General features: G+C 41.4%; 1 long non-coding RNA gene across 1 annotated transcript; it reads left to right on the top strand.

The window, feature by feature from the left end:
* Positions 1-32,975: 32,975 nt before the first annotated feature.
* On the top strand, positions 32,976-93,326 carry LOC135013756 (uncharacterized). The gene is made up of 3 exons (XR_010212414.1): positions 32,976-33,311; positions 91,974-92,184; positions 92,576-93,326. It is a non-coding gene; the product is annotated as an uncharacterized LOC135013756 (long non-coding RNA).
* The last annotated feature ends 50,853 nt before the right edge of the window (positions 93,327-144,179 follow it).

Here is a 144,179-nt window from a genome sequence, read left to right as displayed (position 1 = left end):
TGTATTCACATTGAATTGTCCCCCACATATATACTCTCAAAACGGAATTGCTCATCTTCCAGTGAGACGATTTCCACCTCAACACTGTTGACTATGTCAGTTTTGTTGCAATCCCTTCATATACTGCAATATATTGCAAAATAACTATCATAATGTTTTTTCAGAATGATGATTTATCTCACCCTGAAACATTGCCAATGCTTTTCCAATAAATAGGACAATATGGCATAAATACTATATTTATCAGACCAGGCCATAGTTCAACAGAGGGGCACTAGTGTAATCCTTTTACTTTAGCCATCTGTGCACACTTTCATTCACCTTTATTATTTACTGTATTATTTTATATGACATGGTTAGTTGCATTGCTCAGTGGTTGTCATTAAAAAGTCCCCTCAATAATGTGATCAATGCCTGGTTCACAATGAATATAGCACATGCTGCCAATTGGTATAGATTCAGGGTTTACCCTTGTTGTATCTCTATACTGTACCAATGCACATTGCCTCATTGGTAATGGCAATATCATCCACTGTAGACCAGGTTATATGTGTCTCATCTGACACTATTCCAGGCTATTTCTACCTTCTCTCTATTTTAACCGTTTAGCGGCTTAAATTAAATCCACTGTTACAAGCCGCGGCGTTATGGAGGGAGCTATACTGTGCTGAAAGGAGCTAGGGTAATGTTTTTTTAAAGATATACAGTAAGGATCGATGAACCTACAAATGTAATTATCACTATGCTCCTAATACAAGTAGTTTTGGCTACAATATTTTTTACTGCAAATGCGCTGAGGAAATTATGCCACAGTCCCTCATATACTCATGATTACTCAAAACTGATACCATACATTGTGTTGCTTTGGTTATAAATTGATCACCCATATAACTGACTATAGATGACACAGTGAGTGTGTAGGTTTAAAACCATTGTATTATACTGCAGGTGAGCTGTAACCACAGTGCCTCGGTCCCTAGTGTATCTTCCATAATTATGCTCTTAAACACTCATTATTCATAATATCTTTTATGATGTTTAGGCAGTGGACTTTCACACACATAATTTAGTAGTAACATTAAATATTATAGACACATTATAGAAACAGTGAAAGGGCAGGTATAATAATGCTGCTGTCAGACGCCCACGTGCACGTTTCACAAATGCTTCATTAGGTCAAACCCAATTGTTTTTCCTGAAAAGGCTATAACAAGTGGAGGAACCAATTATAGTGCATCAAAATGGTCATGTGACTTATTTCAAATTCTAATGTCCGGGCGGGTTACGTGATCATTTCAACCGATCACCTAGCTCTTATAATATATGCATAGGTCATTTTGTGTAGTTTCCTGTCTCAGCATCATCTTGACGCCTTCCTTTCTTTAATTATTCATTCATTTTCAAATCTTAATTTTCTTATATGTGTTCCTGTTTTGGAACAACACTAAAAAGAGACCTTCAAACTCCTTTAATGCTACCTTTTCTTTACCTGTTCAACCCCTTTTTCACTTTCCTTCGTGTTTTATTTGCAAATGCCTTAAATAAATGTATAATTTTTTAATATTGCTGTGCTACCATTACTTTCATGGACTCCCTTTGTTTACTAATCAATTTTACACTCATTACTCTTAAAAGCAATTGTCCTCTCATCTCTTGGCTACTGTACATCTTAAACCTCATCTCCTACACACTCTCTCCCATATTATAGTATATAATCAGCCAACATCCACCTCCTCTCCCACAAGACATTAATAGCTCACTCCCATCTCTAAGACTGCAACTCTGTTGACAATAAAATATAGAATGCTCGCCTTCTATCCATGTTGCTCTCTCCATAATCATTTTATTTGAACACTTGCTCAAAGCCCATTAATCATTCTAGCCTCCAGATAACTGATTGATACTACAGTTGTTCACTTGTATTAAGGCTGAATTTAACAAATAGCATTCCACCACAATAATCTTGTAAGATTTGGGGCATGGTGATTGAGGGGCAACAAATCAAAAGTTAATGCCAAAGAGATAAAATAAAAATAATAATCTGTAGTATAGAAAATATTATGTCTAGTTATTGTTCAGTTTTTAGATTCAGATACAGTACCTAAAGTTTCAAATAAAATAGTTATGAAAACTTAGGATTTGTTTCTGCAACTAACTTATTAAAACAAGTTCTCTATTCAATACCTTTCTACATGCCAGTATAGCTGCAGATTCGCTGTACTGATCCAAAGCAGTTAGCATCACAAATCGTGGGAATTTATGGAATATTCATTTTAACTGATGGTATTCAGAAAAGCACCAAAGAAAGGATACCATGCATGTTGCTACTGTATATCTTTGTGTCGTGCTCAGAAGGAGAAATATCCAATATGTCTGGTATATGTATAATATCTTACGATTTTACTTTGCAAGAACAAGAGAAGGCGAGACAAAATAAAAAAACATCAATTCATTATCTATACATTAAATAATTATGTTACTTTCAAAAAGCAAAGTAAAGAAAAATTTAATTTACCATACAGCAAATAATAGTAGTAATAAAAAAACAACAACAATTGTATTGTTTTATTTCTCCAGCAGGACTCAAAGTCTCTTTACTAGCATCAAAAACATTGTAGAAAAGTTGCGTATTACAGCATGATGAAAACAAACCCAAAACAGTGAACAAAGTGAACATAGGGCCATATGTATAAAGCCTGAACAAGAAATAAAGTAGAGATGGATAAAGAGTGATAAATGACCAGCCACTCATCTTCCAAACTGCAATGTCACAGGTTATGTTTGAAAAATGACAATTAAGAGCTAATTGGCTGGTCATTTAACACTCTTCATCTGTCTCCACTTTATCACTTGTTAAGGCATTTGGGACATTATGCACAAAATGAGCTCAATGAAGCAATGGCTGCTGGGAGCTGTAGTTTATTTACAGTTTTACTTTGTACAGTGAAGTACAGTGCTGGACACCACTGCCAGTAAAGGGAGGGTGCGAAGTGGCTGCAGCTTGTTACTGGGCATCACTGTAGGTGAGGGACTACCCGGGGAACACACAGGTATTTTTGTGTCTATATATCGTGGGCTATGCCGTGGTAACAAGTGTGATCTTTATATGTGAGTGCTGCACCTCTGGATGTGTGTGTGTGTGTGTGTGTGTATATATATATATATATATATATATATTTATTTAAAAAGGGGGGGCCAGTCCCTTACTTTGCCAGGGGTGCTCGGACGCATAGATACACTCCTGGTGTACAGTAGGTCTATGGATAATAGTGGATCATTCTATATAATAGCATTTATCTGATTTGTACACATTAGGCCTTATTCTGAGTTAGACACATATGGCCTGACTCTGAGTTGTGTACATTAGTCCTAACTTGAGTTGAAGCAATATATGTTTTTGTCAAAAATAACCCAAATAAATTAATACAAATTTGAAAATCTGCAGTAATGAAGAATATATGTTGCACTGTTTGTTATATGATGTCTCCAGAGCACATGAACATTCTTTTATTATTTAATTAACTTTATTTCTTGAGTAATTAATAAAAGTGTGTATGTTGGAAAAAAAAAACATCTTAGTTTGATTTTAGTACAGGTTGAGTCTCCCATAAACAAGCCCATAAACAGGCTTGTACTGACCCACAGGGGTACTGGGGAAACCACCGGTGGGCCCAACTGCCTGGGGGCCCACCTCCTGCTCTGAGGACAGGTTCCAGACTGTACACTTGAATTATACATCATACATTTGTTACCTTATACTGGGCTATTGTGTATTTTCTACAGTGCATTGTTGTTATTGATCTGTTATTAATCTGTTTCATTATCATGCATGCAGCAGCTGAATTTACTGTATATATTTTAGAAGGCGCCCAGATGTTAAACTCTCTGGTTAGTCAAACCAATGAGGTGGCAGGCCACAACCCTTTGCGGACTTACCACACCCCTAAACATGGGCCCCTACTTCTGCATTTCCCAGTGGGCCCTACATACCCCAGGCCGAGACTGAACATGAGTATTCTATAACACAGAATTGTTTACATGTGACTGAGAGAGTGACAACTTTGCTTTCTGATGTATCAATGTTTACAAACTTTGATGTCCTTTATTTTTTCTTCAAATATTGTATAAAATTATTTTCAGGCTATGTGTATAAGGTGTATTTGAAACATAAATGCATTATGTGTTTATACTTGAGATCCAGACCCAATATTTCTCATTAAAGGTATGCACTGAAAATACTATATTACAATATATAAAAAAATCTGATTTCCAAAATACTTATGGAACAAAGGATTTTGGACATGGGTCATGCAAGCTGCACATGTTATGGAGAATATATTAAAATATTCCAAAATTATAGTTTAATGTAATCGTTTATTTTCCTTCTGAGAAGATATATTTGACTTCTTTACTGTAAGTTCTTTCAAAATGTAAAGATAAACCAAGCAATTTATCAGTTTTAAAAAAGTATACAAAACCAAATGAAAAAAATAATTGCATTCTTTTGCATCAATTTATTGGTAAATTAGAGAGTGAAAGAGAAGAAAGTAGTCAAGGGTGGAGACAGGATGCAAAACAGATGTAATGATATGAAAATATAGAATTTTATTATTTTAAAAGCGGCCCAAGGGGTTCATTCCGAGTTGATCACTAGCTGAAAGTGTTCGCTGCGCAGGAATTAAGCAAAAAAATGGCACTTCTGCGCATGCATATGTGGCGCAATGCGCGCGTGCAACGTACTTTCACAACGGCCGATGTACTTTCACACAAGGTCTAGCAAAGCTTTTCAGTCGCACTGCTGACCGCAGAATGATTGACATGAAGTGGGCGTTTCTGGGTGTCAACTGACTATTTTCAGGGAGTGTTCGAAAAAATGCAGGCGTGCCAGGAAAAACATAGGTGTGGCTGCCTGAACGCAGGGCGTGTTTGTGATGTGAAACCAAGAACTGAACAGTCTGAAGTGATTGTAAGCGCTGAGTAGGTCTGAAGCTACTCTGAAACTGCACAAAATTATTTTGAAGCCGCTGTGTCATCCTTTCATTCGCATTCTGCTAAGCTAAAATACACTCCCAATGGGAGGCGGCATAGCATTTGCACGGCTGCTAAAAACAGCTAGTGAGCGGTCAACTCGGAATGACCCCCCAAATGCAGTATCTTGCAATTTGTGGGAAGTTGTGCAATTCCAGTGAAATGCCACATGATTTTAGGGGGCAATTACAGATGGAGCCATGCTAGTCATGGCACCATCTGTGTCTGGGCATGCGTGCCCAGGCTCTCCTAATGCCGAGAGCATCTCCATCCAGCAGGGCACGCGTGCCTGTGATGGAGACATGCCCCATTCATTAGAATGGGAGAGCATCTCTTTCGTGTGCCCGGACGGAGATGCTCTGAATGGGGCCATCTCTGTCCACTCCCGGTGTAACTAGGTGGATGGATCACCAAGTCACATCGGGAGTGCACGCCTGCAATGGAGCTGCCCAAGATGAACACACCTCCATCTGTAGTTTTCTACAATATTTCTATCATGTCTTCCACTGAACACTGGATTATCTTTCACAGGCCATCACCTGCCCATCATCACATGGACTCACCCACAAGGAAAACTTTCACATTCAACCCACTGCCCTTTAGCTTTACCATCACATGCCACATTATATTCACTAGCTTTCACATACCCTCTACCCACCAGATTTTACTTCATGTGTCCCCTTTTAGTAATGTTACAGAGAAAGAGAATATGAGGCACCTTGTTACTTCAATATTTTATGTCACATTGTTATTCCATAGATAATGATCATTGTGTAAAATGCTCTGATGCTGAATGGCCTAATGTTGTTAAAAACCGCTGTGTTTCAAAGGCACAAGAGTTTCTGTAATATGAAGTAGATTTTATAACTTTGTTTTTCTGTGCATGGCTGTATTATTTTCTGTTATAATTGTCTTGATATTTGGAATATTTATATTTTTTTGGAGCAGCCAAATTGTGAGAGCAAATAATCAGAAGCTCAGCTTTATTCTCCTCATCTTTCTAACGCTGAGTTTACTCTGTATTTCTATTCCTCGGTCGCCCAGAGGATATAACCTGCATGCTGCAGCAGATCTGCTTTGGAGTCATATTTACTATCACTGTGTCCTCAGTCCTGGCCAAGACTATCATGGTTTGCATCACTTTTAAGGCAACAAGACATGGAAGTTACTGGAGAAAATGGATGGGAGTGAAACTAGCAAATGCTTTATTGCTCATCTGCTCATCTGTTCAGGTCCTGAATGGTGTCATCTGGTTGTCAGTTTCTCCTCCTTTTTAAGAGTTTAACATGGACACATATCCTGGGACTATCATCATGCAATGTAATGAAGGTTCTGTGTTGGCCTTTTTATTTTATGTTGGGTTATATGGGATTCCTGGCAGCGGTGAGCTTTGTTCTGGCTTTCATGGTGAGGATATTACCTGACATGTATAATGAGGCCACATACATCACATTCAGCATGCTGGTGTTCTGCAGTGTGTGGGTCTGTGCCATCCTGGCCTATCTGAGCAGTAAGGGGAAACATATGATCATTATAGAGGTGTTTGCTATATTAGCCTCATGTATTGGGGTATTAGGCTGTATGTTTTTCCCTAAATGCTTCAATATACTGATGAAACCTCAAATTAACAATAAAGAACTTTTATGCAGAGGTAAAAAACATAACATTTCCACATAATACTAAATTGTTAGCATTAACAGATCCATAATCACCACTGTACTAAGCTTACAGTATATATACAGAATATTTATATTCCATTGCTGTACTACTATAGCACCACTGCCCCTCTACCATTTACTCCACTAGCTTTCTAAGACCCTTATAATCAGATTGAAACTTCTCACCCTCACTTACAAAGCTTTCAATTACACATTTGTTTCACAGATACTGTATCCAGCCTATTTTTGTCACCCCTTCTCTGATCATGATTACCTTCTCTCATACTATTGATGTTTCCCTGACTGTCACAACATTGGACTTCCCCTCCATGTTCTTTTAGACCTGTATCAGCGTCCCAGCTTTCAAGCATGTTATTAAAACTACTTTTTCCTCTAGTTTACTACTTCTCATGTTCAGGATCTGCAATCTCCGCTCTCATGTAATATTTTCTTCTTGTAGAGTCCACCCATACCGCCTATGGGTTATAAGGTAATGGGAACAGGGCCATCTTCCTTTTTCCTTCTGTATATATCTGTGTTACTTGCATTCTGTTTATATGTAAAATTGTTAACGTGTTTTGTTTGTTATTATGTAACTTATAAACAGTTTTATTTTATTTATATATGCTACAAAACCCAGTTGCAACTTTACATTTAATAAAATATTATTATTATTATTATTATTATTATCTTATTAGTTTGTCTTTCTTGTCTGACTATTTATTGAGTGTTTAACCTTAACATTTCATATCTTTACATGTATATTCCCTTAATGTTAATTATTATAAATGGTATTTTGCAGCTAATATTGAATTGTTCTGATTTTTGTTTTTTATTGTTATTTATTTAGATTGTATGCAAATTTATTTTTATAATTGATTATTCTGCTTTTTCTTGTGGTAAAGTGAGAATAAAAATGTTACGTTACTGTATCCTCATACAATTTTACTAGATTAATATGTTACAAATTTACTAATGTAACATACAGTGATTTCCTTTTTAAAACCTTACAATCATCACATAGTAATAACAATTTATGATGATGATTATGATGATTTGATTATTGCAATATTTTACATTTGTAAATTTGTAACATTTTTATTGCTCAATTTATCACAGGAAAAAGCTGAATTATTATCTTTCACACTGAAGCCACTACCAAGTCTTTACAACATCATAAAAGGGAAACACAGTGAAAGTGTAATAATGTATGCTCATAATATTACAGTTTAACTCAACTCTGTACAACATAAATGGGGACTCTAATAGCACAATATAATTAATATTATATGCAACCAAAATAATAAATGTTTAGTATTTAATAAATGTTTTTAACAGTTGCTGATATAGTTAAACATTTTTTACTGCACTTTACAATTGGGAGCAAACAGTAATAAAACAAGACTGGATAGTAACAGACGGACAAAAGAGGTAAGAGGGCCCTGCTCACAAGGTTACAATATAAAGGCTATTAGGCACTGATGGTATGTAGATTAAATCCCGATGGAGGGGATGCCGGCTGTCAATATCCCAACAGTGGCATCCCACCAGCCAGAATGTCAGAAGCGCTCACCACAGGTTCTAGTCCCACTCTCTGGGTGTTGTCGACACCCACGAGAGGGAATAGCCCTGGCGAGCCTGTTTGCATTCCCAGCTTTCAGGATTCTGGTGTTGGTATCCTGAATGCCGGGATCCCGACAGTCGGAATATTAACTACATCCCAGCACTGATACATGGATAAGTGCTACATATTGTAGACTAGCTACTGTATTCTACCTGTTCTTCACACTGGAGGTTCTGATTTTTATGGTTGTAAATATAAATGTGTTAGTGTTAAAAAATGTGGTAGATCTAAAGAGATGTAAGTTTGAGATATCTTAATGTAAGTAAATATTAATTCATAGTTCTTGGTGTTACCCGATAAGCACCAGTAGCAGATATGGTATAAAGTGACAGGACTTTTTGTAGATTATTAAATTCTACACACTGGAGGTACAAACCAAATTTTGATCAGATTGTCCATCTGGGCATTATCGTTCATGCAGTGCAAGCCACACACCAGTAATGACATAATTATGTCAACCCCCTTTTTATCCCCCTTAGTAGAGGTTTATTAAAATTCTAATTATGTAGTTTTACTATTTCCCACCTAAAAATACCTGTGTTGAAGCAAGAGAATTATTGATGAGTCAGTGAGTCAGTGAGCGAGGGCCTTCACACACTATATATATATATATATATATATATATATGTATATTTATAAAATTATACTCCCTTCTTCAGCAATTTAGAAAAAGAAATGACCAGCATTCATAGTTTGGATGTATGTGAAAAAACTTTTATTCTTTAAGAAAAATCCATGTGAAGGACAATTTAGTAGCTGTATGTATTTGTCCAGCCAGATTACAGAAGTTATTAGTGGCTTGTGTGAGCAAGGAAAGGAATATAGTAAATAAAGAGGAAATATAAAAAATTATGTGAGGACTGAATAGAGGGGATGTAATTGGGTAAGATAGCCTATGGAGGTCTTACGGGTGGATCTCTAATTTGATAAACTCGCCTGACGAGAAGGGAATGTCTAAAGTTTTGTAGACATGAGTAAAGACTTATTGTGTATGAGGGTATTTCACAGAGTGGGAACAACCCTATAAAATAAAGGTAACATAATTGGAACAGGTAATGAGTGTTGATGAGAGACTTGGGTCTTGTCTACAGTAGAGAGACCTAATTTGGAGATATTTTGAGATAAGGAAGATGTGAATGTTTAAGTAATTTCAAAATAGTCGTATGTGTATGTAAAAGTATTTTATTATGATATTATTAGAATACAGCTAACCAATGGCAATGGAGGCACTAACAGCAGTTAAGATCAGCCTTACAGCTGCAGCATAAACACATATGTTTATAAAAGTCTTCAGTTAGTTGCAAAACTCATAACCATATATCCAATGCTCAATATACAGTTTGTAAAGATGTATCCAAAGAAGTGAGCAGGCAATGATTTAATCGAGTACAGATTCAAAAATCTTCTGCATGTAAAGAACAGGAAAAACGTTGGCCAAAATGAATTGCCAAATATTTGCAGGCAGACAAATAAGCATCAATGGTGTTGAAAGAACAAAACTAGAAATCTGTAAATGTAAAACCTAAATTAGAGCAAGATGTGCAATAACCCATCAGCAATCACCTAGCACTGATCGCTAACAATAGAAATTTTATAGCACTAAAGGGAAAGTGTCAAGGTTATAAAGATTATACACATGCATGGTCCAAATGCACTGATGACAAAGGCTCAAGTCATGTTGGGATTCTGCTTTTTAACACACGAGCAATGGGTCCAAAGTGTTGTGGCCCATTTCATTTAACCAGTTCGATACTGTACACTTATTTAAGCTCTTTATTTTTTAATGCTGTAAAAAAACTGATGATAAAGCTAGTGGTTTTACTTGGTTTAACTACCATAGCTGCAGATGGGGATGTGGTTGCTACAGTACTGGGATGCCTGTAGGGCACACCGATCCCATACACACAGTCTTGCTTTCCCCACCATGTCCTGTAAAGATTATTTTAGGAGGGGATCTGCAGCAGCCAGCAGTGGTAAAAACTGGCATTGCAGTAGATTATCTCAATATAAGAACAGAAGTACAATTGTAGAACACAATATACTATACAGTACTTACTTGGCAGGTGAGGGCTACTGGGCACTGCTTCCTCCTCATCCACTATAGTAAATAAATCTGTGTGTAAAAGGGAAAAACTTTATTGTAAAATATACAAAATTACAGTAACAGTTCACTAGTGTGTACATAACAGTACCAAGCATCACCACTAATTGACACTTTGTCCTCCACCTGGTGCATTTTTGGGTCTGTGAAAACAAAAAAATAAGTACATTAATACCAATTTCAGACAAAAATATCCCTGAATACCAGCTTTTACCCAGCATTTGAGTGCTGGATCATTTTTCCAGTCTCAGCCTGACCCCCATTTCACACAGAAAAGCAATTTACCGTATCAAGCATTTCTACCTAGTCATTTGCAGATCAATATGGTACTTCTTTTGTGTAAAAGGGTCTACCAGGATAAAACAGTAAGGCCTTCTGCACCACCTTATGCCATATACAGAAATGCCCCTTGCACCATATTATTTCCACACAGTGATGTCCCCTGCACCATATAAAGCCATATACAGTAATGCCCCATGCATCGTATTAAGCCCTACACAGTAACGCACCATGCATCACATTAAGCCATACACAGTAATGCCCCTAAAACACTTTATTATTTCCCATACAGTAATGCACAGAACACCTTATTATGCCACAAAGTTATGCCCCTGATACCTTCATATGTCCCAAACATTAATGCCCCATGTTATGGCTACATTGTAATCTTCTTGCTCGTTGTCAAGAGTTTCATACCAGGGGCCACCTCCTGTTTGGCACCTGCGGTTACTTGTGATCGCAGGTCACTGTGGTCACTTGGTGATTATTATTTAATTAGTTATTTATTAACAGTTTCTTATATAGCACAGCAAATTCCATTGTTCTTTACAAATGGAAACAATGGTAAAACATAATAACAAACATAGAGGTAGGAAGATCCTGCTCGCATGCTTACATTCTATAGAGAAATAGGCAGTGATACTCAGGAATAGGTGTTATCTAGTGCCTAGTTGTCCACCAGATTTCAAAGGTTCTCAGTGGGCTGCATGATATGGCCACACAACAATGATGAAATAAGGTCAGGAGTAAGGGAAAGTGAAGGAAGAGAAGACATGTGAGGATATGGTGGACTGTACAGTGGGGATATAATTAGATAGGAAAGCTTATGAAGGTTACAGTATGTGATTGGTTCTGAAATTTGATATGCTTGCAGTAATAGATGAGTTTTCAGGGAATGCTTGAAGGTTTGGAGACTAGGGGAGAGTCAAAATATAGTGGAAAAGTATTGGTGACGGTTTTTAGTCATCGCAAACCTGGCAGCCCAATGACACAAATATCAGAAAAAGTGTCTCCCCAAAAACACCTTTAAGACGAATCGAAAATAGTGAAAGATAGAAGTTTCCCTAGGCACCGCAGAAAGAGAATCTAAGGATATAGATAAATATACATCCCTTTGAATCGGGCAATGTTGTCCTCATAATATGTTGTCATGAAATCCCGATTATCAGCACAAGGGGAAAGAGCAAAAAAATATAATGTGTAGTAAAATATATTTATGCACATACATATGACATACAAAACAGTATTGCGATCACAATACAATAAAAGATCCCTTCTTTGCTCCTGTGGCTAAAAAAAGCTGAATAATTACCAGAAGGTCTGAAAACTGGTGAAAAAAACTGTTGTTTTTACAATCTCCAGAGGTCCCCCGAATAGGCATTCTGGGATCTTCATCTGGCACACGTTCAGCAATCCTCAGTCCAAACAGGGGCAGCAGGGTTTCTATTTGAAGGCAGCCAACGTGTGTCAACCCTAAGCCATGGGTCTTTTTCAAGGCAGTATACCAGTCCCTCCCCAACGTGATGATTTAAAAAAAAGATAAGCGAAGAGATGTACATAGGTGTAGTGTGGTTAATGGTCTTGAGTATGAGTAAAAGTATTTTATATTCAATAAGGTAGAATACAGGTAACCAATGGAGGGACTGACAGAGTGGGTCTGCAGACAATGAACATCTAGTGAGGAAGCATTGGCATTTCTATAATGGGTGCAATGTGTGTGGTGCACATGGACTTCTGGGACCAGGAGGGGCCCACACCACACATACTGCACCCATTATTTTAATATTTCCCCTTAAGGGCTCCAGCATTGTGACCTGCAGTCGTGGCAAAAATCACAGCCAAAATTGTCACCGTGAAGTAGTCAAATTGGTTTCCAGAACATGTCAGGCACCATGTTTCAGGAGACCTGTGTATGTGCAGTACACTGCTGGAGATTACTTTACCATACAGATGACTGGGCCTACCTGGAGTTGCACATGGGACCCCACCCATACTGATATGCCCCAGAAGGAAGATTAGCCTCACAGCTGTATTCAGAATAAATAGTAGTGGTGAGAGTCTTTTCTTGGTTAGACCAGTAAGAAGACTATTAAAATATCAGGTTGGTAACTACCATTGGCCGGTGGAAATATAATTAACTCTGTTTTGGAAATACTAAGCTTGAGGTGCCGAGATGACATCCAAGATGAAATCGCAGAAAGGGATTCAGTGATATGGACCAATGCAGATAGAGGCAAATCAATTAGGGTGAATGCAGCATCTCCCTTGGCAGCTCAGCAGCAGTCAGCACTTACAAGTACTGCTGTTCTCCCTTTTCCTTGACAGGTGCTAGATGTCCAGTAGAACCTTCAGCATTTCTCTCCTCTAACGCAGTGCCCATTTTGGCTGGCACATTTTCAGCAGTCATCTAGACCACATAGAATACTGCTGCATATGCTGGCCACAGAGCTCTGTGCAATTACAGTACATGGCTCACCCAGCCCTAGAAATGGCTCTGCCAATAGGAACAGCAACAGAAGACCAAACAAAAGAAAGCCAGAAGTAATTTTGCTACCATGGAGGGAGTGGTGTGTGGGGGGGGCAGTCAAGATTCAGGGGTGTGAACATTGAACATGCTGGGGGATACTGTACTGTGGACATTGAAGGGTTAGGGTAAGTACTGTGAGTTAAACTGTATAGGGTGTGCTGTGACATGGTGTTTAAATGTGTTGGGGAGGAAGTGCTGTGGGTGGGGATTACTTTGAGGTGTATACTGAAAGATTGGTGGGGTGCTGTGATGTGGACGGTGAAAGAGAAGGGATAATTGTAAGGATGCCAGTGAAGAGAGTGTGGAATTCTCTGAGGGTAAAGAGGGTAGTTGTGAGTGGGGTGTGAGTGAGGGGGTCAGTGTGTACTGTGGAGGGCAGCATATAAGCTGTGATGGGGTCAGTGGGTAAGATAGAAGGAATCTTGTTCTGAATGGAACTTGCCAATCTTCACAATCACTGTGGGAGCCATGTATCCCCCATTTAAAGAGTCAATGTTCTGTAATAGAGATAGTAACTTTTGCAAGGTTTTGGCTAAATTAATATCCAGAGAAAGATTACCTCCTGCTTTATTTGTTAGAATTTTGTAATAGTTATAAACTATTGTAAACATAATATATTTCTTGGTGTAGGTGGATTTCTACACCTCTATTATGCCATAAGTATTGAAGGTGCTACCAAAAACAGTAAAAATACATGTAAAACCAGTACAAAATGAAAATGTATCTCTGCAGGTGGTGAACTAGGAAATATAAAACATCTAAAAATGTAATATATTTTAATATCAACCAGCAGAATATAAAAAATATACAAAAAAGTGCTAAGAAATAAAGAACATTATTAAGAACTTGTTTCACTATGTATCTTGCTGAGTACATTTATTTACAAATTGTCACTTTTAATTGATGTTAGAGTATATATCACATTTAAACTAACAACTACTTAAGGTATAAATGGACACACTGAGACTTGTATTTTGCAAAGAACATTGTCACAATTTATGAAAAAATTGAAAGAGACAGCTGAAATTAGAAGTAACTGTAGTTAAAAACAGACAATACAGTATTTAAGTGGATACAATCATACTTACATAGTACTTAGGGCAAATCTGTAATGTTAAAGTTTGCACTACAGAAGATGCAAAACAATGACATTGATCAACATACTGTAACTTTCTATTACCAATCATATTAGGGTGTTTTGTAGTTTCTTTGTGCTGCTGATTTTCAACATGACATTGGGTTTGCTAGCTTGGCTCTAACTTTTGAGATACTTGGATGAGAAACAAGAATTAACAGGAGACAATTTGAACTGCTCAACTGTCAACTGAGAGTGACCAGTATGAACATATACAGTAGAATGTTCACAAGAGTCACTTATAAAGTGCTGGATAGAAATATACTCAATGTTTCATAAGTACGTCCAATAGAATAATATACCAACCTATATACTGTAAGTGAAATCACAAAAAGCTACAAGTTAGTTTGACAGATGAGAGCGACCCTTTGATTTCCTTAGCATGCCCCCAATGATAGGATTTGATTCACCTTTATTTGCTTTGATTGCACATTTGACTGTCTTAAACTATTAACTCAGTGTGTTAAATTATTGTTTTCATTGACTGATAAGTCCAAAAAAGCAAATTAATGAAGAATATTACACAAAATTAAATTCATGTAGCTATTGTGGAATTGACAAACATTATAAGGGAAATAAAGAGAAATGTAAAATTATAAAAAAAATGGTTACTTTAGAAATAAACAACGATGATAAATAAGTAGACAAAAAAAATCTATTTATGGAACATGGTCGGTGTATCAGATATAAATCAAAAATATCTGTCAATACATGACTTAAAATTTTGAAAAAAACAGTGAATGCAATCAAACCGATAATAAAATTGACAATAAGGAAACAATGAGCTCAGCTCACATCTGAGATTTGATACATTTTATTTTCCCCATTGGACATACAGTATGTGGTTATTATTTCTCCATCTTGACCTTGTGTGGCTCATTTACGTACATACAGTATACTGTATCTTCATTTACCTGCTTGTTGTGTAAACACACTGTTGCTTAGGCATCAGAAAAATTTTCTTAGCTTGCTATAGCATCACATTAGACACCAAGGCATCAATTTATCTGTGAGCTGCACAGGCCAGTTATGGGGCTCAGTGGTGCAGGCTGTGAATGCAGTACCACTCTTGGTGAAATCACAGGCCCACTACAGAACCCAGCCATCAGACATCAAAAGGAAGATGAAGGACAAAATTATAGAAGAAAAGCTGCATCAAGGGCAGTTGGTGAGCCCCATTTAGTGAATGCATACCTAGATTATGATTTCTTGAGTTAATCAGGAAAATCAGATAAGCATGGAGATCACATCAGGGCCTTGTACACAGCCTTTCAGCTACCCTATAGGCTAGCAGTAGTCAAGATTAAGGCAAACTCGAGAGACTACCCATGAAGCAGTGGGCAATAGACTTGTAGACCAGGCCACCAAGCAAGCCACCTTAATTCAACTGCCCCAGGCTGAGCCCACCTATGTGGTAAGCCAATCACCCAAGTTTGACAACACCACATTATACCAGCTGTAGAAGCTGGCCTCAGTTCTTAATTCAGTATGATAACTGAAGTGCAAAAATTATTTTTGCCCAATTTTTGCTGTTATTTGCATGCACGAGGGTCACTTTGCGCAAGCACGAAGACTCAGCTTGCGATCACACATGATTGCAAGCTAAGTCCTGGCGAGGAGGGAACGGGGCATCAAAGCACAGTTTTGTGGGTGACACTGTACCAATAAGGGGGCATCGTCTAAAAAATGGAGGTGTGTCCAGACCATTTGTGGGGCACGCTTCAGGGGCTGCATGACATCACACACAGCCCCTGTGAGCCTAAACATGGTGGGTAGCTAGGCTGCATAGGCAGGGGGCAACCCTACACATGTGATTGCATCGCTGTCTTGTGATGTGCTTGCATGTTTGTGGTGAGGCAGGCAGGACCCAGCATGCGCTGTGAACTTGCCCTATACTAAGCGTCCCCCTGTATGTTTGAGTATATGGTTGTAGGTGTGTGATTTTTCGCACATCTACAACCCATGTTGAATCAGGTTCTCAGATAAGGAAAAGAAGGCATGGATAAAACAAGAAGCACAAGACATACAAGGAGAGTGGTGCAAAAGTCAACATTTATTTCTTTACCCTATTATGGCCCAAGTTCAGAATGGAAAAGTTCACATATCAAAGGATGCCATGGTAGCAGCAACATATATACATTGGACAGAACTAGGGTTTGCACAAGCAGCACAACCATTGATATCAGGTTGCATAATCTGTGATTTTAATAAACCAGGTAAGACTGCACCCACTCCCCAGAAAAGTACACATCAGACCCAATATCCCTTTCAGGGAATTCAACTAGACTTTATTCAACTGTCCATGTGTTCTGGGTTTTACCATGTGCTTGTTTGTATGGCACCGGCCAGAGGAATGGCCTTGTAGACTTGCAAATGCCAAGACAGTAGCAAAGAAACTAATGTCACAGGTGATCTGCAGGTATGGTGTATCAGAGGTAATAGAAAAGTTATAGAGGGATACACTTTGACTTTACTGTCCAAAATTTGTAGTTAATGGATGTGCACCTACATTGTCCTAGTGAGATATATTCACCTAGTCTATGAGATATGGCTGTGCTCCTGCAGATGTGAAATACCAGTTTATGACTTTAAGTTATTTAACCCTCATCTATAGTAACTATAAATCTTAAATGCTGCAAGTCCACTACAAGTTAGAGAGCTAAAGTTAACTCCTCACTATTGTTTAATATTGACTCACTCCAGCTGTCATTAATATAGCTCCATTGATATAATTTTTTTCCTGTTGTTACAACATTAATTGGTGATGCATGCTTATGCAGCACTGGATTAGCCTTGGGAGGCCAAGGGCATTTAAGACAGGGAGATCAAGAGTCCAGGGAATGGAGAGGGGGGGGTGATCAGTTTGTGCATACCTCCTAACATGACCCATTCCAGAAGGGACAAAATGTTCTGCTCCTGGACATTCTCTTAATAAACAGTATGATTGGTGTCACCTGTGTTGAACTATATTTAATAAGAATGGTATTTAACTCAAAAGGAAACAAAGCTGGGATCCCTGGGTCACTTATAGCTTTGCTTACTGTTTTTCTGATAATGAAATTCTACACAGTGTTGGTGTGACTGCTTTAATTTACTAGCTGGATCCTCTGTGCTGGTTGAAACTTTAAGGAACTGCAGCCTGTGTTCAATGTCTCTCCAGTCCTGCATTACATCCGGCCCATAATGTTTATACATCCTATAACATATATCTGACTACATTAATATATAAATATTTTATATATTACCACTAACTACACATTTGGTTGCATTCTCCCCCTGGTGTACTGACACCAATAACATCCAATTTAAGGTGACTTGACACCAACTAAAGTTTTACATATAGATAAAACTTATTTAAACAAAATATTTTTCATTCACACCACATTCCTACTCAGGGTTATAACAAACATAATGCCATTACTATATAACATCTATATGCACTACCCTAGGCTTATCTTTTAAGCTTTCATACACCAGCTAATAGCCAGAGTAACTGAAATGTACAGCGTAGACATCAGCTAGATGGGCTGAACTGTCATTTCAGACTCACATCTGGTGCCCCCAGGTTCATTTTGATGGTGAGCAGCTCCAGATTGTCTCCAATGTTCACCTCTCAACATTAATTGCATGTGGTGCTCCACAGTTCCAGTATGGAAAACATGTGGTTAGAGTGCATCAGAAAGAGAGTATGAAGTATTAGAAAGTGTAAAAGAAGGAAAGGCACATGAGGGGTGAAGGCCCCACTCTTGCAAGCTTAGAAGGGATAACAAACCAGGGTGAAACAGAAGGGGTAGATAGTGAGCATAGACAAAAGGTTTGGACAATAGTTGGCTGGTTTTGGTGATGAAGTGGGTCTTGAGAGCCCATTTGAAATTTTTGAAGTCAAAGATGGGGAGCAGCCTTACCTATTAATTATGGAAGATTACCTTACTTACTCTACATAAACTCCATATTTCAGAAGCTGGGACCTCAACCCACTCATCCTCCTGTGAATAATGAGATACATTTGGACTTTGATATAGAGAACCTGCATCACTGTTATTTCTTCCTGGATGATATTTAATGCAAAAATTATATACGGCTAAAGAAACCATCCACATGTGTCCAGTGGCATGCAGCTTGGCAGTGACTGGAATGTAACATGGTTTATTTTCTGTACAGATAATCGAGCCCCATACAAATTATCTTGAAGTTTATCCAAAACAGCCCATTTTAATGCCAAAAAAATCCAATTTATGCACTGGGTAGTTATTTTCACTTACGCTCAGCCCTCAACTTATATAGGACACATGTTGACGTTTATCCTGATATCGCTGATATAGCACTCCCCCCCAATTCTTTAAAAGAGGCATCCACATGAAGCACATATGGTAATGCAGGATCTGCATATGCCAGAACCAGACTGTTGGTTAAACTGTCTTTTACTAATGTGTCTTCTTGCAGACTTGCCTGGATGCATTCACATAACAGGCTTTATGGCCCGGTATAGCATATTGTAGTGGGAATGTGTGTACGCAATCTCTGGATACCCATTAAGAAAAATACACTCTACAGCCCCAGGCAGCATGGGAGCATTGCTCCTGCAGCTCAAAATGGGAGGGAGAGCTGGCTGCACTTGGTAGGTATGGGCAGTAGAGTACTAGGTTTTCGTAGCCCATACTTTTAAGTACTGTTTGACTGCTGTGTTCTTGGGAGCATGCATATGAACACTCTTGCAATTAATAGCAGAACAAAAGAATGCGGCCAGCATGCTTTGCCACAATTTGCACGCATTGCAGCAAAACCACACCATAGGATAGCTTTTAGCAAAGATATGTGAGGACACATATGTAGCTTCAAAAAAGCTTGTTCACATTCAATAGTCCAACATTTTCCAAACTCCTCATTGAACTTTAAATAAGGGCCATCGAGTTGAACAACCTTCATTGAAAGGTTTCCTCATCTGGGAGGTAGATATCTTTTGGATCTGTTAATGCCTTAGTGGTTTCAGAAAAAATTGGCAAAAATCTAAAGTGTTATCCGCAGAAACTAAAAGAACAATCTTAGATCTTTCAGTTTCTTTGGTCGTGGCAAATCAGCTAGTGCAGCCTCAGGGTCTGTGAAAATGTCTTCTTAGTTAACCACATGACCAATGTGTTTAACTGATGTTTGACAAACATATTTTTTTTTCCAATTACACTTTCCATCCATGTTTCATTAACCTGTCAAGTACTCATAATAAATGTGTATTATGCTCTTCCAACGTTTTCCCAAAAAGGATTATGTCATCAATATACATGAGGATCTCATGGAGATTCATGTCCCCCACAGTTTTGTCCATGCTCCATTAAAACATAGCAGTAGCTCCAGATAAACATTGTGGCATTCATTCAAACTGATAATCCTCAGAGGACAAATAAAGGCAGTTTTCTCAGCATCTTCAGGACTCATTGGGATTTGATAGTACCAATTCCTTAAGTCTAAAACTGGGAACTGATCAGTTTGCTTTTAGCATTAGATTGTACAGTATATCACTACCCTCAATACACTGTTGGAAGTCAGCCCCAGACAAATCAATTATTGATGTTTTCTTGTACTGCAGACTTTGGGTACTAACTGCCAGACTTTGTAAGAGTGTTAACACATCCTGAGATAATTATTTTACCTCAGTTTCATGACAACACTTAGCCAAAGTCCTAAACAAATTTGTGTTAATTTCCACAATTTAAGCATTTAAGTTGTCAACATTTGAAAGCACTATGTCCAGGCTTTTACATTGAAAACAATCTTGTGTTCAGATACCTCTACCTCAACCTCATCCAAATGGCATCAAAGTATATCTTGCTGAAACTATTGTTTGCTTGTCTTTGGTTTCTAATGGATCTAACCTCTTGTTTAAGTCATCTATGTTCTTATTCAACTCTTCTATAGAAGCAGCAACACGAGCCTAGGTATCTGCAGTATGAACTTTTTCCTATTCTTTTCTCAAGCTCTCCTTGTTTGACTATATATATATATATATATATATATATATATCAATTGCTGAAATGGAAGAGCTTCATATCCTACTTCCATGAATCACAACTTTTGTACAATGTGGACTGGACCCAATGGTCCTTGCAATAACTGTTGCATTCTTTGACTATTTATTTAAACCTTTTCAAATCCCTTTTATATATGATGGTATAAATCTTTGTATAATCTATGTATATCTAGTCTCTCATACTGTTTCTGATAGGTATGATGTAACCAGTTTATACAAGATTGTGTCCATCTTCTGGAGAAAAATATTCCACATATAATGCCATCAAATAGTCTTGGGAAGTGGTATTGGCATTTCCTCTTCAGGTAGCTTGAACAACTTCTCCTGCAGGCCCTCACAAAATATCAGCTAATCTCTACCTCTACATTGTTTCAGCACAATACATTGACTCCAATTTTCTGCACAGCATTTTTCATCAAGTTTCATAACTGTCCTCTCCTGATGGAACTGGCATTATTCCTGAGAACTTTTGCAGTCTCCGATAACTGCTTCATGATGCAATTGACAAAGTGTTTCTGCTATGTTGTTAAGAGCATTAGCCAGCTGTAAACCGTCACTTGGTGCTAATTTTGGAGTATTTTCGGGATTATTTTTTCCCTTTGCCAGAGGACTGTGTAAAAATTGAACATTTTCTATTAGAGATGAGCGGGTTCGGTTCCTCGGAATCCGAACCCGCCCAAACTTCACCTTTTTTTTACACGACTCGGATCCTCCCGCCTTGCTCGGTTAACCCGAGCACGCCCGAACGTCATCATCCCGCTGTCGGATTCTCGCGAGACTCGGATTCTATATAAGGAGCCGCGCGTCGCCGCCATTTTCACACGTGCATTGAGATTGATAGGGAGAGGACGTGGCTGGCGTCCTCTCCGTTTATATAGGTAGTTAGTTGATCTGATTGCTACTGCTTAGCTTATTGTGGGGAGGATTGGGAAGCAGCTGTTAGGAGGAGTACAGTCAGTGCAGAGTTTTGCTAGTTTTTTTTTTATCCGTTCTCTGCCTGAACAAAAACGCTCCATACGATCTGTGCTCAGCCTCAGTGTGCTGCATGATATATGTATATCTGACTGTGCTGAGTGCTCACTGCTCACACTGCTTAATTGTGGGGGAGACTGGGGAGCAGTTATAGCAGGAGTACAGTGCACACTTTTGCTGCCAGTGACCACCAGTATATTGTCTGCCTGAAAAAGTTAAACACTCCTGTGGTGTTTTTTTTTTAATTCTATAAACGCATTCTGCTGACAGTGTCCATCAGGTCCGTCATTCATTATATTATATAAATATTTACCTACAGTAGTGTTATATTTTTTTTTCATCTCTATCATCTTTATCATCTGCAGATGCAGTACGGTAGTCCACGTCTGTAGCTAGTGCTACCTCTGTGTCGTGACTACTAGTGTTCGGCCAATATTGTAAATAATATACCTCTACCTGTGTGTTTTTTTCTTTTTTCTATCTTCATTCATACTAGTCTAGTACTAGTTAGTTTAGCAGTCTGAGTGCTGACAGTGTCCAGCAGGTCCGTCATTATATTATATATACCTACAGTAGTGATATATATATTTTTTTTATATCATTATCATCTCTATACTAGCAGACACAGTACGGTAGTCCACGGCTGTAGCTACCTCTCTGTCGTCAGTGCTCGTCCATAATTGTATACCTACCTGTGGTGGGGATTTTTTTTTCTATCTTCTTCATACTAGTAGTTTAGCAGTCTGCTGACAGTGTCCACCAGGTCCGTCATTATATTATATACCTACAGTAGTAATATATTTATTATATTATCTATACTAGCAGATGCAGTATGGTAGGCCACGGCTGTACCTACCTCTGTGTCGTCACTCGTCCATAATTGTATACCTACCTGTGGTGGGGTTTTTTTTTCTATCTTCTTCATACTAGTAGTTTAGCAGTCTGCTGACAGTGTCCACCAGGTCCGTCATTATATTATATACCTACAGTAGTAATATATTTATTATATTATCTATACTAGCAGACACAGTACGGTAGTCCACGGCTGTAGCTACCTCTGTGTCGTCAGTCCTCGTCCATAATTGTATACCTACCTGTGGTGGGGTTTTTCTTCTATCTTCTTCATACTAGTAGTTTAGCAGTCTGCTGACAGTATCCACCAGGTCCGTCATTATATTATATACCTACAGTAGTAATATATTTATTATATTATCTATACTAGCAAACGCAGTACGGTAGTCCATGGCTGTAGCTACCTCTGTGTCGTCAGTGCTCGTCCATAATTGTATACCTACCTGTGGTGGGTTTTTTTTTCTATCTTCTTCATACTAGTAGTTTAGCAGTCTGCTGACAGTGTCCACCAGGTCCGTCATTATATTATATACCTACAGTAGTAATATATTTATTATATTATCTATACTAGCAGACGCAGTATGGTAGGCCACGGCTGTACCTACCTCTGTGTCATCACTGGTCCATAATTGTATACCTACCCGTGGTGGGTTTTTTTTTTCTATCTTCTTCATACTAGTAGTTTAGCAGTCTGCTGACAGTGTCCACCAGGTCCGTCATTATATTATATATACCTACAGTAGTTATATATATATTTTTTTATATCATTAATTATCATCTCTATACTAGCAGACGCAGTACGGTAGTCCACGGCTGTAGATAACTCTGTGTCGTCAGTCACTCGTCATCCATAAGTATACTAGTATCCATCCATCTCTATTGTTTACCTGAGGTGCCTTTTAGTTGTGCCTGTTAAAATATGGAGAAAAAAAAATGTGAGGTTCCAAAAATAGGGAAAGATCAAGATCCACTTCCACCTCGTGCTGAAGCTGCTGCCACTAGTCATGGCCGAGACAATGAAATTCCATCAACGTCGTCTGCCAAGGCCGATGCCCAATGTCATAGAACAGAGCATGTAAAATACAAAACACAAAAGATCAGTAAAAAAAGGACTCAAAAATCTAAATTAAAATCGTCGGAGGAGAAGCGTAAACTTGCCAATATGCCATTTACCACACGGAGTGGCAAGGAACGGCTGAGGCCCTGGCCTATGTTCATGGCTAGTGGTTCAGCTTTACATGAGGATGGAAGCACTCAGCCTCTCGCTAGAAAAATGAAAAGACTTAAGCTGGCAAAAGCACAGCAAAGAACTGTGCGTTTTTCGAAATCACAAATCCACAAGGAGAGTCCAATTGTGTAGTTTTCGATGCCTGACCTTCCCAACACTGGACGTGAAGAGCATGCGCCTTCCACCATTTGCACGCCCCCTGCAAGTGCTGGAAGGAGCACCCGCAGTCCAGTTCCTGATAGTCAGATTGAAGATGTCAGTGTTGAAGTACACCAGGATGAGGAGGATATGGGTGTTGCTGGCGCTGGGGAGGAAATTGACAAGGAGGATTCTGATGGTGAGGTGGTTTGTTTAAGTCAGGCACCTGGGGAGACACCTGTTGTCCGTGGGAGGAATATGGCCATTAACATGCCTGGTGAAAATACCAAAAAAATCAGCTCTTCGGTGTGGAAGTATTTCAACAGAAATGCGGACAACAGGTGTCAAGCCGTGAGTTGCCTTTGTCAAGCTGTAATAAGTAGGGGTAAGGACGTTAACCACCTCGGAACATCCTCCCTTATACGTCACCTGCAGCGCATTCATCATAAGTCAGTGACAAGTTCAAAAACTTTGGGCGACAGCGGAAGCAGTCCACTGACCAGTAAATTCCTTCCTCTTGTAACCAAACTCACGCAAACCACCCCACCAACTCCCTCAGTGTCAATTTCCTCCTTCCCCAGGAATGCCAATAGTCCTGCAGGCCATGTCACTGGCAATTCTGACGAGTCCTCTCCTGCCTGGGAGTCCTCCGATGCATCCTTTAGTGTAACGCCTACTGCTGCTGGCGCTGCTGTTGTTGCTGCTGGGAGTCGATGGTCATCCCAGAGGGGAAGTCGTAAGACCACTTTTACGACTTCCACCAAGCAATTGACTGTCCAACAGTCCTTTGCGAGGAAGATGAAATATCACAGCAGTCATCCTGCTGCAAAGTGGATAACTGAGTCCTTGGCATCCTGGGCGGTGAGAAACGTGGTTCCGGTATCCATCGTTACTTCAGAGCCAACTATAGACTTGATTGAGGTACTGTGTCCCCGGTACCAAATACCCTCTAGGTTCCATTTCTCTAGGCAGATGATACCAAAAATGTACACAGCCTCAGAAAAAGACTCACCAGTGTCCTAAAAAATGCAGTTGTACCCAATATCCACTTAACCACGGACATGTGGACAAGTGGAGCAGGGCAGACTCAGGACTATATGACTGTGACAGCCCACTGGGTAGATGTATTGACTCCCGCCACAAGAACAGCAGCGGCGGCACCAGTAGCAGCATCTCACAAATGCCAACTCTTTCCTAGGAAGGCTACGCTTTGTATCATCGCTTTCCAGAATACGCACAGAGCTGAAAACCTCTTACGGCAACTGAGGAAGATCATCGCAGAATGGCTTACTCCAATTGGACTCTCCTGTGGATTTGTGGCATCGGACAACGCCAGCAATATTGTGTGAGCATTAAATCTGGGCAAATTCCAGCACGTCCCATGTTTTGCACATACCTTGAATTTGGTGGTGCAGAATTATTTAAAAAACGACAGGGGCGTGCAAGAGATGCTGTCGGTGGCCAGAAGAATTGCGGGACACTTTCGGCGTACAGGCACCACGTAAAGAAGACTGGAGCAACACCAAAAACGCCTGAACCTGCCCTGCCATCATCTGAAGCAAGAACTGGTAACGAGGTGGAATTCAACCCTCTATATGCTTCAGAGGATGGAGGAGCAGCAAAAGGCCATTCAAGCCTATACATCTGACCACAATATAGGAGGTGGAATGCACCTGTCTCAAGCGCAGTGGAGAATGATTTCAACGTTGTGCAAGGTTCTGCAACCTTTTGAACTTGCCACACGTGAAGTCAGTTCAGACACTGCCAGCCTGGGTCAGGTCATTCCCCTCATCAGGCTTTTGCAGAAGAAGCTGGAGACATTGAAGGAGGAGCTAAAACAGAGCGATTCCGCTAGGCATGTGGGACTTGTGGATGGAGCCCTTAATTCGCTTAACCAGGATTCACGTGTGGTCAATCTGTTGAAATCAGAGCACTACATTTTGGCCACTGTGCTCGATCCTAGATTTAAAACCTACGTTGCATCTCTCTTTCCGGCAGACACAAGTCTGCAGGGGTTCAAAGACCTGCTGGTGAGAAAATTGTCAAGTCAAGCGGAACGCGACCTGTCAACATCTCCTCCTTCACATTCTCCTGCAATTGGGGGTGCGAGGAAAAGGCTACGAATTCCAAGCCCACCCGCTGGCGGTGATGCAGGGCAGTCTGGAGCGACTGCTGATGCTGACATCTGGTCCGGACTGAAGGACCTGCCAACGATTACTGACATGTCGTCTACTGTCACTACATATGATTCTCTCACCATTGAAAGAATGGTGGAGGATTATATCAGTGACCGCATCCAAGTAGGCACGTCAGACAGTCCGTACGTATACTGGCAGGAAAAAGAGGCAATTTGGAGGCCCTTGCACAAACTGGCTTTATTCTACCTAAGTTGCCCTCCCACAAGTGTGTACTCCGAAAGAGTGTTTAGTGCCGCCGCTCACCTTGTCAGCAATCGGCGTACGAGGTTACTTCCAGAAAATGTGGAGAAGATGATGTTCATTAAAATGAATTATAATCAATTCCTCCGTGGAGACATTCACCAGCAGCAATTGCATCCAGAAAGTACACAGGGAGCTGAGATGGTGGATTCCAGTGGGGACAAATTGATAATCTGTGAGGAGGGAGATGTACACGGTGATGAATCGGAGGATGATGATGAGGTGAACATCTTGCCTCTGTAGAGCCTGTTTGTGCAAGGAGAGATTAATTGTTTCTTTTTTGGTGGGGGTCCAAACCAACCCGTCATTTCAGTCACAGTCGTGTGGCAGACCCTGTCACTGAAATGATGGGTTTGTTAAAGTGTGCATGTCCTGTTTATACAACATAAGGGTGGGTGGGAGGGCCCAAGGACAATTCCATCTAGCACCTCTTTTTTCTTTAATTTTTCTTTGCGTCATGTGCTGTTTGGGAAGTGTTTTTTGGAAGGGCCATCCTGCCTGACTCTGCAGTGCCACTCCTAGATGGGCCAGGTGTTTGTGTCGGCCACTTGGGTCGCTGAGCTTAGTCACACAGCTACCTCATTGTGCCTTTTTTTTCTTTGCGTCATGTGCTGTTTAGGGGGTGTTTTTTGGAAGGGCCATCCTGCGTGACACTGCAGTGCCACTCCTAGATGGGCCAGGTGTTTGTGTCGGCCACTTGGGTCGCTGAGCTTAGTCATCCAGCGACTTCGGTGCAAATTTTAGGAATAAAAATAATATTGTGAGGTGTGAGGTGTTCAGAATAGACTGAAAATGAGTGGAAATTATGGTTATTGAGGTTAATAATACTTTGGGATCAAAATGACCCCCAAATTCTATGATTTAAGCTGTTTTTTAGGGTTTTTTGAAAAAAACACCCGAATCCAAAACACACCCGAATCCAACAAAAAAAATTCGGTGAGGTTTTGCCAAAACGCGTTCGAACCCAAAACACGGCCACGGAACCGAACCCAAAACCAAAACCCAAAATATTTCCGGTGCACATCTCTACTGCGGACCCCGTCAACAGGGCAGAGGAGAAGGAGCTTAGTCTCTGTAATTGACCATTTGCTTGTGCTGTAACCTAAAAAGAAAATGTGCAAAAACAGTATATGTGTTTAACTTACCTATTTATGTACCCTACAAGTGTGAAGCCGTGTCCCAGGGAGCGTGGGCGGAAGGAACGCTGGAGCAGGAAGATGCGGACCTGGTGACATCATGGAAGTGCTTCCCGATCGTTGTCCTGGCAACCCGCAACGATTCCTCATGCTAGATGGCAGCTGAGCAGGACAAACATATGCAGATGTTATTGGATGTTTTAGAAGATCCTGAGGGTTTACTGAAATTGCGCGATATATTTTCCTAGTCTATGAGCTATGGCTGTGCACCTGCAGATATGATATACCAGTCTGTGACATGAAGTTATTTAGCTCTCAGCTGTTAATACGGGATGCGGTCAAGATCCCGCCGGACGTGATCCTGGCGGTCTGAATACCGACACTGGGATCCCTACCTGCACAACCCTTACATATACTCGCTCTGTGCGCGCTCATCCCCCTGTCAAGATTGTGCCGGTCGGGATCCCGGTGTCAGTATTCAGACCGCCGGGATACTGTCCGCAAAATATCTCGTACTGATTCAGTTAATATTGTATCTGGGATATACAAATGGAGCCATGCTCATCTAATACGGCTAAATCACAAACGTGCACTTCCAGCATGGCAAGGTGATCCGGCGCCCAGCTGTACTATGGGAGTGCACAGAGACACTCCCATTGCAGTGAATGGGGCGTGTGTGTCTCACACGCACATGGGTCCCAAATGCTGCAATAGGCAGGCCTTGGCATAGCTCCATCTGTAGGAACTATAAACCCTGACTGCAATGCTGCAAGTCCTCTACAAGTAAGAGGGATAAAGGTAACTCTTCTCTAATGTGTAATACTGACTCACTACAGCCGCCATTAATGTAGCTCCTTTGATAAATCACGTTTCCTAATGTTGCAACAATAATTGATGATGCAGGATTATGCAGGGCTGGATTAATCATTGGGAGACCTGGGGCACTTTAGATAGGGAGATCCAGAGTCCAGGGAAAGGAGTGTGGGTGGGGGGGGGGTGATCAGATTGTGCATAACTCCCAACATTACCTATTCCAGGAGGGACAAAATGCTCTGCTCCAGGATGTCCTCTTAATATATGATTGGTGTCACCTGTGTTGAACTATATTTAATAAGAAAGGTATTTTAACTCATAAAAGGAAACAAGGCTGGGATCTCTGGGTCACTAACAGTTTCCCCCCTTCCTGTCTTTCTTCTGGTTGGGAAGCTCCATTAGTAGGTCATGAGACCTGATACTCTTGTGTCTCTGCATGCACTGTAAAATGCACATGTATCCACACATTGAAACACATTTCCCAGTTCTGATCAATTATTTATATATATATATATATATATATATATATGTATATATATATAAAATATTTATACATCCTATAACATATACATTAGTAACATAGTAGCATAGTAACATAGTTTCTGAGGATAAAAAAAGACAATTTGTCCATCAAGTTAACCTGTTAGTGATCTCCTACACTGTAATTTTTGTAAGACTAATTTTAACTGTGGTGAATGTTTAGCTGTTATGTCAATTCCTTTTTTTATTATTTTATTTTATTACTTTAGTGCATGATTTACCCACCATAACCCTGGATATCCTTGTCCATTAGGAATTTATCTAGTCCATTCTTAAAAGTAATGACCAAGTCCACCATTACTACTTTCTCAGGCAGGGAATTCCACATACGTATTGTCCTTACTGTAAAGAAACATTTCCATCTCTGTGTGCAAATTCTCCTCTCCTTTAACCTAAGCAGGTGCCCATGTTCCTTTTGTGATGATCTTACCCAAAACAAATCCCGATAGCTCTGTGTATTACTCTTTATATATTTGTGAATGCTAATCATGTCCCCTCTTAATTTCCTTTCTTCCTGTGTAAGCATGCCTAGCATAGCAAGCCTTTCCTCGTATCCTAGCATCTCCATCCCCTTAATCAATTTGGTCACCCGTCTCTGAACCTTTTCTAGTTACAGGATATTCTTTTTATAGTATGGTGCCCATAGTTGTGCACAGTATTTGAGATGTGGCCTTACTAATGATTTATATAAGGGGAGTATAACATTCTCCTGCATCAACTACCCGCTTTATGCATGCTAATACCTTGTTTGCCTTTTTTTCTGCATTCCTACTTTGGGTACTACTGCTAAGTTTGTTATCTATGTGAACATCTAAAACTTTTTCCAGTACAGAATCCCCTAGTCTATCTGTGTCTTTTGCGCACAACTTACTGATAATTCAGGGCTTTGGTATGTTGTTTTGCACAAGATATGTATAGTACATCAGGAGAGTGTGGTGGGCTTGCTTAGCATCTGACAATATTTGGATTATATATGGGCTCTCTTGGGTAGATATTTTATGATGATATACATAAATATTTTGATTAGTAATTGAAAGTGTTTTTGCTGCACTGTACATCTTTTTAGCGATAAATTAAGCTCTGTCATGCTGTGCATAACATGTCTGGGTGGATACAAAACAAAATGATGGTGTAACCATGACAAGGAAAAAGAGGGGCTAATGGCTCCTGGAGAAAAGGATGTGGTCTCACACAAAGGGGCATTACCTCAAAAGCAATGCAGTATTTATATGATGAAGAGAGGGTGATGCCTTGGAGAGTCAGAGTGTGACAGAAGAGAGGGGGTGTGGGGAAATAGAGGTAAAGGGGAGAGGCAGAGGGTGAGGCAGTGGGTGACAGGTAGATATAGTGGGTGATGGAGAGGCAGTGTGTGACATAGTGAGGCAGGCAGTAACAGAAGAGAGTAACAGTGAGAGGCAGTTGGTGATGGTAGAGGCAGTGGCTGCCAGACAGAGGCAGTTGATGACAAGGTAGGGGCAGGGCCGTCTTAATGGCAGTGTAGGCCCCTGGGCACAGCAATGCATTGGGCCCCCTACCCATCCTCCAGCGGTAGAGGTGGGGTGTGCTATCAGCGTCAGCTTTGATGTCCCGCGGGTGGTAGGGGGTGTTCTATTTTCCGCTCAGCATGTAGGACCTGGAGCAGTAATTTCTGCTAATTGCTCCTTTACTGCACAGATGGGGTGGGAGAACACTAAACTGTAGAAGGGGGCATTGGGCTGAATGAAGGCATCCTGGTACATGACTTCCGGGGTGGTAGGGGGTGTTTAATATGCAGGGGAGGGGTGGCTAATGGAGTGGGCTTAATATTCATTATTTTTTGGTGGGAGGGCAGCTTGCTTGACTGCAAATATCTCAAGTTCCTGAAAATATATTTTTTAGCATTAATGAGATAAACAACTAGAGAGTCCCACCTTTCAGAAGGTTCTGGCGACTTGGGGATCAGAGGTCAGGAGCCAGAGCAATCCTCCAATGAATATATAAAACTGTATACCAGGCGTGTGGAGCTGGAGCAGGGACAAGCTGCCTGAAGGATGATATCTCTGGTTCTGGGCACAGTAGAGACAAGCTGACAGTGTCCAGAAAAAGGGGAGAGTCTCAGCTTTTAGATTATACCCTCAGAAAAACAACTCTATATCAGACAGAACCTGAGATATCTGGCTGGGAAGAGCAATTAACAGGCTCGGATGGGGACCGCTGCTTTCACGTTGGATATCTCCGGTTCCGCAAGGCCGATTTTAAAAAATCTGGTACCCCTGGAAACAGTCTAGGGCCCTTATACTCTTGGGGCCCTTGGGCAAGAGCCCATTGAGCCCATACGAAAAGACGGCCCTGGGTAGGGGCAGGGGTGACAGGGAGAGGCATTGGGTGATAGGAATATAGTGGGTGACTGGTGAGGCATTTTATGATAGCTGTGTGGTGTCTACAGGCAGAGACATAAGTTTTAAATGGTTGGGTTTGGGGCTTGAGACTAATGCAAGGCAGCATGGGAGATGCTGGGGCACAGAAACTGCAGGCAGGGGCAGGGTGGCTAATTCTATTTTCCCTTTCATGGTCATAATGTAATCCAAGCAGCATTAACTCTCCATTAGTGCTCAGCAAGACTCAGCCACACAAGAGTATGAGAGGTTGAGCTTATGAGACATGAATGGAGGCCTTTCTGCCCTTATGCTTCTTTCTCCTCATCCAGCTGGACCACATCTTCTTCATTACAGCCCATGGAGTAGCTGTTGTTTTTGCATATTAATGATGAGTCAGGTTGACTCATTGCATAGCTGCTCTCCGCTGGCCCCATAATTGCAGAAGGCCCATGTGTTATGCACTGTCTGCACTGCCATGAGTTCTTTCTTCCCTGGCACAGGGGAGTGCTGAAAGGCTGACAGCCAGCAGCTTCATCCTTTTGGAAAATGTGTTGCTTAAATAAAATAAAACAAAAATTCTCCTAAATTTAAGGGATGATCACGTGCCTTGGTGCACCCCCCATCCTAAAACTGCCTATGGCTGTTCATGCCCAGATCGGTACTAAGATTTTAAGTTCCACTATGAATATCACTCCTTTTAGATAGGTTCAGTGGTATGTACAGTTTTACTTTTGTAATTGATTAGTTTAAATCACAATATAATAGAATAATTAAGCCATAACTAGGACATTTCATTGAGTGGAAATAATTTGCAGTTACTGGAAATTTCAGGCTGATGGTAACAATACAGGCATCCAAGGGCATCAGATTGGGGGTGGGGCAAGAGGGCAGCTCGCTCCCCCCACACATGAAAGATATGACATCCACCCAGGACCCAAGATTGCCTACCACGACCACCAGCTGCACGGCTGGTGATGTGTTAAGTAATTGTAGCACTAATACAGTGCAGGTAGCGCTAAAGCTTCCTTCCCCATGTGCTCCGCCCTCTCCTCATCTCCTTCACCATCTGAGCTCTGCAGAGACATGCTGCCAGTGAACTAACAACAGAGGTAAGAAACAGCATAGCTGCTGGCCATGGGGAAGGGGTAGGGGAGAAGGGCAAGGGAATTAGAAGGAGAGGAATGAAGTGTGGTGGCACTTCACCATACATAATATATATAAATGGGCTCTGCCAGGCATAATGTGTAGAAGTGGCTCTACCTTGCATAATGTGTATAAGGGGCTCTACCTGGCATTATGTTTATAAGTGGCTCTACCTCGCATAATGTGTATAAGGGGCTCTACCAGGCATAATATGTATGAGTAGCTCCACCTGGCATACTGTGTAAAATGGGATCTACCAGGAATAATGTGTACAAGGGACCACTCACTCCCAGCTTCTCCATAGAGTTCCATACAGGCACATGTGACCGATCTAAGAAAGCCAGAAGTTAGAGGCTCCAAACTGAGATTTTATATTGCCCCCCCAACTGAAAAACATTCTGATAACACTGCAGGCATCCAAGTGCCGTTCCCAAACAAGTGTCGCCCATAGGTACAGTATGTGCCCAATGTAAAATTCACTACTGATTATTTGGTGTTTAGGGTATATAGCATCAATTATCTGTCTGGTTAGGATGAAAGTTTAGGTAGATGGTGTCCCAAATGCAGTTCTCCCCATAGAGTCTTATGGGACCACTTGTAGGATTGCCCTTTTGTACAGGATTTATTAATTTAGGGTGGCAGTCATTAGGGTGACCACTCATATGCTTGTTTTTAAAGACAGGATGTACATGGCCAAAATCATTGTAAATAAGTATAAAGTAAAGAAGTATAAAGTTTTATTTGTTTTTCTTTTGAACTTAGTTTAATTCTACTTTAGATCCTTTATGAGCACACCTGATTATATTGTACTATGAAAAACCAGCTTCTATGTATAGTGGCCCCTGGTGTTGTAATTTACTTTTTCATATAAATTTGTGTTATTCTTTTTAAAAGCAACATTGTTCTATTTACACTATTGTATTTTTATTAGTCCATGACAAAAGAGTAATATGCAATGACTATAAAGCTCCCTCTATCGCCACGTCTCCCTTTGTCCTGCATATTCCATACTACAATTGTGCAGCTGTCAGTGCTGGGATTGGAGAGAGAGGAGAAACTCATATGCATCTGATTATCGGTAATAATGGGTCTAAATCTTTTATTTATTTTGTTTTTGTTGCTGGTCCTATATGTGACACTCTGCAGATCCGAGACACAGAACTCTACTCCCGGACATCACCTTGTAGTTACCAGTTACATTTTTACATCTAAGTATTCTCAGGAAGAAAATAACATTATTAAAGGACTATTCACCCGATGTACAAGAGTATTTTCTTGCATGAATGGATGGAAAATTTTCTCCAGTGCAATCGTCATGATGTAAGTACAATAAATGCTGCAAAATATAAAAATGTACATTACAGGGACATTTCAAACAAACAGAAAATTCCTAATAATTTCTGTGCATTGCTCAGTAACTTCTTACGTCTCTCTGTAATTTTATATCATGCAGAATATCTTTGTCTCACATTTGTACCTGACACATTTTTGTTAGAAAAGTTCTAAATATCTGCAGATTGTTATTATTTAGCAGAAGACAGAAACAAAATCCTAAATTACATTATTTCTAAGAATTCTAAGAACAAAGCTGGATTAGTCCCAAAATACTGTTATTGTGATGAATTCCTTTCTAACCATCTGCTGGTACATGGACAATGTTTTACTGTATTATTTCTTTCAATACATAATAATATTTTTTTTTCTAAGAATACAACATTAGACTTACAATATTTAACATCAATATTAATTTGTAATTATTAATGCAAGCTGAAAAGTTATGCTGCCATTTAAAGGGTTACCAGTAATCTGATATTACTTTGTTTTCTGCAGTTTGTATAAATCTTAACAGCGTAATTAGTAGAATGGTGATTAGTGTTGCCGGTTGTTAGTCCTGGGTCGCTGGGCTGAAATGTAATCATTGTACAATCATTTTATGCAATAATTAAAGTTTATATGTGTTCCCCCTTCTATTGTCCATGTGCATTTTTATAGGATTACCACCTCATCCCTTTAATTCTGGACACATAGTAATTACACAGGTTCTGTGGCTGGCTGACTTCAAAGCTCCACTTCACCTGGTTTTAATCTGCCACAGAACCTGTGTAATTAATATGTGTCCTTAATTAAAGGGATGAGGTGGTAACCCATTTTTTATTAAAGAAGCGTAGTGTTAGGTTACTTATACTCAGAACAGATTGCCTCGCTGTTTATGTGCCTCTGGTAGAGGATTTAGATTGTAAGCTTCACTGGTTCGGGACCTGTTATGAATAAAGCTTACATCTGATATTACCATACCTCCCAAAATGACCCTCTCCAGGAGGGACACAATGCTCTGCTTTTGGACATTTCTCTTAATTTAAGGTTGCTGTCACCTGTGTTGAACTAGTTAATGGATAGGAAAGGCGTTTCAGTACAGGTGATGGCAATCATACATTAAGAGAAAAGTCCAGGAGCAGAGCATTCTGTCCCTCCTGGAGAGGGTCATGTTGGGAGGTATGTATTACATTGCAGGGTATTATTTTAGTGCTGTGTGAATAAGGAATAATAATTATTGCAGAAACTTACTGTAGCCGTCAATGCAGCACATGCCAAACTAATACAGGACAATGTCTGATTAGTTACTATGGTTACAGCTTTTTTGTCCTAATTATTTATTTAATGTTTTTATCTTTGAAACAAGTAATATTACTTTCCATTAAATGGTAAAAATCAGTAAATAAAACAGGATATTGCTAAGCTATAATATTTACTTACAGTGTATTTCATACTTGCCTACCTGACCCCCTCCATGAGGGAGAAAATGCTCTGTTCCTGGACTTTTCTGGTAATGTACGATTGCCATTACCTGTGGTGAAACACCTTTCTTATCAATTAACCAGCTCACCACAGGTGATGGCAATCATACATTACCAGGAAAGTCCAGGAATAGAGCATTTTCTCCCTCATGGAGAGGGTCAGGTAGGCAAGTATGGTGTATTTACAATACTAGCACTATTAAGCAGTGTATCCCAAACCCCTAAATTACAATCCATGTTTTACGTATATTCCTACTGGCCAGGTGGCAATTTGTACCATCTGCAGCACAGCTATTAACCCCTGCATCACCTAGAGAGTGGAGAAAGCAGATGTTGTATCTGGATCCACTACAATGAGCCGGGAGGCTCACATCAGCTGCCCAATATATGTGCGAACACTTGTCAGTTTTATCCTAACTTTTTAGTCATACATCCTGATTTTTATTATCCTTTTATTACTTATATTTTGTACTTTATATGTATGGATATATGCCATACTTGCCTACCTGACCCTCTCCATGAGGGAGAAAATGCTCTGTTCCTGAACTTTCCTGGTAATGTATGATTGAAATCACCTGTGGTGAGCTAGTTAATTGATAAGAAAGGTGTTTCACCACAGGTGATGGCAATCATACATTACCAGGAATGTCCTGAAACAGAACATTTTCTCCCTCATGGAGAGGGTCAGGTAGGCAAGTATGATATATGCCTTTTTAACAGTATTTACTGCAATGTATGTTTGTGTGTGTATGTTTTCACAAGGTTAATAAATATATTTACTTGAATGATCTCTTATATGTACACATTTATACGGATATTTGTGTGTGTTAAAGAAACATCATCATATATCTATGTAACCCATGCAAACAAAGTCAGGACTATATTATTGCACTACACTATGGGGGTGATTCAGACCTGATCGCACGCAGGTGTTTTTTTGCAGTGCTGCGATCAGGTAGTTGCCGCCTCCAGGGGGAGGGGGTAGTTGATGTGCAGTAGTGCGAAAGTTTGTGCATAGAGCTGCACAAACAAAAGTTTGCGCAGTCTCTTCACAGCTCAGGACTTACTCAGCCGCTAAGATGATCCAGCCAAGAGTTGACATCAGGAATCCTTCCTCCAAATGGCTGGACACACCTGCGTTTTTCCGGATACTCCCTAGAAATGGTCATTTGACACCCACAAACGGCCTCTTTCTGTCAATCTTCTTGCAATTGACTGTGCAACCGCTTTGCCAGGGGGCGATTCTCCTGCACATTGGGGAGCATACACATTCACAGTTCTGACCTGATCGCAGCGCTGCAAAAAATATAGCTTGTGATTAGGTTCGAATGACCCCCTATGGCAATACCTACCTACATATGTAAGTGGGAGCTGCACAGATGTTTTTCTATTGTCCAGAATCTGATTCATTAACCCCCCCTTTCTTTTTCATGGAAAGTACATATTGAAAATAGTATCATACTGTTGTATAAAGTACATATTGAAAATAGTATCATACTGTTGTATCTAGAGATGAGCGGGTTCAGTTCTCAGAGTACCAAACCCCCCACCCCCTGAACACCACTCTTTGAGCCTGGATCCGAGTCAGAAACCAGATCGAGGCACAAAACATCATCATCATCATCATCATCATGATCCTGCTGTCGGATTCTTGTGGGATTTGGATTCCATATAAACAGCTGCGTGTCACCACCATTTTCACTCCAGACTTGGAGAGTGAAGGAGACAGACCTCTGTCTCTCTCTATAGGAGGTGGCATTGGGTAGGGTCAGTTTGTGCTCTGTAGGGGTGCTGTTCCTGTCACTGTGGTGTCCCTGTGATGTTAGGGGTGCTGTCCTGGCTGTCACTGGTGTTTCATGTGCTTTTAAGGGTGCTGCAGCTGTACATGGGTATTGCTGTCCTGGCTGTCACTGTGTTGTAAAGGGGGCAGGAACATTGTCTTCCTGTATGCATTGAAAATACAGGGGTGCTGGCCCTGTATGCTGTAAAAATTCTGGTGTGCTATTGTTAAAATAAAAGTACACTGCTCCTGTATGCTGAAAAAATGCAGGGGTGCTGTTGGTAAAATTAAAGAACACTGGTCCTGTATGCTGTAAAAATCCAGGGGTGCTGTAGTTAAAATAAAATTACACTGGACCTGCATGCTGTAAAAATACTGGGGTGCTGTTTTTAAAATAGAAGTACACTGGTCTTCTATGCTGTAGAGATACAGGGGTGCTGTGAAAATTAAGAGGCACTGTTCTGGCTGCTATAATAATAAAGGGGTGCTGTCCTGTGAAATGGAGAACACAAATATGGAGGAAAAAATATTGGAATATCAGGAACCACTTCAAGTTCCTAGTACTAGTGCTGAAGATGCTGCTGCCAAAAGTCATGACATTGACAATGCAATTCCATCAACGTCGTCTGCTAAGGAAGACCGATTCCCAGTGTCATAGAGGGCATGTCAAATCCAAGAAGCAAAAATTAATAATCAGAAACAAAAAAAATATCTTATGCAAAACGTAAAATTGGCAATATGCCATTCTCAACACGAAGTGGCAAGGAAAGGCTAAGGCCTTGGCCTATGTTCATCACTGATGGCTCAGCTTCTCATGAGGATGGAAGCCCACCTCCCTCTTGAAAAATTTAAAAAATTAAGCTTGCGAAAGCACAGGAGATATCACAAATCCCCAAAGAGAGTCCAAGTGTGTCCATGGTTGCAATGTCTAGACCTGACCTTTATAAGACTATATGGATAGAGGAGACTACTACCACCATTTGCATGCCCCCTTCAGGTGCTGGGAGGTGCACTGCCAGTCCAATTGCTGATATTGAGATTGAAGATGTCACTGTAGATGTACACCAGGATGAGGAGGATATTGGTGCAGCTGGCGCTGAGAAGGAAGTTGACAATAAGGATTCTGATGGTGATGCAGTTTGTTTGACTAAGGCACCAGTGGAGACAGTTGTTGTCCATGGGATGATAAAGCCCATTGTCATGCCTGGGCAAAATGCCAAAATGCCCCCCAAAAAAAATCCTCTCTGGTGTGAAATTATTTCTCCACAAATCCGGCCAACAGTTGTCAAGACGTGTGTTGCCTTTGTCAATCCATAATAATTAGGGGTAGGGACTTTAACAACTGAGGAACATTCTCCCTTATATGCTACATGCAGCATATTTATCAGAAGTCATTGTCAAGTTCAGAAACTTTGGGTAATAGCATAATCAGTCCACAGACAGCTAAATCCCTTCTTCCTGTTGTTATGAGCCCCGGCAGTGGCTCATTCCTGTTTTGCATTTTGGTTATGTATTTTATGTTATATTTCTATTTCTGTTCTCCTTGGGTTTCATGGGGTGTCCGGAGTCCACCCTTAAGGAGGAGGTACTGTTATGAACCACAAGCAGTGGTTCATTCCTGTTTGCATTCTGTTTATTTATTTCATGTATTGTAGTTCTGTTTGCATGCCAGGATTTCCATTGTATTTGTTTAGAAGACTCTTGTTGGCCACCGGTGGTGAGTCGGTGTAATTGCAGCCTGTTTCTATGTGTTTAGCCTCACCTGTCTGATAGTTGATCATTATGTGGTGAGTCTCTGTACTGCAATCTGGCTCTTATCTGTGTTACTCTAACCTGCAGCTGTTTTGGTCATTATCTTGTGCCTATCTTCCAGCCATCCTCATTGGGGTGTGTTCCCTCATTACCTTGCTAGCTCTGCAGTTCTGAGCTGGTGATAGACGTTTGAAGCTATACCTGGATGTTCCTGATTAGTGTCTGGTTCAGAATTGCATCTGTGTCCTGGACTTATCTGATACTGGAATCCTGTGTACTTGGTTCAGACAGAGTCTGGAGCTTCTTGTGAGCTGCTTCCTGCCTTGACGTGTTCCTGTCCATAAGTCCTGTGGTATTGCCTGTTCCTGATCCAGTTATCCTGTGTCTTGGTGTCCTTTGGTCTGTTGTCGGAATCCTGCCTGCCCTCCAGTGATCCTGTGTCTGCGGCTTTGGGGGTTCTTGTCCGTCCGCCTGTATTCACACCGGTTTCGTGAGTAGCAGCTTTTCCGCATCTTACGGCCTTGGCTGTATCTTCTTGTTATATTTGCTTTGGATTTTATGCAGAGGGCTCTGCGTATGCTGTCATCGCCGGTACACCACAGTTTTGTGTCGGCGTATGGACAGCATTGCCTTTGTTGTTCTTTGTATTGGCGGCTGAGCCGCACATACTTTTGTTAGAGTTCTTGAGTTGCCCCTAACTCTGTTTCAGGTTTTAGTTAGAGGTTCCCCTTGTTATCTCCCATCTCAGTTTACGCCTTGTCTCCAACTAAGGGGGCATTGGAGTTGGGCAGACTTAATCCGCCCTTCAAACGCAGCTGCCATGGGCCTAAGCAAACATAGTATCGCAGGTGTAGACTGGCCAGTTTCAGGAGTACCAAGTACAGTGAACGTAACATTATCACCTGCCATACAACAAAAAGAAACAAAGCTAAATAGTATTTTTTTTCTATTTTGGTCCAGTTCAGTGTTTAGTATCCAGTCCAGTGTTCAGTATCCAGTCCAGTGTTCAGTATCCAGTCCAGAGTTCAGTATCCAGTCCAGTGTTTAGAATCCAGTCCATTGTTCAGAATCCAGTCTTGTCTTTTCTTGTCTAGTTCATAATTCAGCCCAGTCTTTTCTTGTCTAGTTCAGAATCCAGCCTAGTCTTATCTTCTCTTGTCTAGTTCAGAATCCAGCCTAGTCTTGTCTGTATAGTCTGAAATCCTCCTGTGCCCACTCTGCAAGCACTGCAGGCATCTCTCTCAGCCCTGAACTGTGCTTTTGGTGCATTCAGACCTGAATGGCTGGAGGTTTTGCAGCAATCCTTAAAGCATCCTGCCAGAAGTTGTTCAGAGTTCATCTATCTCCAAAGAGACTCTTGCTCACAATATGGTGACAAGAGAATCCTCAGGTTTGGTTGGAGAGAAAAGGTTTAAAAGTTTTCTGCGACCCAGGCTCTCAGAAGAGGAGCATCTGTGTTGCAGAAACTTACATTTATGCCTATATTGTGGGGTTTAGGCCAATATCTGCAGATGTGTGAGTTGTGCAAGCCAAAGTGTGGTGACAAGTCCTGCGCTATGGCCATTTGAGTCAGGATTCAAGACCTACTCCTGTCTCTACTGTGGCAGAGGTACTTGTCGCAAAACCCACACTAAAAAGCACTCAGTCTTATAATTGGAGTCCTTGGGATAGGTAGTCCTATTATAGATTCTGGAACCAAAGGAGAATGTTTCTCTCCTCTCTTAACTTTCCTGTTGAATCTGAGTTGCAAACTCCAGTAGTGGAATCTCAGGGTCCTGAAGCGGTGCCCGATACCCAGGGTCCTGGAGTGGTGCCCGATGCCCAGGGTCCCGGAGCAGTACCCAATGCTCAGGGTCCTGGAGTGGTGCCCGATACTCAGGGCCTAGGAACTGTGCATAATACTCAGGGTCAAAGAGGGACATCAAATATAATAGCTCAGGTGTCAATCCCAGAGGGGGTCTTAGAAGCTTTTACCCCAGGTAGGGACTTTAAAGGTGCAACCCCAGAAAGGGTATCTAGAGCCATAGCTCCAAAAGAAAACTGGAGAAGTATAACCCCAGAAGGGATCTTTGAAGCTATGTCCCCAGGTGGGGTCTTGAGAGGCACAGCCCCAGAGAAGGGTCTAGAGGTCGCCTTCCCAGGAAAGGACTCAAGAGGCAAAGCTGTAGTGGAGGTTCTAAAGGTCATAGAGAGGGAGTCTGGTCCCAGAGAGGGAGTCTGATGGTCCAGTCCCAGTGAGGGGGACCGATGGTCCGCTCCCGGAGAGGGGATACGATGGTCCGGTCCCAGAGAGGGAGTCCAACAGTCCGGTCCCAGAGAGGGAGCCCGAAGTGCTGACCCCAGCGGGGTTACAAAAGGCCACTGCCACAGTGGGGTTCCCAAAGGCCACTGCCCCAGTGGGGTTCCCAAAGGCAACTTCCCCAGCTGGGTTCCAGAAGGCCACTGCCGCAGCGGGGTTCCCAAAGGCCACTGCCCCAGCGGAATTCCCAAAGGCCACTGCTCCAGCAGGGTTCCAAAGGCCACTGCCCCAGCAGGGGTTCCGAAGGCCACTGCCCCAGAGGGGGTTTCAAAGGCCACTGCCCCAGAGGGGTTTCCAAAGGCCACTGCCCCTGGTGGGGTTCAGAGTCACATCCTCGAGTAAAGTCAGTAGTGACCTGGTCCTGGCATTGCACTCCAGTCAGTCAGATGGGAAGGAAGCAGATCCTGACTCTTTTGATATCTCAACATCTATAGTCTTTGATGGGGACTTAGTCCAATTTCTTGTGCTTTACAAACACTACTACACAATTATGCTGTTTAGACCATTTTTGGGCATCACTTCAGAGAACCTTGTCCTCCATCTGATATATTCCTTTAGAAGGGAGCCTTTGAAATGGGCGTCCAGCTTGATGGAAGCTGAAGATCCCATTCTTCAGGATGCCCGGGCATTCAGTGATGCAGTTGTTGAGAAATATGGTTCCAAAGAAATTGGTTCAGGTTCTTCTAGGTCACCCGTCTTATCTGCTGAGAGTCCACCGTATACTGTAAACTCGACACAAAAAATATCAGCCTATTGCTTTGAATGCGGTATGTGCTTTTCTGTCTTCTTCTAGCAGTACTTCTTCTGAAAGTTCAGCTCCCAGGGTAAAAAAAACAATCTCTGTATTTAACTCAGCCTTGCTGGTAGGTACCATCAGTTCAGACAATTTTTGTGGAATTATCTTGGTTAGACCTTAAGAATCATGTAAAAAAAAGAAGAAAAAGAAATAATTGCTGACTCTTGCCTTGTTAAGAAAAAAATATTTTTTTTCTTGTCTTGTGTCCAGTTGCCACTGTCAAGGGGGAGGGGTGCACTGTTACACGCTGTTGCCACAGCTTGTTTCTGTTTTCTTTTGTTTTTCTGTTATACCAGTGTGTCAGTTTTTTTTAGTGTATCCCTTGTTTTGGGAAACCTGTATTTTGGGGTCGGTTGACCCATTCTCAAGGGGGGGGGGTACTGTTGTGAGCCATGGCAGTGGGTCATTCCTGTTTTGCATTTTGGTTATGTATGTTATGTTATACTTCTGTTTCTGTTCTCCTTGGGTTTCATGGGGTGTCCGGAGTCCACCCTTAAGGAGGAGGTACTGTTATGAACCACAAGCAGTGGTTAATTCCTGTTTGCATTCTGTTTATTTATTTTATGTATTGTAGTTCTGTTTGCATGCCAGGATTTCCATTGTATTTGTTTAGAAGATTCTTGTTGGCCACCGGTGGTGACTCAGTGTAATTGCAGCCTGTTTCTATGTGTTTAGCCTCACCTGTCTGATAGTTGATCATTATGTGGTGAGTCTCTGTACTGCAATCTGGCTCTTGTCTGTGTTACTCTCACCTGCAGCTGTTTTGGTCATTATCTTGTGCCTGGCTTCCATCCATCCTCATTGGGGCGTATTCCCTTATTACCTTGCTAGCTCTGCAGTTCTGAGCTGGTGATAGACGTTTGTAGCTATACCTGGATGTTCCAGATTAGTGTCTGGTCCAGTATTGCATCTGTGTCCTGGCCCTGTCTGATACTGGAATCCTGTGTACTCGGTTCTGACAGAGTCTGGAGCTTCTTGTAAGCTGCATCCTGCCTTTGCATGTTCCTGTCCATAAGTCCTGTGGTATTGCCTGTTCCTGATCCAGTTTTCCTGTGCCTTGGCGTCCTCTGGTTTGTTGTTGGAATCCTGCCTGCCCTCCAGTTCTGTGAGCTTGTGTCTGTGGCTTTGGGGGTTCTTGTCCGTCCGCCTGTATTCAAACTGGTTTTGTGAGTAGCGGCTTTGCCACATATGGACAGCATTGCCTTTGTTGTTATTTGTCTTGGCGGCTGAGCTGCACATACTTTTGTTAGAGTTCTGGAGTTGCCCTTAACTCTGTTTCAGGTTTTAGTTAGAGGTTCTCCTTGTTATCGCCCCATCTCAATTTACACCTTGTCTCCAACTAAGACCGGGGCGGCATCGGAGTTGGGCAGACTTATCCACCCTTCAAACGCGGCTGCCGTGGACCCAAGCAAACATAGTCTCGCAGGTGTAGACTGACCACAAGGGTGAAACAACGGAGTCAGGTTTCTATAGGGGTTGCTGCTGAACTCTGTTCTTACTCCAGCATTACGTTCCTGTACTTGGGGCTCATCCACTCAGTTTCAGGAGTACCAAATACATTGTATGTAACACCTGCAGTACCCAAGCTCCTGAAAGCCACACCACCAAATCTGTCAATGTCAGTTTCCTCCTCATTTAGAAATGTAAATAGTCCTGCAGGCCATGTCACTGGCATGACTGATGAATCCTCTCCTATCTGGAATTCCCTCCAGATGATCCATGAGTGGTACGCATACTGCTGCCTTTGTTGCTGCTGGGAGTCGATCGTCATACCAGAGAGGAAGTTAGAAGACCACTTGTACTACTTCAACTAAGCAATAGACTTTCCAACAGTCCTGTGCCAGGAAGATGAAATATGACAGCTGTCACCCTGTTGCAAAGTGAATTACTGAGGCCATAACAGCTATGCTGGTGTTGACACAGTGGAGAATAATTTACATGTTGTACAAGGTTCTCCAACCCTGCGTACTTGCCACACGTGAAGTCAGTACAGTCACTGCCAGTTTGAGTCAGGTCATTCCCCTCATCAGACTTTTGCAGAAGCAGATAGAAAATTGAAGGAGAAGCTAAGATGGAGCAATTACGCTAAGTATGTGGGACTTGTGGATGGACCCCTTCATTGGTTTTGCCAGTATTCAAGGGTGATCAATCTGTTGAAATCAGAGAAATACATTTTGGCTACCATACTTGATCCTAGGTTTAAAGCCTACATTGCATCTCTCTTTCTGGTGCAAATACCGGCTGGTGAGAAAATTGGCAACTCAAGTGGAACGTGACCTGTCAACAATTCCTCTTTCATTTTCTCCCGCAACTGGGGCTGATAGGAAAATAATACAGTTTCCTAGCCCACCCTCTGCAGGTGATGCAGGGCAGTCAGGAGCAAGTGCTGACATCTGGTCCGGACTGAAGGAACTGCCAACTATTGCTGACATGTCTATTGTCACTGCTTATGATACTGTCACCATTGATAGGATGGTGAAGGACTATATCAGTGACAGCATCCAAGTAGACATGTCAGACAGTCCGTATGTATACTGGCAGGAAAAAGAGGCAATTTGCAGGGAAACTGGCTTTGTTTTACTTAAGTTGCTCACCCCCCCCCCCTCCTCCAGTGTGTACTACAAAAGAGTGTTTAGAGCAGCTGGTAACCGGAGAAGATGATGTTCATCAAAATGAATTGTAAATTCCTCCAGGAAATCATTTACCAGCAATTGCCTCCAGAAAGTAAACAGGGACCTGTGCTGGTGGATTCCAGTGGGGACAAATTAATACTCTGTGAGGATGAGGATGTATACCGAATGGGTGAGGAATCAAAGGATAAGGATGAGGATGACATCTTGCCTCTGTAGAGCCAGTTTGTGCAAGGAGAGATTAATTACTTATATTTTGGTGGGGGGAATAATTGCTTCTTTTTTGTGGGGGCCCAAACAAACCAGTCATTTCAGCCCCAGTCATGTGGAAAACCCTGTCGCTAAAATGATTGGTTTGTTAAAGTGTGCATGTCCTGTTTATACAACATAAGGGTGGGCAGGCCCAAGGACAATTCCATCTTGCATTTTTTTTCTTTGCATTATGTGCTCTTTGGGGCCTAGTTTTTTAAAAGTGTCATCCTCTCTGCAACTGCAGTGTCACTACTAGATGGTCCAGATGTTTCTGCTGCATACTTGTTTCACTTATATTAGTCATCCAGCTACCTCAGTGCAACCTTTTGGCCTAAAAATAATATTGTGTGGTGTGAGGTATTCAGAATAGACTGTAAATGAGTAGAAATGAATGTTATTGAGGTTATTAATACAGTAGGATCAAAATTACCCCAAATTCTGTGATTTTAGCTGGTTTTATGTCTTTGAAAAAAAAAAAAAAATATCTAGATCAAAAACAAAAACCTGAAAAGGTGGTTTTGGCAAAAGCAATCCAGATCCAAAAAACAAATGGATATCCATATCCAAAACCAAAACCTCAAAAGTGTCCTCTGCACATCTCTAGTTGTATCACATACAGTATATTAATACCCATACATGTAGCATAATGTCCTCCGTCCCTCATTTGTACAGAGGAGATTCTGGAAAAAGTAGACACCCCAGTGTAAAAAGACAAATCTTTGGGAAGCAAACAGTGACTGGCGGTCACAATATCGATGGTGGGATCCCAGCATTTACATGGCCAGTGGAGGGGGGGTGAGTGCAAAGAAGCCCCTTGCTGGCTCGTTACAGGCTCTATTCACACTCTATGGGTGTCATGGACACCCACAATTGGGAATTGTCCCTCTTGGTTGGCATTGAGATAGTGAGGTGGTGGGATGTAAGTGCAGGTATTGTGGCCTGCGTTCTCTTGACCGCTGGCCACGTAACTACATCCCATACAGTATATATAATGTGCAATATAGTACTTTCAAAATCTGAACCCCCCTGAATATTACAGATCCAAACAGAGTCCCAGTTTGCATCTCTTGAGGAGATCCAATCCAAAAATAGTATCATTAGGATCTTACCGATGTTCAGAATTTGGATTTGTGAAAGAAATGTCAGATATGGGCTTGCAAAAATTACATGTATTTTGCTGCTTTTATCCATTTTCAAGAAATCCAAAACCCAAGGTTCTGAATTAAAACCCAAATTAAAAACTCAAAACACTTGAGGTTATTTTTTTTCTAAAGCAAAACATGATGATGAAATAAGAGCCAAAACCAAAACACAAGACTTAGAACACATCTCTACAAAATACATTTAAATGTTTAAATAGAAATCTAAATGCAAAATTTACACATGTGCAGTGCTAATACATTTGCTCAAAATTCATTTTTTAGACAAATTGCCTGTAAATTAACCTCTTTCTGGCTGACTGTGATTTTTATGCATGTTCATTTTTTTTTTATAATTATGCATTAGCTGTCAGTGGGGAGATTTAAAGAAGATGACAAATTATAAAATACATTTCTACCAGTCAATATTATATGTCATTTTGTTATACCAAATGATTTGGCTGTGTGCCCTCAGCATCACACCCTGCACATGTGAGACACAGAAACCAGCGCCTGGGTGTCATCTTTCTCCAAGGATTAATTATATAAGGGAAAGTAAATATTCAAAAGATGGAAATATCATTATAGGTGGGATATTCACAGCCCATGGCTGGATTCTACCTTTACATTCATTTGCAACAGTGTGTATGGGGTAAGTTACATTCTGGATATAATTGGGCTTACTAAACTATCCCTTCAAACCAGGACACTCATGAATTGCACAAATTATATGGCTGATTTAAACCAGGTGAAATGCAGGCTTGAATTTTTCCAGCCACAACGCCTGTGTAATTTATGAGTGTCCCAGTTTAAATGGATAGTATGGTAATCCTAGATATAATCTATATCTTATGATGTTAAATCTGATATGAGTACAATACTGTTATTACAAGAAAGATCACCAGTATCATCAGCTTGCAAGAATTTATTTGCTAATTTTTGCATATTATTTTCATTTTTTAAATATTTTATTATTCAGATTAAGGGGCAGATTTATTTATCCCTGGAAAGAGATAAACTGAAGAGAGATAAATTACCAGTTAACCCGCTCCTCACTGCCATTTTTTAGACAGTTTTAACATGCCAGTTAGGAGATGGTACTTTTTTTTGTCTCCAATGGTCTCATGTAGTAGTCTGTGAGCTGGAGGCTGTGCAGGAATTCCAATGAGTATGACCATATTTTTAAAGTGGCAATCAGTTCCAAGGCAAAACTACTCTTAATTTTCCTTGTAATTTATTGCAGCTTTAAAAATATGGGCATACTCATTGGAATTCCCACACAGCCTGCATCATGCGGGCTTTTACATAAGCCCTAAGGCTTAGTACATTTCCCCCTAATAATGTTACTTTACTAGAACTCACATAGCTGTGTCAGTAGGGCAGTCTTTGATATAAAGCAGAACAATATGTGATACTCTGTACCTGTGTAGGATTACAGAGTGCACCTCAATTGTCAGAAAACTACAGAAGGCGTGTCATTTATGTATTGATGTACAAAGCAATTTTATATCACATCACCAGACCAGCGGAAACATCTACTAACTTTTAGTAATGTGTAAAATAATATGAGATACTTAGATGTTTACTCCATGTCACGCCCCAACACTGACTACTGCAATATCCTTTCTACTGTGATCCCCTTTACCAGATATTCATGCAGCCTTTATGCTAGTTTTCACTGTAACATATTCTGCTATAGCTGCACTTACAGTATATTGGTTATTAGTGCAATAAATAATACTTCAACTAACATAAAGTCATAACCAACATTTCACCAAGATGCAATTCTTGACTTCTCTAAATAAAAACTCCACACCCAACCCCTTTATTTTCCCAAGACCTGCGCCTCTCATTTTCCCTCAATGCTTGTTGAAATTTTTAGGATAACCCCACTATATGCAGTTCCCTCCATTGTCACTATTCTGGACTGAAATGTGGTGTGTAGTGATCCACTAGGATTGACAATCAATCAATAACAGGGGCATGGAGATTAAAATACTGATGCATTTCATCAGGGGCACCCCACAAAGAGGAATTTACTTTGCTGCACCTAGCACACATGACAATGCCCTTGAAGATGGTTACAAGCAGGATAGCAAAGAATCAGCAGCAAACTGGGTCTGCAAAAAGAAAAGACACGCCAAAGTCAAAATGTTCTGTCAGAGGGATGGTAAGGTCACAAGAGGAGGTAAAAAATGAGCTGTGGAGAGGCAAGAAATAACACCATAGAGCAGTCAAGAACAAGCCTTGGTCATACACAGGAATAACCAATAAAACATACAAGAATGCTGAAAGACGACAGTTGTGTCTTTATACAGGACACGTTTGGCATCCCAGCAGTTTGGATGCCAGAGGACATCTGACACCACTCGGGAGACTGGCACCAGAATGCTGAATGTGAGTATCAGGGTTAGGGTTATCGCCCAGGGGAAAAGGATTAGGGTTAGGCACTGGGAAGGGGAAGCAGGGGTTTAGGGTTAGGCACTAGGGGGGAGGTTAGATACAGTATAGCCACCAACCCCCGAAGGGTTAGTCTTAGCCAACACTCACTAATTAGCCATAGCCAACATACTCCAAGGGTTAAGGTTAGGGGTAAAATACCACTGTCCGGTGACAGGATACTTACTGTCAAAATTACATGGTTGCTCATGTGACTTCTGGCACCCCGACCAGCAGTATTTCATACCCAACCCATTGATACATTATTGCTGCAGCAAAACAGTCATTCTCAGTGCATCAGGCTCTATGCACCTTGGCTTGCACTGAGCATCTTTTCCCTGCTTTTTACTCTTTACCATTTGCCTAGTATGGTCGCATCAGATCCGACCATGCCTGAAAAGGGTCTTATGTGACCTGGTCACACAGGATGCAACCAGTCAGATAAACAGTGTTACCAGTGGCAGGGAAGGGAAACTTCCCTCCACTGCAGCTGTCAGAGGGACCAGAAGGTCTCTCTGCCTCCCTGCACTCTCCCCTACTGATTGCCATGCTGCAGATCACTGCTAATAGGTCAGCACGGCAGGACCCTTCCCCCTCCAGTGGATGCAGACAATGGCAGCCACTGGGGAGTGTAAATTAACCCTCCCAATCACCCCCAGACCACGCCCCCTGTATACCTGGAGGCTGTCCGTACTTTGAAAATGAAAGCTGCAATGTTTCCGATGTTCCGATGGTCACTCTGTTCCCAATCGATGTTTCAATGTTTGGGAAAATAATAATTTAAAAAATATATATTTGTTTTTCTTTTTTTTTACTAAAATCATTTTGGATAGGGTTAAATTAATGTTCTTCACCTAATTCACTCATAAAAAACCCGACAATTTCGGAGTGGTTTTTGAGGGGGGAAAAAAATCATCATTCAAGTAGTAAAGTTACAAACCACTTCACCGGACTGCGCTGATTCATATGATATATATTATAAACTAATTCCCGTGTGAGGGAAAGTCACTACCTGGAATCTTTGGTGCATACTGATTGGTGTTTCCCTGAGTCTATAGTGTGAATATGATGCACATTTAAAGAAAAATCACTGTGAAACACTGCTCTGCTCACTAGCACCAGGAGTCTCATGCCATAATGTGTATTAAAGCTACAGTAAGTGAATGAGGACACATCTGTAGGAGGGGGAAAACTAATTCTCTAGCAACTTCCTGTAGCCAGAGTATGGTTTATTTAAGATGCTGGATTAGAAAAGATCACCTCCAAATTTCCTGCAGTGTTTGGCACTTATTTTCATGTATCAAATTTCTATTTCACTGTAGATTATAAATGTGTGAGAAGGGCGCACCTAATTAAAAAGATTAATTGATTGTGGTAGGCCGTTGCAATTATATGGGCCATAATGCCAGAACACATGGGGAGATTTTGCCAGAGATGTGTGCTGAGCGATCTATCATAGATCTAGCTATGTTCTTTGAGGTGAGGCCTTAAAGCCGAATTAAGGCTATGGGGGACTCGGAACACTTCAAACAGCCAGACCCCTCACAAAAACACACATATATATATATATATATATATATATACATATATATACCCACATGCATATACAGTATATGTTTATATATATAAATATAAGCAATAGTGTGGCACTACAGACAAATATGTGGACACGGAAGTACTTATGTAGTCATGTGGGGATGACTGCAATAAAGGGGCACCTGGAAAAGTTTATCTTTTTTTTTGAGGGAGTGCTGGACACCACTGTGTATATGTATATATATATATATATATATATATATATATATATATATATATATAAGCAATGGTGTGGCACTCCGTAGAAATATAGAAATGATTAATTGATTGAATGATTGACCAATTAATTAATTGATTGATAGTGGCAGGCAGAGCCATTTCAAGGCTATGGGGGACTCAGGAGACTTCAAACAGCAGGACCTCTAACAAATACATATATAGAATATATAAAACAATACCTTCATAAATTGCAAAGGATGCTATAAATGTGGAAATTGCAGCATCTGTAAATATCTTCACCCAAACAGGAAAAAATTCACGAACTACGATGGCACCAAAGATTACAACATCAAAGACTTTTTAAACTGTAATTCGACCATGGTAATCTATCTACTAGAGTGCACGTGTGGATTGAAATACGTTGGTAAGACGAAAAGGGTTTTTAAATTACGAATCGAAGAGCACATTAGAAACATCAAAAATAAGATAGAGAACCATACAGTTTCTAAACATTTTACTGAAAAGCATCAATCGAATCCTGAAGATTTTTTATTCAAAGCAATTGAACTGGTTAAACTTGGAGATAAGAGGGGGAGATATACTTAATAAATTATCGAAACGAGAAATGTTTTGGATACATGAATTAAAGACCCTATCACCGTTAGGACTGAATGAAGCATTTGAAATTGCTCCTTCCCTTTGATATTCCACTCTTTACTACACCTCCTTTTTTCCCCTTTCACACATACGACTATTTAGACAATTTGTTTCTCTTGATATATAAACCTACACATATTTCATACTGATGGTATAAGCTAGTATATGGTTCTTTTTCAGCTAATTCTATTACTACACCTGTGAGGAAGAATATAATGAGGCTCTAAGTGGGGTGCAAGGACAAAGTCCACAGACAAGCACCTCGAACACTTTAAAAACAATGGACATTTGAAGGACCAAAAAGAGAAGGAGTCATTATTACCATATATAACACAAATAATACTCATTTTCTTTTAAAGGTTTAATGTCTGTCACTTAGTGGTTGTACTTATATTCGAACCACGTAATATAAGTCACTTCGACCATAATTAAACACTTCCACATCCCAGCAATGGTGGTGCGTGTTGCTATGATATTAACTTCAACACAGCCGGATATCAATGGTGCTGTGTTTCACTGCACGCATGTACATGTCACTACCAATGGTCTGCTCACTTCCGCATCCCAGCAATGGCGGTGTGCGTCACTATGGCCTTAACTTTAACACAGCCGGATATCAGTGGCGGTGCGTTCCACCGCACGCATGCGCACATCACTCTCACTAGTCGGCTCACATCCACTTTCCCCGGAAGTGACGCGACGAGCACAGCGGTACAGGTTACCGCTAACATCTCTCTATTGTGCATATTTTCTTTCACCTCTCCACTCCCTACTGACTAGTTTTCACAAACTCTATTCCCAGAAATTATATATATGTGATCTACTCGTCGCTGTTTACGGCAATAGTAATTTTATACGCCGGGCGGAAATGAGGCATTCGTTACACATGCGTTCCACCGGTAATAACGACGACATGAGCTGTTATCTATCGATTTCTAATATTTTCTGATTCTTATATAGTTTATTCCTACCTAATCTATTTTGTCACCCTTTTGAGTGTCAATTAGAACCTTAAAAACCGTTTCCAATAATGTTTTTGTTAAATGAATGACAATCACAGGAAGTGATGTCATCAATAATCACCATCTTTGGGTATAAATAGAGTAATCTTGCTCTGTGTGGTCATCCCCTTGATGAAGTCCAGTTGCTGACGGACAAAACGCGTTGGAAGTACCTGCTAACATCTCCATCTATGGACAGAAAAGCTTTACAAAAATTAAAATTCTGTACGCATTCTCTCCAGCCATTTTTTTATGGACAGATAAGCTTTAAATAATTATTTTTTCTGTACGCATGCCACTACAGCCGTTTTTATGTACTTTTATGTATCTTTATGTGTGATTATTTGTATTAACTTTTTGTATTTTTAATATATATACTGCCCAGGCTCCATATTGATCTTGTTGGGAATAGAAGCAAATTATACTTACCGATAATTTCATTTCTTCGAGATACTTCATGACAGCCATAACTACTGGGAATGTATCCCATTCCTAACCTTTAGACAGGGAGTTTTTTTTTTTTTCACTAAGGACCACCCACTATGGGTATATAGCAGCACTCCACCCCCTTCTCCTTAGTCTTTTGAGTGTCTCCTCTAACAATTGCCTCTGAGAAAACCAACTAAGGGAGGGTATATTGTAGGCTGCCATGAAGTATCTCGAAGAAATGAAATTATCGGTAAGTATAATTTGCTTCTTTCTTCTACGCTACTTCATGGCAGCCATAACTACTGGGATATACCAACGCTTATCATAGGGAGGGCAACATAAACACACAAGAAAAATTGTTCTGATGCTAAATAATACTTATTTATTTTAATGCTCCCTGAAGGACCTGCTTCCCAAAGTGGGTGTCAACAATATTTAAAGCATAATGATTAGAAAACGTGTGTATCGAAGACCATGTAGCTGCTGCACAAATGTCTTTCGCCGACACTTGACTCCTCCTAGCCCACGAAGTTGCCACGGCCCTAGTAGAGTGTGCCTTCAAACCTTCTGGAACTCTACGTCCACTTCTCTCGTAAACAAACTTCAAAAGTTCCGTTATCCATCTGGAAATGGTCTGTTTCGTAGGATTTTCACCTTTCTTCACACCCGAGTGCAGCACAAACAGATGCTTTGTTTTGCGAAACTGCTTAACTCTTTCCACATAGATTGAAACTGCTCTAATTAGGTCTAAGTTATGCATTGCTTGCTCCTCCTCATTCTGCGGGTCTGGATAAAAGGATGGTAATACAATGTCCTGACTGAGGTGAAACTCCGACACGACCTTCGGCAGGAAATCTGGATCAGTTCTAAGAACAATTTTATCCGGAAAAAAGTTGAGGTAAGGCTCCTCCGACCAAAGAGCCTGTAATTCACTAACTCTTCTGGCAGTTGTAATAGCTACCAGAAACACTACTTTCCAAGTTAGGAACTTTAGCGAAATATCCTGCAGAGGTTCAAACGGAGGCAACATCAAAGCATTGAGAACTAAGTTTACGTCCCAAGGAGCCAGAGTTGACCTAACTCGAGGTCTTATTCTTTTAATTGCCTGACAGAACTTTTTAACCAAATCCTCCTCAGCCAACCTCCGTTCTAATAGAATACTCAGGGCTGATACTTGAACTTTGATAGTGGACACTGCCAACCCTTTCTCAAAGCCCTCACACAGGAATTGTAAAACTTGAGATGTTTCTGCTTCCAATGGATTAAATCTTGATCCAGACCATGAGATGAACTTACTCCAGATCCTATAGTAAACACTAGAAGACACCCTTTTCCTTGATTGAATAAGCAAATTAAGGACCTGCTCGGATAGGCCTCTATTTCTTAACAACTGCCGTTCAATTTCCAAGCCGTCAAATGAAGCTGTTTCAGATTCGGATGTAACAACGGTCCCTGATGCAGCAAGTCCTCCTTCAGCGGCAACCACCAAGGACCCTGCACCGCCATCCTGAGCACTGAAGGAAACCAAACCATCTTCGGCCAGTAAGGAAGAATTATTATTACCTGCGTCTTCTCTTCCCTGATCTTCCTGAGAACCCCTGGAATCATGGGGAATGGAGGAAACACATACGCTAGTTTGAATGTCCAAGGAAAGGAGAAAGCATCCACTCCCCCCGTCCCTGGGAGATGATATCGGGAGAAAAAGAGCGGTACTTTTGAATTGACCTGTGTGGCCATCAAATCTACCTGAGGCCTTCCGAATTTCTGCACAATCTGCTGAAAAACGACATCGTTCAGCTCCCACTCTCCTGCTAATACTTCCTGTCTGCTGAGGAAGTCTGCCACCATGTTGTTCACCCCTGGAACATGTAGGACTGCCAGAGTTCTGAGATGGCATTCCGCCCACCTCAATATCTTCGATACTTACTCCATAAGCACTCGACTCCTGGTGCCCCCTTGGCGATTGAGATACGCCACCACAGACACGTTGTCCAAGAAAACCTTGAGATGCCTTCCCTGAAGCTGTTTCTGAAAATGCTGTATGGCATTCCACACTGCTCTCATCTCTCTGTGATTCGAAGATAAACCTGCTTCCTCCTTGCTCCATATACCCTGACAGCTTCTGTGCGACATATGTGCACCCCAACCTGTTGCACTCGCATCTGTTGTCAGAACCAGGGAATGATGGTCCGATAAAGACGTCTTCCTGCTGACCAGCCATTCGTCCGTCCACCAGGTTAAATATTCTTTTGCCTTCCAACTTAGCCTCATACGGTAATTTAGAGAATACCCTTTTCGGATGTAGTTCAGGATGTCCGATTGAAGATCTCTCATCCTCCACCTCGCCCAAGGAACTACATCTATGGTGGATGACATCATACCCAAAAGACGCATTCCCTGACGAATCTTCACACTGTCGCACCCCTTTATGAGGATAGCTAGACTTTGAAGTTTCAGACACCTCTCTTCTGAAAGGCTTATCGTGTAGTCGATGGTATCTACTTGCACCCCCAGGAACTGTATTATTTGTTTTGGCGACAATCTGCTTTTTTTCCAGTTTATGAGCCAGCCGTGTTCCCGCAGAATCTGTAGCGTCACACCTAACGCTATCTCCACTTTCTCTATTGACTCTCCACACACTAGCAGGTCGTCCAGGTATGACCATACTGCTACTCTTTGGCTTCTTATCACAGCTATGAGTGATGTCAGAACTTTGGTGAACACCCTTGGAGATGTCTTCAGAACAAACGGCAGGCAAGTGAACTGAAAGTGTTTGCCGAGGACACAAAACCTTAGGTATCTTCTGTGCTGCTTGCAAATAGGAACATGGAAGTAAGCATCTTTTAGATCTACAGAAGCCAAAAAATCTTTCTTTCTCACGCCTAACAGAATTGACTTTAACGTCTCCATACAAAATCTTTTTGTTTCTATAAACTTGTTGAGCTGCCTTAGATCTAAGATAGTTCTGAACTCGCCGGAAGGTTTCCTCACCAGAAACAGTCTTGAATAGAAACCACTTCTTCTCTCCATAAAAGGGACAGTCTCTACGGCTCTTGCTTCTATTAGTTTCTCTAAACTGTTCTCCATGGCTGTTAACTCTAGATCTGTAGTTGGCGTCTCTGAATGTAGAAACTTGTCCAATACTGGAAGTTTTGAAAATTCTATCCGGTATCCCCTGGATATGACATCTATCACCCACATATCCTGTACAGACTCCATCCAACGGCCTACAAATTCTTGAAGCCTGCCCCCTACTGGGACAGATACTGGAAGCCTGTAGTGGTCATGCTCTTCGACCACCTCTCCTATAAGCCTGCCGAAAGGACTGCCTACTGGTACCTGCAGAGTACCTCCCAGAGTACATGCGGCCCGGTCGATATCCTCTTGCCTCCTTAAACTGTTGTTTAGAGGAAGGTATTGGAAACCTATTCCTCCTGTCCTGAGGTAACTTAGCTGATTTCCCTCCTGACATTTTTTGTATGATGGCCTCCAACTTATTCCCAAACAACAGAGAGCCCTCATATGGCAAGGACACCAACCTATTCTTGGAGTGCATATCGGCCGACCATGAACGAAGCCACAAGGCTCTCCTTGCCATCACACCAGCTGCCATAGACTTCGCAGCAAAATCTAGAGCATCCAGAGAGGCCTCACAGATATATTCAATCCCTTTAGACATTATACTTAGATTTCTTTGCAGATACTGCCTTGAGATACCTTCTTCTAGATCAGTCGACAACACTGACCCCCAGACTCTTAATGCTCTAGAAACAGATGCTACCACCACACCAGATTTTAGCGATATTGCTGAAGATATATGCAATTTCTTTAACGCACTCCCCATGCGCTTATCCATACCATCTTTCAAGACTGCACCGTCTTCTAGCAAAATGGTGGTTTTTGATACCCTCTCTGCTACCACTGCATCAACTTTGGGGATTGCACACCAGTTAGTAAATTGTTCATCCTCTACTGGTAACATGCGATCAAGTCTCCTAGTATTACCCAGCCTTTTATCAAAGTTTTCCACTCCTTACTCACAACATCTTTCAATGCCTTATGGACTGGAAAACTGGAATATCCTCATCAGTATGTCTGTCTTCAGGTTCCTTATAATTCATAGTCCTAAAGATATCCTTCAAAAGACTATCCACCAGCTCTAGGTTAAACTTTCTATCCTCCTCTTGCATGTCAACCGACTCTGCACTAGAGACAACCTGATAATCATCATAATCAAACTCCTGAGAGCCCAACTCATCCACAGCATCAACTCTATCCAGAGATCTAGCTCTTTTATTCCCCTGGAACTCCGAGAGCTGTTCTTTAGTAACAAAAGACTCCTTCATCCATCTCATCAAATATCGTATCATTTTGGACTGCACAGACTCCTGAGAATCACTGTGCATGCACTCTTCACAGAACTTAACATTTTCAGCAGCTGCAAAGATTTTATCACAAGCTGCACACTGCATATCCTTATGCTTCTTCTTACACAATCTCTTCTTAGGTGGAGACACACTATAAATAGCAAAATAAAACCACCATAAAACCTAATCTGACACTAGCAACAGAGTAAAAACCATGCCCTCCATGAGGACTTACCTCTTTAGGGCACCGACCGGCTTTTGGGGAGAAGGCTCTCTTTCCATCCTGCTGATAAGCTCAGACCAGCCCAGCAACCAAATAGGAGCTTTCTTACTCCTGTGTGCGGCGCCTTTAATTTAAAACAAACTGTGCCTTATAAAGGCTGCGGCGTTACTGCCGACCGTCCCCCACACCATCAGGGACGGCCGCTAAAGCACTTCCGCCCGCCAGCCTCCGCCGCCGCCTCCCCCTAGTACTTCCGCCCACCGCCGCCTATTCCCTTCCTCGCGGGGACCTTCCGGCGGAAGCCGCGAACATCCCCTTCACTGAGAGGACCGCCGCACACATACCCTTCAGTGTGCGGCCCCTGCTAGCCGGAAGTCGCTCACATTAGCTTCTGCGAACGGACTTCCCGGCCAGCACACACACGTCCCTTCACTGGACGGTCTCACACGGCGCAGGGCAGCAGAATGGCGGCCACAGGCGGCGGTAAGCACCAAAGGGGGTCAGAAAAACGAGAGGTGACAGGCAGACACCTTAAGCTGATAAGAGGGGACTTACTTGACCGCCCCAGCACACTAGCCAAACACCCAGGGAGCCACCCTCTTCCAGCACGGCTATCAAGGAGACGTATTAGCTGGGAATACAAAATGAGGTAAGCCCTTGAAAAAACACAACTCCTACCCTGTCTAGTTAGGAGACAGGAAAAAGACTAAGGAGAAGGGGGTGAAGTGCTGCTATATACCCATAGTGGGTGGTCCTTAGTGAAAAAAAAAAAAACCTCCCTGTCTAAAGGTTAGGAATGGGATACATTCCCAGTAGTTATGGCTGCCATGAAGTAGCGTAGAAGAAAAGCTAGTTCCCTAATTAGGCCTGTGAAATTATGCAGTAACACAATACGAAATGTAAAACAGTACACACTATGTTTGCTTTTTCTGTTTTATTCACATGTTCTAAAGTACAAAAAAGAGCTGCTTGAACTGAGCTTCGGATTATCAGATAAGTGTTCTTAAACCAATTACTATCACCCTTTCTGTACACCTTAGTTTCCCTGGATATATTTATCACACTCTTGGGCGCTTGTTCTTACCAATTCTTGCAATATATATATATATATATATATATATATATATATAAATATATATATATATATATATATATAGCAAAACAAGTATGAGCGCATAAACAATGTTTTTAAAAGAATGTCTTTTGTGGAACTACAAGTCCAAGAAGCAATCCAACAAAAACGCTGACCATCAAACCAACAGGTAATCTTTCATGTGTGTGTCAGTCTGCACGCCGGAATACTAGCTGTCGTCCTCCCCACGGACCCGCTTTCCAAAACAGGTATTGGTTCTCTAAAAAATATGAAGAAGCGGGGGCACCAATAGTGCATTAAAAGTGTAAAAAGTTTATTAAAACTCCAAAGGTCACAAAGTCAGCTAAAAATTTGTACGAAAGGTGGCAGTTAAACCACCGCTTGTATAATAGATGTTAGAAGTTACACGAAGGCATATACATCGTGTCCTCAGACTGGGATCATATTCCTTGCATCAAACCACGCCTATACACGTTTCATCACTGGACTTCGTCAGTGGGCCTGGTTTGATGCCTACTAGCAATGCTTTATGTATCAAACAGCATTACTAACAGCCAATAAGATCTTATATCACACAGGCCATTTTCACATTCAATTATACAAACAGACACCGCTATTTATCACATTGTAAAAAACAAAACATCCTTAAAGCAGAAGGAAAGAAGAAGAAAAATACATAAGGTCAGCATAATAAGAAACAATACATGATACTGAATTTGTCTCAATTACATCACTGAAATCAAGTGATTCTTATCATAGCAGGTGCACCTAGATAGATTAGAATCAGAGCATGTATACTTAAATTAATTTATACTAAAACGGAGTGAGATCATAACCCTCATTGGGTACGTTTGGTAATAATGTGTTCAAAGTTATAATCCAAAATGTTTCTCTCTTACTCAAAATATTCAGTCTGCCCCTCCACGCTTATTGACTGGTATATGTTCTAACTAGAGATGAGCGGGTTTGATTCGCCAAGAACCGAACCTTACCGAACTACACGTGTCAAACACGGTTCCGAGCCCGGCTCGGTTATTCCAGCCTGACTCGGAAAACCGGAAATGTCATCATCCCGCTGTCGGATTCTTGCAAGATTAAGATTCCATATAAAGAGCTGCGTGTCGCCGCCATTTTCACTCAGGCATTGTAGAGAGTACAGAGTGGATGTGGCTGCGTTCTCTCAGTGTCAGTTCTCAGTATTCATGATCAGTATCAGTGCTTATTGCTGCTCAGTAATACTAGTACAGTATCTCTCTTGTGCTGCATCTTGCTGCTGTAGGGTGCTGTGGTAGTAGTGTCCTGTGACTGTGCATTGGTTATCATGATTCCAGTAACAGTAGTATCTCGGAAGGTGACAATTCCAGAGTGCTTTAGTGCTGCTCACTAATACTAGTACAGTGTGTTGTGCTGCATCAGCTCGATGCACCATTATTGTAGTATTACTGAGCACCACGATGCACCATTATTGTAGTATTACTGAGCACCACGATGCAGCACAAGACAATGAGCAGTGATACTGAGCACTGATGATTCTACTGAGAACTGACACTGAGCAGCTCGCTCAGTGTCAGTTCTCAGTAGAATCATCAGTGCTCAGTATCACTGCTCATTGTCTTGTGCTGCATCGTGGTGCTCAGTAATACTACATTACTAATACTAGTACAGTGTTTTGTGCTGCATCATGCTGCTCAGTGTAAGTTCTCAGTAGCATCATCAGTGCTCAGTATCAGTGGTCAGTGCTCAGTGTATTGTGCTGCATCTTGCTGCTGAAGGGTGCTATAGTAGTGTCCTTTCACTGTGCATAGGTCATCATCATTATAGTCACAGTAGTATCTGGTATCTATCTAGTGGTATCTAATTCCAGACATTACTGCCGTCTAATTCCAGATATATTACTGGCATATAATTCCACACATTAAAAAATGGAGTACTAAAATTTGGAGGATAAAATACGGAAAGATCAAGATCCACTTCCACCTAGTGCTGAAGCTGCTGCAACTAGTCATGGCAGAGATGATGAAATGCCATCAACGTCGTCGGCCAAAGCCGTTGTCCAATGTCATAGTAGAGAGCATGTAAAATCCAAAAAGCAAAAGTTCAGTAAAATTACCCAAAAATCTAAATTAAAATTGTCTGAGGGGAAGCGTAAACTTACCAATATGCCATTTACGACACGGAGTGGCAAGGAACGGCTAAGTCCCTCTATTATGTTCCTCATGACTAGTGGTTCAGCTTCACATGACGATGGAAGCATTCATTCTCCCACTAGAAAAATGAAAAGAGTTAAGCTCGCAAAAGCATAGAAAAGAATTGTGCGTTCTAAATCACAAATCACCAAGCAGAATCCAAATGTGTAGGTGGGTACAATGCCTGACCTTCCCAACACTGTATGGGAAGAGGTGGCTCCTACCACCATTTGCATGCCCCATGCAAGTGCTGGAAGGAGCACCCACAGTCCAGTTCCTGATATTCAAATTGAAGCTGTCACTGTTGAAGTATACCAGGATGAGGATATGGGTGTTGCTGGCGCTGAGGAGGAAGTTGACGATAAGGATTCTGATGGTGATGTGGTTTGTTTAAGTCAGTCACCCGGGGAGACAGTTGTTGTCCGTGGCATGAATAAGGTCGTTGACATGCCTGGTCAAAATACAAAAAAAAAACTTCTTTGGTGTGGAATTATTTCAACAGAAATGCGGACAACCGGTGGCAAGCCGTGTGTTGCCTTTGTCAAGCCGTAATAAGTAAGGATAAGAATGGTAACCACCTAAGAACATCATCCCTTATACGTTACCTGGAGCGCACTAAGCAGAAGTCATTGACAAGTACAAAAACTTTGGGTAACAGAGAAAGCAGTCCACTGACAACTAAAACCCTTCTTCCTCTTGTATCCAAACTCCTGCAAACCACACCACCAACTCCCTCAATGTCAATTTCCTCCTTAGACAGGAATGCCAATAGTCCTGCAGGCCATGTCACTGGCCAGACTGACAAGTCCTCTCCTAACTGGTATTCCTCCGATGGATCCTTGAGTGGAACGCCTACTGCTGCTGTTGCTGCTGGTGCTGCTGTTGTTGCTGCTGGGAGTTGATCGTTATCCCAGAGGGGACGTCAGAAGACCACTTGTACTACTTTCATTAAGCAATTGACTGTCCAACAGTTCTTTGCGAGGAAGACGAAATATCACAGCAGTCATCCTGTTGCAAAGCGGATAACTCAGGCCTTTAAAACTATGTTGGTGTATGACGTGCATCTGGTATCCACCGTTAGTTCACAGGGATTTAGAGAATTGCTTGAGGTAGTGTGTCCCCTATACCAAATCCCATTTAGGTTCCACTTCTCTAGGCAGGCGATACCGAGAATGTACACAGATGTCAGAAAGTGTCCTCAGTATCCTACAAAATGCAGTTGTACCCACTGTCCACTTAAGCAACAACAGCGGCGGCACCAGTAGCAGCATCTCGCAAACACTAACTCATTCCTAAGCAGGCTACGCTTCGTATCACCGCTTTCCATAAGAGGCACACAGCTGACAACCTCTTACGGAAACTGAGGAACATCATTGCAGAATGGCTTACCCCAATTGGACTCTCCTGGTGATTTGTGATATCAGACAACGCCACTAATATTGTGCATGCATTACATGTGGGCAAATTCCAGCACGTCCCATGTTTTGCACATTCAATAAATTTGGTGGTTCATAATTTTTTGAAAAACGACAGGGGCGTGCAGGAGATGCTGTCGGTGGCCCGAAAAATTCTGGGACAATTTCGTCATTCAGCCACCGTCTGCTGAAGACTGGAGCACTAGCAAACACTTCTGATCATACCCTGCCATCAGCTGTAGTAAGAGGTAATAACAAGGTGGAATTCAACCCTCTATATGCTTCAAAGGATGGAGGAGCAGCATAAGGCCATTCAAGCCTATACATCTGTCTACGATATAGGCAAAGGAGGGGGAATGCACCTGACTCAAGCGCAGTGGAGAATGATTTCCATGTTGTTCAAGTTTCTCCAACCCTTTGAACTTTCCACACATGAAGTCAGTTCAGACACTTCCAGCCTCAATCAGGTAATTCCCCTTATCAGGCATTTGCAGAATCAGCTGGAGAGATTGAAGGAGGAGCTGAAATGGAGCAATTACGCTAGGCATGTGGGACTTGTGGATGGAGCCCTTCATTTGCTTAACCAAGATTCAGGGGTGGTCAATCTGTTGAAATCATAGCACTACATGTTGGCTACCATGCTCAATCCTAGGTTTAAAGCCTACGTTGTATCTCTCTTTCCGGCAGACACAAGTCTGCAGATGTTCAAAGACCTGCTGGTGAAACAATTGTCAAGTCAAGCGGAACGTGACCCACCAACAGCTCCTCCTTCATTTTCTACTGCCTCTGGAGCTGCCAGGAAAAGGATAACATTTCCAAATCCACCCACTGGCGGTGATGCAGGGCAGTCAGGAGCAAGTGCTGACATCTGGTCTGGACTGAAGGACCTGCCAACGATTACTGACATGTTGTCTACTGTCACAGCATATGATTCTGTCACCATTGAAAGGATGGTGGAGGATTATAAGAGTGACAGCATCCAAGTAGGCATATCATACAGTCCGTACGTATACTGGCAGGAAAAAAGGCAATTTGGAGGCCCTTGCACAAACTGGCTTTATTTTACCTAAGTTGCCCCCACCTCCAGTGTGTATTCCAAAAGAGTTTAGTTCAGATGGTCACCTAGTCATCGATCGGCATAGTAGGTTACTTCCAGAAAATGTGGAGAAGATGATGTTCATCAAAATTAATTATAAATTCCTTTGTGGAGACATTTACCAGCAGTTGCCTCCAGAAAGTACACAGGGACCTGTGATGGTGGATTCCTGTGGGGATGAATTAATACTCTGTGAGGAGGAGGATGTACACATTGAAAGGGGTGAGGAATCGGAGGATGAGGATGAGGTGGACATCTTACCTCTGTAGAGCCAGTTTGTGCAAGGAGAAATTGATTGCTTCTTTTTTGGTGGGGGCTCAAACCAACCAGTCATTTCATCCACAGTTGTGTGGCAGACCCTATCGCTGAAATGATTGGTTTGTTAAAGTGTGCAAGTCCTGTTTATAAAACATAAGGGTGTGTGGGAGAACCCAAGGACAATTCCATCTTGCACCTCTTTTTTATTTCTCTTTGCATCATGTGCTGTTTGAGGACTATTTTTAAGTGCCATCCTGTCTAACACTGCAGTGCCACTCCTAGATGGGCCAGGTGTTTGTGCCGCCCACTTTGGTCGCTTAGCTTAGTCATCCAGCGACCTTGGTGCATATTTTAGGACTAAAAATAATATTGTGAGGTGTGAGGTGTTCAGAATAGACTAGAAATTAGTGGAAATTATGGCTATTAAGCTTAATAATACTATAGGATCAAAATTACCACCAAATTCTAGGATTTTAGCTGTTTTTGAGGTTTTTAAAAAAAATCACCCGAATCCAAAACACATCCGAATCCAAAACCCGAAAGGGTGGTTTTGTCAAAACGCGTCCGAATCCAAAATACGACCGTGGACCCGAATCCAAAAACAAAACATGAAAAATGCCCGCTGCACATCTCTAATTCTAACCCAAAAAATATTTAGCACCTAGTCTACTTCTGGCATTGAATAAAGTGGCTAAAAGTGAGATGATGAGCAACAGTCCTTTATTAAATAAAATAGAAGTTTTTTTTACCTCTGGAAAATGTAAAGTATGTCAAAATGGAGTAAAAGGTACTAAATGTTTATCAGTGTGGAAAATCCAAAGAAACAATTCAAAATCAGTGATTTTATTAATTGCAATTCCACACATGTAATTTATCTTTTGGTTTGGGGCTGCAGCAAAAGATACGTTGGAAAAACAAAAAGGTTACTCAAGCTGCATATCTTAGAACATATTAGGAATATTAAGAATAATATTGACAATCATATCATCCCTCGACACTTTAGACAATGTCACGCTAGTAATCCAGCATCACTTAGGTTTTTTGGGTTAGAACATATACCAGTCAATAAGCGTGGAGGGAACAGACTGAATATTTTGGATTATAACATTAAACACATTATGTCCAAAAGGACTCAAAGAGGGTTATGAACTCACTCCATTTTTAGTAAAAATGAATTTATGTATACTTGCTCTGAGTCTAATCTATCTAGTTGCACCTGCTATAATAAGAAGCACTTGATTTCTATGCTGTAATTGAGACAAATTCGATCTCATGTATTGTTTCTTATTATGCTGACCTTATGTATTTTTCTTCTTCTTTCCTTCTGTTTTAATAATGTTTTTATATCAGTACATTATAAGTTCACAATATTTGCATGTTTTAAAGGATGTTTTGTTTTTTATGATGTGATTAATAGTGGTATCTGTTTGTATAATTGAATATGAAAATGGCCTGTGTGATATAAGATCTTATTGGCTGTTAATCAAGCTGTTTGATACATAAAGTATTGTCAGTAGGTGTCAAACCAGGCCCACTGATGAAGTCCAGTAACTAAATGAGCGTGGCCATGGTTTGATGCAAGGAATCTGATCCTGGTCTGAGGACGTGTTGTATATGCCTTTGGGTAACTTCTCACACCTATTATTCAAGCGGTGGATTAACACGCCACCTTTTGTATGATGTTTACCTGCCTTTGTGACCTTTGCAGTTTTAATAACTTTATTACACTTCTAATGCACTATTGGCACCCCACTTCTCACACCTATTATTCAAGCGGTGGATTAACCCGTCACCTTTTGTATGATGTTTACCTGCCTTTGTGACCTTTGCAGTTTTAATAAACTTATTACACTTCTAATGCACTATTGGCACCCCGCTTCTTCATATATATATATATATATATATATATATATATATATATATATATGTGTGTGTATACACCCACATGCATATACAGTATATGTTTATATGTGTATATATATACACTGCTCCAAAAAATAAAGGGAACACTTAAACAACACAATGTAACTCCAAGTCAATCACACTTCTGTGAAATCAAACTGTCCACTTAGGAAGCAACACTGATTGACAATCAATTTCACATGCTGTTGTGCAAATGGAATAGACAACAGGTGGAAATTATAGGCAATTTGCAAGATGCTCCCAATAAAGGAGTTGTTCTGCAGGTGGTGACCACAGACCACTTATCAGCTCCTATGCTTTCTGGCTGATGTTTTGGTCACTTTTGAAAGCTGGTGGTAGCATGAGACAGAGTGTACAACCCACACAAGTGGCTCAGGTAGTGCAGCTCATCCAGGATGGCACATCAATGCGAGCTGTGGCAAGAAGGTTTGCTGTGTCTGTCAGTGTAGTGTCAAGAGTAGTGTCCAGAGCAAGGAGGCGCTACCAGGAGACAGGCCAGGACATCAGGAGACATGGAGGAGGCCGAATGAGGGCAACAACCCATCAGCAGGACCGCTACCTCCGCCTTTGTGCAAGGAAGAACAGGAGGAGCACTTCCAGAGCCCTGCAAAATTACCACCAGCAAGCCACAAATGTGCATGTGTCTACTCAAACGATCAGAAACAGACTCCATGAGGGTGGTATGAGGGCCCGATGTCCACAGGTTGGGGTTGTGCTATCAGCCCAACACCGTGCAGGACGTTTGGCATTTGCCAGAGAACACCAAGATTGGCAAATTTGCCACTAGCGCACTGTGCTCTAAACAGATGAAAGCAGGTTCTCACTGAGCACATGTGACAGACGTGACAGAGTCTGGAGACGCCAAGGAGAATGTTCTGCTGCCTGCATCATCCTCCAGCATGACCGGTTTGGCAGTGGGCCAGTAATGGTGTGGGGTGGCATTTCTTTGGGGGGCCGCACAGCCCTCCATGTGCTTGCCAGAGGTAGCCTGACTGCCATTAGGTACTGAGATGAGATCCTCAGACCCCTTGTGAGACCTTATGCTGGGGCGGTTGGCCCTGGGTTCCTCCTAATGCAAGACAATGCTTGACCTCATGTGGCTGGAGTGTGTCAGCAGTTCCTGTAAGGCGAAGGCATTGATGCTATGGACTGGCCCGCCCGTTCCACAGACCTGAATCCAATTGAGCACACCTGGGACATCATGTCTCGCTCCATCCACCAACGTTGCACGTTGCACCACAGGCTGTCCAGAAGTTGGCGGATGCTTTAGTCCAGATCTGGGAGGAAATCCCTCAGGAGACCATCCGCCACCTCATCAGGAGCATGCCCAGGCATTGTAAGGAGTTCATACAGGCATGTGGAGGCCACACACACTACTGAGCCTCATTTTGACTTGTTTTAAGGACATTATATCAAAGTTGGATCAGCCAGTAGTGTGTTTTCCCACTTTAATTTTGAGTGTGACCCCAAATCCAGACCTCCATGGGTTAGTAAGTTTGATTTCCATTGATAACTTTTGTGTGATTTTGTTGTCAGCACATTCAACTATGTAAAGAACAAAGTATTTAATAACAATATTTCTTTCATTCAGATCTAGGATGTGTTGTTTAAGTGTTCCCTTTTTTTTTGAGCAGTGTGTATGTGTATATATATATATATATATATATATATATACATATAAAAAAAACTGTGGTTTCCAGCACTCCATCAACCAAAAGTGTTGTTTAAGTGTTCCCTTTTTTTTTGAGCAGTGTGTATGTGTATATATATATATATATATATATATACATATAAAAAAAACTGTGGTTTCCAGCACTCCATCAACCAAAAGATAAACTTTTCTGGGTGCCCTCACATTTATGGCAGGCATCCCCACACGAACATAAAATCAATGGTGTGGCACTCCAAAGAAATAAGTGCTTCAATGTCCACAAATTTCTCCGGAGTGCCACACCATTGCGACACATGTTTCTCTGGAGTGCCACACTCTCCAATGATTTGAAAACACTATCAATGTTAAAGAACAATACTTCAATGCCTTTAATAGTGTGGAATTTTCATCAGGTTGCACAAGACAAACAAAGAATCTCACCTTAATAGGAGCACCCCCAGTGAGGTGCCAATCTGCGGCGGCACTGTACACCCGGGCAGCGGCGCCTTCAAAGTGACATCATGACACTGTGTGGAATCATGGCCCATGTTACGTGACCTAACCATCACCATGGAAACATCTAACAGTTACAAACAAAGCCAGCACAGACTTTAAATACTGACAGACTAACAATAAAGACATAAGTATAAATAGTAGTTAATAAATCTCTCACTTATACAAATGTACATATAGAAAGATGTAAATTACATGTATATAGTAGACCAACTTATGTAAATTCATTAACAATTAGCAGACAACACAGAACCTGCATATTCATTTAGGCCCCGAAGGGCCACTGTGCCAAGTCTAAAAATCCAACGGGCTTCAGACTGTAGCAATTTAAGGCCACAATTGTCACCCCATAAAGATGGTGTCAAATGGTCAACCATTCTATATTTAAGAGATGTGAGACTATGGGAAACCATCGCAAAGTGGCAGAACACTTTTGCCAGTGGTAAAGGCAGCTTTGATGGATGAATGATGGGTTGCCATCCATTCCTTACAATAACGTTCGGTCTTCCCTATGTAGGACAGACCACAGGGACACACTATCTGATAGATTGTAAATTTGATGTTGTAAGAAAGTCCATGTCGTATATATACAGATATTTACCAGTATGAGGCTGGTAAAACGTGTCACCAGGGATAAAAAATTGACATGTTACACAGGTATACCAGATACAGCCAACCCTACCCGCAAAACTTTTGGACTCAGACTCAGCAATATCAGATTTAACCAAAATGTCCCGTAAATTATGACTCCTTTTGTAACAAAACATGATACGGTTATTAGACAATTTTTAATTGGGATCTGATTGAACGATGGACCATCATTTCTTTGAGATTTTATTAATAACTGGACTAGCCTGGGTTAACTGAAAAACCCATGGTAAAATGGATAAGACTTTTTTTAGTTTGAGGTTTTAGCAAATTTGATCTATATAAATGCAAAACCTTCTCATTCATCTGTTGAAGTTGGCAGAAATCATAGCCACATGATAAAAACTTCTTTAACATGATATCAATCTGTATCTTAGCTTGAACAATGTCAGTGTTAGGGTCTCCTGCCCTGTGCTGCCACGTCGTCATGGCAACCGGGAGACAAGTGCTAGTGGTGTAACCTGAGCGCAGCTGATACTCCGGTTCGGGTCTTTTGCTGTGCAGTGGTTATAGGCTCTGTGCACGGCAGGGGATCCGGTGCTGGTTTTTGTGCTCACAGTCTGTGAGGTCTGAGTGGGGCGTGGACAGCACCTGCTTTATAAGGCCTCTTTTCAGAGTAAGCAGATGCTGCTGAATCTTTGTTGGTTAGTCAGTTCATGAAAGTTAGCCAGTACTGTGTAGCTTTGTATTTGTTTGTTGCTTACTGCAAATAGGCCTGGGGATTTGGTATTACACTCTGCCAATCCAGACCTAGCAGTAAGACTGGAGTCAGTCGTTTAGCTTGCTGGGGTTCTGTTACTACTCTGTGAACTTAGCAAGTTTGCGGCTGTATTCTAAGACTTGCCTGTCTAATCCTGTCTCACTGTGCTAGGTGTCAGGGGTCAGTTTAGTGGCAGTAAGCTAAAACCTGTGCACTGCAAGTGAGAAATAGGATTGTGGAGACTCTCCTTGTGTCTATCATTCCATCTCTGACCAAGGAGTTTACTGCCACACCCGTTGGTAACCCTTTAGGGTTTTGCTGTTGCCCTTAGCAGCAGCATTTCGGGTTCTCTACGTATTAAAACACAACATCTTGCTTTTTCTATCTGAGCAGTTCTAATACAAGGGAGATACCCAGTTCCTTAGCCTCTGGGCTTCTCTGTTCACTTTGTGTGTATTTTGTTACCCTATCACCTTCTGTGTACGTTATGTCATATTCCCCAGTTTGTCTGTGAGTCCATTTGTTTTGCATAACAGTTCAAACACCAGTACATTCCTGCAGACACTGGAGTGCATAACAGTTCTGACATCAGTACTTTCCTGCAGGCACTGGTGTGCATAACATATTCAGCAGCCCAATACTCCTGTTGAAATTTTGTGGGAATATGGAGCATACCCCTCAAAATACGTTGCAACAGGTGGTCGATCAGGTGCAGGTCCTGACTCGACAATTTAATGATTTGTCCATTAAAATGCACACCTCCCAGGCTGCTGGCGGAGCTCCCGCAGCAGCAGCACCTGCAGGGGTTAAGGAGCCGAAAGTAAATCTCCCGGATCGTTTTTCTGGAGATCGCTCGCAGTTCTTTTGTTTCAAGGAGAGCTGCAAGCTATACTTCCGGCTTAGGCCTCAGTCTTCTGGGTCGGAGATTCAGCGGGTGGGCATAGTGATTTCCTTGCTACAAGGAGACCCACAGGTCTGGGCATATGGGTTGCAGCCTGACTGTCCGTCGCTTAAAAGTGTTGATGTTTTTTTTACGGCACTGGGCATGTTGTATGATGACCCTGACAAGACGGCCTCAGCCGAGGCTCAGATTTCGATCCTTAAGCAAGGGCGAAGGCCAGTTGAGGTTTACTGTACGGAGTTTCGGAGGTTGGCCCATGATACCCAGTGGAATGACCCAGCCCTGAGACACCAGTACCGAAGAGGTCTTTCTAACCAGATAAAGGACCAACTGGTACAATATCCCTTGCCTGATAGCTTGGATCAGCTCATGCAGTTATCCATCCGGGTGGATAGACGGCTGAGAGAGCGTAGGCTTGAACGGGAGACTGAGATTTCCTCCCTTCCCAAGGGAACCTCAGACTCTGAGGAATTTTCTGAGGAGCCTATGCAGATTGGGGCTACCCGCCTCTCCTCGCGTGAGAAGACGCGGAGGAGACAGCAGGGGTTGTGTTTGTACTGTGGGAATAAAGGTCATGTGGTAGTATCATGCCCAGAAAAGCCGGAAAACTTCTGGGCCTGAGGGTGATGGTAAATATCCTGTCAGGCCAGAAGTCAGAATTTCCCAAGAAGACTTTTATCATTCCGGTGACCTTGAAGATCCTCGGTCAAACTGTCAAGACTGAGGCCTTTGTGGACAGTGGGGCCGACGGGGTTTTTATGGACCGCCAATTCGCCCTGAAACACTCTGTTCCCTTAGTACCCTTGGCATCGGAAATTGAGATTTGTGGGTTAAACGGGGAACCATTATCCCAAGGTAAAATTACCTCTTGCACTAGCCAGATTTCTTTGTTTATTGGAGCCACACACTCTGAAAAATTGTCCTTTTATGTGACTGTCTGTACTTTTGCCCCATTGGTGTTGGGGTTACCCTGGTTAAGGGCCCACAATCCTCAATTTGACTGGGTCTCTGGGGAGATTCTTAGTTGGGGTACTGATTGTTTCAGGAGTTGCTTGAGCCTTCCAGTCAGGCTCTCGCAGCTAAGTTTGCCAGGATTGCCAGGGTGTTATGCAGATTTTGCGGACGTGTTCTCCAAAAAAGTTGCAGAGGTACTACCTCCCCATCGCCCCTATGACTGTGCCATTGATTTGTTGCCAAATGCTAAGCTTCCCAAGAGCAGGTTGTACTCCCTGTCACGTCCTGAGACTCAGGCTATGGCAGAGTACATTCAGGAGAACTTGGCTAAGGGATTTATCAGACCTTCACAGTCTCCAGTTGGGTCGGGGTTCTTCTTCGTGGGTAAAAAGGACGGTTCGTTGCGACCCTGCATCGACTTCAGGGAATTGAACCGTATCACGATTAAAAACTCATACCCACTGCCTCTCATTTCGGTCTTGTTTAACCAGCTTCGTACTGCCACCATTTTTTCTAAGATTGACCTACGCGGTGCGTACAATCTAATCCGAATAAGAGAGGGGGATGAATGGAAGACTGCCTTTAATACCCACTCAGGGCATTATGAATATTTGGTGATGCCTTTTGGGCTCTCTAATGCCCCGGCAGTCTTCCAGGATTTCATGAATGATGTGCTCAGGGAATATTTGGATAGATTCTTAGTTGTATACTTAGATGACATCCTAATCTTCTCCCATTCCCTGGAGGAACATCGGAAGCATGTACGCTTAGTCCTCCAGAAACTCAGAGACCACCGGCTTGGGGCGAAGATGGAGAAGTGCGAATTTGAAGTTCAGCAAATCGCATTTCTAGGATATATTATCTCCCCAGAAGGTTTCCAAATGGAGGGTTCCAACGTACAGGCAGTCCTGGATTGGGTGCAGCCCACTAGTTTGAAGGCGCTTCAGCGTTTCCTGGGCTTTGCGAATTTTTATAGACGATTTATCGCTGGATTTTCGTCTATAGTGGCGCCCTTGGTGGCACTCACTAAGAAAGGGGCGGATGTTGCTCACTGGTCTTGTGAGGCTAAAGCGGCTTTTGCCCGTCTCAAAAGGGCATTTGTTTCGGCCAAGGTGCTGCGACACCCAGATCCAGAGCGTCCTTTTGTGGTGGAGGTGGATGCCTCTGAGATGGGTATTGGGGAAGTGCTTTCTCAGATGGGAGTGTCTGATAATCGCCTTCATCCCTGTGCTTACTTTTCCCGTAAATTTTCGCCTGCCGAGATGAATTATGACGTGGGTAACCGGGAATTGTTGGCTATTAAGGATGCACTCGAGGAGTGGAGACACTGGCTTGAGGGGGCTAAGTTTGTGGTCTCAATTCTCACTGACCATAAGAATCTGGCATATTTAGAGTCAGCGAAGCGTCTCAATGCCAGGCAGGCACGATGGGCTTTGTTTTTTGCTCGCTTTAATTTTTTGATAACATATCGCCCTGGGTCAAAAAACATCAAGGCTGATGCGCTCTCGCGGAGTTTTGCTCCAATCCAGGAGACCACCGAGGAGCCGTTGCCCATTGTTTCCCCATCATGTATTAAAGTGGGCATTACCCAGGACCTCTTATCATTAGTCCTTAGAGCACAGGAGCAGGCTCCTCCAGACCTTCCGGTAGGTCTTTTGTTTGTGCCTCCTAGGTTAAGACAGCGAGTGTTCCTGGAATTCCATGCCAAGAAGTCGGCAGGTCACCCGGGTATTGCCAGAACTCGGGAGTTGCTATCTAGGGCGGTGTGGTGGCCCTCGGTGGCTAAGAATGTGGATCAGTGGGTTCGGGCATGTGACATCTGTGCCCGAAATAAGACTCCTAGAGGGGTTCCTGTTGGCCCATTACATCCACTTTCTATTCCATCTAAGCCATGGACCCACATTTCAATGGATTTTGTGGTGGACTTGCCCAAATCCTCGGGGATGACAGCCATCTGGGTTGTCATTGACAGGTTTTCGAAGATGGCGCACTTCGTTCCACTGGTTGGGCTGCCATCAGCCAGACGCCTGTCTGAATTATTTATGCTGCATGTTGTGCGTCTCCACGGGTTGATACTTGATGTGGTCTCTGACCGCGGATCCCAGTTTGTGGCCAAATTCTGGAGGGCATTTTGTTCCGATCTCCAGATTTCTGTCAGCTTGTCATCAGGCTACCATCCGCAGTCTAATGGGCAGACTGAAAGGGTGAACCAGTCCTTGGAGCAGTTCCTCAGGTGTTATGTCTCCAAGTGTCAGACTGACTGGGTTGCTCATCTGTCCATGGCGGAGTTTGCCTATAACAACGCGGCTCACTCTGCTACAGGGATCTCTCCCTTCCTTTGTGTGTATGGGCATCATCCTAAGGCCAATTCTTTTGACCCCCTGGACTCCACGCCTGGTGGTTCCTCTGTGGTTTCGGTCCTTAGAGGTATTTGGCGGAAAGTGAAGAAAGCCCTTGTGTCTGTGTCATTAGTGACCAAAAGGGTTTTTGATAAGCGGAAAAGACCCTGCAGCTTCAAATTAGGAGACTTCGTCTGGTTGTCTACTAAGAATTTGAAGTTGAGACAGCCATCTCATAAGTTAGGCCCCCGGTTCATCGGCCCTTATAAGATCACCAGGGTTATCAATCCGGTGGCATTTCAGTTAGATCTGCCCCGTTCTTTGGGTATCAATAAAACATTTAATTGTTCCCTTTTAAAACGGGCGATTAGTAATCCTTCTTCCAGTGGAAGACCTTCCCCTCTTCTGATACGTGGCCAGAGGGAGTTTGTTGTTGAAAGGATTCTTGACTCCAAGGTGGTTCGGGGTCGGCTGTCATTTTTGGTGCACTGGAAGGGGTATGGCCCGGAGGAGCGGTCGTGGGTGCGCAGTTGTGATCTTCATGCCGCCAGACTGATACGCTCTTTCTTCTCGCAGTTCCCCGATAAACCCGCTGGTAGGGGTTCTTTGACCCCTCGTCAGAGGGGGGGTACTGTTAGGGTCTCCTGCCCTGTGCTGCCACGTCATCATGGCAACCGGGAGACAAGTGCTAGTGGAGTAACCTGAGCGCAGCTGATACTCCGGTTTGGGTCTTTTGCTGTGCAGTGGTTATAGGCTCTGTGCACGGCAGGGGATCCGGTGCTGGTTTTTGTGCTCACAGTCTGTGAGGTCTGAGTGGGGCGTGGACAGCACCTGCTTTATAAGGCCTCTTTTCAGAGTAAGCAGATGCTGCTGAATCTTTGTTGGTTAGTCAGTTCATGAAAGTTAGCCAGTACTGTGTAGCTTTGTATTTGTTTGTTGCTCACTGCAAATAGGCCTGGGGATTTGGTATTACACTCTGCCAATCCAGACCTAGCAGTAAGACTGGAGTCAGTCGTTTAGCTTGCTGGGGTTCTGTTACTACTCTGTGAACTTAGCAAGTTTGCGGCTGTATTCTAAGACTTGCCTGTCTAATCCTGTCTCACTGTGCTAGGTGTCAGGGGTCAGTTTAGTGGCAGTAAGCTAAAACCTGTGCACTGCAAGTGAGAATTAGGATTGTGGAGACTCTCCTTGTGTCTATCATTCCATCTCTGACCAAGGAGTTTACTGCCACACCCGTTGGTAACCCTTTAGGGTTTTGCTGTTGCCCTTAGCAACAGCATTTCGGGTTCTCTACGTATTAAAACACAACATCTTGCTTTTTCTATCTGAGCAGTTCTAATACAAGGGAGATACCCAGTTCCTTAGCCTCTGGGCTTCTCTGTTCACTTTGTGTGTATTTTGTTACCCTATCACCTTCTGTGTACGTTATGTCATATTCCCCAGTTTGTCTGTGAGTCCATTTGTTTTGCATAACAGTTCAAACACCAGTACATTCCTGCAGACACTGGAGTGCATAACAGTTCTGACACCAGTACTTTCCTGCAGGCACTGGTGTGCATAACAGTCAGATGTAATTCGTCTGGCATGGACAAACTTGGAATATGGTACAGTAATCTCCTTATCAATGATTTAGGATGACAACTGCTCAACAATAATAAGTTTTTTCTATCAGTTGGCTTAGAGTACAAATTGGTAGAAATGAATCCCTCTGTGACAGAAATAGCAACATCTAGAAATGAACCTCATCAGCACTCATGGTATAGGTGAATTTTACTGGAATATCGCTAAAGGTATGTTGATTAATATGCTCAATCAACACACTACTATCACCTTTCCAAAACAACAGTAAGTCGTCGATGTAATGACAGAAAAAAACAATACAATTGGCTATAGTAGAGTTTAAAATAAATACTAACTCTTCAATATCAAACATAAAAATGTTTGCATGTGAGGGGGCTACCGTCGTCCCCATAGCACAGCCAATTAACTGCAGATAGAAGGTTTTATTATAAAGAGAATTTTTTTTACAAAGTTAGCTGTAAATGTTCAACCACAAAGTTCACATCAGGACTGTTATATTTTTGTTGGCCTTCCAAAAATTGTCTGATTGCACATAATCCCCTATCATAAGGTATGATGGTATACAAACTAGTCATGTCAATAGTAAACATTCACACGTAATCATCCAATTTTGAAAGTGCTTGTAATTTAACAAGCAATGACGTAGTGTCCAGAAGATAGTGTGGATGATCACGAATGTATAGCTATAACACACTATAAAGGTAGACTGAACCAGGTTGGAACAGCCCCCCTTGGGACACATTGATGGGTCTACCCGGGGGATCCAATAGGGATTTGTGTATCTTTAGTATCATGTAAAAAAGTGTAACCAAAGGAAATGAGGGCAATAATGCATTACTCAGCTAATATAGGCCCTCATTCCGAGTTGATCGCTCGGTAAATTTCTTCGCATCGCAGCGTTTTTCTGCTTAGTACGCATGCGCAATGTTCGCACTGCAACTGCGCCAAGTAATTTTACAATGAAGATAGTATTTTTACTCACAGCTTTTTCTTCGCACCGGCGATCGTAGTGTGATTGACAGGAAATGGGTGTTACTGGGCGGAAACACAGCGTTTTAGGGGCGTGTGGATAAAAACGCTACCGTTTCCGGAAAAAACGCAGGAGTGGCCGGAGAAACGGGGGAGTGTCTGAGCGAACGCCTGGTGTGTTTGTGACGTCAAACCAGGAACGACAAGCACTGAACTGATCGCAGATGCCGAGTAAGTGTGAAGCTACTCTGAAACTGCTAAGTAGTTTGTAATCGCAATATTGCGAATACTTCGTTCGCAATTTTAAGAAGCTAAGATACACTCCCAGTAGGCGAGGCTTAGCGTGAGCAACTCTGCTAAATTCGCCTTGCGAGCGATCAACTCGGAATGAGGGCCATAGTCCCATTGGACACCGCAGTCTGCAGAATAACTAGTAATTCAGATTTAAAGATGTTATTAGGATAACTTGCTAATTGTCGATATGTCAAATTATCATTTAAATGTCTTTCCACTTGTAGTTTGTAATCATATGAATCCTGGATAACCAGGGCACCCTCCTTTTCAACAGAATGAAAGACCAAGTCCTTATTACATGCCAAATTATCTAGGACTTGCTGTTCAACAGGATTAAGATTCCAGCGCTTAGATGGTAAATTGGTTACTGCAGTTTGTACATCCTCTTCTTGTAAGTGAATAAAGGTATTTATTGAAGGGTTGAAGGATAGAGGATCGAATGTAGAGTGTGATAACAATTTATCTAGCTGAATAGGCAATACTGGTTCATCTGAGACAGGGCTGGCCAAACCAGTCCTCGAGATCTACCAACAGTTCACATTTTCCAGACAACCTAGCTAGTGCACAGGTGTAGTCATTACTAATTAAGATGTGCTGTATTTATTCATAACTGACAGTTCTACAGATCCCCAGTAGGCCTGGAAAACATGAACTGTTGGTAGATCTCGAGGACCAGTTTCGCCAGCCCTGATCTAAGACAACATTGTCACGCTTGCCATAAAATGATTTCAATTTAAGCTACTTTTGGAGATTAAACTGTTCAATGCACCAATCAAGGGATTTAAATCGGGTGGACGGCACAAAGGATAAACCTCTTGATAGAACATTTGTCTCAACTCTAGAAAGTTCAAATGAAGAGAGGTTCACAAATAAAGTTTTGTTCGATATTGGCGGTCTTCTGCCACGACCCCTGCCTTTTCCTTTGGCCGCCACGCCTGGTGTAGCCGCATTATATTTATACTGTATATATACAGTATGTCTAGAAATTATAAAATAATGTAAAGTTCGTCTACATGGATTGAAAGGGACATAAACTTTTAATAATAATGCTGATATAAGTAAATTATTTAAAATAAAATGGTTTATTAATTACAACACCACTCATGTAATTTACTTGTTGAAATGTAGTTGTGGCAAAAGATATGTGGATAAAACGAAAAGCGTACTGAAGTTGCAAATTTTAGAGCATATAAGAAATATAAAGAGTAATATTGAAAATCATAGTGTCGCTCGACATTTTAAACAATGCCATTCAGGGAATCCTTCATCACTAAATTTATAGGGCTTGAACATATACCTATAAATAAATGGGGCAGTGATAGACTTAATTATTTCAGTAAAACAGAAACTTTTTGGATTGTTACTCTAAATACAGTGTACCTATGAGAGTTAAATGAGGGTTATGAACTAACTCCCTTCATATTGTGAGAATGTTTTCCTTTTTCGATCTTATTTCCCTCCTGTGTATCTTCTTTGTATCCTATTTTATATGGTGTTTGGTTTATCTTGCCATCAAGATTGTTTAAACTAGATTTGCTTCCTTTATAACAATGTATTTTGATATCAGTATCTTTATGCTAAGTTCGATGCTGGTAAAATAGCATTTGTATATATATATATATATATATACATATGTTTAAAATATGTATTTATTTTATTATGGGGACATATACTGTATAAGTGCATTAGCTTTTAATTATGATGGTTTAATCATGTCTTGATAACAATTTGTTGTGTTTCTAAAATTGAGAAACCCGATTGCTCAATGCAGGGCTTGCTATGTATTTGGGTCTGTGTGTGGTAGATGGAAGATGCGGTGGAGCATGTGCCTTCAGGTTATGTTTTAAGCTGTTATACAAGCGGTGGTTTCACCACCACCTTTGGTTCGAATTTGAGCTGATATTCTTCATGTGATTTTGTAATAAACTGTTATACATTTAATGCACTATTGGCGCCGTCTTTCCTATAATTTCTAGACATTCATTTCCCATTTGGAGTCGGGTATAAGGGGAGACAACAGCTGATAAATACAGCGTGCTGACTGACTGTGATTACCCACAGAGTCGTGGATGTCAGCAAATAAATTACTCATTCCTGATAACAGTGAGTATTGGCATACTTCAGCTGGGGAGACACTCCTCCATGCTCCTGATAGGTGTTTCGGTGCTGTTGCACCTTTCTCAGTGCATCAGCATGGAAATGGCTGTCAGTGCCTTTAGCACTGAAACCGCTGTCAGGGATATGGAGGAGTGTCTCCTCACTATTAACAGGAATGGGTAATGTATTTGCTGAATTAAGCATTATTGGAAGCACTATTTAAAGTACTTTGTTATGGTGGATTAAATAATCCATTGATTCTGGAATACATTTTGGTTGTGCTGGACTCTCTTTTTCCTACATGCTTTATTGCTAGTAAGGATGAATTCAGTTATGTGAATAATTACTGGACCTAGCACCCACAATTTCATTAAGTGTTGTCTGTGATTCATGAAATGTGTGTGTGTGTGTGTGTGTGTGTGTGTGTGTATATGTATATATACACTGCTCAAAAAAATAAAGGGAAAACTTAAACAACACAATGTAACTCCAAGTCGATCACACTTCTGTGAAATTAAACTGTCCACTTAGGAAGAAACACTGATTGACAATCAATTTCACATGCTGTGGTGCAAATGGAATAGACAACAGGTGGAAATTATAGGCAATTAGCAAGACAGCCCCAATAAAGGAGTTGTTCTGCAGGTGGTGACCACAGACCACTTCTCAGGTCCTATGCTTTCTGGCTGATGTTTTGGTCACTTTTGAAAGCTGGCAGTGCTTTCACTCTAGTGGTAGCATGAGACGGAGTCTACAATCCACACAAGTGGCTCAGATAGTGCAGCTCATCCAGGATGGCACATCAATGCGAGCTGTGGCAAGAAGGTTTGCTGTGTCTGTCAGCGTAGTGTCCAGAGCAAGGAGGTACTACCAGGAGACAGGCCAGTACATCAGGAGATGTGGAGGAGGCTGTAGGAGGGCAACAACCCAGCAGCAGGACCGCTACCTCCGCCTTTGTGCAAGGAGGAACAGGAGGAGCACTGCCAGACCCCTGCAAAATGTCCTCCAGCAAGCCACAAATGTGCATGTGTCTACTCAAACGATCAGAAACAGATTCCATGAGGGTGGTATGAGGGCCCAACGTCCACAGGTGGGGGTTGTGCTTACAGCCCAACACCGTGCAGGACGTTTGGCATTTGCCAGTGAACACCAAGATTGGTAAATTCGCCACAGGTGCCCTGTGGTCTTCACAAATGAAAGCAGGTCCTCACTGAGCACATGTGACAGACATGACAGAGTCTGAAGACACCAAGGAGAACGTTCTGCTGCCTGCAACATCCTCCGACATGGCCGGTTTGGCAGTGGGTCAGTAATGGTGTGGGGTGGAAGTTCTTTGGGGGCCGCACAGCCCTCCATGTGCTCGCCAGAGGTAGCCTGACTGCCATTAGGTACTGAGATGAGATCCTCAGATCCCTTGTGAGACCATATGCTGGTGCAGTTGGCCCTGGGTTCCTCCTATTGCAAGACAATGCTAGACCTAATGAGGCTGGAGTGTGTCAGCAGTTCCTGCAAGACGAAGGCATTGATGCTATGGACTGGCCCGCCCGTTCCCCAGACCTGAATCCAATTGAGCACATCTGGGACATCATGTCTCGCTCCATCCACCAATGCCACGTTGCATGACAGACTGTCCAGGAGTTGGCAGATGCTTTAGGCCAGGTCTGGGAGGAGATCCCTCAGGAGACCATCCACCACCTCATCAGGAGCATGCCCAGGTGTTGTAGGAAGGTCATACAGGCATGTGGAGGCCACACACACTACTGAGCCTCATTTTAACTTGTTTTAAGGACATTACATCTGTGACAGAATATACTGTCCAAGGTCCATTCTGACTATGTTGTAGTAGCTATTGTTCTTAAACAGGGCCAGGTGGGATGTGTTATGCTGGACCAGTCACTAGACACTAATAGCAGGAAGCTGGGAGCAGTTGGAGCCCTCTGAGGTCACATATGACTATAAAAGGACAAAACAGGGAGTGACTGGCTATCTTCCCCCATCACCAAGGGATTAATTGCATCAAGATCCCATTGTTCTCCCCTAGGACTGAGTCAGACACTGGGGCATGAGAACAGCAGGGGGGATCTCTGCATGACTCATCTCTTTTACAGACCCTCATTGATCTCTTCCAATCAGGAGGGACTTTTGGTGTGGGAAATTGTAATGTTGTTTAAAAAGGGAAGGCAAGAGATCACCAGGGTGTGTGTGAGTTTGGCTTCTAAAAGCTACTAGTCCTGGAGTCTCAGCTCCTGCTAGTGTGCTGAGGATTTTGCCTGGAAGCATTGTGGCTACTGGATTACCCACTTTTCCCTGGATTTGCAGACTTGTTGGATCTGCTGTATGAACACTGCTTGAAACCCCTGTGATCCTACACAATTATACTACATCCAGACAAGAGCATGTGGGAAAGTGCTGGGAAGTCTGACGGTAAACTGCTGTTTATTGGGACCTGTTGTTCTGGGGTTAATTTCAAATGTGTTCATCTTATAGTTGATTTAGACAGCTTGTACTGAGTAAATCCCTAATACATATATTGTTATATCTTTATCTGTCTCCTGTCTGCGTGTCCTGACCCAGAAGTTCTGGTGTACCCTCTGAGTTTATGCTCTAATACTCCTGGTCTTCACACTTGGTGGCAGACAGTGGGGTTACACAGTCCCATCCAGTGGGAAGAGCATAAGGTGCTGTATAGAGATACACTAAGCTCTACAGGAACAGGTTTCAGTAAAAAGTAGCCAAAAAACATCAGTCCCGTTAGATAACCCAAGAGACATCTCAGGAAGAATGGCGAGTGAAGCTGCAATAGGTGATTTAAGGGAAGCAGAGAAATATTACAGGAGGACTAGGAAACAGCAGTTGTTTGAGTTATGCAAGCTAAAGAAGATCTTCTGTTATGGAACTGAACAAAAGGATGTGTTAATCAATCTACTATTGGAGTTTAACAGAGCTCACCCAGGGGAGATTGCTCTAAGTAATGAGGAGGAAGAGCAAATCCCAGCAGTGGGGACAAGAATGGGGAGAATGCAGAGACCAGAGGCAACTCCTGAAAAATTGGAGCGGAGGATGAAAGCCCTAGGGGACAGAGCTACCTCTAGGGAAAGGGCAGGAGTAATACAAACTGTGTTGGGGGTAAATATCTACCAGGAGGGACCAGCTAGACAGGCTGTGCAAGAAGAAGAAAGTAGAAAGCCATGTCTAAGATATAGAGATGTGCCCAGATTTAAGGAAGAAGAGACGGACATTGATACTCATCTGCAGGTTTTTGAGAAACTGATGACCATGAACCAGATTGATGAGGAGGAGTGGGCTTGTTAGATGGGACCCAGTTTAACAGGCAAAGCTCAGTAAGCCTATCAATCTCTAGCAAATGAGGATGTGGGAAACTACCAACTGGTGAAGAAAGCCCTGCTGGCAAAATTCCAAGTCACCCCCGAATCCTGTCAGACAAAGGCCCTCATTCCGGGTTGTTCGCTCGCAAGCTGCTTTTAGCAGCTTTGCACACGTTAAGCCGTCGCCTACTGGGAGTGAATCAGCTTATCAAAATTGCGAACGAAAGATTCGCAATATTGCGAAAAGACTTCTTTGTGCAGTTTCTGAGTAGCTCGAAACTTACTCTGCCAGTGCGATCAGTTCAGTGCTTGTCGTTCCTGGTTTGACGTCACAAACACACCCAGCGTTCGCCCAGACACTCCTCTGTTTCTCCAGCCACTCCCGCGGTTTTCCCAGAAACGGTAGCGTTTTTTTACACACTCCCATAAAACGGCCTGTTTCCGCCCAGAAACACCCACTTCCTGTCAATCACATTACGATCACCAGAACGAAGAAAAAACCTTGTAATGCCGTGAGTAAAATACCTAACTGCATAGCAAATTTACTTGGCGCAGTCGCACTGTGGACATTGCGCATGCGCATTAGCGACTAATCGCTCCATTGAGAGAAAAAATTAATGAGTGAACAACTCGGAATGACCCCCAAAATTCTGGACTCTAAATCGTGGGGAGTATGACTCCCATGCTGAATTTGCCAGACAACTGTAGAGCGCATGCCAGCATTGGTGGGATGGACAACATGTGTGTTCCCCAGACCAAATCCTGAATGAATGGTGCTGGAACAATGATTAAATAAAATGGCACCAGAGGTTCGAGAGTGGGTGGCTGACGTAAACCTCCAAACCCAGAGTCAGCAGCCCGAATCGCAGATGAGTATCTTGCTAACCGGGTCAGATGGAAGGCACCCAGTGTACAACAACAAGGAACACAGAGAATGGGAATGAGAGAGACCAAGAAAACCAGACCATTATCTGCCCCAGCTTACCAGAGGGATACCGCACCTCGACACTCACTAGTGCAACAGTCCTATCCCCGCAGATGTTACCGATGTGATCAGCCAGGGCACATGCAGAAGGATTGCACCCGGTCTCGTGGACCTAATGTGGGAGCTCATCCTGCCCCAGTTAATGTGGTCAACCAACCAGTGGGGGGATTTGAACTGGAATATCCCCATCCTGATGCACCAGAGGTGATGGATGGTGAGTATGTGGTGGACCTGGCAGTGGGGGAGGGACACCAAACTCACAGTAACATGAAAGGTAATTTGCAGTCTGTCTGGGTGGATGACCAGAAGGTCCAGAGGTTGAGAGATTCAGGAGCCTACCTTACCCTCAAAGAACCTGACCTGGTGTCGGTAGACAAGATCCTGGAGGACCAAAGGGCTAGAATCGCCATGGCAGGGAATCAAGTTCGGGATATCCCAGTAGCCCGAGTGCATCTGGACTTTGGGGCAGACCATGGCCCTGTGGATGTAGGAGTTCTTAGCGGCCTGCAAGCAAAAGTCATTCTGGGGAATGACCTAGGACAGGGACTGGTCACACATTTTGGTGACCAGGAACCAAGCCTGGAGAATGACCCCCTCAACAGAGACAAACTCTGCATCTTCATCCACCCTGGTGCACACTCTCACTCAGATCCAACATACTACTGCTTCTGAACCCAATCCACAGGTGGTGAGTATGCCCATTGCTGAGAATGATATGTTTATAAATAGGAGTACTGCAGTTGACCTGGGGTAGGTAGACAGAAGTGAATTCAGAAAGCTACAGAAAACTGATTCCACCTTAGCCAAACTTCGAAGTGTAGCAGATAGTGGGTTTTCTGACTCTGAAGGGTATAAGGTAGGATGGGTGAACTGGCTGTTGTATAGAATTTCTCCTCATATTGATGATCTGGACCATGGCAGTGCCTTAAAGCAATTGGTGGTTCCCCAAAGATATCGACAGCAGCTGTTGACCTTAGCCCATGACATACCAAAAAATCACTTATGTGAGAGAGCGCATGAAGACTTTAAACATTTTTATTTCATATAAAAAAACTATAAAATTCTATTATAGCATCAACATATGCATATTATCGCTAAAGAGCTTTTGAAACAATGTAGTTAATATTGTTACACACAAAGAACTGTCATTAAATAGAAACACAAGTCAGTCCATGTTTATCACCAGCTGCCACTTATTTGCAGATTTGACTTCAAGATTTTTATTTCCACTTTGTGGCTAGAATACAACTTAATGTCCCGCATCAATAGATTCTTAATTCTTTGTCCACAAAGTTGGTATATAGGTACCGCTTGAACTTCATATATTGTGACTATTGTTCAAATCAAAATGCTGCAGCAAAGTTCCCCCTTGCTCCAATATTTTATTCAGACTGTGGAGCTTTAAATAGATATGTATATGAACAGACTTAATTTAACATACAGAGAAAACACCTCTTGTCCAATAGCACACAGTTGGTAACGTGTCTAGCAACAGAGGAATGATTGTTACGAACTACCAATAAATTCCCCCGGGTTCTAATCCCACTCCAGCAGGGGAAATCCAGCGGCACTCCGCCGTAGCTGGGTGCCGCAGTACTAGGGAGGCCAATCCCGGGGCTTTTTTTCAATCCCGGGATTGAAAAATGCTCAATCCCGGGATTCCCGGGATCCCGGGATTGCAGTAGGGATCAGTGTAGGGAGCAGAGAGAGTATATGTGGAGGGCAGCGAGGGGTGGAAGGCAGCAAGGGAGGGAGGGTGGATGTAGGGAGCAAGGCAGGGTGGGTGTAGGGAGAATGTAAGGAGTAGGAAGGGAGGGTGGGTGTAGGGAGCAGCGGGACAGTGGGTGTGTAGGGAGCATGTGAGGATCAGGAAAGGAAGGTGGGTGTAGCGAGCAGGGAGGATGTCAGGAGTAGAGAGAGAGAGGGAGGATGTCTGGAGTGGTGAGGGAGTGTGGCTGTAGGTAGCGATAGTACTTACTAATTGGGAGGGCCGCGGGCAGCAGCCATGGACACACACACACACACTAACCACGCTGGCCGCATTTCAAATGTAGCGCTGGCCGCCAGCCAGTCAGAACTTGCAGTCCGGGAGCCAATCAGGAGCTGCGGCCGCTGCCGCGTCCCCGATTGGCTGCTGGTCTGCCAGCTTTGATTGGCTGGCAGCCGGCGCTACAATTGATATGCAGCTAGCGCGGTCAGTGTGTGTGTGTGTGGAACTACCTTGCTGACAGCCGGGTAGCGCAGAGCTATAGTGCTCAGCGCTTTCCGGTAAAAACTGCACATGCACACTCTAATCCCGTGAATCCCAGGATTGGAAGCTCCAATCCCGGGATTCAAATCCCGGCATTTTTGGGCCCAAATCCCAGGATCTCGCCGATCCCGGGATTGGCCTCCCTACGCAGTACATCATCACACCATGTATTGGATCCACAGGCTCCGGCAGCGGGAAGCCAGACGGCTTTTAACAGAGAAGACTTCTGAGGCATACCGCCGCTGCTGGGCATCTCATTGACGGACGTGTCACGCTCTGTGAGCTCAGCGGCAGCAGGGAAGACACAGTGGTTATTGGCCACGGCTGTCCCCTGAGGGAAGATAACAACATCCGGGCTGCGGTGAGGTGAGACATAGGAGCAGATGTATTAAGCCAGGTGAAGTGATAAAGTGGAAGGTGATAACGCACCAGCCAGTGAGCTCCTAACTGTCATTTTTCAAACCCAGCCTGTAACATGGAAGTTAGGAGCTGATTGGCTAGTGCGTTATCACCTTCCACTTTATCACTTCACCAGGCTTAATACATCTGCCGCATAGTTCTCTAAACTAATAATCATTCCTCTGTTGCTAGGCACGTTACCATCTGTGTGCCAGTGGACAAGAGGTGTTTTCTCTGTATGTTAAATTAAATCTGTTCATATACAAATCTATTTAAAGCTCCACAGTCTGAATGAAATATTGGAGCAAGGGGGAACTTTGCTGCAGCATTTTGATTTGAACAATAGTGACAATTTATAAACTTCAAGCGGTACTTATATACCAACTTTGTGGACAAAGAATTTAGAATCTATTGATGCGGGACATTAAGTTGTATTCTAGCCACAAAGTGGAAATAAAAATCTTGAAGTCAAATCTGCAAATAAGTGGCAGCTGGTGATAAACATGGACTGACTTGTGTTTCTATTTAATGACAGTTCTATGGTGGTCATTCGAGTTGTTCAATCGTTGCCTATTTTCGCAATATTGAGATTAGTCGCTTACTGCACATGCGCAAGGATCGCAGAGCCAAGCGGTTAGTTATTTTACACAAAAGTTAGGTATTTTACTCACGGCATAACGAGGATTTTTCATCGTTCTGGTGATTGCAGTGTGATTGACAGGAAGTGGGTGTTTCTGGGCAGAAACTGCCCGTTTTATGGGCGTGTACGAAAAAACACTGGCATTTATGGGAAAAACGTGGGAGTGGGTGAAGAAACGGTGGTGTTTCTGGCCGAACGCTTGGTGTGTTTGTGATGTCAAACCAGGAACAAAACTGACTGAACTGATTGCAATGGCTGAGTAAGTCTGGAGCTACTCAGAAACTGCTAAGAAATTTATATTCGCAATTCTGCGAATCTTTCGTTCGCAATTCTGCTAACCTAAGATACACTCCCAGAGGGCGGCGGCTTAGCGTGTGCAATGCTGCTAAAAGCAGCTAGCGAGCGAACAACTCGGAATGAGGGCCTTTGTGTGTAGCAATATTAACTACATTGTTTCAAAAGCTCTTTAGCGATAATATGCATATGTTGATGCTATAATAGAATTTTATAGTTTTTTTATATGAAATAAAAATGTTTAAAGCCTTCATGCGCTCTCTCACATAAGTGATTTTTTGGTTTAGAATTTGGTAACACTTCAAAATACTGAGTGGGAGCTGCATTTAGATTTTAAGTTGTGGTCATCAGCAAATTGTATTGGATATTGTATGTAAACTAAATAATTTTTTATTAGAATAGAATATATTTGCGCCTGAATTTATATTCACGCACAGACGAAGGTGGACCTGTAAATAAGTTTGGTCCTATGCACCTGTGTATTTGTATAATTGTATTGTTGCCATGACATACCAGCAGCTGGACACTTTGGGGTCAGGAAAACGCTTGCTCGAGTTTTGAGAAGTTTTTTTTGGCCCAAGGTATCCCATGATGTAAAGCATTATCGATCCTCCTGTGACAGCTGTCAGAGGTTAGGAGGTGTACCACAAAGAGCCCTCTACATCCTTTACCTATAATTGGGGAACCCTTTCAGCAGGTAGCCGTAGATATAGTAGGGCCTCTTAAGATTCCTAGTCATTCAGGAAAAAGATATAGTCTGACCCTCATAGACTTTGCAACTCGATATCCCGAGGCTGTAGCACTCCTCTCTGTAGATGCAGAGCATATAGCTCAGGCCCTGAGTGACATATTTAGTAGACTGGGCTATCCCCAAGAGATTGTAATGGATCAGGGGGCCCAATTTCAGGGGGAATTGTTACAGACATTATGGGAAAAATGGGGAATATGTCCCTTAAAGACCACCTCCTATCACCCACAGACTAATGTATTATGTGAGAGATTTAATAGAACCCTCAAACACCTGTTGCAGGCTTATGTGCAATCAGAGGGGAGGGACTGGGAAAAGGCACTGCAGCAGCTCCTGTTTGCATATATGGAAGTGCCACAAGACTCTACTTGGTTTTCCCCCTTACAATTGTTGTAAGGCCGTAGGGTCAGAGGACCACTGGATCTAGTCCATGAAAGCTGGGAAGGAAGCTTTATTGATCATGGTCAACCCATCCTGCAGTATGTGGCACAGATGCGGGAAAGGATGGTGAGGTTAATGGCCTTAACACAAACAAATCTCCAAGGGGCACAGGCCCACCAATCTGAATGGTATAATCAGAATGCCAGACTCAGGGAATTACACAAGGGACAGAAAGTAATGGTGCTTATTCCTGTACGTAAGAATAAATTACAGGCTACCTGGGATGACCCTTATACTGTGGTAAAACAGTCAGGCCCAGTGAATTACATTGTTGCCCTGGATAAGGCTAGCCGATGTCAGGTCCGGGTGTTTTTGTGAATCCGTTAACCCGGGACCAACCACAGGTGTAGGTGCTGGGGTATGAAGAAAGCAGGGAGGACGAAGAAAGTTCTGTTTCATATATTTATTGAAATTAACAATTCCAGTAAATAGTTAAATGACAAGTTGTTAATCATCATATTATACTGAAGTATTGCAGGAATGGCAGAAATAATATGCAAGAGAAAACTCAAAAATAAATAAAAGAAATGTTCATGGAAACATATGCAAACACAAGCTGATGAATAAATGTTGAATTGTCCAAATATAAACAAGCTTTGATGCTGAACTGCAGAATGTGTTTAACTGGTTAATTCAGACATGAAGAAATAACTGTAAGGATTTGCAATGGAGTTTTGAGAGTTAACTGAGAGACTGTGAAAAATTATCCTTGTTATGACAACATAGCAAATATAAAGTACTGAATTGGGTTACTTGCGGGTTCCGGAGATCACTGTGAAACTGTAGTAGATGACAAGGTGATAAATGGGTTAAATGCAGAGTTGAACAAACGAACAGCTGAGGGAAATGGAATCCTCCAAACTTTGTATGGTAGGCAGACAAGGTAACCTCATGCAAGACTCTGGGAATCCAACTATTTCCAGTAGGTGTGCAATTAACTGACTGCACAGCGGAGAGCCGGTGGATCTTTAGCAGTGAAGGCTGCAGACGGGCCTCTGGGAACGGAGGCGATATCTGGACCACGGGAATCACACAGGAATGCACGGAGAAAGCTCAGAGCTAGAGCACAGCGTTGATACAACAAAGCACTGGCCCAGAGTAACATGATCCCAGCCTACTTAAAGGCAGCACACGCACGGGATTGGCCCACACCTGCCCACAGGTGTTTTCACATGTGCTCTGTACTATCTATTTGGTCTCCAACATGGCCACCTCCTATACAGCAGACATACCGCAGTGCCTTAGGCCATTTGGTCCCCGCACTCCCAGCTCCCAGACTCTGCGCCACCTGTGCCACTGATCACACCGCGTCCCCACATGGGCGCACAGCACCGCGAGCAACCGCACTGGCAACAGATGAACCCCAGAACCCGCAGAGGTGAGAGACCGGTTGGTGACAGCCGACAAGTCAGAAATGTCCACATTTATCGTCTCAAAGCTTATGTGGAAATAAATGTAGCAGCAATGGTAGTATGTTGTCCCCACATGGAGGCTCCTGAGTTAGACCACTTACCTGATTTATTAGAGGAATGCAAGAAGGGCAAAGGATTGGAGGCAGTCCAATATGGGAAAAAACTTAGTGTTGCCCAGCGTCAGGACATGGACGAGGTGTTAATGGCCCAGGCTTTGCAATTTACATGTATTCCAGGGACCACCACCCTCACTCAGCATGTGGTAGATACAAGGGAGGTCAAGCCCATCCGGCAAAAACCATACAGAGTCATACCTGAGGTAGCAGGCCGCCTCAAAAGGGAGATTGATGAGATGCTGGCGTTTGGGGTTATTGTAAAGTCCAATAGTCCATGGGCAGCCGGGGTAGTCTTAGTTCCCAAGAAGGATGGGACTACCAGATTCTGTGTGGATTACCGACGTTTGAATGAGGTGACTGTCACAGATGCATATCCCATGCCCCGGGTGGAAGAGTTGTTGGAGAGATAGGGGGAGCAACCTATGTAACCACTCTAGATCTTAGTAAAGGATACTGACAGGTCCCCTTAAGTTCTGAGGCCCAAGAAAAATCTGCGTTTACCACTCCATTTGAGCTTTATCATTTTTTGTCTATTCCCTTTGGCATGAAGAATGCCCTGGCCACTTTTCAAAGAGCTGTAGATGTAATGTTGGAAGGGTGTCAGGATTTTGCACAAGCATAACTAGATGACATAGCTATATTTAGTTCTTGCTGGGAAGACCATCTATCACATGTGGCCGAGGTCCTCAGACATTTTCAGCAGGGTGGGTTAACCATCCATCCTGATAAATGCCAAATAGGAATGGCTGAGGTGCAAATATCTGGGTCACCGAGTGGGAGGTGGTAAGATTAGACCAGAGCCAGCTAAAGTGGAAGCCATTCTAAACTGGCCAAGACCTTCCAATCAGAAACAAGTAAGAGCATTTTTAGGACTAGCTGGCTACTATAGGAGGTTTGTTTCCCAATACAGCACATTGGCCAAACCTTTGACTGACCTGACCAAAAAGAAATGTTCTAGACAGGTTGCATGGTCCCCTGAATGTGAGAGTGCATTTGTGGCCCTGAAAGAAGCCCTCTCCAGAAGTTCATTGTTCAAACTGACACCTCTGGTTGTGATTTGGGAGCAGTGTTATGCCAAGTGGGGGAGGATGGCCATGACCACCCTGTGGTATATTTGTCCCGTAAACTGGTGGATCGGGAAGTGGCTTATGCTACCATTGAGAAAGAATGCCTGGCCATTGTGTGGGCCTTGAAAAAGTTACAACCGTACATTTATGGATGAGAACTTATGGTGGTGACTGACCACAATCAACTTCATTGGTTACAAAAGACAGCTGGGGACAATGGGCGATTACTATGATGGAGTCTTGCCTTGCAAAGTTTTAACTTCTCCATCTCTCACAAAAACAGCCGTAAGCATACCAACGCTGATGGATTATCTAGGAGAGAAGAAGGAAACAGCATTCCACCTGGTAAAGGTCACATGGCTGATCCAGGAAAAGGATCCATCCCTGCACCCTTGATTTAAGAAGAGGGAGGTATTGTGACAGAATATACTGTCCAAGGTCCATTCTGACTATGTTGTAGTAGCTATTGTTCTTAAAAAGGGCCAGGTGTGATGTGATATGCTGGACCAGTCACTAGACACTAATTGCAGGAAGCTGGGAGCAGTTGGAGCCCTCTGAGGTCACATATGACTATAAAAGGATAAAACAGGGAGTGACTGGCTATCTTCCCCCATCACCAAGGGATTAATTGCATCAAGATCCCATTGTTCTCCCCTAGGACTGAGTCAGACACTGGGGCATGAGAACAGCAGCGGGATCTCTGCATGACTCATCTCTTTTACAGACCCTCGTTGATCTCTTCCAATCAGGAGGGACTTTGGTGGTGGAAATTGGAATGTTGTTTAAAAAGGGAAGGCAAGAGATCTCCAGTGTGAGTTTGGCTTCAAAAAGCTACTAGTCCTGGAGTCTCAGCTCCTGCTAGTGTGCTGAGGATTTTGCCTGGAAGCATTGTGGCTACTGGATTACCCACTTTTCCCTGGATTTACATGTATAAATCATTACTAAAAGTCTTGAGGAAGGGGTTTTCCCTGAAACGTTATATTTAAATATACCTTTTTTTCTGGATTCAGCCTCTGGAGTGCCTTATTGTCCACGTTTGGAGGTGTATGTATCTTTTTGGATTATGACAACGGGGCAAGCTGCAGTAAGTTGAATTGAGTGCTGGCTGAGTTGTATTCATGTACATTAAGGTTGCATCAGCATGCAGTCCAGGTTGCATTGCAACTACAGCGTTTTTCTAAAACATTAAATATTGGACTTACCAAAATTTGTGCCTGTTTATTTGTCTCAGTCAGCCAGGTTGTGCTGTTTGATTTTTTCACTGGTGTGGAACTTGTGTGCATTACAATTAGTATGGATCCAGCTAGTGGCACATCAGCTTCGCAAGATGCAGCAATATGCCATAGTTTAATTGTACCTTCTGGTGAGACCTTTTGCTTTACTCCAGAGCAAATAGAGGGGATTCTTCTTAAAGAGAAAGTACCAGGCTATGATGCTAAGCACACTATGGAAGATGTATACATTCAGTTGTTCAAGCTTAAACATCGTGAGACGAATTATTTACTTCATGCTTCCTCTCTCAACGAATATTATAAAGACAAGAAAATTCCACGGGGGTTTCGATGTAGGAAAATCCCTACCATCGGTAGGAATAATCCCGAGTTTATTATAAAATGGATTGGCATCCTGAATAGGTGTGTGTTAGATCTCATGATTGTAGTGATTGACAAGGCACGCCGTGAACTAGATTCAACTCGGGCTAAAATGAAATACCTGGAGAAGGAATCAAAGAAGTTATTGAATGATCCCATCAATTCCAGTTGGGTCACTAAACTTGAACAACAATATAGGAAAGATCTACTCAAGTTCAAAAGGAATAAACGGTCCACGGTTGATAACGATTATGATGAGAACAGGGTGTATCGCTGGCTGTCTGGCAATGAGGAGGAACCTCACAATAAAGTACGCAATCAAAAGAGACAACAGTGGCAGAAAAAAATGCTCTGCTCAGGGCACACCAAACAGTAATAGTGACTTTTTGATTTCAGATTCTGATGATTGTAATCCAAGTACGAATGTCTCTTTAGGCCACAATTTCCAGCAATTAAGTCACCCAAGTGATCTTCCATCCGCCGCAGAGACCAAAACAAGAGGCGTCAAAAGTGCAGACAAAAAGAAGACACGCTAATATTCAATTTATCTGACAGGACATTATCAGAGGATGAACTGAAGGCATTGCAGAAGGGATTATCCTTTGTGCCAACAAACATGCATGATGGATTTGAATGGCACTGGGATCATCATAAACTGGCATGTAAATTACATTTAAAGGAACATTACCAGTCTCGTCCAGTCACGGCTGTGACTACGCATATGGATCCTTTTCTGCATTCACACCCCAGCTCTAAATTTGATCCTACTTCATCCAATCTGTCTCTCAAAACTTTCAACAGACTTTTAGATGAATCTGTCTGCAAATTTGCTGCAGCGGCCGGCCGTATTCGTAAAAATGTATCCTATAGTAAGACCGTTGCTCTAAGAAATTTAGCCAGCTGTGAGGATATAGTCATTAGGCCCGCCGACAAGGTGAAGCTGTGGTCGTCCAAAACATTGCCGACTACCGGGATAAAATTGTACGCCAATTTTCTGAAACAAATGTGTATAAAAAATTGCCCAGTGATCCTACTAAGGAATATCAACGCGAAGATAGACCCATTCTTGATACTGCGGTCCAAGAGGGTCTGTTTACACCAGCACTACAGAAGATTTTGTACAAGGAACATCCTTTAACTCCTATGCTTAAACCATTGGCAAAACTCCACAATGACAGTGTATCCCCTCCCGGTAGGTCTATCATATTGGCCAGGAATTCACTTCTACAATCAATAGCTCAGCTGCTGGACTTCATTTTACAACCACTACTTTTGTGCAAGCAGTCATTTCTTGTGGGCTTTATTACGTTGGACAAACCTCTAGGCGTTTAGGGACCGGATGGCACTGCATCGCTCTGCCATCAGTCTAGCCGGTTGGAATTTGGACCAGCCCGTGGCATGCCACTTTAAAGCAAAGGGTCATACTCTTTCCATGTTAAGGTACTTTATGATTGACCACATCCCTTTATCATTAAGGGGCAGTGATTGTCAGAAAGCCCTTCTTTGAGCTGAATCAAGATGGATTTTTTGACTAAATATTATGTCCCCTATGGGGCTTAACGATAAAATTAACAGGAATAGTTTAATGTAGGGATTCCCTATGGGGTGTGAAGCAGTGACCCTTTTGCTATATAGTAGGCTTGAGTTGAGGTGGCAATTTTTTTGATCATTGTTGTATTGATTTATATCTTTTAGTAATGATTTATACATGTATGTGATGCACACTGGTTACCTGTTATTTAAAAAAAAATTTTTTTGTTTTTCTATAATTGTGTTTAGAGCCATGCTGCTGTGGCAACCTTGCCCTCTAGCAGCACTCCTGAGCCAGGACTGCACGATGAGCCTCCCGGCATGGAACGCAAGCTGCCTAGGTTGCTATGTCAACCAGGTCAAGCTACGACCTTGAAGTGTGGCACGGCGGCGGCCGGAGACGGGAGTGGCGGCGAGAGATGGGAAGGATGATGCTGCTGGCTCTGGGGTACATTAGAGGGTAAGTTTGTCTATTTCACTTGTCAGGTATGTCTTGAGGAAGGGGTTTTCCCTAAAATGTTACATTTAAATATACATATATATATATATATATATATATATAGTGAATCAAAAGTTGCAGTACACCCTTTTGTTTCAAAAACTGTGCAGGAAATGGGAAAACTCAATACTCCAGTAAGGTATGGGTGAAGTTGGCTATTTTTTAAGGCATGTTCCACACATGGGTGTCATCTTTAAACCGGACATCATGAATCTAAGTCAGTTTTTTTCAAATGGAAAGGGGGACGTCTAACATATTATACAACATCAGAATTTGCTGTAAAGTTTATTGCTGCAAACATATTTAAAATAGCACTTATGTTTCAAAAGTTAAAACACTTTCTTTGTTTCAGGTAACTGAAGATGGCTTTGGAAAAAAAGGAGAGAACTGAGGTCATTTTGATGTCTGGAGAACAAAGTTTCCATGTCATACCTGCAGATATTAACAACCGGGACCCATAAAGACCTCCTACTTTAACAACCGGCACCCAGAAAGGCCTACATTGTGGTGTGTGATATGGGATACCCCTGTAATTGGATCCCTTTTCATTAAGCAAAACCTAAATACACAAAGCTACCTTAAAATGCTGCAAGAAGTGATGTTCCCCTCAATTCTGAATAAAGATGGCAGCTTCTCCGGTTTCTTTCAACAGAATGGGGCTCCACCACACTACAGAGCAATTGTTCGTTAGTGGTCAGATGGTCAATTTACTGGTCATTGTATTGGCCAATATGGTTCTGTGGAATGGCCACCCAGATTGCCTGACCTCAGGCTACTTGACTTTTATCTGTGAGGTCATTTAAAACAACTCGTGTATGTGGAGAAAATAAGAAACAGACATCATATCCAGCAATGCATTGAAGAAGCGTGTGCCAACATTTCTTCGGAAATCCTTCTGTGAGTGCATGACAATTGGATCCAGTGCCTTCAAATTTGTTTTGACTAAGAGGGACAACATGTTTAACACCTAAAATGACTGCCCTTTATGGAGAACACTTCAGCCTGTAAATCCCCCCAAAAAGTGCTAATTTTGACCCATAACTGCTATTTCAAATCTGTTTGCATCAATAAAGGTTTCTGCGAATTCTGTTGCTGTTTGAGATGTTACACGACCCCCTTTCCATTTGAAAAAAATTCCGGATGGCCAATTTATAGATGGAGCCCATGTTCGGTACATACATATGTGTGTGCATATACATACAGTATGTGTGTTTTTATATATATATATATATATATATAAACTTCGTGAACAGCGGCACTCAGAAATAAAGGACACAGCACTGTCCTTTATTTCTGAGTGCCGCCGTTCACGAGTTTTATTGGGAGTTGCTTCACTCTCCTATTACGGAAGGCAATGGACAAAGTATCCCAGTTTATGCCGTGAGTGCCGGGCTTCGCGCTGAACATATATATATATATATATATATATATATAGTAGGGGGCTGCGTGATGAACGAAGCAGACAGCGGCACTCAGGGTCTTGTGCAGAAATACAGGTGTATTGAAATCACTCCATGAATTCCAACGTTTCGGGACACGCAGGTCCCGTTGTCAAGGTCACCTTGACAACGGGACCTGCGTGTCCCGAAACGTTGGAATTCATGGAGTGATTTCAATACACCTGTATTTCTGCACAAGACCCTGAGTGCCGCTGTCTGCTTCGTTCATCACGCAGCCCCCTACTATACTCCATTTCTACAGAGGGCACCTGGGCACATTTGCACCATTTAGAGGGAGTGCCGGTCCATCCACATAACTGTATATATATATATATATATATATATATATATATATAGAAATCCAAAGGGGAAATATGAAAGGCACTCGAGAGGACAAAATACTCAGACAGATAAATGGTCCTGTATCAACGTTTCGGAGCTTACGCCCCTTTATCAAGACATACAGTAAGACAACAAACTCACCCACCATAAATAGCAGAAGATCCCGGTCTCACCGTCCCGCCGCGAGCCGCCCAGCCGGAAGTCACCCCGCGTGACGCACTTCCTGCTCGCTGCTGCCCACGGTTGTCAACGCAACCAGGTGGCTTGCGTTCCACAGAGAAGGCGCATACTGAAAGCATCATCCCTGTTGCTCTGCAGGCGGAACAGGAGATCTGGAATACAATAAAAAATAACCTAAATACCATATTAAAAACGTATACAACTAAACACATATGTATACGTGAAGCAGCGCTGAAAACAAGTGAAACAGCATGTTATAGCAAAGACAGAACATACATTACTAGAATACACCACTGCATCAATACATCACTTAAAGAACACAGAGCAGGAGGTCTGATACTAAGCGCTTAGTTAACTAAAAAAGAGAACATCCTATTGGTACTACTGAGACAGATCTAACTTATATCAAACTATTCCAATTGATCTTATCATTCAGACCATGGGGGGGCCATAGTCTTGAGCCGGAAGATCCATCTAGACTCTGCCAATAATAGCAACTTCTAGCGGTCGCCCCCCCTCAGGGACAGTGGAACATGATCGATCATGAAATGTCGCAATGAGGATAACGAATGTCCCTTTTCTTTAAAATGGCGTGCCACAGGTTGGTCCAGATATTTTCCAGACAAATGGATGGCAGAGCGATGTAACGCCATCCTATCTCTAAAAGGCCTAGTTGTCTGACCTACGTAATATAGGCCACAAGGGCAGCAAATCACGTAAACCACAAAATTAGATCTACATGTCAAAACATGACGAATGTCATAAAATTTGTCTAAATGGGGATGTTGAAATCTCTTACAGGCGATCATGTATTTGCACGTAGTACAGTTACTACAGCTGTAGCACCCAGGGGGTTTAACATAAATATTGGATCCAATAGTTTTACCCATCCCCGAAATATCAGATTTGACAAGCCTATCCTTGAGGCTCCGACCTCGTTTGAAAGCAGCCATAGGTCTAATATTACTAAAACATGCAAGATCCCTATCTGTCTTAAGAATAGGCCATAGAGCTTGTGTAGCTCATTTAATAATAGGACTTGCTACTGTGTAGGTACTGACCCAGGGGATAGTATTCTCTCTATGTCGCATAGTAGGTTACAATAGCTGAGATCGAGGCATGCTCAGTGCCTTATCCTTCTGCGTGCGCAACAGTTTAGAGTCATACCCTCGTGCAATTAACTTAACAATGAGGTCGTCTAACCTAGAAGAGATCACCATTGGGTCACTTACTACTCTTGCAATGCACATCATTTGGGAGAGAGGCAAACCCTGTTTTAAAGCCACTGGATGATGACTATCCGCCTTCAGAAAGGTATTCCTTTCAACATCCTTGAAATAAATGTCAGTGCCAATCATACCATTATTAATCCTGACCTCTACATCTAAAAAATGCATAACCTCAGAACTGCAAGTATATGTGAACTTGATAGATGAGTCCATACTATTGACTTCCAGCATTAGATTCTCAAATTCTGCCAAACCCCCGGTCCACAGAATTAAAATATCATCTATGTACCGGGAGTAAAGCAGAATGTTCCGACTCACATCAGTACGATTAAGAAACATCTGTTCTTCAAGGTTAAACATAAAAATATTTGCGTATGAAGGTGCCACAGGAGACCCCATCGCACATCCACGCTGTTGCAAAAAAAACTTACTGTCAAACAGAAAGTAATTTCTAAACAAAGTTAATTTGAGTAACTGCAAAAACAAATCATGACAAAAAATTTCTGGATCAAGAAAGTCAACAAGAAATAAACGCATAGCCTCCACACCATCCACATGTTTTATGGAGGTGTAAAGGCTACAAACATCTAAACAGCACATGATCATGCCATCCGGTACAGACTGGAGGTCCAGCAGTAGTTTTATAAAGCTCGTAGTGTCCTTGAGGAAGGCTTTCTTAAGAGGTAATAAAGGCTGTAAGATGAAGTCCAGCAATTTCGCAATATATTGAAAAAGAGAGTCTTGAGCAGCTATAATCGGCCTCCCAGGGGGGTTGACACTGTCCTTGTGCAACTTGGGCAACGTATACAACACCGGAATCCGGGGAAATTTCTTAATTAGAATCTTGTGTAAAGCCGATGTAATCAGGCCATCCTGTAATGCAGAGTCTAGAATTTCACTCAGCTCATGTTGATAGTCCTTGGTAGGATCATAGGGTAGTTGCACTTACACATTCGTATCAGCCAGCTGATGCTCTATTTCTCTCTTATAGTCGTCTAGATTTTGGACAACTATGGCTCCACCTTTGTCGGCGGGCCTTATCGTAATATCCTCATATTTTGTCAAATCCTTAAGTGCAGCAGACTCATCCTTGGACAGATTGAATTGTATCTTAGCTGGTGCTGCCACAAACTTCGATACTGATTCATCCAATAACCTATTGAAGGTTTTAATCGAGGGGTTACCAGATACTGGATCAAACGAGGATCTTGAACAAGATTGAATAAAGCCATCCAGGCCAGAAGTAACCAAGGTGCTCGGTTTATGCTGATAGTATTCTTTAAGGCGTAGTTTACGTGCCAATTTGTGCTGGTCTTGCTTCCACCCGAAATCATCATGTAGATTTGTTGGCACAAAAGACAAGCCCTTTTGTAATACACTTATTTCGGCATCCGTAAGCAGATAGATTAAAGATCAACGTATCATCCTTTTGTCCATGTTTCTTGCCCCTTTGGTTTTGGCCACCCCTGCGTATGGCAGGTCGTCCTGAGGCAATGACCTTGCTGCAGCCTGTCCTAAAGGGACACTTGTGCTTGTGCTGGGATCATCGGAGTCAGATACAAAGAATTCACTATCGCTGTTACTCACAGGGGTACCAGGATTATGACGATTCCTATTCCATGGTCTCCATCTCTGGTTACGTTAAGTTCCACGCCACTCATTCTTATTACCTCCGGATAACCACCGATACACCGTATTTTGCTCATAGTCATTGTTGACTGTGGATTTCTTGTTCCTTTTAAATTTGACAAGATCTTTCCGGTATTGATCACAATTATGTTGTAATTTGGTGATCCAGCTCAGGTTCACCGGATCATTGAGCAGTTTTTTAGACTCTTTCTCCAGTGTTTTAATCTTCGTACGAGCACGTTCTAATTCACGTCGTGATTCGTCGATGACAAGGACCATTAAATCCAATGCGCATCGGTTTAGAATACCGACACACTTTCTGACAAAATCTGGATTATTTCGTCCAATCGTAGGTGTGTTCTTACATCGGAAACCCCGGAGCACTTTCCTTTCTCTGTAGTAATCTGATAATGAAGAGGCGTGCAGCATGTAGTCTATCTCACAGCGTTTCAACTTAAATAATTGGAAGTAAATGTCCTCAATGCTGTCCTTAGAATCCTGGCCAGGAACTTTCTCATTGAACAAGATCTCATCAACTTGTTCACAGGTAAAGCCAAACGTCTCATTTTGGGGTATATTAAGGTTCTGACACCCCGTCATGTCCTGTGAGCCAAGGGAGCCTGCCGACTCCATGCCAGTACTGTTAAATAAAATGTTAGAAATATGAAAGAGAAAGGTTTTCATTAAGACCTCTAGGTGAAATCACATCCAAACGGTGGATCCACCGTGCTTCACATGTAAGTAACATTAAATTGTGATCCCCTCCTCTCACGGGCAATGGAATATGGTCTATCATTCTATGCCTCAAGGAAGCAAGATTATGCCGTGCTTCCACAAAGTGACGTGCGACAGGTTGGTCGCTTGTCCCACTTAATAATGCAGCTTTAATAGAATGATGACCAGACCCACATATGAGGGCCCACAAGGACATACGATTTGATATATCGCATTAGTACTGTTACTTGTAAGATGGTATTTTGTCTTATATTTCTTCCCAGTATGGGGGTGAGAAAATTCATCACCCATTAGGAGGAAGCAACAGTTGGTACATTGACATTGAAAACATCTTGTTTTATTAATGGACAAAAAGTGTTTGGGCATATTATCTCTAATAGTAACATCTGCCCTGAAGATTTCTGCCACGTGAATAATATGGCATCAACTCAGTATCCGTAAACTGTAAAAACTGTCCGATGATATTAGAATCAATATAGATTTAGCAATTCTAATAGAAGGTAATAACTGGTTATATATGTTCATCCAGGGGAGTTTATTATCTACTATTTTTTTATTGGTTTTTAAAAGCAGGACTTCCCTATCTAGCCGTAGCACTGATTCTTTAGTAGCCAATAGTTTCTTAAGGGGATATCCCCTTATAACAAACTTATGATTCAAATCATCCATTTGGGTACTTGCTAAAGAAATATCAGAGTGAGTCGGTTCAAATCAGGCTCAATGTTTTGGTGTCTCCACCCTTATCAAGAACTTGATAAAGACTCACTTTCTGTCATAAAGACTAAGACAGAAAGTGAGGGGTGCAGTAGGCACCAGGTGAGTATAAAAGTATCAATGATTTAATGACAAAGTAAAAGGTTCACATACATCTATGAAAGAAATCATCAGCCTCAGTCTCTTCCTGTGATACCTCCGGATGGCTCACAATGTAAATTCTGTATGGCTGGTAGCAGTAGCGGCACCAGCTCCAGGTCTCCTGCAAGAAGAATGCTTGTCTGCAGTGCATTAAATCATTTCCTGGTCTCAGATCTCCTCTCTCCACGGACACAGACTATGATGTATGTCAGCTACAGTCCACAGGCCACGCCAAACCGGTTTCATCATTAGACTTCATCAGGGGTGTGTGGCCAAGCTAGCAACTGCTCAGTATTTGTGATCATTTCAATCTATTATGCAAATTAGCACATTGATACATTATTTAACCCATTAGTATAAAACAAGTTCATTAACTATTAAAACTACATTTCATAAAAGTCACAATTAAAAATACATACATATTTATCATTTACCAGCGGATGCGGTAGCATATATTACATCCACATTCTATAGTATATAATACATAGCTCATTTAACCAGCAATCTATTAACCCCATCATTACATACATATATATTATAACATATAATTACCAAACCTTGCAATAAACCTAACCACTTAGGCTGTTTATATTGATACTGCTCTCTTGATGTACAAAGATACATTTTATTCAGTAAAATACTTTTTATTCAATAAAAAAACTTTCTAAAAACAGACTGAAAAAAAGACAATATACACAAATAATATTTATTGAGACTCCCTAGCCCTTCAATCAGCAGCTCTTTAATCACCATATAATACTTCCCATCATTTTGAACTTCAAGTTAGGACAACACATTCTACACTTTCACCGGTTTCTGACATTCACCTTAAGGCAGTGCAAAGTAACCTATGGTTCAGACAACATTGCTCTGCCAACCAAAAATGTCATACATCCGTGTCTAGTGCAAGAAAGGGGTGATATCATAATTTTCATTCAAACCATCCGGATTCATAGTTTTCAAAGTATGGATCCAATCAGTCTCCCTCCTACTTAATCTATTTAAAACATCTCCACCCCTATCATCCAGGTCCACATGTTTAATAGCTCTGAAGCTGAATTTATTTAAATTACCCCCTCCACAACTTGAAAATGTCTAGGGACACTACGATTATTAACTTTATTGACTATGCTGCGTGTATGCTCTAATATTCTTATTTTCAGTTGATGTTTAGTCTTTCCCACATAGCGAGCTCCACATTCACATTATAATAAGTAAACTATACATTTTGTCTGGCAGGTAATAAAACTTTTGATGTCCCATGATTTTGTCTTATCTATACTCCAAACCTTTTTTCAATCCTTATGCATAAAGTGACCTATTTTACAGTGGTTACAGGGAAAACTTCCATTAATACTACTCAACCATTTTGACTCGTTCACAAGAGGTAAGTTACTTGGGACAAGTATATATTTCAAAGTTCTTGCTTTTCTATAGATAACACATGGAAGTTCAGGTAAAACTCCTTTTAGCAGCGGATCCAGACTTTATACATCCCAATGTTCTTCAATATGTTCTTTATATTTTTACCTATAACATTATAACCTGCAGTAAAAGGAACAAATGGTTTATCAATTTTCCTTTTCTTCTCTTTATATACCAGAAGCTTTTTCTATCTAGTTTATCTGTTCTCTCTTTACATCTATCTATCAATTATTTAGGGTACTTATTTTCAAAAAAACATTCTCTATACAGATAAACCTGTTTCTCATACAAAGAAACATCTCCACAGTTCCATTTTAACCGAATAAATTAAGAATATGGGATATTAGTCACCCATTTTTTTCAAAATGTATGTAATTGTTACTTGCCACTTTTTTTTATATATGTATATGTGTTAATTTTATTGCCAGGACTCCACAAACTTGTATCTAGAGGTAGGTCTAAAATTTCAATTATATTTTTCTAGAAATGTGAGGTAAATCTCAAGTTATATGTATTACTATTCAAATAGATCATAAACCCTTCAAATTGGTTTTTATTTCCTTTCCATATTAGTAGGATATTGTCTATGAATCTTGTACATTTTACAATATGACTCTTAAAAGGATTATTATTAAAAATAACCTCACATTCCCATTTACATAAATATAAATTTGCAAAGCTCAGCGCATAGGTAGTGCCCATTGCACAGCTGCATTCTCATGTCTTCACTTATTATTATTAGCAGTTATTAGCAGTTATTTATATAGCACACACATATCTGTATTATACATATGTCCAATGAACCTGTGGTAAGGTTGAAACCAGAGGAGGCAGCACTAAACATCTATATTAGGGACAAAGAACTTGCTTTGGAAGCCATAATAAGGACCTGTATGGACTCTGCACAGCATATTTCTTTGCATATATATATATATAAATATACATATATTTGTGTATGTGTGTGTGTCAAACACACAAAAACATATATATATATATATATATATATATATATATATATATAGAAATGCTACAGGTATAGGCACTCACCACAATTTAACCATCACAGTTTTATTGTAACTCACAGGTACTTCATCCTTGGAGATAGCATCTCATTATTATTTCGACATTTCGGTCCCTTCTGGACCTTTGTCAAGTCCAACAACACACATTCAGATGGGCTCCAGGATGACTACCTGAATGTGTGCTATTGGTCTTGACAAAGGTCAAGAAGGGACCGAAATGTCAACATAATCGTGAGACGCTATCTTCAGGGATGAAGTACCTGTGAGCTACAATAAAATTGTGATGGTGAAATTGTGGTGAGTGCCTACATCTGTATTTGTTTATTAATTTGCCTTGCAACCCTTTATGGAGCACCACCACATGTAAAGTGGAAACAGTGAGTGTGGACATCACAACATAAATAAATACATTCACATATGTACACACACATTAAAAACCCTACACAGGGCTAAAAATTCCAATTTAACAGCTAGCAGGATGATAAAAAAAACAATACAGCCAGCTTAATTTTTGCTCTGCTATTGGCAGGGGCTGCTGGTGACACAGGAGAGCAAGAGCTTGTTCAAGCATGCATGCTCCGCTGGCTCCACACTTCATCTCTGCAGCTTATCCAATGACTGCTACTCTACACACCATTGGACATCTGAGCCGTCACTCAGCTGTCCTGTACTTCTATGGGGAGACTCCAGGAGTGCATCGCTGCAGATTGGAGGTCTGATCTGTGGTGGTGATCCCTTTTAGAAAAAAGGTCCTAACCCCCAGGGCCCATCCTAAATCCAGCTCAGGTGGTATGTAACTATGTGAAAGACTAAGGCAGAGACTGAACTTAATAAATATTTATTATATGTAAGGTAATGCCTAGTGGCAAAAAGACATTAAAATAATAGGACCATTCCCAATGTCACCCAAAAATGCAGCCCATAACAAAAACAAAAGTGGTGCAAGATGGAATTATTCTTGGTCTCTCCCACCCACCCTCATGTTGGATATTTAAAAAAGGCATGCACAGTTTAATAAACAAAGCACTTAAGCAACAGGGAATACGACCCTTGTGGCTTAAGTGCTTGGTTTGTTTGGGTCCCCAGAAAACAATCTACTAATAGGCTTAAGGCAACTAATCTTACAGCTGTACACTAGTTTCAAGATGTCATTTTCATTACCACTGGTTGTCTTGCTGAGTTTTTTTCCCTGGCAACAGCAATTGCTGGAAAAACTGAAGGAGAAGATGTTGTGCTATGTTCCATTTGATCTGCCAAATTGCTCACAAGGAGATCTTTGCATCTCTTAAGATCTGGTTCAGTTGGAAAGAAAGACATGATACATGACTTAAACCTACAGTAGGATCAGGAACAGTCGCTATAATATAGCGATCCAATTTCAAGGTATAGACAACTCTTGGATATTGATGTAGTGAATAAAGGTCTTGATCTACAGCACAAGTCAAACATACTTATTGGAATCACTTTGTTTCCTATCCTCCTTCAATTTCTCAGACTGCTTTTCCTAAAGTCTAATTAGGAGAATCACCTTACTCAAGTTGGAAGTGTCTGATTTCACTTCCCAGTTGACTGCTTTGAATGCTTTCAGCACCTTGCTGTGCTGCAGTAAGGTACATTTCCCCTCCTCTTCCAATGTTATTTTTTTGTGTAGCTTTGGATGGCTTTTTGCTGTTCCTCCATCAGCTAAAGCACGTAAAATGCTGGAATTCCACCTTGTTACTACAGTACCTCTTGCTTCAGATGTCCCTTTTTTTTCCAGGCCACAGACAGCATCTCCTACAATTCCCTGGCATTTCTTAAATAACTCTGTACCACCGAGTTGATTGTGTAAGCAAAACATTGCTTGTATTGTAATTCACTCAGCTGTAATGCTGTCACAATATTGTTGGTGTTTTATCACAAATCCAAGCAGGGTAAGCCATTTTGTTATGACAGCCCTTAGTTGTTCTAAGAGGTTGTCAGTGGTATGACTCTTAGTGACACCGGTGACACAAAGCATACAGTACATTGGCTTTTCTATAATGGGTGCAATGTGTGCGGGTCACACGGGCCCCTGGGTCCAGGGTGGCCAACAGCACACACATTGCAACCATTTAAATACTTACCTTACCGGAGTCCAGCAGCATGCTCAGCATTCGCAGGGGAAATCACCACCAAAATGGCTGCCGTGCATGTGCAGTAGTCAAATTGCTCTCTGGATCATGGTGAGCAACATGTTTCTGGAGACCTGCGCATGCACAGTAGACTCCGGCACAATGACGGACTCTACAGCACTGTTCAGAGGAGGGGGCCCATGTGGAGGTGCACACGGGTCCCCTCCTCTGTAGAAATGCCCCTGATACAGTAACTTGTCTCTGAATGAGCTGTAGATGTTTGTTAGAAGCTGCTGCTGAAGATGATTCACATGCCCATTAGGTTATCACAGTCATTAATCTTGAGTTTGCCCTATTCCACTTGTCCACATATTTTTGGTAAAGTTAAAAATAGGTACAATTACATTCTGTAGGCCAATAATTAGAGTTGTTTTAGAGTCTTGGTACAGGCAAGGAATTGCTTGTCTAGTAAAGGGGAACCAAGAATGAATTTGGTAGCGAGTACAACTGATCTCTATTAACTGTCAAAAACCTGCTTCATTAATGGAGGCTGTTGGATGCATGTCACATTTGTATTTTTTTTTTATATATAATTTTTATTAAAGATTTTCAAGAAATATCAAGACAAAGACAGCAGTCAAAATTCAAATTATAAGTGACATAAACAAAATATAGTTGACATTAACAAATCAATCCATACGGTACATACTATCAGATAGGAAACATATTAGTCAAACAATCGTAGTCATATATTACATATAGACAATGTACAAAATGCAGATATGCGCACCCTGGGGTGTTGCAGGATAATTATGTGTTCTGTGGAGAATGTTCAATGTTCAGATGTTCAAATCCTTCCCTTTTGAATTAGAACAGAATTCCTCCTTTTTCACAAGTCTGGCTGGCCGTCATTGCAGTGACGGCCAGCCAGACTTGGGAAAAAGGAGGAATTCTGTTCTAATTCAAAAGGGAAGGATTTGAACATCTGAACATTGAACGTTCTCCACAGAACACATAATTATCCTGCAACACCCCAGGGTGCGCATATCTGCATTTTGTACATTGTCTAAAAGTTCCTTTGGAAGTGGGGGTGACCACTTCAGCGGAGTCTGCAGCACTGCTGTGTTGGAGCGCTGGTTCGATAACGTTTTTCTAACAAGATAAATTACATATAATTTGATAGGGGAAAATGAGCTAGGTTGGACTGAGTGTGTCTCAGCAAGACTTTAGTGTATCGGAAGCAAGATTAAATAGAATCATAGTTATACATACATCAATGAAGTCACCTACAAAATGAGAAAAATCCAAAAAGGGAACTATCCTAGTCACAAAACAGACATTAAGGGAATGTGGGATAAGAGTAGAAAGAATAGAAAGAAAAAAGAGGGAAGAAAGGAAAGAAATCAATCTGGCACATTGGCCAACCTGAGTATCAGTAAAAATCAAACAGTATTAAGACCACAACAGTGCATTGAATTAAGCTTAGGTATAGGGTGTGCTTGTTCAAAAACCATCATAATATGATTTTGCATGTGCATGTCTAGGGTAGTAATAAAAGGCATCCATTTTTGATAAAATTTATGAACACCGGATTGCGCTTTCAATCTAGCATATTTACGCTCAAAGGGCAATATTTGGAGAAGTTTCTGTTTCACTGCACCCAACTGGGGAGCCGTTTTTTTAGTCCAGTGGGCCAAAATACATTTTCGTAATAAGTAAGGGAAAGGCAGGTATCTCCAATTTCTGTGCAATCCAAACAGAAAAGTGGAGCCCCATGCATGCAAGCGGATCAAAGGTTAACTTGGTGTGAAAAAGTGAGTTGACATAAACAATTATCATGGACCAGAAGCATTTCAACTTATAGCAATTCCACATGCAGTGGGAATAATCTGCTATCATGGTCCTGCATTTCAGACAATAACCTTTTTCCTCAAGAACCATGTGGCGCCTTTGACTTGGTGTTATATAAGCCCTATGAAGAGTTCGGATATACACCTCCTGAAGATAGCTGGACTGTAGAGTTTTCAGTGAAAGAGCATGTAGAGAAAATACATCACTAATCTGAGTAACAGATGGAATATCTGATGCCCATTTTTGTACCAAAGCCATCCATTGAGGGTGAGTGCTGCAACAGGCTTTCAAAAGTATTGTATACATGTACTTTACCTTGTAGGTTTTATTTAGCAGAAATTCAAGTAGAATATCAATATATATAAATTGTGAGGGGAAAATTGGCATGGGATGTCTAGTAGCCCAGTCTATTCTAACACTATTTAGGTAGTGTCTAACTTGAAAATACATAAATCTATGAGTGTAAGGCAGTTCAAAGCATTTGGAAATGTCTAAAAATGGGTAAATAGTTCCTCCGGGATCAAATCCTTATATGAGGTGTCCAGTCCTCTAGATTTCCAGTAATAGAATAGCGAGTTAGTCAAGGACGGAGAAAAGGAAGGATTACCCCATAAGGGGAGGAAATGAGAAATGCAGGGATTCCTATGACAAATTTTGTTCAAAGAAACCCAGGCAGCGTATGTATCTCTAAATAAAATATGCGATTTTATTTGGGTAGGAATATTCGATAATTTGGTCTGAATCAGGGCTCCAGGGGAATATGGGTAAAAAATAGCTTGGTCCAGGGTAGAATCTGTATAGGTGGAATTGTTCAGAATCCAGTCACTAATATATCTAAAAAAAGGTAGCTAAGGAATAATTATGTAAATCCGGGCATCCCATTCCCCCATTTGCCCGTGGTGTAATACGTTTAATTTTAGCAATCCTGGGCCTTTTGCCTTGCCATATGAATTTCCAAAACAAATGTTCTACCCTAGCAATATCTGACTTGTGTAATGCCAATGGAATCATTTGCATGCAGTAGTAAAGCTTCGGGAGGATGATCGACTGGATTATGGCAAGTCTGCCTAGTAAAGAGACCGGCAACTCCTTCCATGATTCCAGTTTTGTTGCTATGTTGGATATAATGGGGGAAAAATTTAGGGAGTATAATTTAGCTAGATCCGAGGAAATTTGTACACCTAGATAGGGGAAGTGGGAGGAAGCTAATCTAAAAGGGATATCATTTTTGCCAATAAAATCTGGGGCGGCTCCCCCGAGCAGCATTATTTCAGATTTTGTCAAGTTGACTTTGAACCCCGAGGGAGTTCCAAAGGAGTCAAGAAGGTGAAGCAGGGCAGGTAAAGAGTGTGAGGGTTTGGAGAGGAAAATAAGTGTATCATCAGCAAATAGAGCTATCTTCAGTTCGAGAGAATGTATGCAAATTCCATGTATAAGAGGGGAGCTACATATAGCAACAGCAAGGGGTTCAACAGCTAGAGCAAAGAGGAGAGGGGATAAAGGGCATTCTTGGAGTGTGCCTCTATGAAGCTGGAAGGGGGAAGTTAGAAGGCCATTGCATGATACTAGTGATTTGGGGGAGGCATATAACGCACGAATTATCTGTATAAAATGAGGGGGGAAACCAAAATTATGTAAAGTTTGAAAAAGATGGGGCCATAACACTAAATCAAAAGCTTTTTCTGCGTCTAACGTAATCACCATGTTGGGAGAGGAAGCGTCAGACAGCGAAGAAGTTTGCTGAATGGCCGCTAACACTCTCCGCACGTTCAGTTCAGAATGTCTGCCGGTGATAAATCCTGTCTGGTCTGAGTTGATCAAGAGAGGCAATATAGGCTTCAATCTCTCTGCCAATATTTTTGTCAATATTTTGTAATCCACATTTAGCAGAGAGATTGGTCTATATGAACCAGGGAGACTGAGGTCTCGTCCAGGTTTGGGGATGACCTTTATAATAGCATCAGAAAAGTACATAGGGAGAGATTGTTGGTCTATTATAAAGTTGAAAGTGTCCGCCAGCGGCCGTGCTATCTGTGGAGACAATATTTTGTAAAATTCATTTGAAAATCCATCAGGGCCTGGCCCCGAGGCTAGTTTCAACTTTCCGATAGCCCAAGAAATCTCCTCAGGGGTGATGGGGTTTAACAGGTTCACCATTAATGTTTCTGGCACTTGCGGTAAGGTCAAGGAATTCAAATAGGAAGAAGAGAGAGAAGAGGTAGGGGGTGAAGAAGAGGGAGGAGGATAGAGGGTTGAGGTAGAATTCTCTAATGACTCCTCTGGAACCACTCCCGGGGCTGAGTACAGAGACTGGTAGAAACATTTCATAGTTTGGACTATCTGTGATTCAGAGTCAGTCTTGGAGCCATCTGGATGTAACAAAGGGTGAATAATTGTTAGGAGTCTCCCAACTTTATTCCAAAACTTATAAAATTTGGAATGTACATTAAAAAGGTATTTGTCTCCTGAAGTTTGTAGAAATTCATTATAAGTTAGTTTAGTTTCAAGGTAAGCAGTTTTGTGTGCAGGTGAAGGGTGCATCTTGAACATTTGGAAAGCATTAGAGAGATTCACTTGCAACTGCAAATACTCTTGTTTATGTTGTCATTTGGTATTTGTGACAAAGGCTATTAGTTCACCTCGAAGACCGACTTGGCCGTTTGCCAAAAAAGAGGGGGGTTAGAAGAGGAATGGGATGCATTAATTTCCGCATAGTTATTCCATGCAGTTAGAAGCTTCTATTTTAGACCCTGGGACTGTAACATGTCAGAGGGGAATCTCCACATCGGAGGAGCAGTTTTAGATTTTCCCAGAACTAATTTCGCAGTGATCAACGCGTGATCTGATAAAAGGGGGGGGTTCAATCTCTACCGAGGTCAGGGAGGGAAACAGGGATTCAGCAAGTAGTATATAGTCTATCCTGGACCAAGTATTGTGGGTTAGTGATAAGCAAGTAAAATCCCTCTCCGTAGAATTGAGAGCTCTCCAAGAATCTATTAAGTTAAGATCTTTGCTGAGATAAGGAACTACCGATCTAGGGAGAGGAGTGTTTCGCCTGGGGGGGGGATCTATCCAGATATTGAGAAGATATTACGTTTAGATCTCCACATACTATCAAGGAGGACATGTCATAGGTATGTAGATGTGTGAGGAGCTCAACAAAAAAGGATTTTTTATATTGAGTAGGGGCATAAACATTACAGACAGTGAAGGTGGTGCCAGCTTGGGAAAGGGATAGGGTCAAGTATCTACCAAGCGGGTCAGCAAAGACGGAGGTCACCTGTATATTCAAAGCCTTTTTTACTAGTACTGCCACACCACATGATTTAGTATTGAAGGACGCTGAACCTAAAAAGGACCAGTTCATAATTTGAAGCTTTTTCACTTCATCCGGCATCAAATGGGTTTCCTGCAAACATATAAGATCAACACTTGTTAAGATAGGTGAAGAGTTTACGACGCTTAACCGGTGTATGGATACCCCTAATATTAAGAGAGCCTATGATAAGAGACATTAAAGTGGTCTTCAAGTGGTAGTTGCAAGCGAATGCCAGAGAGAGAAAAGTGAAGAAAACAGAAGGGAACAACATGAGGGTAAGGGGAGACAAAGGACAAGGGGAACCAAGCCATTCCTAAAAGTAAAATAACGGACCTCCAGAAAAATTCCTAGTGGTCTTCTAGAGCAAGCAAGTACTTTCATTGACATCCACCTCAGACATCACGTGGTTACTGTACCGTCCTACGTCCAAGACACCACTGACGTACTGAAAAAGATCCACGACGTCAAACTAGAGGATACCCAATTATTGATTAACATGGATGTGGAGTCTTTGTACACTTCAATAGACCATGAGGACAGAATCTGTGCTATTAAATATTTCCTCGATATAGAGGGTACCAGTGATTTTCATTCATTCCTTCTTGATCTCCTTCGCTTTGTATTATACAATAATTACTTCACATTCAACAACAGATTCTTTGTACAAACAAGGGGCACGGCGATGGGGGCGGCTTGTGCCCCCACATATGCAAACCTCTTCATGGGGTGGTGGGAATGTGAATTTGTTTTCCATGAGAAAAACGACCATCATACAATGCACATCTTCATGTGGCTGCGCTACATAGATGACATCCTCCTCATCTGGGATGGTAATGAGGTATCTTTTGAGAAATTCATTCAGGATTTACATATAAATAACCTGAACCTCAAGTTCACCTATGTAGCTAGCAAAGATAGAGTTTCCTTTTTGGACCTATCTATATACCGCTCAGAAGATGGCTATTTGGCTACAGAACTCTTCCGGAAACCAACATCTACAAATGAATTGTTACACCGATCCAGCTCCCACTTCCCACCTAATGTGAATAATATCCCTAAAGGGGAGTTTCTAAGATTGAAGAGAAACTGTTCCGACAAAGAGATCCTTCATATTCAAGGTAACGAACTTACTCAGAGGCTTAGGAATAGGGGATATAGTCATAGACAGATCAAGAAGGCTAGGAGGGAAGTTGAGCACGTAGAAAGAGATACACTTATTTTCAGGGACAAGAAGAACAGGGAGGATGATAAGGAGAACAGATTTGTCGGCAACTTCTGTGCTGAGTGGGGAGAAATCAAGAACATCATTCAGAGCCACTGGGCGATACTCCGCTCAGACGATGACCTAGACAAAGCTCTTAAAGACAAAGTCTCTATGAGTTGGAGACGTTCATCTAGCCTAAAGGATAAATTGGTGAAGAACCATTATGAAGATAAACCTCAAAAGAAACCATCTGCATGAGGAAGTTTCCCATGCGGTGGTTGTAAAATTTGCAAACATATCCAATCACGAACCATGATTGAGGATAAATATGGAACAGAGCACCCCATTACAGACTTCTTCAATTGTAGGACAAAGAACGTTATATACTGCATTACATGCACATGCAGGATCTACTATGTGGGTATGACCTCCAGGATGCTGAAGCAACGCATCCTGGAACACATAGGTACAATCAGAAATGCCGAACGGGATCGAAAAGCATTTAAGTCTCTCACTACAGTAGCCAGACATTTTTCCTTGGTACATCAGGGCTCTTCAGAATGTCTACGAGTTTTTGGACTAGAACAGGTCCGCTTAGGGATAAGGGGTGGTGACATACAGAAGGAACTCCTTAGGAGAGAGAGCCAATGGATCTTTAAACTCGGTACAATATCCCCCAAAGGATTAAATGAGAATATTAATTATAGGGCCTTCTTGACCTCCTGAGCATTTATTATGTATTTCATCCGATATTCTATCTGTGTGGTTTCCTCTCCCAGTAATCCACCAAAGAACATTATCCCTAATCCCTTCCCCTTCTTTCACATAAATTAAGATTGACAGTCCTCTTACAGCTCTAATTTTTTAGCTAGAATTACATTAAATTCTTTATTAATGGTAATTTTTCCACAATTTTGTATCATAGTCTGTCTATTATTATGAAATAGAGTGTTAGAAACATATCTGATGAGCACACTTGTGTCATTCTTCTAAAAACCCCTATTCTAGGATAATAATATTTAAATAATACCCCTCCTACTGCTTACACATAACCAGTTTCAATAACATATGTCTCCTTACAGTATGAGGCTCAATAACCACATGAGTAATTATCGACCCTAATAGTTATATTTTAGACTCCTTATTGCACGTACATTACTATTGAAGATTTTTCTTATATCATACTTTTTCATAATATATTTTTTAAATAAAAATGTTTATATTTCTTCATGACTTAGTCAATATATACTCCCTTCCCCTTTTTTTTGTTAATTCCCTTCCTTTTTGTTAATTTTTATTTATTTTTAGTTTCAATATTTTCATAATTCTTTCATTTAAATGGTTAGATTCTGCTAACCTTCAGTTCAATTCATCTCTAATTTTCTTGGACAACAGGATTGCTTATAATAGTTGAAAAAATCTCTATCAGTCTAGTTAATATAATCACCTTATATCTACAGAACGACCAACACTGACGAATGTTTAATTGACCTTTATTTAATTATTTAATTGGTACCAGGATTGGACAATTGGAATCTCTATAGGATATCTTTAAACGATTGGTTGTCTGATATGTCACTCACCCACCAATCATATATGGGATTGGTCGGTGTAGGTTTAAATACTGATAGAATCTGACAGCATGCAGGCATATGGTGATCAAGCCCCAGAGAGGGTGAAACGTACGTTCAGCCTGTCCGTCACGTCATTTGACGTAATCACCGGCCGCCGGTCACACACGAGCGGGGAATAGGAATAGGAGACACTGTACCCTGCAGCCACTAGTGCCGGACTACCGCCGTGTGCATGCGCTTTGCCGGAGCCGGTAAACCCGTTGTACAGAGAGACCAGCCTGTTTACCACGTCACCAGACTTAATTACCGGCCGCCTGACATTCACAACGAGAGGGGATTAGTAGCCGGAGACCCGGCAGATAAGGAGACGCTGCACTCTGCAGCCACTAGTGCCGGACTCCCGCCACGTGTATGTGCTCAGCCGGAGCTGGATAACCCGTCATACAGGGAGATGCTACCTGTCATTTACTACTAGCCAATTGAACAGCCACACGCTGGAACTATACAGAGATGCTGTAAGGTATTTCAGTGTTCTCTCATCGAGCAAGTACTGTACCTGCAGCCCTGCAATGATAAATTTATCACCAGGGTCCCAGAATACATGAACGCTCGAAAGTAGAAACTCTCTTCTCTTTCTTCTACCCGCTACCACCCAGGGTTATTAATACTCTCACCTCTCATTCACTGGGCCTTAGTGCACACATGGGAAGGCAGCAGGTGTTTCCAGGGGCAACGGAACGGGGTCTTTTCTCTTTTCTTTTTGAATGCTAACAAATGGTATATATATGTGTAAAAATCAAGGCTCTCATTGCCGTTTGTTTGAAGATATTGCTACGGTTGAGAAGCAAATACCTAACAATGTATAGCTCTGTTTAGACTTTGCATAAAGTCTATTAAGCACGGCTGAATACATCAAGCCGTGACATTCTGATTCTATACTTTTCTGAACTTATAAGCTACCTTATTGTTGGTCATATATGATTTACAATGTTACTATTAGCATACTTTGTTGCATAACAATGAGGACTCTTCTTTTCTCCTAAATAAACAATATACAATGCTATGTTTGGCTCCAGTGTGAATAAAGTTAATTAAGCGGCTATTATATTCTTACCCTTACATTGCAACAATTGATTTAAGTGATGTTATGGATTTATAACAGCTATAATGGATAGGTGTTTATTTGTTATACTCTCAAGATCTGTGAGCTGAGTTCTCACAGACTCATACACCTTTTTCCCTCCTCTTCCTTTCAGGATTAATTCTTTCCTTACAGGGGTTGGAGGAACACCATCGTTTACAATTTATCACCGTTAATCTCTCAAAGTTGTGATAAGTTAACCTTATTATATTTACGGTAGCACCTTATCCTGTTATCAATTACACCGGGTGGTGGTTTTTGTGAATACAGCATTGTAACCACTGTTTCATATATATATACATATATACATAGATAAATATTTGTATATACTTTTGATCTACTTGATTTTTCAGATATATATTTTTTTTTATATATATATTTTTTTGATATTTTCACCCTAGGGAGTATTACTAAAGAGGACTACCACCTCAAATTAATTAAATTTACTGCTCCCTTCACTATATGCCAATTTTTCTCAAGGGTAATTATGAAGAATGTACACACATATTTTTAATGAACCAATAAAAGTTACATTTTAACTTATAAATCTATAATTAATCAAATGAGTGCCCCCACAAAGAGGTTAGCTTCTTTTGTCCCAAGCCTCTTTCTTGGGACAACCCCTTTGTGATTTGACTGTCATTTTTCCTCTGGGGAGCACCGCCAACAACGTTATTTAGAAATAGGGCATTTTCCCATTTAAATATTCTCTCTATAGTTGGTTGTTATAACGTATACAAACTGTGATATATTGAATAAGGCAGTGCAGGACTACTACTTCCTTCCTGTGCTTTTCTACTGAGTTTTCTCAGTTTCTGTCCGAGCACGCCCTTTTCTTCTGCCATTTCATATAATTTGGCCTATTTATATATATCTCTTCTCCCTTGAGCTACTTTGCCTGTTTACTGTTACAAATAAATCAAATTACAAAATCCTGAGCTATGTCCAACTTTAGCCTAAGGAATTAATTGATTAACAAAAGAAGAACAGAGAATCTGGAGGGGATTTTCTCGGACTCCTCAATATCAACTGCCACTTCTACTGGCTGGGAGGACGATATTTTTAAACTCAAATTCCATAGACAAAAACAGACAAGAATAAACTGGGATCTAATTAGCCTTGAGAACTATATTAAACAGAAAATAGTTCCCCGGGGACTGAGACCCAAGATCTTTCCCACCTATCCCCTGGCTACTGACAACCTAAAAAAAGACTGGGAGACTTGTCTATTAAAATGCTCAAATGATCTTATTCTAATTCTTATCAAACACAATAATCTAATTTTGGAGGAAGTCAGTAAAGAGATTGACACAATTGGTAAGAAATTAGAAATCTTTGAGAAAGATACATTATTTCAAACCAGATTCGAGCAAGACAAGAAATCTTTAGCAGAATATGAACAAGTGGTTACAGACCGTAAAAAATCTAAGTTTTTACGTGACAAACAGGACTTTACACTGGGAAAAATCTTCAAGTGGAATAGACCAATAAGGAAGGAGAGACCATTGAACTCACAAGACTTTCCATCATCATCGGAAATTGATTCGTCTGGTACGGAGGAGGATCAAAGAAATAACCACCCCAATTATAGGGATGAAACTGAGGGCTCCCAACTCCAACATTACTCTTCCTCTTTTTTAGAGACTCGCAGACCCAAAAGAGGCCGTCCAAGAGGAAGCAGAAGAGGGGCGGGAGGAAGAAGAAGAGGCGGACAAAGATGGGATTCCCCACCTCCATCCCACTATCCGATTCGCAACCGACGGAATTATTAGACGATCATAATGAGTTGAGGATTATTGCTCTATCACAACACTACCTCACGGAAGATCACAATAGTGTTCTCTCCAAGGGTCTTACATTTGCACCGACCAGGAAATTTGATCGATTCCAGTGGGAGAAAGATCTCAATCTTTTTGGGAGGAAAGTCCTTCTAAAAAAATTATTTGCCAATAAGAGCAGGCATAATTTTTCTTGCTCTCAGGCACAACAGGATATCAATTTCTGCCAGATCACCGACCCAGATATTACCCATGGGACTATGTCAGATCTCACATCTGAGGAGGATCGGCTGGCCATCAGCATCCTGGAGGAACTACGAGACGATAGCATGCCAACACTTAGAGATGGTCACCAAAAACCCATGTGTAAGAAAAGGAGCACCTTTTTCCCACAGGACAATATTTGTCCAGAGGTGAAGGTTTTCATGCGCCTAGTATCGAAAGATCTGGATGAATTACATTGAAGACACAAAGGATCTATCTATCACAACCTGAGCCATAGGGAAAGGAAGGCTATCACTGACATAGAATCCTGGGATGACGTGGAGATTAAACCATCCGATAAAGGTGGCAACATCGTCATCTGGAGCAAGGAACTTTATGTGAAAGAAGCACTGAGACAGCTAAATGACACAACCTGTTACAAAAAGACGATCTTTAATCCCACTAATGATTTCCTGAGTGTATACACCAGACTAATAGAGAGAGCACTCAAAGAGGGTGTTATCTCTAAATCTGAATATGATTATCTACAGGTGACAAACCCCAGAGTACCGACCTTTTATCTCCTGCCTAAAACACATAAACATCTCACTCAACCCCCAGGCATACCTATCGTCTCCGGTATTGGTGGTCTTCTAGAGCAAGCAAGTACTTTCATTGACATCCACCTCAGACATCACGTGGTTACTCTACCATCCTACGTCCAAGACACCACTGACGTACTGAAAAAGATCCACGACGTCAAACTAGAGGATACCCAATTATTGATTAACATGGATGTGGAGTCTTTGTACACTTCAATAGACCATGAGGACAGAATCTGTGCTATTAAATATTTCCTCGATATAGAGGGTACCAGTGATTTTCATTCATTCCTTCTTGATCTCCTTCGCTTTGTATTATACAATAATTACTTCACATTCAACAACAGATTCTTTGTACAAACAAGGGGCACGGCGATGGGGGCGGCATGTGCCCCCACGTATGCAAACCTCTTCATGGGGTGGTGGGAACGTGAATTCGTTTTCCATGAGAAAAACGACCATCATACAATGCACATCTTGATGCGGCTGCGCTACATAGATGACATCCTCCTCATCTGGGATGGTAATGAGGTATCTTTTGAGAAATTCATTCAGGATTTACATATAAATAACCTGAACCTCAAGTTCACCTATGTGGCTAGCAAAGATAGAGTTTCCTTTTTGGACCTATCTATATACCGCTCAGAAGATGGCTATTTGGCTACAGAACTCTTCCGGAAACCAACATCTACAAATTAATTGTTACACCGATCCAGCTCCCACTTCCCACCTACTGTGAATAATATCCCTAAAGGGGAGTTTCTAAGATTGAAGAGAAACTGTTCAGACAAAGAGATCCTTTATATTCAAGGTAACGAACTTACTCAGAGGCTTAGGAATAGGGCATATAGTCATAGACAGATCAAAAAGGCTAGGAGGGTAGTTGAGCACGTAGAAAGAGATACACTTATTTTCAGGGACAAGAAGAACAGGGAGGATGATAAGGAGAACAGATTTGTCGGCAACTTCTGTGCTGAGTGGCGAGAAATCAAGAACATCATTCAGAGCCACTGGGCGATACTCCGCTCAGACGATGACCTAGACAAAGCTCTTAAAGACAAAGTCTCTATGAGTTGGAGACGTTCATCTAGCCTAAAGGATAAATTGGTGAAGAGCCATTATGAAGATACCGTCTGCACGAGGAAGTTTCCCATGCGGTGCTTGTAAAATTTGCAAACATATCCAATCACAAACCATGATTGAGGACAAATATGGAACAGAGCACCCCATTACAGACTTCTTCAATTGTAGGACAAAGAACGTTATATACTGCATTACATGCACATGCAGGATCTACTATGTGGGTATGATCTCCAGGATGCTGAAGCAACGCATCCTGGAACACATAGGTACAATCAGAAATGCCGAACGGGATCAAAAAGCATTTAAGTCTCTCACTACGGTAGCCAGACATTCTTCCTTGGTACATCAGGGCTCTTCAGAATGTCTACGAGTTTTTGGACTAGAACAGGTCCGCCTAGGGATAAGGGGTGGTGACATACAGAAGGAACTCCTTAGGAGAGAGAGCCAATGGATCTTCAAACTCTGTACAATATACCCCAAAGGATTAAATGAGAATATTAATTATAGGGCCTTCTTGACCTCCTGAGCATTTATTATGTATTTCATCCGATATTCTATCTGTGTGGTTTCCTCTCCCAGTAATCCACCAAAGAACATTATCCCTAATCCCTTCCCCTTCTTTCACATAAATCAAGATTGACAGTCCTCTGGCAGCTCTAATTTTTTAGCTAGAATTACATTAAATTCTTTATTAATGGTCATTTTTCCACAATTTTGTATCAGTCTGTCTATTATTATGAAATAGAGTGTTAGAAACATATCTGATGAGCACACTTGTGTCATTCTTCTAAAAACCCCTATTCTAGGATAATAATATTTAAATAATACCCCTCCTACTGCTTACACATAACCAGTTTCAATAACATATGTCTCCTTACAGTATGAGGATCAATAACCACATGAGTAATTATCGACCCTAATAGTTATATTTTAGACTCCTTATTGCACATACATTACTATTGAAGATTTTTCTTATATCATATTTTATCATAATATATTTTTTAAATAATTTTTTTTATATTTCTTCATGACTTAGTCAATATATACTCCCTTCCCCTTTTGTTTGTTAATTCCCTTCCTTTTTGTTAATCTTTATTTATTTTTAGTTTCAATATTTTCATAATTCTTTCATTTAAATGGTTAGATTCTGCTAACCTTCAGTTCAATTCATCTCTAATTTTCTTGGACAACAGGATTGCTTATAATAGTTGAAAAAATCTCTATCAGCCTAGTTAATATAATCACCTTATATCTACAGAACCACCAACACTGACAAATGTTTAATTGACCTTTATTTAATTATTTAATTGGTACCAGGATTGGACAATTGGACTCTCTATAGGATATCTTAAAATGATTGGTTGTCTGATATCTCACTCACCCACCAATCATTTATGGGATTGGTCGGTGTAGGTTTAAATACTGATAGAATCTGACAGCATGCAGGCATATGGTGATCAAGCCCCAGAGAACGTGAAACGTATGTTCAGCCTGTCCATCATGTCATTTGACGTAATCACCGGCCGCCGGTCACACACGAGCGGGGAATAGGAATTGGAGACACTGTACTCTGCAGCCACTAGTGCCGTACTACCGCCGTGTGCATGCGCTTTGCCGGAGCCGGTAAACCCGTTGTACAGAGAGACCAGCCTGTTTACCACATCACCAGACGTAATTACTGGCCGCCTGACATTCACGTCGTGCGGGGATTAGTAGCCGGAGACCCGGCAGATAAGGAGACGCTGCACTCTGCAGGCACTAGTACCGGACTCCCGCCGCGTGTATGTGCTCAGCCGGAGCTGGATAACCCGTCATACAGGGAGATGCTACCTGTCATTTACTACTAGTCAATCGAACAGCCACACGCTGGAACTATACAGAGATGCTGTAAGGTATTTCAGTGTTCTCTCATCGAGCAAGTACTGTACCTGCAGCCCTGCAATGATACATTTATCACCAGGGTCCCAGAATACATGAACGCTCGAAAGTAGAAACACTCTTCTCTTTCTTCTACCCGCTACCACCCAGGGTTAATACTCTCACCTCTCATTCACTGTGCCTTAGTGCACACATGGGAAGGCAGCAGATGTTGCCAGGGGCAACGGAATGGGGTCTTTTCTCTTTTCTTTTTGAATGCTAACAAATGGTACATATATGTGTAAAAATCAAGGCTCTCATTGCCGTTTGTTTGAAGATATTGCTACGGTTGAGAAGCAAATACCTAACAATGTTTAGCTCTGTTTAGACTTTGCATAAAGTCTATTAAGCACGGCTGAATACATCAAGCCGTGACATTCTGATTCTATACTTTTCTGAACTCATAAGCTACCTTATTGTTGGTCATGTATGATTTACAATGTTACTATTAGCATACTTTGTTGCATAACCATGAGAACTCAACTTTTCTCCTAAAGAAACAATATACAATGCTATGTTTGGCTCCAGTGTGAATAAGGTTAATTAAGCGGCTATTATATTCTTACCCTTACGTTGCAACAATTGATTTAAGTGATGTTTTGGATTAATAACAGCTATAACGGATAGGTGTTTATTTGTTATACTCTCTAGATCTGTGAGCTAAGTTCTCACAGACTCATACACCTTTTTCCCTCCTCTTCCTTTCAGGATTAATTATTTCCTTACAGGGGTTGGAGGAACACCATTGTTTGCAATTTATCACCGTTAATCTCTCAACGTTGTGATAACTTAACCTTATTATATTTACGGTAGCACCTTATCCTGTTATCAATTACACCGGGTGGTGGTTTTTGTGAACACCGCATTGTAACCACCGTTTCATATATATACATATATACATAGATAAATATTTGTATATACTTTTGATCTAATTGATTTTTCGGATATATACATTTTTTGATATATATTTTTTTGATATTTTCACCCTAGGGAGTATTACTAAAGAGGACTACCACCTCAAATTAATTAAATATACTGATCCCTTCACTATATGCCAATTTTTCTCAAGGGTAATTATGAAGAATGTACACACATATTTTTAATGAACCAATAAAAGTTACATTTTAACTTATAAATCTATAAGTAATCAAATGAGTGCCCCCACAAAGAGGTTAGCTTCTTTTGTCCCAAGCCTCTTTCTTGGGACAACCCCTTTGTGCCTTGGCAGAGAGTGCCAGATCCTGCCACTGGACCATCAGGGACTTTGGTGTTTGCAAAAGAATTGCAGCGCTTACAGCTGGTGCAAAACACAGCTGCCAGGCTATTAACCAACCAGCCCCGTTCTAGCCACATAACACCCATCCTCTACTCCCTTCACTGGCTGCCTGTACGATGGCGAATCATCTTCAAGATTGGCTTACTGAGTTTCAAAGCATTACATGAACAAGGACCAAGATACCTGAAACAGCTTCTGACCCCATACTGCCCCACTCGATTACTGCGATCTGTAGATTAAGGACTTTTAGCAGTACCTAGAATCTACCGTAATTCATCTGGGGGTCGAGCTTTTAGTCATGCGGCTCCGACTTTATGGAACTCACTTCCCCACACAGTGCGAGAGGCCCCAACTATAGAATCCTTCAAAAGTAGACTCAAGACTTTTCTGTTTACTCAAGCATTTCCATAATGTCCCTTTTAGTATCTTCATGCTTCTGTATTTTATGAAAATGTACTATATTATGCTATGTATCTGTTAAGCGCCTTGAGTCCTATTGGAGAAAGAGCGCTATATAAATAAAATTATTATTATTATTATTATTATTAGATGAATGGTTTCTGTGGAGAGAGTGAGTGTAAGAGCAGTTTGACCAGGCTTGATACAGGGTAGTTACTGTGAATGGTATGTGACACTCTCTAGTAGATGCAGTTATCTGTAAATGCTGGAGTGACAGAACTGGACAGTGGATTTACCAGGCTTGATACTGGATTGTATTGTAATCCAGGAACTGGGAGCACTCAGATGGAAAAGCACCAGAAAATCGAACACCAGAATGCATGGGAGCAGAAATGAGTGAGGCAAGCAGATAGTCCATAGAAACTGATTGTGCAACCTAAGGAATGACCTGAGCTGAAGGTAAGCACATCAGGAGGTAACTGTAGCTGATAATGGCAAAACTGCCCTGGCAGGATACACAGGGAACAAAAATCAGGAGCACTGCTATCTTCACCTAGTAATGACTAGTCTAGACATTGCACAGGCGTCTTTTGTGAGTCAGCTGATGGAATAAATACACAGGGCTTAGCCAAGATTGGCTGAGCAGCATCAGGTGATGCAGAACTGCTCAGGGTGACTAACAATTGGCTAGACTGGTCATGTGATTGGGACAGCAGAACTCTGGATCTGGCTGGCAATGAAATACTGAGACCTTTGTAGTTATCATAGGCACTGAATTTTGACAGCTTGCCACCTCATCGGGTATTAGCATGACAGGAGCGGTAAATGAAACAGCGACATGGGAGGAAATACTGATAAGTGACAGAACCCCCCCTTTAGCAGTGGCCTCAGGACATCTCTTAGGTTTTCTTGGGTATTTAACATGAAAATTGGAAATGAGACGAGGTGTAAAAACATCTTTGGCAGTCACCCAAGATTTCTCCTCTGGACCGTGTCCCTTCCAATGGACTAGATACTGAAGTTCTCCATAACGACATCAGGAATCAACAATACTTTCCACTTCGAATTCCACTACTCTGAGTCTTAACTGGATGAGATATTGGGAGAGAAAATTGAAAACTGTTGAGTACGAGGGGTTTAAGGAGAGAGCTCCTTCCAGTAAATAGCACCATTCTTCAGATGCCAATTTGATTGCCAAAAGTTCCTTTTCTCCAATAGAGTAATTCTTTTCAGCAGGCAGGAATTTCTTAGAGAATAATCCACAGGGATGAAGTTTATTGTCTAATCTTTGGTAAAGAACTGCCCCCATGCCCTCAGAGGATGCATCCACTTCCAGATTGAAATGTTGAGTGAGTACAGGAGCTGAAATGAATGACTGTTTAAGTAGTTGTAATGCAGACTATGACTCTGGATTCCACAGCGTTGGATTGGCACCTTTGCAGGTTAAGGCGGAAATAGGAGTTGTCAAAGTTGAAAAGCCTTTAATAAACTGGCGATTGTAGTTGGTAAAGCCCAGGACTCTCTGAATTGCTTTAAGGGAACTGGGTTCCATCCAGGAGATAACTGCTTGAACTTTCTCAGGATCCATCTTGAGGCCAGAACCTGAAATGATGTATCCTAGAAAGGGAATGTCAGGTACTTCAAAAAAGAATTTTTTTCGAGTTTACAGTAAAGATGATGAGTATGTAGTCTTTGGAGAACCTCTTTGACTTGACTTTGGTTGGAAACGAGATTATTAGAAAAGATGAGAATATTGTCTAAATAAACAACAACGGGATGGTACAAGAGATCACAAAATATTTTGTTCACAAAGTGCAGCAACACTGCTGGGGCATTGCTTAATCCAAATGGCATGACAAGATATTCATAGTGCCCAATTCTCGTATTGAACACTGTTTTCCATTTGTCACCTTGGCGAATGCAAATCATATTACACGCACCCCTTATATCCAACTTTGTGAATATAGTAGCTCCTTTTACCCTGTCAAAGAGTTTTGTAATGAGTAATAATGGGTACCAGTTCTTCACTGTTATCTAATTGAGCCCTCTGTAGTCAATACAGGGGCGAATGCTACCATCTTTTTTTTTTGACAAAGAAGAATCCTGTGCCGGGAGGAGAGGATGATGGCCAGATACAAACTTTTTTCAGGTTCTCTTGGATGTATTCCATCATGGCCTTGGTTTCTGGTATGGATAATGGATAAGTGAGCCCTCTGGGAGGTGATTTGCCAGGAACTAAATCTATAGGGCCATCCCATTCTCTGTGAGGTGGCAGTATATTTGCGGCTTGTTTACTGAAAACATCGGAGTAGGAATGATATTAAGATGGTAAATTCTCAGTAAAAGCAGAATCGATGATCGGATGGGAACCACTTTTTTCAAACAGGACAAAGAACAGTAATTTCCCCAAGACAAAATTTACATAGTAGTCCAATCAATCTAGGTGTTATGTTTCTGCAGCCAAGGAATTCCAAGTACCACAGAATGAGTAGCCTTGGGAATTACCATAAATAACATCTCCTCAGATTGTAACACCTCTACTTGTAATTTGACTGCTGAGGTTCGCTGGGTGATGGAGTCATTTGGAATCAGAATGCCATCCAAAGCTGATAAAGAAATTGGATGGGATAAAGTCTCAATAGATATGTGATGTTACGTGACATAACCTTGCGTTATAAAATTCTCAGCAGCCATAGAGTCCAAGAGAGCACTAAGAGGGTAACTTTTAATAGAGACAAAAAGAGTCACTGATATTACAGAGTCAGGTTGTTTTGCAGGTATTGATTCATTAATTTATTATTGGTATGTCCAAAAAGTCAACTTTCACTTTCTCCAAGTGGTGAATAAACTTCAGTTTGTAATCATTGATGGATATGTTGTTCAAAAGGCCATAAACTTTTCCTCACTCCATTTCCATATTATAGGGATAGCATTAATATACCGTTTGTAGAGTATCAGTTGTTTCAGGTGTGGATTATTGGAATAGATTTGGTTATCTTACCAGCACAAGAGATTGGTGAAGCTGGGCACAAAGATTGTCCACATTGCTGCTCCACAAATTTGCAGGAAGAAGGTATCTTCAAACTTGAAGTACTTGTGGCAGAGGATACATTTAATGAAGTCACAGATTGCTTTCTAGTGAGATGTTGATAACACGGGATCTCTGACCAAAAACCTTCTGCACGCTTATATCCCTTTTTTGTGAACAATGGAAGTGTGCAAGGTTTGTACATCTATGGTTAACCAAACATAGGATTCCTTCCATTCTATATTTGATATAGTATCTATCACACTGCCTGTGTCTTTGAGATATGAAGGTAGTTGTACCACATATTTTTGAAGAAAAATGTTGATGTATTCTGACATATGAGCTGTCAATGAGTCGATACCTGCAATAATCTGTCTACCTGGTGGGTTGTTGAGCAATTTATGAATATTCTGTAGAAAATAGAAAATTGGTGTAACTGGAGTGGGTGTCATCAAATATTGGAATTTGCCTTTTTCAAGCACATTATTGTGGAGACAGTGTACTAGCATCGATCTCAGTTCTTCAACAAAGATATTCCTTTGGTCATGGTATGTCTATTGTAGGGGGAGTCATCCTTAAGGAGGCAAAGAGATTCTTTTATGTTTTCTTCTTGGTTCATTATCACCAGGCCTCCCCTTTGTTCGCTTGCTTGATGACAATATCTTTATTATCTTGTAGGGTCTTCAAAGCTTCTTTTTCTGCATTTTTGGGGTTATAGTGTTTTTTATTTTAAATTTCTCCTTCACAAAGGTCCTTTTTCACCAGTTCGTAAAACACATTTATATGGTTCCCTTTTGACTCTATGGGGTAGGATTTGGACTTTCTTTTTTAACCTGATTTATACTGATGAATTGTGTGCGTCTCAGAATTCTTTCTTGTGAAATGTCTCTTCAGTGTTAATGACCTAACAAATTTGTTTAAGTCAATAAAGGTTTCAAATTGACTAATCTGATTCGTAGGCACAAATTTCAAACCTCTGCTGAGCAATGAAATTTCTGCAGTGTTTAAAGGATGTTTTGATAAATTGAAGATTCCATTCTCCATTGGATCCACTATTGTAGATATCTCTTTTTGTTGTTTCATCCTGCCACTGCCCCTTGTCCCTCTTCTTCTGGGAAACCTCGTTTCATAAGGGGTGGGGCCTTGAATCTTTCCCTGAAGAAACTTTCTTTATGGATTGTGGATTGTCCACATCCAGGGATAAAATATCTGGATCACTGTTTGATTCAAGATGCTGTAGTGCAGATAATCTGTTTCTTATGGGTAGAGCTTTCATATGTGGAGAATTAAACTTATCTGTTGTCATTCATCATCCTGCAAAAGTTTTCTTTTGGTATGGAGTCATCTTCCATATTGTAGTCCTTGGATCTTGGCATACCGGAATAGGGTGATTCTTTCCTGAAACCTATTCCAGTTTTTCACTTTATTGTGTAAGTAGTCTTCCTTGTCTCTGAGGAATTTATTCTGGTTGACCCTAATTACCTCTTCCTCGATATGCTCAAGTTACTTGGTTAGTGTTGCATCATTTGCTTTGAAATCTTCTTTATCCTGTTTGCATGCTAGAAGTTGTTCCTTATTTTTTAGGTCTTCTTTGATTTTGTTTTTTTTTATATAATTAATCTCATCAAGTTGATAGAACAGTTGGCGAGTATCTCATTCTTTTTGCTCAGGAAATCCTGATTATCCAATCCAAATGTTGCTCTCTTAATAAGTCGCAGGCCTCTAGGGATCCTATTTACTGCAATATGTTGTTCCAGACCTTTGATCTCCCACCATGCCATGATCTCTTTTGTCAAGAGTCTTTCTGCATCCTAGAATAATGTGTCCATATCATCATCCATTGTCATGGTGTGAGATGTGCATGGATTCTCATCATTAAAAATCTGTTGGCAAAGATTGTTCCTTTTTTCCAGACCTCTGTTCTTAAACATTGTGGTGTGTTCTGGTTAATGACTGCCTCCAGAAATAACCAAATAATAAAACAAGAATAATAGATATGGAGGCACACAGGTGGCACAAGTGACACACGTGGTGCATGTAATGTGTAGAAAAAAAACATACAAAAAATATTTTTTATAAGACGTAAGAAAAGGGTAAAACATTTTAAAACTTGACAATGATATTGCTCAATATATAAGTGAGTGGCAGTCCAATAGATAGATAGATAGATAGATAGATAGATAGATAGATAGTAATGAGGCATTTGCAACAGAAATCACCCTAAAGAATTCAGTGCCCAGAATAGACACATGGTTGGTAGGAAAAAGTTAGGAGAAGACCGAAGACATGAAACCATACTGGTTACTGATGCTTTAAAATACAGTATATTTGAGACTTATATTTCTCTCTTTACATTGGGTGATCTGGACTTACTGTAGGTCTTTCTGACCTTACTGTATATACACAGGAATAGTATTACATTGTCCAGGCTTTAACTCCAGATACAGTACTCATTATTTATATGACAATGAGTCAGGGTTATATATAAATGTACATTTGAAATAATGTTTTGAAAGTGTATTAATGTAATAAAACCATAATAATCCTTGTAAAAATAAACATTTAAAAAATAATTATCATAATATTAATAGCAATCAATTTTTTTTAGTGTAACCTTCAGAGAATACAAACATGTACTAGCTTTTATCTTTGCAATTAATCAAATTAACAGGAACCCAGACATTCTGCCCAACATTACTCTGGGTTATCATTTGTATGATTCTTGTGGAAGTGAGAATAAAGCTGTGGAAGATGTTTTCTGGATATTATCTGGACACAAAAAGTTAACTCCTAATTACATGTGTATGAAGCATGGCAAAGTAGCTGGTTTTATTGGGGATCTCAACTCTCACACCACCATCCGAATGGCACAAATACTTAATGTATATGGTTATTCACAGGTAAGTGCTTTCTTAAAAATATTAATACAACCTAGTTTATTATTTGTATGATTGTTGCTGGATCAAAGTACTCACTCTTTTAGATTATAACATGTGGAGATGCAGGCACCAAAATTATTCCAGTGGGTGTTTTTAAAAAAGGGAGAACACACATGACCTCGCCTTTCAAAATATTGACACTTTAAAACAGAGAGCAAACTTGCTAGAATCATGATGATGCTTGCATCTTTCACTGTATTATATTTCCACATAGATGTTTAAACAATCATATAAGTTTCCCTTTCTACAGGTACTATATACACCTACAAATATTTTCTTTTTTATATATCAAAAAAATATAAATACATTTATGTTTATATATGCTTGTGTATTACTCTCAGGCGCAATAATAAAGCTAATAAATCTATTTTTATTAAAAAAAAAAGATATTTTTTAGGAATAACTGGTCACTCTAAAAAAGTTATAAACGTATATGCTGCTCTCACCTAGTATTCTGAAGTTATACTAAAATGAATTAAACTAAATCTTTTTTGAGCATATATATGTATATATATCTCTCAGAGAGCGCATCAATTTTATAACATTTATTAAACAATAAAATACAAAGAACTCTGCTTTGATTATACACACACTTACATAAAAACACCAAAGGGTTACTTTGAACCACTGCAATACAACTTATAATTGAACAGCTACAAATAATGTCCTTTTTTATGCACTAGACAATCTTCCATCTATGGCCAGCTGATACCTAGATGGAAAGGAGATTTTACTCCTTTATTGATATTTCCTCTGTTGTAACTTGAATTTTAATCCAAAACGGGAACAAATCAAAAAGTCTCTTATGTGTATTCAGATCATATTTTGAGAGACCTGTTTGTTGTTGTTGAACTCCGTTTTTCACAAGTGCAGACTATAGGTAAATATTTGTGCTTTGAAAATGTCAATTTAAACACCTGGGATATTGTTCCTTAATAGGCACAATCTTGGAGATTATTGCTGCCAAACAACAAATGATGGATAAATGTGTAATCTCACCTCCCCACAGTCACTTGCAGGTGTATGGTTCTGTGTAAAAAAGCAGTGCCCGGCTGCGGCAGCACGCCGCTGGATGTTCCTTTCGCTGGAGTCGCTTAATTACCAAATCTGAACACCTTCTCCTTATCCCCAGCCAGGGTCAGCGTTATGTTCGTGTAGGTCGCGGTGTCTGGCTGTAGCTGCACGCTACCTTGCCTCACCTTATCAGATGCGGCTCGACCTTCCTCTTCGCTGGGGATGATATTCAGTGGTTGCGCTGTGGTTAGGAGGTGGAAAACGGTGCCCCAGATGTAAGGTGTTTCAAAGTGCAGATAGTGGAATGTCCTTAACGCGTTTCTCCATTATATCCTTTTAACGGTTTCCTCAGAAGGTATCCAGCATTGTTTAACACCCTCCTATTTAAACCAATCTCCACCAATGGGTTTGATTCATTAATCAGAAGGAGCAGGTGTATTTCTGGTGTCTTTGTGCATTACTTAGTAACCAGTTAAATATTCCTCACATCAATAAAACAGAAGAAAACAAACTTCTCATAATAATAATTACCTATATATATATATATATATATATATATATATATAAATAAATAAATAAATAAATGTTTTCCTCTGGCATCCTTAAAATTAAATATCTCAAATAGAAACCTCATTAAAAGTGTATATATATACACCTAAATAATCATATGATTATATACAAATGGCAACACATGAGTATAGATAGTATCATTAAAACCGGGAGATAAGTAGATTTAGTCAGCCACCTATAGTGTTACAACCAGCGTAGCTCAATGGACAACAACATCGACTACCATAACACCAGCCTGGGTTCGAGTCCAGCCCGGCAGCATTTTTATACACATCAAGATCTTATATTATTATGTTATTCATTAGCCTCCTAATCGTTTATAGCAGGATATATTCCCTAACTAACTGATGAGACTCTCTTTTACTAAATTTCTACTATATAGCCCATTTATATTTATTGGCTATTATTAGTTTTAAATCTCAATCATATTTCAACAAGCATAGCTCAGTGGATAGCCCCACCGACTGCCATCCCATCAGCCCCGGTTCAAACCCCACTCCATGACATCACATAAGTCTCTATTGTTCATATGTGACCTTTATAAGGAGAGCAAAGAAGTCAGGATGAAGCAAACTATTTAAGTTATAACGAGCTCTTTTTAGACTTTTATCAGATGTTTAACATTTTTTCGTATATATTTTAAATTCTCATATATTATTAATTTCTATGTTATCATTAAGCCCCAATGGTGACAATGAGCCAAGGGAAAAGATCCAAAAAGCCTCCCTTTTGCAGAGACGATTGAACCTATCACCACCTCTTGCGGTGACTGGTATAAGCTCAATCCCCTGCACTTTGAGACCATCCATGCTTCCCTGGTGTTTACGTTTAATATGTGTAGACAGACTATGTGTTCTTACACCTTTCATAATATTTCGTCTGTGTTCTAGAAACCTTACATTTAGTTTCCGTGTGGTTCGGCCTACATATTGGATGCCACATATACATGTTATTAGGTAGATCACATAGGTGGCATTACAATCAATATGTCCCTTAATTTCAAAATCTGTGCCGTATGTGGTGGAGTGAAAATATGTGCTCCTATGTTCTAAGAATCTACATGTTATACATCCCAAACGGCCACATTTAAAGCATCCATTTTTTAGAGGGATAGAACTAAGCCTAGTTTTATTTGCGTTCGTGGCTAGATCTGAACCTATATAGTGGCTAGGTGTTAAAAAACTCTGTAGATTCCTAGCTTTCTTAAAAACTATCTGGGGGTCTACTTCCAAAAGAGGAGCTAATACCTTATCAGCCCTTAGGATCGCTATATTCTTTTTAAACAGTTTTTTGATTTCCCTAGAACTAGAGTTGAATTTGGTTATAAATCTAAGTTCAGTATTTTGTTTGAGATCAATCAAACTATTAGATTCACTTTTGTTCATCAGTAGCAAGACCTCTCTATCCATTTTTCTTGCTTGTTCTTCTGCTTTTATCAAAATGTCATCTGGATATTCTTGTTCTAGGAGTGCAGCTGTAAGATTTTTTGCCTGTTGGTTATAGTCCAAAATTTCTGAACAATTCCGTCTATGTCTCATATATTGGCTTCTAGGTATGTTCCTAAGCCATGGTAAATTATGACAACTTGAATAATTTAAGAACTTATTGCAGTCTACCTCTTTCTTATATGTGGATGTAATTATATTACCGTTTTTTACTTCAAGGGCAATATCCAAAAAGGAAATCTTAGATTTGTGAATTGTGCTAGTGAATTTAAGACCAAAAGAATTCTGGTTCAAGTGTTCCACATAACTACTGGCCAGATTCATATCTCCCTCCCATATAAAAAACATATCATCTATGTACCTGCCATAGAGCACCAAGCCCGCCCCAGGCCCATCTGGCCATACAAGTGTGTCTTCAAACAGGCCCATATATAGATTGGCAAAACTAGGGGCGAACTTGGTGCCCATAGCGGTACCCAGAATCTGCAAATAAAACTGTGCATTAAAAGTAAAATAATTGTGAGTTAAAGTGAATGTGATGGCATCTAAAACAAATTGCCTTCTGGCTTCGCTCAGATCACCATCTATGGATAGAAAATACTCAACCGCTTTTACTCAAGCTGAGTGTGGAATATTAGTGTATAATGACTCTACGTCACACGTAATAAAAATATAATTATCTTGCCATATTACAGTGGACAATAAATTCAAAAAATGTGCAGAGTCCCTGATGTATGATCTGAGCGAGACCACATGTGGTTGCAAAAAGGAATCAATAAAGGATGATAAATTTGTCGTGAGGGATCCAATACCTGATATGATGGGACGCCCGGGGGGTGAAGTGAGGGATTTGTGTATTTTGGGCAAATGATAATACGTGGGTGTGACTGGGTACGGGTTAAATAAAAAATTATATTCCTGTTTGGATATTGCTCCATCTCTAAATGCTCTCTCTAGGAGCATCTTAAATTCACAAACAAAGCCGGATGTTGGATTATGGAGTAGTTTTGAGTAGAATCTAATGTTATTAAGCTGTCTGCATGCTTCTTCCTCATATGCTGTTTTGTCCTGAACTACTGTACCACCCCCTTTATCTGCATTTTTGATAATAATCGACTCGTCCTTCATTAGATTCCTCAGTGCTTTTCTTTCTTCTTTATGTAGGTTATCCCTATGTTTTCTTTTTTTCCCACATATGCCTCTCAAGCCATCTAAGGTTAAAGTATAAAATGTTTCAATCATTCCACTTTTATACTGCATAGGATAAAATTCCGATTTTTTCTTAAATTTATTCCTGTTGTCTTGTTTTATATCAAACAATTTTACTGTACTTCTACTTTCCTGCTCTAGTTCTACAAGTATTTTTAAGGCTGGTTCATCTGTCCTATCTATTATAATGGGGAACAGATCCGCATCTTTATTTTTGAGGGTTTTATTGGCAAAGTATCTTTTTCTGCATAAGTCCCTAGTAAATCTGTTAAGTTCAATGAAGAGCTCAAACTGGTCGGGTGCCTGCGTAGGTGCAAATTTTAAACCTTTTGCGATAACTGCTTTTTCACTTTCACTAAGAATTCTGGTAGATAAATTGAAGAGCCCTCTATTCCTTATTCTCTTCTTGCACTTTTGTTGCTGTTTTCTGTATCCTCCTCTACATCCTCTAGTTCGAAACCCTTTCTTTTTGGTGAGTCTTGGCTCAACACTGAGAACCTGTTGCGGTTCTTCCAGATAGGGTAAAGGTCTTTCCCTAAAAAAGAGGGGTCAGAGGATGGAGTGGAGGATTTATTTGGTGTCTGTTCCCTATTCTTCGGTCTGGCCCCCCCATGGTAGTTCCCCCCAATGGCTCTAGTGTCATTAGTGTCTATTGTTATGTATCGATTCCTCGTATTCTTTTTAGGACTCTGTTGTTTAGTTATATCCCTCCTCTCCCGGTCTTTTACCTGTTCTACCTGTTTATCGATTCTATATGGCTTGTTGGTATAACCATATCTCCCTTTTGAGGATAAATTGACCGAGTCTTGTCCAAGATTACTACTAAACCTTCTATTATATGATCTCACTTCATTTCTCTCATAGTCTTGATTATCCCTATTTAATTTCTGATTCTTTGTGGATATAAGTTGCTGTTCAAAACTCTCTATCTTCTGATTAAGTTTATATTCACAGTCCCTAAAGTCAGCCCTTACATTGAAGGGTTGCAATAGGGTCTGTATTTTGTCTATTTCTATAGAGGTCTCTTTTACTTTAGTTTCTCTATATTCAATTAATAAGTCTATCAAAGAAAAAGAGCACTTATCTAGGGTCTCGTTCCACTTTTTCGTCAAATCCATATTATCTTTAAAAGAACAAGATTTAAAGATTCTCAACCCTCTTGGGATCATTTTTTCTGTTTTATATTTGAGTAGAAGCATTTTATCTAGCCAGTGCCGTGTCTCATTCATTGCTCTATGGCAGGTACATAGATGATATGTTTTTTATATGGGAGGGAGATATGAATCTGGCCAGTAGTTATGTGGAACACTTGAACCAGAATTCTTTTGGTCTTAAATTCACTAGCACAATTCACAAATCTAAGATTTCCTTTTTGGATATTGCCCTTGAAGTAAAAAATGGTAATATAATTACATCCACATATAAGAAAGAGGTAGACTGCAATAAGTTCTTAAATTATTCAAGTTGTCATCATTTGCCATGGCTTAGGAACATACCTAGAAGCCAATATATGAGACATAGACGGAATTGTTCAGAAATTTTGGACTATAACCAACAGGCAAAAAATCTTACAGCTGCACTCCTAGAACAAGAATATCCAGATGACATTTTGATAAAAGCAGAAGAACAAGCAAGAAAAATGGATAGAGAGGTCTTGCTACTGATGAACAAAAGTGAATCTAATAGTTTGATTGATCTCAAACAAAATACTGAACTTAGATTTATAACCAAATTCAACTCTAGTTCTAGGGAAATCAAAAAACTGTTTAAAAAGAATATAGCGATCCTAAGGGCTGATAAGGTATTAGCTCCTCTTTTGGAAGTAGACCCCCAGATAGTTTTTAAGAAAGCTAGGAATCTACAGAGTTTTTTAACACCTAGCCACTATATAGGTTCAGATCTAGCCACGAAAGCAAATAAAACTAGGCTTAGTTCTATCCCTCTAAAAAATGGATGCTTTAAATGTGGCCGTTTGGGATGTATAACATGTAGATTCTTAGAACATAGGAGCACATATTTTCACTCCACCACATACGGCACAGATTTTGAAATTAAGGGACATATTGATTGTAATGCCACCTATGTGATCTACCTAATAACATGTATATGTGGCATCCAATATGTAGGCCGAACCACACGGAAACTAAATGTAAGGTTTCTAGAACACAGACGAAATATTATGAAAGGTGTAAGAACACATAGTCTGTCTACACATATTAAACGTAAACACCAGGGAAGCATGGATGGTCTCAAAGTGCAGGGGATTGAGCTTATACCAGTCACCGCAAGAGGTGGTGATAGGTACAATCGTCTCTGCAAAAGGGAGGCTTTTTGGATCTTTTCCCTTGGCTCATTGTCACCATTGGGGCTTAATGATAACATAGAAATTAATAATATATGAGAATTTAAAATATATACGAAAAAATGTTAAACATCTGATAAAAGTCTAAAAAGAGCTCGTTATAACTTAAATAGTTTGCTTCATCCTGACTTCTTTGCTCTCCTTATAAAGGTCACATATGAACAATAGAGACTTATGTGATGTCATGGAGTGGGGTTTGAACCGGGGCTGATGGGATGGCAGTCGGTGGAGCTATGCTTGTTGAAATATGATTGAGATTTAATACTAATTGCCAATAAATATAAATGGGCTATATAGTAGAAATTTAGTAAAAGAGAGTCTCATCAGTTAGTTAGGGAATATATCCTGCTATAAACGATTAGGAGGCTAATGAATAACATAATAATATAAGATCTTGATGTGTATAAAAATGCTGCCGGGCTGGACTCGAACCCAGGCTGGTGTTATGGTAGTCGATGTTGTTGTCCATTGAGCTACGCTGGTTGTAACACTATAGGTGGCTGACTAAATCTACTTATCTCCCGGTTTTAATGATACTATCTATACTCATGTGTTGCCATTTGTATATAATCATATGATTATTTAGGTGTATATATATACACTTTTAATGAGGTTTCTATTTGAGATATTTAATTTTAAGGATGCCAGAGGAAAACATTTATTTATTTATTTATATATATATATATATAGGTAAATATTATTATGAGAAGTTTGTTTTCTTCTGTTTTATTGATGTGAGGAATATTTAACTGGTTACTAAGTAATGCACAAAGACACCAGAAATACACCTGCTCTTTCTGATTAATGAATCAAACCCATTGGTGGAGATTGGTTTAAATAGGAGGGTGTTAAACAATGCTGGATACCTTCTGAGGAAACCGTTAAAAGGATATAACGGAGAAACGCGTTAAGGACATTCCACTATCTGCACTTTGAAACACCTTACATCTGGGGCACCGTTTTCCACCTCCTAACCACAGCGCAACCACTGAATATCATCCCCAGCGAAGAGGAAGGTCGAGCCGCATCTGATAAGGTGAGGCAAGGTAGCGTGCAGCTACAGCCAGACACCGCGACCTACACGAACATAACGCTGACCCTGGCTGGGGATAAGGAGAAGGTGTTCAGATTTGGTAATTAAGCGACTCCAGCGAAAGGAACATCCAGCGGCGTGCTGCCGCAGCCGGGCACTGCTTTTTTACACAGAACCATACACCTGCAAGTGACTGTGGGAAGGTGAGATTACACATTTATCCATCATTTGTTGTTTGGCAGCAATAATCTCCAAGATTGTGCCTATTAAGGAACAATATCCCAGGTGTTTAAATTGACATTTTCAAAGCACAAATATTTACCTATAGTCTGCACTTGTAAAAAACGGAGTTCAACAACAACAAACAGGTCTCTCAAAATATGATCTGAATACACATAAGAGACTTTTTGATTTGTTCCCGTTTTGGATTAAAATTCAAGTTACAACAGAGGAAATATCAATAAAGGAGTAAAATCTCCTTTCCATCTAGGTATCAGCTGGCCATAGATGGAAGATTGTCTAGTGCATAAAAAAGGACATTATTTGTAGCTGTTCAATTATAAGTTGTATTGCAGTGGTTCAAAGTAACCCTTTGGTGTTTTTATGTAAGTGTGTGTATATTCAAAGCAGAGTTCTTTGTATTTTTTTGTTTAATAAATGTTATAAAATTGATGCGCTCTCTGAGAGATATATATACATATATATGCTCAAAAAAGATTTAGTTTAAACAATCAAATAACATTTATTTGTTACAATACAAAACATAAAAAACATATTTGTTCTTGCCAGGTTCCCGGTAAGTAAATACAAATGAGAAAATAGGAGTATTAAGAGTGTGCAATAGGTTGCCAGATGTGCAGTGCATTTGTAGAGTAGACGCAATCTGTCTGTTGAAACCTGTAATCTTTGACTAAAGATCTCATGAAACATCAAGGCACAGAACCATACAGATGTACAGTATCCTCATACATCTTACCTCAATATACCATGCCCAGGAAGATGCCTGGTGTGAGTGACCTGTCAGGTCCAGTGCAACTCTGTTTTTGTTAAATATGCAAACAATAAGAAATACAAATATAGTCTGCTGACTCAGCAGATACAGCAGTGGTTGCACACAATATATGTATGCCACATATCATTTAAAACAACAAAGGCTGCTTTTGCATCCTATTCACATCATTTAGTGAATAAGATTCAATTTAATGGAAAAAGTCAGGACACATCAAAATATCAGCAACACATGCACCAAAGGAGTCAGCATGTTCACTTCCTTCACAAACTCATTATGGATCTCAACAGAGGCCACTGGAGAGCCATGATCTTCTGTGACTACAAGAGTGGTCTGCAACAGTAGGAAAGTTTTTACCAACTGAAAGCTTGTTTATGTAGGGAACATGGACCATCCTTTACCACTGTGTTTGAGTAGTTTTCAGAATTTCAGTGTGGGAGACGCATGAGCAGAAGATGCATGAGATTTGTTTGCTGCAGTGAAGACCCTAATCCAGCATGTGGAAGACATACAGTACCTGCTTCACACAGGTCCATCTGCTTCTCCAAGTGGTTTGAGCACAAGCAACTTTGCATAGAATCATGTGGTGAATACTTTGACAAAAATGTAATGTTCACTTTGTAAATATAGTAGTTTTTTTGCCTAGGGAAATTTATTGTAAACTTAGCATAGTAATAAGGGGTTCAATGTAGCTATTAAAGATGAATAGAAACTATTTCTTAAACAATTAGCATTAGCTTTCACATTGCTAGACTTTTTTTTTTTAAATGGCAGCAATCGGAAAAGGCCATGACTTAGGTTGGTATTGTCATTAATAATTTGATTTGCCATCTCTACACTTATTTTTCATGAACACATCTTTTATCACGGGTAGACTTTGACTGATAAAAATCATATTAACTGTTGTTTCCAATTTAAATGTGCAAAGTTATATGTTATATAAGAAACTGTTAATAAGTTTATAAATATTAAAAACCCTTTTTAGCATGTTACGATCTGACAGAGTGCACTTTCTAAACCACATTGTGAAATAATACGTTGAAATACTCTCAGGAGCAGATCCACAAAAATTCTTTAGGAACTTTTTCTTGAGGTCTACAGCCTTCTTACAGTGCTACTCAAAAAGAAGATACTTTGCTGGAGTTTCATTATCATAAAAGAGTTGTTCGTAGACAAAAGATGTGTGGTGGGGACTTTTCAGATTTTGTGTTTTGGTTTTTGATCTGGATCCTCATTTGTGTTTTGGATATGGATTGGTTTTGCTAAAACCACCTTTTCGGGTTATGGTTTTGGTTTTGGATCTGGATGATTTAAAAAAAACAAACATAAAAATAGCTAAAATCACAGCATTGGGGGTAATTTTGATCCTACGGTATTATTAACCTCAATATCATTCATTTACAATCATTTCCAGTCTATTCTGAACACCTCACATCTCACAATATTGTTTTTCGGCCAAAAGGTTGCAGCGAGGTCGCTGGATGATGAAGCTAAGCGACCCAAGTGGGCGGCACAAACACCTGGACCATCTAGGATCGGCACTGCAATGTCAGGATTGCACTTTTAAAAACTAGGCCCCAAAGAGCACATAATGCAAAGAAGAAAAAGAGGTGCAAGATGCAATTGTCCTTGGGCCCTCCCACCCATCCTTATATTGTATAAACAGGACATGCACACTTTAACAAAACAATAATTTCAGAGACATACCTGAGACTGAAATGAAGGGTTTGTTTTGGCACCCACCAAAAAAGAAGCAATTAATCTCTCCTTGCACAAACTGGCTCTACAGTGGCAAGATTTTGTCCTCATCCTCAGATCCCCTCCCTTCACTGTTTTCCTCCTCATCCTCACAGAGATAACATTCAAACAAACAAAACCATATCATTTAAATGACAGTAGCCTCCTTTTGCTATTACCCAAAGTATCTGGACTTGACACTGACACTGATGAATGCACTGAGGATGTTCCAAGGTGGTTAACGTCCTTACCTCTGCTTTTTATGGATTGACAAAGGCAACAGATGGCTTGACACCTCCACATTTGTGGATAAATAATTACACACCAAAGAAGTGGCTTTTTTGGAATTTTACACAGGCATGACAATGGGCTTATTCATCCCACGGACAACAACTGTCTCCCCTGGTGCATGATTTAAACAAACCACATCACCATCAGAATCCTTCTTGTCAACTTCCTCCTCAGCGCCAGCAACACCCATCTCCTCATCCTGGATTACTTCAACAGTGACATCTTCAATTTGAATATCAGAAACTGGACTGTGGGTGCTTTGTGCTCCTACCAGCACTTGCAGAGGGCATGAAAATGGTGGAAAGAGCCACCTCTTCCCAACGAGTGGTGGGAAGGTCAGGCATCACAACCGCCAACACACTTGGACTTTCCTTGAGGATTTGTGATACCATGCACATCTATTGGGAAGCTGCTCAATCAGATTGTGATGTCACTCAGGTGCTAAAAGGGAGAGGTAATTCTGTGTAAGAAAAAACTATTTGTGTTCCCTAATGCACACTGAGTGAAAAATAATACTACATAATAATCATATAATACGGAGATCTTAGTTGCGTATATCTGCAGATATAGGGTTAAGCCCCCAGGCCAATCGACAAGGCTTCTCCGTCACTGGGGGTCCCTAATACTAGGTATGGGTCCAGGGTGCAAGATTTGTGTTACCATCTTAGAATGCACAGTTCTTTGCTGTGCTTTTGCCAGCTTAACTCTTTTCATTTTTCTATTGGGAGGATGAGGGCTACTATTGTCATGTGAAGCTGAACCACTAGTCATGAACTTAGCCATTCCATGCCACTCCATGTCGTAAATGGCATATTTGCAATATTACATTTCTCCTCAGACCATTTAAATGTATTTTATTTGGGTCATTTTACTGAACTTTGGCTTTTTGAATTTTACATGCCCTCTACTATGACATTAGGCATCGGCCTTGGCAGACAACGATGATGGCATTTCATTGTCTATGTCATGACTAATGGCAGCAGCTTCAGCCCTAGGAGGAATTGGTTCTTGATCTTTCCCTATTTTATCCTCCACATTTTTGTTCTCCTTATTTTTTGGGAGTTATATAACAATATACGACACAGGAGAGCATACCCCTACACCACACAGGGCAAACCCTGTGAAAATTATTTGGATAATAAAACTTTTATTTGGAGTTATTATAATAATATGCCACACAGGAGAGCATACCCCTAGTCCACACACACACACGGCAAAGCCTTTAACATTTTTTTGAAAATAACCCTTTTATTTGGAGTTATTATGATAATATGCAGCACAGGAGAGCGTACCCGTAAACCACACATGGCAAAGCATGTAAAAATTATTTGCAATAAATATCAATAACCCCTTTATTTGGAGTAAATAATATACAGCACAGGACAGCACCACTGGACTTACACGGCAGTACCGCTGGACTTATATGGCAGTACCACTGAACTATATGGCTGTACCACTGAACTTATATGGCAGTACCTCTAGACTTATATGGCAGTACCACTGGACTTATTTGGGAGAACCCCTGGACTTATACACCAGTACCGCTAGACTTATATGGCAGCACCACTGGACTGAACTTATAAAGCAGCACCACTGGACTTATGGCAGCACAGGACACCACCAATGAGCTTATGGCAGTACAGGACACCACCACTGTACTGATGCAGCACAAGACAGCACCATTGGTTTGGACTTATACAGCAGCACTGGACATATGGCAGCACAGGACACCACCACTGGACTTATAGCAGCACAGGAGAGTACCACTGGACTGGACTTGTAAAGCACCACTGGACTGATACAGCACAAGACAGCACCACTGGAATGATACAAAAGAGCAGTTCACCACCTCACACACCACACCGCTTTGCCTACACAGACACTGAGGAGACATGTCCTCTCGTTAAACTCTCCAGGACTGGAGTGGAAATGGCGGCGACGCAAAGCTCCTTATATGGAATCCAAAACCCATGAGAATCTGACAGCGGGATGAAACAGCCAGATCTGACATATGATCTGCTAGAAAATTGTATAGTGAATGCCCAGCTTTAGCCACAGTTTATGCAACTGGCCAATGGAAAGGTCACAAGTAGACCCTTGCCTCTTCCCTCCTAGAAAATGGAGGCAAAGTGCCCCCATTATCAGGAATGCAACCCTCCCTATGGCCCCTCCCTACAACATCAGCACCACTGCCTTTCATTAAGGAGTAGCTGGAAACTATAGGCATCATCACAAGGCCCAAACTGCATATGCACAGAATGGACCTTGCACAGCCACAGATTCCTGATAATCCAGATGTTCCCCATAGACAGTCAGCTGAGTAAGCCTCAGCCTGCACTGCTGGCCATTGAAAGTGGGGGCTGCAAAGCCAGGATGTGTTTGGTGACTCACAGACTGTTGGTTCTCCCGTATTGCGAGGCACCACAGCTCATCATCCCTGTGAGTCCTGGTCATTACTAGGTGACCAGGATGTCAGAGTGCTTCTGGCTGGTGGCTTCCTCCTTGTTCCTTGGCAACATAGATGCATGGTGGCTGTGAGGGTTAAGGGCTGTGCAGGGGACACATGCAGTATTCCAGCTGCACAAGCTTATTAATTTGCAGAGGTTCATCCAAGATGGACTCTGGATTGGCTCCTCTCTCCTTTTTCTGACTGTCAGTCCCTGCCAGTTATAGTCCATGCTTGCTAGTGTGGGTCCCTGGTCTTCTGTACCTGGGTCCAGTAACTTGATCCTTGTTACTACCCTTGTTGATTCTTGGGAACATCTTGTATTTCTGGACTGCTATCACCTGCCAGAATTCTTTATGGCTAGAGTCCCCACTAGGATAGAGTCAGTCTTCTGCAAGCATACTATAGTAGCAAGTCAGGTTATGTTCCGAAATAAGTGTCCAGATATTTGGTAATAGCACTGTGGGGGATGCCATAGTGTCATATGTGGCAGCTATATTACATGTTTGGTCAGTGTATTGGCATGACTAGTTCCCTGTGCACACACATATCTTTATTTAATCAGACTATACCCCAATGGGCTATCTGTCTATTTGCTTAGTACAGGTGAGAGCCCCAATTCCTGGAAACAGCACAGCAAGATATGCCTCAATCTCTATGCTCATACTCCTGGACCTCTCTCCTACCTTTGACACTGTAGATTATCCTTTGCTCCTCCACACCCTCCAGACCATGGGCCTCTCCAGCACTGTCCTTGCCTGGTTTACCTCTTACCTAACTAACAGCTCATTCTTGGTGTCTGCCTCTTGCTCCACCTCACCCCCTTCCATCCTCAGTGTTGGTGTCTCACAGGGCTCTGTCCTCGGCCCCCTTCTCTTCTCCATGTACACCTCCTCCATGAGTGCGCTTTTAAGCTCCTATGGCTTCAATACAACCTCAATGATGATGATACGCAACTATACCTCTCCTCTCCCAACCTCTCCCTCTCTGTCCTCTCTTGGGTATCCAGCTGCCTCTCTGCCATCTCATCCAGGATGTCTGAGTGCTCTCTGAAGCTGAACATGAACAAAACCGAACACATCATCTTTCCCCCATCCAGGGTCTCCACCCTCCATAATATCTCTTTCACTGTTGACAACACCATCATCCTCCCTGTTCACAAACTACACTGCTTAGGCATCACTTTTGACTCCTCCCTCTCCTTTACTCCCCATATTCAGTCTTTTGCTCAATCCTGCCGGTTCCAGCTATGCAACAACGACTAAACTCACTATCCACTCAATGGTCATCTCACGGCAAGACTATAGAAAATTCTTCTCACTGGCCTCCCATGCTCACATCTTGCTCCACTCTGGTCTGTTCTCAACTCCACAGCTTGACTTATCTTCATCTCCCGCCACTTTACATTTGCCATTTCTCTCGACAAAACCTGCACTGGATACCATTCCCATACATAATCCTCTTCAAACTCCTCACCCTCATTTACAAGGTGCTCTCTACCTCCACTGCTCCCTACATCTCCAACCTTATCTCCCTACATACTCCTTCCCACTCAAAGCCTCTCTTCTACCTCTAATCTTGGAATCGCATCCAATGTGCGATTCCAAGATTTTACCTGTGCTGCCCCCCTTAACTTGCTCTATTAGACTCTCTCTGACATTGCAGAGCTGCAAACAGGTACTGAAAACCCAATGGTTCATCAAAGCATACCTTTACGCATAACCTCGTTTTGAGGTCCCTCTCCCAAATCAGTCCCTCATGCCTTGGCTATCTATGGAATTCTCCTTCCTTTAGACTGCCTTTTGCTTACTTGCACCTCACGTCAACTTTCTGCCCCCCACTCTTTAGATTGTGTGCTCCTTGGAGCAGGGCCCTCTTCTCTCCTGTTCTAACAACCCTCTTCTCTTACACCTCAACTACAGCCTATGTAGAGAATGTCTATACCTGCATCTCCTTTAGCTCATTAGTGCTAATCTCTTCCGATGGCTGCCTGTCCCCATTAGTACAATGAAAACTCCTTTGCTTGCTTTCATCTTGGCTGTAGTGTGTACTTATATCGGTGTTGCTAATTGTTAACTGTGCCCTGTTAGTTTTTCTATTAATGTTTTGTTAATTTCTGTGTATCCTGTATTGTTCATACTGTATGTGTGTCATATGTATGGCATGGCACAAATCTTGTGGAACCCTATAAATAAAATATCATAATAATATAGTAATATAGGACACATAAGACATTTATTGCCCATGGTTGGACATAACAAGTTCCACACACACACACACACACACACACACACACACACACACACACACACACACACACACATCATCGAATAAGGATATGCATCTACAGGGACTATCACTGACTCTCCTGGCATAGGCATAATTAGCCTTATGCATGGACAGACAGTATTACACCAGACCATACTCTCACAATTGAGTGGAACTCTTCCTTATAATTATGCTCATCACAATGACATATATGCCACATATGGTCCTGTATGTCCCACATATGGTCATGACCAGTTCCCTGCACACACATTCTTATCTAACAAGAATACAACCCAATGGGGACCATCTGCCTTTTTTCCTGTTGTAGGTGTAGCATGGGCAAGTGTACTCATGAGGTCACTGGCCCTGCTGCTATGTGCCATTCCCCTCCTTGCATGGGAGGGACCTGGCAGCACTGTGATACTGGGCTTCATCAGGTCCAGTCCCTATCTGCCCCCATAGCAACATAGTTTGCTGGTGTCCATGGAAGCAGCAGTGTAATGGTGGGTCTGAATTGGGAAGGAATCAGTTCCCATCACAGTGCTGCATTTTTAATCCAGTGTTAATAGTGAGACAATCACAGTTCACATGCTGGTGGCCAATCAAGAGTGGCAGTGGTGAGCCAATCCTGGCTCACCACATCAAAGTCACTGCTCCTAACTCATATTGGCCAGCGCCAGGTGTAGGATCTCAGTTTGTCAACTGGGAAATAGCAGTGAAGAGTTAATGGGAGGGCAAACTCCAGGAGGGTGACAGCCATTGATAAAGAGCAGAAACATGCCATTGCCTGCCAGCTGAAGTTCAAAGAGCCATCGCTTATTGGTGAATATGCCAGAAGCCCTGAGGCAGTGGTGTGCAAAAAATAAGAGTTAGCACTTGCCACCACTGTCCAGGTGAAGGCACCAGGAAGACCAGAGGTTGTGGAAGCTTTCCTGCATCCAGCAGAGATGACAAAGTGGGAGTTGATGAACCATGCTTTGTACAGCCAAAGACCTCAGGACTGGTAAATCCAACAGTGTACACCCTATACCACCAGGGTTCAGGCACCAGGCGTGTGGGGACATCAGGCACTAGGCCTGTGGCACAGTAGACAGGCTCTAAGCTCATGGAGCACAAGGGGGCATTGGTCACAATAGAGGAGGGGAGGATATTCATTCCCCAATGGCAGCAATAGGCCATGGCACAGTGTGCATTAGAACCAATGCTATTGTAAGGGCTCAGGTTAGGCCCAATGCATTGGGAGGGTTACAGTTAGGCAGACTATAGACCCATCAGAAAGTCCTTCATATAAGCAGCAATAGGATAGGCCACAGTGGGCAGTAGGCCAAAGCTATTGTGTGGTCGACATGTTTGGTAAGTCAGCACTAGGTTGTGGCATCGTTTGATCCAGTGCTAGGCCACAGGTATAGTAAGTCAGCACTAGGCTGTGTCATCTCTTGACCTTGCACTAGGCCTATAGGTTTATAGTGAGCAGTCAGGTTACCATTAAAGGTAGGCTGCAGTTAAGTCCTTGGTTTCTCCACAGTCAAGCCACCAAGAAAGGAAGGCTGTCAGAAGGTACCCATTAGTATCTTAAGGTTGTTAACTGTATTGTCCACACCACTGTATTGTCTGCACCTCTGGCTGGGCAGGAACCATAAGGGAAGTGTAGAAGTGCCACATCAGTGGGCTGCATCTTTATATTCTAATGCAGGAAATGGGATGGGACAGTCAACTGGCTGGAGGCTGACATTATAGCTGGTGAGCAAATTTGTGTTATGTGCATTGTGTGTATATTGTCCCATTTTGCATTTAATTTTTGGATGTTTTTGTGCAGAGTCGTGCCTGATGCATTACACCAAAATGGGGGCACCTATTCTGAGGCCACAAGTGCCAATGGTGACCATTCACTGAGCCCAGTGGAGGTCATCTCTGCATAGCGTATTTTTCTTTCTTTCCAGGGTACCATAGGAACTTCCTGTCTGTGTACGAACCATGTTCCAATGCTATCTGAGTTCCTTTGATGGACAGAAGGTAGGAAGTAGTGGCGGGAGGTAAGGGCCAAACTACCCCTGCTTGGCAGCAGGGCATGCAACCACCCCAACCCCTCCCACATTTGGAGCAGTTGTCAGGATCTGAATACAGCAGACAATGTGGAACTCCACCAAAATGGTCCCTGCATTTGACACCGCTGGAACAGATCCTCACCCTGACATGGGAGCATACAAGTGGCTGTCCCACTGTGATTTCAGCCGATCTGCTGAAGATAGTGCAGCGGTCAAACTGGTATGACAAAGAAGAACACTGTCAGATTAAATGCAAGAAAATCACTGCAATCTCCTAGAAGGTGTGCCAGCAGCACGATCATGATGCTGAGCAGTGCCCCCAGTGTGATGCTGTGATAATGAAGGTCAGGAGGAATTCTGCATCACCGAGACCCAAAGGAGAGAACACCACCACATAATCAGGTCTCCTGGACCAACCTAAAGCCCCAAGGTGTCAATGGAGGGGAACCAAGAGGGAAGCAGCCAGCTGCTCCGATCAGAAATGCAAGAATTGTTCGAGACATTTTTGGACAAGCCCTGGAGTAAACTTTCTGACAAAAGGGGACATTAACTACAAGACTGCCTATGGGCCACCACTACAATGATTTTGGAATGGCGCTGACAGAAGCTCTACATCAGAAAGCTGCAGACAAACACATGGAGGACCTTCGGACAAGAGAGACACAATGTTATGCCTGCGGCATCTTTGGTCTTCGACTCAAGAGTTTTCCTCGGGATAATGAATGAAGTGACGGGGAAGTAGAGGGATGTAACAGCTGACCCCCAAGGAGACCCCAAGCATCAGCTTCCAGACTGTCTCTGTACAAGGGTTCAGAAAACCGATCCACCACCACCCACTGGAGGTAGACATGGACAACAGAAACATGATGACCCCCACACTATGAGAAACAGTGGAAGGACTCAGCGACAACAGATACAAGGAGCTTGCACATTGGGAAAGCCCACAACCTAAAGCTGTACAACAAGAACACCTGGAATACCTGGAATTACCAGTGGAAGAATAAGATTAGCAGCATGGCAATTTGCCAGGGATGAGAATGTTCAATGAGGGGACAACAACCAACCTTGGGTAGGAGACCCCACTAGAATCTTCTGGTCAGTTGTGGTAGGGTATCATATTTACTCAAATGCTAATTGCATCCTATACTGCAAATGAAGTGTGAAATTTTGAGCAATTATGATGTCACACGAACAACCTAAGATCAATGCACATTTATGTGTTGTTTGTTTTGTCCTTGTCGTGTCATTATACTTTAAATAATT

The sequence above is a fragment of the Pseudophryne corroboree genome, chromosome 1, assembly GCF_028390025.1.
Source record: "Pseudophryne corroboree isolate aPseCor3 chromosome 1, aPseCor3.hap2, whole genome shotgun sequence".
NCBI lineage: Eukaryota > Metazoa > Chordata > Amphibia > Anura > Myobatrachidae > Pseudophryne > Pseudophryne corroboree.
The sequence above is the reverse complement of the archived record's forward strand: the minus strand, read 5'-3'. Positions and strand labels throughout refer to the sequence as shown.